The 144,179-nt window shown below is 41.5% G+C and overlaps 4 protein-coding genes and 1 long non-coding RNA gene across 5 annotated transcripts; all 5 read right to left on the bottom strand.

Annotated features, from left to right (window-relative positions):
- Positions 1-33,766: 33,766 nt before the first annotated feature.
- Positions 33,767-38,498, bottom strand: LOC113445516 (homeobox protein Hox-D3-like). Its single transcript, XM_087923094.1, has 2 exons — positions 38,102-38,498; positions 33,767-34,440 (listed from the first exon to the last, which is right to left on the bottom strand). The coding sequence occupies exons 1-2, from the start codon at positions 38,478-38,480 to the stop codon at positions 33,767-33,769; spliced, it is 1,053 nt and encodes a 350-aa protein (XP_087779220.1). The 5' UTR covers positions 38,481-38,498.
- A 13,735-nt stretch (positions 38,499-52,233) lies between these two features.
- On the bottom strand, positions 52,234-89,589 carry LOC148127093 (uncharacterized). Its single transcript, XR_015741921.1, has 3 exons — positions 89,488-89,589; positions 53,984-54,027; positions 52,234-52,778 (listed from the first exon to the last, which is right to left on the bottom strand). It is a non-coding gene; the product is annotated as an uncharacterized LOC148127093 (long non-coding RNA).
- Positions 89,590-92,511: 2,922 nt separating this feature from the next.
- On the bottom strand, positions 92,512-94,981 carry HOXC4 (homeobox C4). The gene is made up of 2 exons (XM_026714721.2): positions 94,390-94,981; positions 92,512-93,762 (listed from the first exon to the last, which is right to left on the bottom strand). The coding sequence occupies exons 1-2, from the start codon at positions 94,964-94,966 to the stop codon at positions 93,404-93,406; spliced, it is 936 nt and encodes a 311-aa protein (XP_026570506.1). The 5' UTR covers positions 94,967-94,981; the 3' UTR covers positions 92,512-93,403.
- A 23,530-nt stretch (positions 94,982-118,511) lies between these two features.
- Positions 118,512-121,507, bottom strand: HOXC5 (homeobox C5). The gene is made up of 2 exons (XM_026714818.2): positions 121,033-121,507; positions 118,512-120,242 (listed from the first exon to the last, which is right to left on the bottom strand). The coding sequence occupies exons 1-2, from the start codon at positions 121,505-121,507 to the stop codon at positions 120,028-120,030; spliced, it is 690 nt and encodes a 229-aa protein (XP_026570603.1). The 3' UTR covers positions 118,512-120,027.
- Positions 121,508-124,867: 3,360 nt separating this feature from the next.
- On the bottom strand, positions 124,868-126,845 carry HOXC6 (homeobox C6). Its single transcript, XM_087925366.1, has 2 exons — positions 126,443-126,845; positions 124,868-125,543 (listed from the first exon to the last, which is right to left on the bottom strand). The coding sequence occupies exons 1-2, from the start codon at positions 126,840-126,842 to the stop codon at positions 125,188-125,190; spliced, it is 756 nt and encodes a 251-aa protein (XP_087781492.1). The 5' UTR covers positions 126,843-126,845; the 3' UTR covers positions 124,868-125,187.
- Positions 126,846-144,179: the final 17,334 nt, after the last annotated feature.

Here is a 144,179-nt window from a genome sequence, read left to right as displayed (position 1 = left end):
AGCCTGGAACTGGCTCGCAGCAATCAGCAGCCAGTTGGACCCCGCAGCCTGCTTTTATAGCTGGCTGCTGGGGAGAACTGACCAATGGGAATGGGGGAAATAACGCCCACACAAGTGAGTGGACCTGAGTGAGAACTCCTTGAGTCCTCAGGACATAACACTTGCCTTCTTTCATTGCAAGTTTCTAACTTGTAAGGAAAAAAAGCAAACACAGAGGGAAAATTCTGAGGAAGTACTGGCTTACAAGCCTTCCTTGACCTATCACGCGTGCAGAAATGTCATCTGGCAGGCACCATTTTCGATTAGTAATAACAATGCCAACAATAACTTTTCCTAGAGCCACCGGTTCTTAATTCAGTAGAGACTCCATCTAACCACCTGTATAGCTTACACCTGGGTGCTATTAACAGACTGCAATTTCATTTCCTTAGGAATTTAAATGACCATCTATTCTCTGCCTCCCAAGTCCCATCTGATCGGCTGGGTCTTCTTTTGTTGCCCTGCACAGGAGAATGGATCTGGAAAGCAGGTTAGTGGGGTGGGGAGGGAATGGGATTTTGCAATGTCCTTTCCCTGCCACGCCCACCAAGCCAAGCCCATTAAGCCAAGCCACGCCCACCAAGCCATGCCCACAGAACCAGTGGTAATTTTTTTTTAATCCCATCACTGTTTGGGAGGGGGGGGGAGAGGGAGAGATGATAGATAGATAGATAGATAGATAGATAGATAGATAGATAGATAGATAGATAGATAGATAGATAGATAGATTATTTTGAGTTAGGGGGAAATCCCTAAAAGGATTTTCATTCATTTCAACCTCCCTGAACCATTTCATTTCAGATCTCATCCTCAGTGAGTTCTCCAATTATTTCATAAATCGTATAGGTTTGAATGATTCCTATTTCAGAGACTAGCATATTTTGAATTAGAGTGTTTGTTTGGTTTTATTCCTTACAGAGACCATGAGAGGGTGGAAAAAACAAGACAATGCTTGGGACCTGATTTAGCAGAGAGATTGAATCAGACTATTCAATATTTGGATCTATACATCAGTGAATGAATGGTCATTGAATCGTGATTTTGCAAGTAAGTAGCATCTGTTGAAGTTTTTCTTAACTCTTGGCTCCTATTCTCCACAACAGGGGTTCTTAAACTAGGGATAATTGCCCACAAGGGGGTAATTTGGGTATATCCTAGGGGGTAATGGAGCAATTTGTTACTGCTTGTTTGTGAGTGGAAGATTCATATTGGAATTGCAGCTACTGAAATGCTTGTGTAAAACACAGAGTTGTCCTTTTTTTAAAAATAAGGCCAGGAAAAGGTGCAATTGAGTCAAACAGGTTAAGAAACAGTGCCCAACAGGTACTAGAAACAGGCATGGGAGTTGTAGGGACCTAAGGATGACATATAGTGAAAAATAGGAAATGCAATATAGTACCTGAAAATCCTTACATTTCCAATATTGTTGCCTATTCTTAAACATTTCTAAAGTTTATTATCAGCAAACACATGTAGTGTTCAAAAGTCTATGTAATAGCATGAGATTATTACTGCATTGTAGTTTGGTCATGATGTGTTTTTTTACTTTATTTTATTGATTTGTCAAACATGTACAAGATAACTAATAAATATAAACAATGAAAGTAAATACAGATAAATTAGGACAGAAAGACAGAGTTGGTAGGCACACTGGTGCACTTTTGCACGCACGTCCCCGCTAAGGACCTCTTAGGAATGGGGTGAGGTTTTGTTTTAAATTTATATACCAGTTGTGGCTATTTTAGTTTAGTTTGGTGTTTATAAAGTTAATAACTTTTCCGATCAGCATTTAACCAAGAAAAAAAATGCCAGATGACTTTGATTTTAGTGTGTAGAATAGAATAGAATAGAATAGAATAGAATAGAATAGAATAGAATAGAATAGAATAGAAACACTTGTCCAAGTGTGATTGGACAAACAAGGAATTTGTCTTGGTGTAAATACTCTCAGTTTACATAAAAGAAAAGATACATTCGTTAAGAATCAAGAATCATAACATACAACACTTAATGATAGTCATAGGGTACAATCAGCAATCAAATCATACTAGGAAACAATCAATGTAGTGTAGTATAGTGTAGCACAGTGTGGTCTGTACATAGAGGGAATTGTGTTGAAGAAAGCACTATTTCAAGATTTTTGTACTTCCTATTCCTATTTCAGCCAATAGAAAGACAGAGAATGCTATGTGTATGTATCTAAAAAGTCACAAGTGCACAACTGAAGCCTGACCATTTATATTATTATTATGTATTTATTATTCTGCTATGAAAGCCCTGAACCTTGGTTTGTTTCTGAATTATACTTTATATCTGCTCTTCTGGTTCTCTGGTATCGTTCTGATTCCTGGCCTAGACATTTCACTTTCTTGTTGCCTTCTGTCCATCGTTCATAATTCCTATGTATTTAACTTTGCCCAAGCTATACACTCTACTTGCACTCTTTTGGAGGAGAGAAAGACAACCACAACCTTCAGCCATTAATCCTTTGCAGCAACTGGGACTCTGAGGCTGAATATAGAGATCATCCCTGTGTATAGCAATAGCACTTAGACTTATATACCACTTTACAGTGCTTTACAGCCCTCTCTAAGCTGTTTACAGAGTAAGCATCTTGCCCCCAACAATCTGGGTCCTTCTTTTACTGACCTTGGAAGTCTGAGTCAACCTTGAGCCGGTCAGGATTGAACTCCTGGCAGCAGAATGCAGAGTTCGCCTGCAATACTGTATTTTAACTACTGTTCCACCACGGCTTTTATATATGGTGAACACCTCTAGTAACTACTATAAATGCATTTACCTTCTGTGCATTTGTACACAGATAGTCCTCATTTAATGACTGTTCTTTTAGCAACTATTTCTAAATTATGATGGGCTTCCCTAGAACTACAGTACTTTAGACCTGTTTTCAAAGACACACACACACACACACAAAATCACATGATAGCATTTGGGGGATTTGGCAACTGGCCCATATTTACATCCATTTGCAGTGTCTCGTGATCACACGACCACGATTTCCAGCGTTTTCTTGCTGGCGTCCAGCATTTACTTCCAATTTCTGGCAAAAAAAAAAAAAGAACAGCTCCCCATGGGTACAACAGATTCACTTAAACTGTTGCTACGTTGGCTTAACAACCACTGTGTTTATTTAACAACCACTGCATTTGCTTAACAAGCACTGCAAAGAAACACACCAGTTTGTAAAATCAGATGCGGTCACATGGTAACCTACTTAATGACCACCAAGACTTGCAACTCTTAATTCTGGATTCAATTATGGTTGTAAGTTGAAGCCTACCTGTTCACACACACAAACACACACACACACACACATACACCCTGCTAAATTTGGGTGCCTACCAGACATGGAGCGTGGTTACTTGGAAACCGAAGGCTCCCTGAATAGCTGCCTCTCTGGAGCTGGTCCTTCCTGGCGTGAAGAGTTAGCTGCCCTTTGACTCTTGGTGTATCTTCATGCTTGACATAGCGATGAAGCCAGCCCATGGAGTGAAGCCTTTTGCCGCTTCCATTTCCCACTTTCTAACCCAGCACTCGCTCCCTCGCCTCTCTTCATTTATATTAACAGGATTATAATATTAATAAGTCTGTTTATTTCACCCCGTAATTAATAAGGGGAAAGAGAAAAAAAAAAGGCAGATGAACAACTCGCCTGCCTACTGCTAATTAAGGTGGTGTTATAAGGATGGCATTGACACTGTGGGGAGTCTGGACGCCTGTGATGTTTAATGAATGCTATACAACCCGTAGTGTTATTTAATTTAATAGGAGAATTAATATCAGGATGAAAAGAAATTGCCTCTCCTCTGCAGATGGGAGCGGGATGCAACATTCATCTTGTTTTATTCCATGCATCAACCCACCAAGTGAGCCTCTTAAAGGCTATTTGATTATGCCATAATGGGCATATTGGCCTTGGTGGCAGGAAACAGGAGCAAAGGCCTGTGCACCTTTGATAGCAGAACAAATGAAATACACACCTAACCCTTCACCCAGTGCAATCCACTGATAAAGTTCCCCAGTCTTAATTCGATCTGTAAAGATTAGCCCAGCAATAAAAAGTATTACAAGGCTGACGTCCATGGAGTCTCCCAGGGCATTTGACAAATGGCTTTATGACAGTAATAGGAGAATTAGAATGCAACATTAAAATCCGCACGGTTTTGTTGAGCTAAACTTCACAAAAGAGCAGCCAAGGCCCTGCAGATTCTGCAGAGAACCACCATACAGCCTTTTCTCAAGAGTCACATTGAATTGGAAGTGAGACCAGTATGCCAATAAATAACAAGGTCTGATAAAAAACCTGGGCTGCCCTCTTTTTGTTTATTTAGGATGTCTGTTATCACTGTGTGCTCAGTTCCCTTGGTTTGGTCTGGAGACACGACATCTTGGCACGAAGCAAAGAGGTTTTACAGCGGTTTTATGGCCCACTCGATAGGTGGGCTGTGGATCATCTTAACTGATGTTTGTTCTTTGGATGAATATCATTTCCAGAGCCTCGCAGTCACTTCTGAGCATTTATAAATTAATTGTTTGACGATTCTCACATGGGATGTAATCCACCAAACAACTCTCTGCCTGTGATGTTCAATGCCCTGGGATAGATTCGTGCTACTGGTTAAATAAAGGGATGTGGTGGCTGAGTGGCTAAGACGCTGAGCTTGTTGATCAGAAAGGTCGGCAGTTCGGTGGTTTGAATCCCTAGCACCACGTAACGGAGTGAGCTCCCATCACTTATCCCAGCTTCTCCCAACCTAGCAGTTCAAAAGTGTGTAAAAAATGCAAGTCGAATAATAGGGACCACTTTGGTGGGAAGGTAACAGCGCTCCATGCGCCTTTGGTGTTTAGTCATGCTGGCCACATGACCACGGAGACGTCTTCAGACACCACTGGCTCTTTGGCTTTGTAATGGAAATGAGCACTGCCCCCTAGAGCCGGAAACGACTAGCACGTATGTGCAAGGACAACCTTTACCTTACTGGTTAAATTGCAATAATTGGGGAACAGCACCTGAATTAGTGTTTGTATACTGGTGTGGCTATGTTGAACAGGGGCAAAAAGGAATTGAAAGTTACTTCCTGTCACAGTGGCCCCCAAACCTTTTGGGCAACAGGGGCTGGTCCTATGGAGAAAGATTTTTTTGTGTGTGGACTGCATTTCAAGGATGGGGCTGAACTTGTTTATGCAGCCCTGTTTCTGGCAGGTTGCGGACTGGTACTGATCCATGGACCAGGGATTGGGGAACTCTTTCCTATCACACCATCATTCTTTAACATTCCTACTAGCATCACTGGGCCAATGCTTATAGGCAGATCTTTGGCCAGCTTCTCATCATTCATATACAGGTAGTCTTCGAGTTACAGGCATATGGAGCCTGTCCATTGTGGGTTATAAGTTGTAACGGTTATAAAATGATTTTGTGCTCTTTTCTTGGTAACAGTTATTAAGTGAACATGGTAGCTGTAAGTGTGAACTCTATGAAAACCACAGTTGTTAAACGAACACCGCATTTGTCAAGCAACTCTGCGATTGGCATGGTTTTGTCGAAAACTGATAATGCTGGTTTTCAGCAAAATTGTCATATAATATGGTCACATGCAAATGGTCATAAATATGTCCACATTGCTGAGTGCCCAAAGTGTGATTCCATTAAGGGGAGGCGACTGTCAGAATGTTGGAATTGGGTCAAAACTACCCTTTTCAGAGAGGCCATGTCTTCAAATCTTCTCTATACAACTGGTTGTAAGTCAAGGACTACCTGTAATTTGATGTGGATGACCTAAAGCTGATTCCACCTAGATGGAAAAGACGACATTTTACCAGCCACGCAAATCCTTTGATGTTTTTTCATCTACAGTGACTTCTTCACACATGGTGGGAGAGGAGGTGTCAGATGAGGAACACACAGATGTGAACCAACCCACGATAGAAGCACATTGTTCGGAAGCACAGTGACGCCAGACAACAAAAATGCAAACAGCACACTCTCTTCAGCCATGTTTAAGAGTTTCCCCTCTAAGAAATATATAAGCTGAAAAGTCTGAAAGCAAGAAAAAAAAGTTGTAATCAAGAATGGTCCTCAGAACACTTATTCCATATACATGTAGTCCTTGACTTGTGACCACAATTGAGGCCAAAATTTCCATGATTAAATGAGACAAATAACAGATAACAGATCATCAGAGTTGGAAGGTACCTTGTAGATCATCTAGTCCAACCCCCTACCCGAGCGGGAGACCCTACACCATTTCTGACAAATGGCAGTTCAATCTCTTCTTGAAAGTCTCAAGTGATGAAGCTCCCACAATTTCCAAGGGCAAGCTGTTCCATTGGTTGATTGTTCTCACAGTCAGAAAATTTCTCCTTATTTTCGGGTTAAATTTCTCCTTGTTCAGTTTCCATCCATTATTCCTTGTCTGGCCTACAGGCGCTTTAGAAAATAGCTTGACCCCTTCCTTTCTGTGGCAGCCCCTCAAATATTGGAAGACCGCTATCGTGTCTGCCCTGGTCCTTCTCTTTACTAGACTAGCCAAGCCCAGTTCCTGCAACCGTTCATTGTATGTTTCAGCCTCCAGTCCCCTAATCATCCTGGTTGCTCTTCTCTGCACTTTTTCTAGAGTCTCAACATCTTCTTTATAGTGTGGAGACAGTTGTTAAGTGAGTTTTGACCCATTTTATGCCCTTTCTTTCCACAATTGTTAAGTGAATCACTGCAGTTGTTAACTTAATAATATGGTTCTCAAGTGAATCTGGCTTCTCCTTTGATTTGCTTGTCAGAAGGTCACAAAAGGTGATCACCCAACCTCAGAATATGGCAACCATCATAACATTTGAATTTTAATCACATGACCATGTGTCAACGGTTGTAAGTGTATGAAAAATGGTCATTTTTTTTCAGTACCATTGTAACTTCACATGGTCACTGAACAAAAGGTTGTAAGTTGAGGAATATCTGTAAAGGGAAGTGGGTGTTTTTTTTTTGTTCTGTAGTAGAACCATCCAGAACGTTGCCTTCCTAGAATTCTCCTATCACATTCCCAGAAGCTTCTGTTACAGGCAGAGTAAGAAATCTAATATAGACATATAAAGCAGAAATTGCTGAAGGAAAAACAATAGAACTAAACAAAAAAAGGCAGAGAAAATGGGGGAGGGGAAGGGGGAGAGACAGCCAGTTTGTTTTAAAAAGATATTTTTATTCCAGACTAAATCTATAGCCTGCTGGTGCCAAAAATGTACACATAAAAAGCAAAATAATAAAGCACTATACATAATCCAGTTAAGACATCGCTAAAACATGTGGATTAAAATATGCTCATCAGAGAAAAATTAAGGAGCAACTATCAAAATCAGACTTTCTTTAGAAACAAGTCAGCTTAAAATTAGAATTCCAATTATATCGTAGTTTCTCTTCAGGTCATACAACTCTCTTTCCCTGTTCCCTGATCTAAAATTCTGATTCAGGATGCCTGTCAGAAATATAAATAATGTGGCTCTAACTAATCTGGCTCTTTTTCCAGCACCTGGTGGTCTCATGTTGCAGGAATATTCCTGCTGAATTATTAGGAAAAGCTGGAAAAATCAAAAGGAGTTTGATATGGAACCAATTACTCAGAAAAGTGATGGGCTCTCCTTTTCTGGATCCATTTAAATGCAGGCTGGACAGCCATCTGTTAGTTTAATTTGGATTTCTGCACTGAACAGTGGTTGGACTCAACTATCTAAATGGCCTCCTTCCAACTATATGCAATTGAGACAAGATTCTTGCCTGAAGATACATCGCATACAGCTCCTAGCTGTTATCACTGAGAAGCAGCTTGGAAACAACCTGTGATCATCTTTGTGGCCTCCGATCTTGCATGCTGAGAACAAGGGGCAAAGACCAGCGGTAGAAGCACTGATGATGTTATCGAGTCAGGTAAAGAAACATCTGCAAGAAAGCAACCAAGCTCAGTAAACACCAAGGACCCCATATTTCAGGGGTGTCAAACTCAAGGTCTGGGGGGAGGATCTGACCTGCGGGGTGCTTATATCTGGCCTGCGGGGCCACCCTGGAAACAGCAAAGGACCAGCCCGCGGTTCCTCTGCCAGCAAAAATGAAGCTCAGGAGGGCTGCACGCCCTCCTGAGCTCTGTTTTTGGCCACAACGGATTCCTGCAACCCTTTGCCAGTGAAAACGGAGCTTGGGAGGGTGCCCTCCCAAGCTCTGTTTTCACTAGCAGAGCGCTCAGTGATGTTGAGCTGGCCACTCCCACCCCGCCCACCCCAAGGTCAAACACCATCCTGAAGCGGCCCTCAATGAAATCGAGTTTGACACCCCTGCCATATTTAAACCCTGGGCTACAGATATTCTCATTTATTGGACCAGGATTCTATCCTGAGCTGCTACAGGTCTGAAATTTCCTTTAATACAGAGAAGGAGGGAGAGAAAAAAAATGACATCAAAAACTCAAACCACAAGGCAGCTGTCTTCCTGTTGGTGCCCTGGCCTCCCAACACTTATAAAGGGTAAAGATCAGAAACATGAAAGAGAACTCAGGTTGTTCAATGTATCTGGAGAACTCCACTAGAAGAAGGCTGTGGAGGCCTATGGAAGATCAATACTAGCACGTGGAGTCATAGCCAGTTCCAGACTGGCTAGTGAATGCATGGTCCCAAGGGAGATACCTGCTTCCTAACTCTGACTGATTGATTGTCTGAACTATAGCGATCCAGACCATTTGAATGTTCTAAAACTTTCTAAAAGCCAAGGGCCATCTAGAACATATTACAACTGACCAAGAGAGAAATCTATGGTTTCTATTCCCAAAGAGGGAACCAATTGATATTTTTTTTTTCCTGATCTAAATAAAGCTACAAAATTCCCCTTTACGCTCAATCAATCGGCTTATAATATCTAATGGTAGTCCTCGACTTACAACAGTTCATTTAGTGACTGGTCAAAGTTAACAACATCACTGAAAAAAATTACTTCCGTTTTTTACCCTTATGATCATTGCAGTGCCCCCGTGGTCATGCGATCAAAATTCAGGTGTCTTGGGGTCATGTGATCACCTTCTGACCAGCAAAGTCAATGGAGAAGCCAGATTCACTTAACAAACCTGCGATTAATTTAAGAATGGCAGTGATTCACTTAACAAGTGTGGCAAGAAAGGTCGTACAAATGGGGCAAAACCCACTTAACAAATATCTCACTTAGCCACATAAATGTTGAACTCAGTTGTGGTCATAAGTCAAGGACTACCTGTATTTGAGAAGATTCTCAATTTAAAGATTCCCCCATATGCTCAGAATCCTAAGAAAAAAAATCCTTGCCTATATTTTTTTAAAAAAATCTGTACAGCTGCAGCATAACCTACACATTGTCTTCTCTTCTCTCATGAAATGCTTTGCATTTCTAATTTAATTTTAATAACTGTCCGAATTTGTATTTATAAACTACAGATTTTGCTATGCAAATTTTATCCAAATTGGTATCAGTGCAAGACATTGCCAAAATGTTTCAACAGATCATCATGGCAATTATAAAATACAGAGAAATTAAATCCTTTTGAGGTTGCTACAGGTTTAGTGGAAAAGGGTGGCTTCTCTGATCATTCCCAATAGAGGAGCAAACATTTAGCCAATTAGCAGTAGCCCAAGATGTTTTGGAGCCTGGAATGGAAATAAATGATACCTTAAATGCCACAGTTGATATTTCTCAAAGCCTTGATAAAATATTCGGACAATAATTTCTGCCTTCCTCGACCGTTCACTGTTGCATCCGGAATTGTTGTTTTCAAAAGAACCAAAACAGCATCTCACATTCTAATGGATGTAAATTCTATTAGGTCATGAACTCATCCACCGAATATTCAAATTCAATTTAATTTTCTTTTATATACTGTTCAGGAGTATTATGCTAATAGGTAATTGGATTAGACTCTTAGAAGTTGCTTCCAACTTTGATTATATGAAGTCATAGATGAATAAGAATCAATTCTTTTAGATGTACATAATTATTTGTTTGTTTGTTTATTTAATCCTGCCTTTATGATTATTTTTTATAAATAACTCAAGGTGGTGAAAGAATATCTAAATATTCTTTCCTCTTCCTATTTTTCCAATAACAACAAGCCTATGAGAGAAGGTCTGGCCCAAAGTCACTCAGCCAGCTTTTATGCCTAAAACCTAAAACTCACTTTTTCCTGGCTTCTTACAATTACTGAGCATACATTGGAATATTCTGGTTTTCTAAGTCATGGAGAATAGTGGCCATTGCTGTACTTTGCAGCAGTGAAGCTTGTAACTTTATAGCAATAGCATTCAAACTTATATACAGTAGAACCTTGGGTCGCAAATGCTTCTGACCATGAACAAATCGAGTGACGACCAAAAATTTCAGAAAATTTTTGCATCTGGTTGTGAGCATATCTGCAGGTGGTGACCAAACACAGCCGCGGTGATTTTCCCTGCCACAGCAACTTCCCCTTCCGTGCATTTTTTTTTTTTGTCTGTGCATGCGCAAGTCGTCTTGTTTCCAGTCATGACCAAATCAAGTTGCAACTGAAGGCCTGGAACTGATTAGTGTCATGACCGGAGGTTCCAATGTACTCCATAGTTTTTTTACAGCCCCCTCTGAGCAGTTTATAAAGAGTCAGCGTATTGCCCCCAGTAATCTGCGTCCTCATTTTACTGACCTCAGAAGAATGGAAGGCTGAATCAACCTTGGATCAGTCAGAATCAAACTACTGGCAGTTGGCACAACTAGCCTGCAGTATTGTATTCTAACCACTGTTCCACCACAGCTCCTATTTTTTATCTTTATATATATCATATAAACAATGATAGCTTTAATAAGGGGGAAATATTGATTAATTTTAATGGTGATTGGAAGCCCCTTCTTTTTGCATGAAAGAGAAAAAACAAAATTATGGTACATGGATTTGATGAATGAAAAAAGTACATAATAGAAAAATAGAAGTTGTAAACTTAGAGTAAGAGTTTAATGTAAACTCATACTTATATCTGCTGTGAAAGAAAGTCAGAAGTCATTTCTTCATACAGCATTTCTCCTTTTTTCTGCACTGTTGGCTTTGCTTTCTTTTTCATTCTTTACCCTTTTCACCTTTCTATCTTAGTTATTAGTTTTTATCTCTTTATGTTAAAATTGTAGTCTGTGTCTGTGTATATCTTGCCTTGTCTCTGCACTTGTCCAGAATAGTGCAGTATTAGGAACAGCTAAGATTCTGCCCAGAACCCTCAAACTCCCAGGCCTCTGCCCAGAATCCTCAAATTCCCAGGCCTCTGGTAGAGGACCTGAGATACCCTACTGATATATTGAGCTGGCCAAAGAAGGATATGGAACAGAAGTGGGTATTCAGCAGGTCCTGACCAGTTCTGGAGAACCGGTAGCGGAAATTTTGAGCAGAGAACCAGCAAATGCCACCTCTGACTGGAGATTTTACATATCCTTCCCCTGCCATGCCCATCAAGCCACGCCCACAGAACCGGTGGTAAAAAAAAAAAATGAATCCCACCACTGATATGGAAGCTGCCAATGTGAAGATCTGGAAGCTCCTCACAGAGTCCATCCAAAGTTCAACACCCAGAGACTGTACACAAACTGGAAAGAGAGCAGGTGGGGGTCTGGTGAGTGTCAAAGGTAGTGGCTTCTATGAAACCTAGCATAGAGAGGAACATATCAGTAAGGTGCCCCCCCAAAGACGAACTGCTAAGAGAATGCCTCAGGTAGCAACAGGGGAGGAAGATCAAACAGAGGAAGTTCTATGACACAAGAGAAGACCCGGCATGGGATGTACCATCTGGATGTTCCAGATAGCTGAGGTGGCATTTCCATTGGGAAATCCTACCAGTGGTTGGAATGAGTTGTACCGAAAGACAGCACTGAGGCATTGATCATAACAGCATAAGAACAGCACAAGAATAGATCAAAGCATCAGATCCATAGGAGCAGGGTTCTAACCACACTAGACAGGATCCAAGGTGCACATACTCTACAGACAGGTCTCAGAGATAGTCCAACACATAGGGGCAGGGTGTAAGATGCAGGCAGGAACAGCATACACTGAATGGAATCACTAAGTAGCTGGTACAGAATGTGAGCTAGATGGGAGCCAAGTCCAGATGGGAGATCCAAGTCCAGATGAGAGATCCTACTTTCTTATTCCATGGAGAATATGAAAGCTAAGATCCTGTGGGACTTCCAGATCCAGACAGACAGGCCAATCAACCAGACATCGTGGTAACAGACAAAGACCAGGTGACAGCAATGACAATAGATGTAGCAGTGCCAAATGACCACAGCATCACAAAGATGAAGTATGAAAAGCTAGAGAATATACAATGTACAGAAGTTTCCATCCCAAATCCAGAGCCTGAAGGAGAAAATAGAAAGGATGTATAAAAAAATTTAAAAAGGCAGGATTAAACAAACAAACAAACAAATAATTTTGGCCCCAGTGGTGATAGGAGCACTTGGGTGGGATTCAATTTTTTTTACTACCGGTTCTGTGGGCGTGGTTTGGTGGGCGTGGCAGGGGAAGGATACTGTAAAACCTCCAGTCAGAGGTGGGATTTGCCGGTTCTCCGAACTACTCAAAATTTCCGCTACCGGTTCTCCAGAACTGGTCAGAACCTGCTGAATACCACCTCTGTTGGGGAAGCTGTAATTCCTAAACTGGAAGAGTGATTCCAATAGATTCCAGGAACAACATCAGAGCGCTCCGTCCAGAGAAATGCAGTACTAGGAACAGCTAACAACTCTCAAACTCTCAGCTCTTTAGTAAGAGGAACAAGGTTGAGGAAGACATATATGCATCTATATGGGTGAGAAGGGATTTTTTCCCCAGTCATATGAACCTGGTATGTCACCTGATAGTAAGACTATCTGAAGAGACATTTCTTTTTCTTTCTTCAGACATAGAACATCTGGTGTGGGTGGGTGAATGGAAGTAAGAGAAATATTCCAAGCATGGCCTACTGGAGCACCTTACAAAGGATTACTGATGGTGTTCAGTGTTCAGAGGCGGATCTGACTGTGCTTAAAGTTTGTCTATTCCCTGGACCAAATCATTCAACTATATCTAGCCCAGCGGATCGTTTGTTAATGCCCCTGAGAAGATGATGAGGGGAACAGAGATTGGTAGTTTCCTCCTGTAATAGATCTCAAGTGCCCGGCATTCAGAGCTAAGAGGTGTCATGTTGATATCCATCCCAGAGGTGATAAGAGTGTAGCAGGGGGAGGTTTTAGAGGCTAGAATTGCAACTGAGCTTGTAGCAGCCTTCTTTTGTGAAGGCCTGATAGCTGTTGTTTGAAACAGAGCAGTCAGTAGTGGACACCCAGCAGTTATGAGAGTATACCTAGACAAAATATGTCGATCCCCATTCATATACTGGAAGTGGATCATTTCAGTCTGAATGAGAGGCCTACTTTGGAGCTGGACAACTTGAGACTAGTGGATTTCACAGCACTACCTACAGTCTGATGGAGAGGGGAGAAGATGTATGGAATGGGAAGTAACATTACTGTTCTCAAGCACCGGTGGAGGCCTCTGTAGTAAGCCATTTGCAAGCTGTGGTTATAGCTTCGTCCATTAGTGGAAGGGGAGGGGTGAGTGTAAAAGGAGAAGGGTTGCTGAAACATTCATTACTGAAATTCTGAGCTTGCAATGGACCAAAGGCTCCCTTCTGACCTTTCTGTCATGTTAGATACAATTGAGTTAGCACCGAGTTTTGATTTAATTCCATGAATAGAGTTATAATTTGTTTATAGGAGACATTTCCCTGAAAATGCCTGCATTAGACGTCTGCAGGAAGGGTAGGGATGAATGCTCAGTACTACAAAGCCGAGAAAGGCTTTTGGCATTATAGCCTCTGGCCCAACTTTACAGGCCTCACCCTACAAAAACTGCCTGTTACTGGGCATATTGGGCTTCTCAAAGGCAGTTGAAGGCCTGGCTCTTCCCCCAAGACATGTGTGGTAAATCCAATAATTCACCATTGTACTGAAATAACATAATGGTATGCTTTATTATGCCTGAGTGGATCTGTCTGCTTTCCTAGATCTAATGCAGGCGGGGCAAAAACTGGTATTATTTGGAGAGCTAATTTTGATTCCTAGGAGTACTATTGCCTTGTTTTACTTAGGAGGAGCCATTGGAACATTGATCAAGAATCAGAAACTAATAATGCAGAGGTGTCCAACCTTGGCAATTTTAAGACTTGTGGACCTCAATTCCCAGAATTCTCATTCCATACTGGTTGGAGAATTCTGGGAGTTGAAGTCCACAAGTCTTAGAGATGCCAATGTTGGACAGCCCGGATGTAATGGTATTTATAGCAGATCCCACCTCTTTATTTTCTACAAACACTTGCCCTTTGCCAATAGCGCAGTAATTTGGGGAAGACCCTATTTTTGCAAGGGCTGATAAATTTAGAGATTTCACAACTGTAGAAGCCTGATGTTTGGACTTCTGAAGTAGTGAGAAGATTTAATGGCTGCAGGACAAAATAGGACCTTCTAGAAAATCAATAGCAGGTTCCTATATTCTATACATGGTAAGCAAAATGGATGGATGGGGGGGTGGAATCTTTCCTTATCTAATTCTACTAATTGGGACCCTGGATGTCTGCCCAAAAGTCCTGTCTGTTGACAACGCCAGTGTTTATCAACGGAATTGTATTCTGCTGTATTTTTATTTGACATTGTTGTTTTATTGTGATATTGTAAATCTCTCCTTTTTGGGGTGAGTGCTATGAGTAATGTATAAGCAAAAAGGTTGTGGGTCAGAATATTTATCAAGCTATATTAAGCCCTAATGTAACAGGATTTTAAAAAAACTTCAAACCTGCAAAAATTGATTTCTAGAATTAAGGGTGGGATTTATGTTGACATGGGATGAAGAAACTTCTCTTTCTAGAGAAAAACATACACTCAGAGTTACAGTACTTTGCCTATTGGGATCCTCCATTTATAACAACAGTCTACCAGGAAGTACATCTTAGTCTTGAAAAAGTGATTGCTTAAATGGTATAAGATGAGAAATCAAGAAGCGAGCAATAAAGGTCCTGCCTCATTATTACTATCAACTGCCAGGATGTCTAAGTCTTAGATTATCTGTATTTGTATTTCAGGATACTCAGAAGAGTAAACTGTTTCACCTAATTTGTTGTAGGTAGTACAGCTTGCAAAATGTTTTTTGTTTGTTGTATTTCTTGCCTGCCTTTTCACTGAGATTGTTTTTCCTTCTTCTTCTTCTTTTTGTACCAAAACCAGAAATCATACTGGTATTCACAATGGAAAGGCCTAAGTGACAAAGTAATTTTTCCACAGGTGCCTAAGAGATGTATACAGTGGGTTGGAGCATTTCATATTCAGAAGCCAGCCCTGCAATTTTGCTTTTGCCTCGTTGTCCCCTTGACATTGTCTTGATTCCCAGCATGTGAAAGAAAACAGGCTTAAATCATCCTTAGCACTAGAATAGTATTCTTCCTTTGCTCTAGCACTGTCAAAGGGCAATCTAAGATTAAGGGACAACAGATTTATACTGCACCCCACTTTTAATAACTTTTAATAAATTTAATTATGTATATGTACTTCATGTGTCAAAGCAAATTAAGATTTGCAATAAAAACAGTAAGAAAAGATATATGATATTTAAAAGCAATAATAGTATAAAACAATATCCACTTAAGCATAGCTTCATACCATATGGTATCAACCTTGTTAGCTCTCAAGACATTTCGCTATGTATTCAAAATGGACTGATTTAATAGAGATCTATATATATGTGTGTGTGTGTGTATGAATATTTACAGCATGTGTGTATACACAAACACGCGCATATACACACAAACACTTTCACACTCCTATACACTTTTGAGAGCAGGCACCACAATTTAATGTTAATGTGTGCCCGTGTGTACACATAAAAAGTGACAATTGAGGTTATCTTATCATATTCATCTGAAAGATAGGGGAAAGAAAGGGAAAATCATATTCTGGTATTCACAGTGAAAAGGCCTAAGTGACAAAGTATTTTTTGAACAGGTACCTGAAAGATGTATATAGTGGGATGGAGCATTTCACAGTACAGACTATAGAGAAGTGCCAGAGTGCCATTATAGAGAAGTCCCAACTCAACAAAATAATGTCAACAAAAATAGAGGATGTGATATGAAAGGATATACAACAATGGTTCCAGCCTTCTTAGAAATAAATTATAATAATTCCAGACAGTTTAGCTTTGTCAACAGGAAGTCCATGCAACAGTAAGTTATCTTGAGTAAGTAGGTTTACTCCAATTCACTTATTTTACTATTTATTTATTTTATTTGTATCCTGCTTTTATTATGTTTACAAATAACTCAAGTTGGCAAACACATCCAGTCAGGGGTGGGATTCTACCAGTTTGCACCTATTCGTTAGAACCGGTTGTTAACATTCTAAGCAGTTTGGAGAACCCGTTGTTCGAAGAAATTACAGGCCTAAACTTGTAAGGAAGGCAGGAAGGAGACATTCTGGTGGTGCTTATAGAAACTGCCTCTCCGTTAACCCTTATTACATTCTTGGCAGGACTAGACTTCCTGTCTCAGGAATGTCTCTGGAGTTTTTTTCCCCTCCTTTGCTGGTACTTTGCTTGTATGGAGTGACCATTCAAAGTTACAATGGCACTGAAAAAAAGTGACTTATGACCATTTTTCACACTTATGACTGTTACAGCATCCCCACAGTCATGAGAGGCCAGGCAAGGAGATGCATGCCTTGATGTGAGTGATATTGAGTTGGCCACACCCAGCCAATAACATGAGCACCAAGCCACATCCACCCAGTCACATGACCACCAAGCCATGCCCACCAACTAAGTCACACCCACAGAACTGGTTGTTAAAAATTTTGAATCCCACCCCTGCATCCATTGCACCTCCTCATTTTATTGTCTCCATAACAACAGACATGTGAGGTGATTTGAACAGAGAGAGAGAGAGAGAGAGAGAGTGACTGGCCTAAGGTCACCCAGCTGGCTTTCATGGCTAAGGTGAGGCTAGAATTCATGATCTTCCACTTTATAGGAGTCATGGTGTCACAGTGGTTGGCACAGGACATATAAAGAATATAATAAAGAATATGTCCTACATTTGTATATTAAACAGTCCCATTCAAGTCAAAAATTGCTTTTCCCCACAACTGAAAAACCAGTAGGCCAGGGATGGGGAACCTTCTATGGCTCACTCAGGAATTCTGGGAGTTGAAGTCCATAAGTGATAAAAGAGCCAAGTTTCCCTACCCCTGCACTAGACCAAACTGACTCTCAACCTTTGAAGTTGCAACTGAAGCAAATTGAAATTTAGGCCAACTCATCCATACCAAATGACACTCATTCTGAGATTGTGTACTGGCTACCAATAGGCTCTTGGGGCCAGATTACTCCTAGACGTAGTATCTATCTTATCAAACATGATTCTCCCTCTCCAGTCAAAACATTGAGAGAAGATCTACTAAATATCTCACCATCACTTAAAGTGAAAGGGTCTTGTACAGAGGTGGGATTCATAAATGTTTACTACCGGTTCTTTGAGCATAACTTGATGGGCATGACAGGGGAAGGATACTGTAAAATCTCCAGTCAGAGGTGGTATTTGCCGGTTCTCCGAACTACTCAAAATTTCCACTACTGGTTCTCCAGAATTGGTCAGAACCTGCTGAGTACCACCTCTGGTCTTGTAGTAGGAAGCAGGTCTTCTTAGTAGTAGTCCCCACATTGTAGAACATTCTGCACTCAGTCATGCAGTTTACTCCCGTGAGTCTCACTTTAGGAAAGCTCTTAACACCATCTTATTCTGACAAGTCTTTGAATCCTATATAATTTTGTTTATTTACTAAGGCTAATTTGCTAGTTCAATTGAAAATAACTGAGCAGTTTACATTCCTAATCCCATAATAAGACTACAAGACAAACTAATACTTTCAAACCATATGACCCAACACTAAGTTATTCTTCTTGTGCCATCATATCCATCCACACCCAGCGATCAAGTAACATTATTCCATCAATAATCACTCAACATTTGTCTGTCTCCAAAGACCCTCCAGAAAAGCCAAGTCTTAAAATGGTTTTCAGAATGGCACCATCTGAGGACATCCATCTATTACTTCGATTCAACTAAAAGTAGTTTATGTTGAATGGATTCTTATTGTAATATTTCTTAATTTACATACAGTACATGATTTCTGGGTTGCTCATGTTCACATCCGATTCAGTCAGATTTGGGTTGTTCATCAGCATTGTAAAATAAATAAGCCAACAAAATATTCCTTTGTGCGTTCCAGCCATAAGAATCAGCCACATAGGTTTATCAGATCTGAGAGTTAAAATATTTTTAATGAGATGATATAGAATTGCAGTTTGATAGTATGCAATATAGTATGCAAATTTATTACATGATATCATGTAAATCCTGCCTGTATACCAGAGAGTTTGTTTGTTTGTTTGTTAAATTTGTTTGCAGCCCATTTCATTTCTAACAACTCCTGGGTTTCATGATGGATTTGAATCCAGGTTGCTTGGAATCCTGTCCATGATGAACTATTCCATAATCATCTATCAATTGGCAGGTTTAAATCCAGGAAGCCCTCTCTGGCACTTGCTCAACAGCTGTCTAACAACTTTGACATCAATATACAGTGGAAAGCCAAATGGGCTGCTGAACACCCAGATATAGGCAGTTACATAGATGACCCTACACAAAAGGTACCAGGTTTCGACCTTCCTCGCCAGTATTGGTCAACGCTGAACAGGATCTGTACCCAACATGGTGACTGCCAGGACTCATTGCTTGAGTGGGGTCTTGCCTCTACCCCTCAGTGTGGCTGTGGTGCTCCTCGACAAAATATCCATCTCATTGTGTCCGAATGTCCATCAAGAGCTTACACTGGCCCAATGTCTGGTTTTTTTTTCAGCATAGATCTTGAAGCGCGTCCTTGAACGGCTGAGTGGACTGGACATTAACATTTGAACCACTATAAGTACAAACAATAAAACATGGTAATGAAATATGTAGATTCTTAGAAAATAATAAATATATAAAGATGTATTCTTTTCTTATTATATCTACAAAATGATTGTAGGGTAGATTTGAGGTGATAATATGAACTGTCATAAAACAAATTAAGTAAAATATGGATTATTTCTTAAAACATGAATGAATAAAAGTATAGTCAAATGATTGATTAACAATGATATTAATGTATTTAATATTTCATTGAAAATATGAGAATATATACAATGTAATTGTAATTGAAGACTATGAAATGGAAGCACAAAACAATTTGTAAACCAACCAGCACACTGTATGTATATATATATGGAAGTTGGCTTGATGTTTTTATGTTTTGTTTGTCTATGTTTGTCTTAAAAACCAATATAAATTAAACAAAAAAGAGCTTACACCGGCCCAATGTCTGGTTTTTTCCAGCATAGATCTTGAAGCGTGTCCTTGAATGGCTGAGTGGACTGGACATTAATATTTGAACCACTATAAGTACATGTATTTGCCATACGCTAAATAAATAAATAAATAAATAAATACATGCATACATACATACATACATACATACATACATACATACATAAATATTCCATAAGATCACAAGCAGGTTATTTGTGAGGTGTTGAGGGGGGGGGGGAGTCAAAATGGTACCAATGACTGCAAGATAGAAGCTTTGCCTTTTCTTCCATGCTTCAAATGCATCACATATCACACACACACACACAAAATAGAGCTTCAATCCCATAGTCATGGTTGCCATCTTGACATTTTAATACTTCTGCCAACATAAGGAGCATTTAAACACGTTCATAGAAGAGTATCCATTACATTATACCACAATGAAATGCATTTAATTATTTAACACATGCATTCTGCTTTGCATTTCTAAGGTTGTTTTTCATTTTAGTTATAACTAATTGCCTCAGTGAATTCAGCTCTACATCTCACAAGTATTTTAGCTAACAAACCGAAAGAACAATTTTGAAATAGCCTTTTTAAAAAGGGAAGGGGAAAAGGCTGGTCTTGAAAGTAATCACATCTCAAGCAATTTAAAGTCAGAGCTAACGCCGCTTTAATTAAATGTAATTTAAAATGGAATTAAAGTTTCTTTCTGCAGTTATTCTGCAGCTCTAAGAAACCAAAAGAAAAGAGAAAAAGTTGAGCAGAGGAAGAAGAGATTATTTTTCTTATTAACTTTAAGGGGGAAGAGTACATTTAATCTCAAATAAAGGAACAGGCTCTTGAAGTATGGAACTGCCAACAACAAAGATTCCAGATGAAATTCTCTCATTCACGCTTACACAATTGTCACCTCACTTAGCAGCCCTAGAGCAGGTCTTGCTCTCTTATCCTTAAGTGCACTCCAGGAAAGACAGTCGTGACATACTTTAGAGCTGTTTTTCAAACTTGACACTTTAAGATGTATGGACCTCAGTTCCCAAAATTCCATAGCCAGTCCTGCTGGGGAAGTCCACATACTGTATCTTAAAGTTGCCAAGTTGAAAAGCACTGCATTAGAGGGGTTGTTGAAAAGATTCAGAAATAATGCAAGTGAAGTGGACTGTTACTCTCATTTCAACCAAAATATTTAAAAAGGTATTCCGTAATTCCAATGCTTCAGTGACTCTGTTTCCATCACAGCACCCACCGTACCGGATACATATTTCTCATATCTGTATTCAAGATTGGCAACTGTCAGGTTTTTTTCCCACTGAATCAGAGGTGCTATCCAGAAGGGTCTGACCAGTTCTGGAGAACCGGTAGCGGAAATTTTGAGTAGTTCAGAGAAGGCAGTTACATAGATGACCCTATATCAGAGAGAAATGCCACCTCTGACTGGAGATTTTACACTATCCTTCCCCTGCCAGGCCCACCAAGCCATGCCCATAGAACCGGTAGTAAAAAAAAAAATTAATCCCACCACTGTCCCATATGATAGAAGGTGATTGCTGGCTGCTTTTCCCATTCAGCAAGGGACACACAGAGTGGGTGTAGGGAAAGGAAGCCCGGGGAATCCACCTTTTGCTTTCCTTTGCTTCTCCTACATGAAAATTGCAATGGCAGAATTGGGGACAGTCAATTTTACGCTGGCATTATTTCCTGCAGGCTTGTGGGCTGGTAGATTGCACAAGGCCACCGGCCTGTGGCCTGAATCAATAGAAAACTATACCAGGCTGAAATTGGCCAATCCCAGAGATGGTATCCAGCAGGTTCTGACCAGTTCTGGAGAACCGGTAGCGGAAATTTTGAGTAGTTCAGAGAACCGGCAAATATCACCTCTGACTGGAGATTTTACAGTATCCTTCCCCTGCCACGCCCACCAAGCTATTCCCATAGAACCAGTAGTAAAAAAAAATTGAATCCCACCACTGCACTGAATGTACACACGCACAATTCCTATTCAGAAAAGTACTGTCTGGATAAATTAATATTTCTGAATAGAGCAACGAAGAACGGCAGTACATCATGCATAGCCTCTCAAGTCTAAAATGGAACTAGAACTCACCATCTCCTGGTTTCTAGTCCAGCATCTGAACCACCTGATCAAACCAACTCTATAGATATCAGAGATAAATTCCTTATTCCTTAAGTTCACAGCTAGCCCTAATATGGTTTAGCGAAAGATCGTTGCTCTAGTCTAGTGACTTCCCCTAGCTAGTGCACTACTGTGCACAAGTGCTTATCTTTTGCCAGCAAAGCATTCCAACCTCAGAGAGATTGGTGTAGAGAATTGGTTGATGTAAACTAATCACACAAAATTAGAATTCTGTTTTCTCCCTCTTTTTTTCTGCTTTGAATTTATTTGGCCCTCTGCTCCTTTCTTTACTAGGTTTGGCGCAATGCAGCTTACCCTGAAAGCTGATAATGTGTTGGCCTTGTCCATATCTAAGACCAGGCTGAACATTCAGTGATAAACAGACTTCCATTGACCAATCCCTTTTACTAGAAACGCTACAAGGATAGTAGGCTATAAAGATATAGGAGAAAAGAGGTTGTGTGCAGCTCACAAAGTACACACAAGTGGCAATACTACTAAAGTTAGTAGCATAACTTCAATGGTTAGACAGCTGGTTGTATCAAATGAATGGGCATCAACCACAAAAAAACATATAAGAATGCACGCACTGTTCTCTTCATCCCACCGAGTGCTTACAGAATTACTATTAACCCAAATGGAAATTATATATAGCTCACTACTACTACTATCATCATCATCCCACGTTCCCCAATTGTTACTGCTTAGAATTCTCAGCCAACCTCTTTTTACCAACCCCACTGGGAATTTAGGGACTAGGGTTCTCCTAATACATCCAGACATGCATGAGTAGGACTTTAGCTCCTTGCTGTTTCCTTGGTTTTATGGGCTGGGGAAGCCAAATAGCAGTGTTGCAATGGATTAATACTTCATTTCTAATCTGGGGAAAGTTCTCTTTTTCTTAATGAAATAACACAGCAGGGTAAATGTTCTTTGCCATGGGGAATCACATTGCCTGCAAAAAGCAGCATTATTGCAAGACCGTGAGGTAAGTGTCCTGTGGAGGAACAGCTCAAATTAATGATCAGGTTCTGGAAACTGGATTACAGGTAGTCCTCCATTTACGACTCACAACTGAGCCCAGAATTTATGTTGCCAAGTCAGAGATTCGTTAAGTGAGTTTTTGCTCCATTTTACAACTTTTCTTGCCACCATTTTTAAGCGAATCACTGCGATTGTTAAATTAATATCACATCTGTGGAGTGAAACTGGCTTCCCCATTGACTTTGCTTCTCAGAAGGGCACAAAAGGTGATCACGTGACTCTGGGACACTGCAACCATTGTAAATATGAACCAGCTGTCAAGCCCCTGAAGGTAAATTATGTGACCGTGGGGCTGCAGCAATGGTCATAAGTCACTTTTTTCAGTGTCATTGTAACTTTGAACAGACACTAAATGAACTGTTGTAAATCGAGGACTACCTGTACAGTTTTAATCCCATGCTACGTTAAGCTCATTCAGTCTTCAGGAAGTTGCGCTCTCTTAATCTCTAAACCTGATCTTTCTAGTATGCTAGTGCACATGATATAATATAATGCCCATAATGGGCAACGCTAGTGAGAGACATTTTAGTTTTGAGGTCGTTTTTCCAAAATTTCCCTGGAAAATCCAACTACTGGGGTTAATGAGAAATTATTCATTTAGGTTTAAATTACAGGGGACTTGGATTATTTTTAAAGTTTATTTTACGAATTTCAGTTGTGGAGATTTGCACTAGGGATTTACATTGCTTGAACAGTATTCTTACACGTGAATTTAACTGTGCATGAAACTGGATCATTACATTTATAGAAGCTAAAGGCCTTGCAAAACGGGTCCTCCATTACTTAGTGGGCAAAAAACTGGGTTGTTCAACCAGGTGCAGAAGATATTGCAATTCCCAAATGAGCATGGGGAGGAGGGAGAGGGAATGAAAGAATTTAGAATGTTAAGGATACGTGTTATTTGTTTGGATATAATTAGAACCAAAAGAAGTTTGGCTTATTGATGACCCTTGCCGTGATTTTGGTTAGATCAGTGCTGATGTCATTTAGTCTGTTTGCAAGTTGTGGAGCCTATCATATATGGTCAAAAAAACCCTGTAGATTCCAAATGAGATAAGATAATTATAAAGCACATTATGGTATTAAGCTTGTGATAAAAGAACAAAGAAAAGCCAGTGTGGATAGGGGTTAAGACATCAGCTAGAAACCAGAAAACTGTGAGTTCTAGTTCTTCCTTAAGCCAGATGGGCGATTTGGGGCCAGTCACTTTTTCCCAGCCCTAGGAATGAGGCAACGGCTTCTGAAATCTCATCAAAAAAACCTGCAAGGACTTATCTAGGCAGTCATCAGAAGTCAAAACAGACTCAAAGGCACCAATAAATAAATAAGTAGAGAGATAATTATTTAGCCACATATTCAATGTAAGCCTGTCAATTCCAGTTATTCACATGTTGGGTGGATGTGGCTGGTACTTAGAGGGGAAATGACCAGGGAGCCCCGGGCCTTATGTTAGACTGAGGAATCTGATAACAAGCAGAAAATAATGGCAAGCCATTTCCATCCTGTTGCGAAGCAAACATTGGCTATATCTGGGAGATCTCCAGGAACCCAGCTCCACTCATAGAAGGCTTTACCTGTCATCATAAATAATGGACTTATAAGATGTGTTTGCTAGTTTACTAAGGCTTATATACCACTCAGATCCAGAGGGGACGCCTAAAGTCTTACATTCCTTTCTTTTGGTGAGAAAATATGACGGCAAAACAATATTACAAAATTATAATGTAATAACTTGTAACAACTGTATTAATTATATTACAGTAGAACCTCTGGTCGCAAATGCTTCTGGTCACACCAAATCGGGTGACAACCAAAAGTTTTTACCTCTGGTCATGAACGGGTGCTCGGGTAGCGACCAAACACAGCCACGCCGATTTCCCCTTCCACACCAATATCCCCTTTCGCACTGCACCCTTTTTTTTTTACGCGCATGTGCTTCCGGTGACAACCAAATCGGGTAACAACTGAATTCTCAGAACGGATTACGGTCATCACCGGAGGTTCCACTGTATTAATATATTTTAATATAAAATTTTAAATTATATTAATGTTAATGTTTTAACATTAAAAAAACCTATACATACCAAGGAGCAAGAAATACCAAAACATAAACCAAAGTGAGGGCTCCCAATTTACATATTTCTTTTTTTATTTATTCCCTTCTGTGTGTCCTCATATACAAGTCAAATTTTAATGGGTTTCCAAAAGCTCTGTAACGTTGTTGGAGCTAATCTAATTTTGAGAGAAAATGGGCTGCAACTGACAAGGCCAGAGGTGGTATTCAGCAGGTTCTGACCAATTCTGGAGAACCGATAGTGGAAATTTTGAATAGTTTGGAGAACCGGCAAATACCACCTCTGACTGGCCCTGCCCCCCATCTAGTCTCTGTCTCCCGAGTCCCAGCTGATCGACTGGATCTTCTTTGGTTGCCTTGCACAGGAGAACAGAGCTGGAAAGCAGCTTAGTGGGGTGGGGAGGGAATGGGGATTTTGCAGTATCCTTCCCTTGCCATGCCCACCAAGCCATGCACACCACACCACACACACCAAGCCACGCCCACAGAACTGGTAATAAGAATTTTTGAATCCCACTACTGGACAAGGCGCAGCTCTTGAGAAGGCCATGGACATGGAAGTTCTTGAAAGAAGGGTCAAAAGTCACCCTTCACTACCTGGTCTTAGTTTTTGGTCAGAAGCCACTGGGTCTGAAGATATCCAGGTCCTGAGCCATAAAAGTCTTTAGAAGTAACAACCAGTATCTTGAATTATTCCATTGAAAACAACTGGCAACTGGTGAGGTTCTTGAAATAGGAGTGTTATATGAGCCATGATGGTACAGTGGTTAGAGTACAGTACTTCAGGCTACTTCTGCTGACTGCTGGCTGACTGCAATTTGGCAATTCAAATCCCATCAGGCTCAAGGTTGGCTCAGCCTTCCATCCTTCCGAGGTGGGTAAAATGAGGACCCAGATTGCTGGGGGCAATAGGCTGACTCTGTAAAGCAGTATATAAGTCTATTGCTATTGCTACATGGGAAAACGCTGACATTCCTATTGCTTTTTTTAATGGCTCTTTTTGCTGCAGTTGTTAAGTGAATATTTGTGTTCATTAAGTGAATCATATATTCATTAACTGAATCCAGCTGGGAAGATCCAACATGGTGATCACCTGATCCAGGGATGCTGTAAATACATACTGATTATCCAGCATCCGAATTTTGATCCTGTGCCCCAGGGGACACTGCAATGGTTATAAGTGCAAGAGCTAGTTGTAAGTCATTTTTTTTCAGTGCCATTGTAACTTTGAACAGTTGCTGAATGAATGATCATAAATTGAGGAGTACCTCTATTGTAGCTCCATAGCTCTTCTACAGAGATAAGCTAATAAAATAAAATAATATTTAATTTACAGCAGCGGTATAGATTGATATAGTCTTGCCCTTCTTTATTTGAAACCCATAATTAATAGTCCATTTGCATACAATGAACCATGAAACTGAACCAGATCTCCGTTCTTTCCACTAATAATTTTTGTTCTTAGGAAAATATTTTTTAAACCCAGGTTCGTTTTTCTGCTGTCCAAACTCCTATTACTTTATTTCAGATTATAATCTGGATGTTGCTTATGTCAGCAATTGTACCTTCCCCCAACAACCTTTCCGATTAATTTTCCCTTCCACTTTTCTTTTGCAGATTGTGCTTCAGCTTTCTTCCTTTTAAAGCAATAGCCAAAAACATACTAATAAATTCAAGCTCTTGAACTATGAAGAAAAATAATATTTTTAAAAAGCTGTGCTTTTTTTAATAACAACCAAAAAAAAAACCTGTATACCAACTCTCAAGTTTGTTGGTAGACCAGAAAAGATAAAGTTCTTGTCCTTATTAAATATTTATCAGTTAATTACAATATGTAGATTGCACGGGTGGGTCATTCATCTTTTAAGGGGGAAGACAATAAAAAACAGTGGAAAGTTGTGTTATCATAATTGCCTGCTGCCACTGGAAGCAGCCAAAGCTGCTGCAATGTATTTTACGTTTATCTGCACCGCCGCATTCCCATTTTGTGCACACAAAGCTGCCTCCGTTATTATTTCACAGATACTTAATGACTGCAACCTCTGCATTTTCTTAGGAGGGCTCTTTGCCAAAAGAGAGTTGGTTATCGCAACAGCCTCAGGGTGATCTGTCTCTTCTTATCCTCTCCCACCAAAAGAAAATAAAAGAAAGGGTGATTAGAACCAGAGATTCTCTACTTTCTTGCTACTTTAGTTCTAGTCCAGTGATGGGGAACCTTTTGACATCGCTCTGTATATCAAAAATTCGGAAAATCCCTTTTCTCTTCTGTCTGTCTGTCTCTCTTTTACACACACACACACACACACACACACACACACACACACACGAGAGAGAGAGAGAGAGAGAGAGAGAGAGAGAGAGAGAGAGAGAGAGAGAACAATTCTCTATCTCCCACCTCCATCTAGACCAGGGGTCCCCAAACTTGGTAACTTAAAAGACTTGTCGAAGTCAACTCCCAGAATTCTGGGAGTTGACGTCCACAAGTCTTTAAGTTGCCAAGTTTGGAGACCTTTGATCTAGGCCATCCTAAAAAGAAGCATTCAGCATCGGATGTTGGTGAACAGTGGCATGTTGCCCAAAGTGTTATGATCACAGATTCACCACTGCTGGTCTAGTCTGAGACTGCCAACTGGACTCAATAGAGTACTGACCAGAGGTGGTATTCAGCAGGTTCTGATCAGCTCTGGAGAACCGGTAGCGGAAATTTTGAGTAGTTCAGAGAACCAGCAAATACCATATCTGACTGGCCCTGCCCCCATCTATTCTCTGCCTCCCGAGTCCCAGCTGATTGGCTGGGTCTTCTTTTGTTGCCCTAAAACAGGAGAATGGAGCTGAAAAGCAGGTTAGTGGGGTGGGGAGGGAATGGGATTTAGCAGTAACCTTCCCCTGGAGTGGGGTGCGAATGAAAATTTTACAGTATCCTTCCCCTGCCACGCCCACCAAGCCACATCACGCCCTCCAAGCCATGCCCAGAGAACTGGTAGTAAAAATTTTTGAATCCCACCACTGCTACAGACTTCCAAATGCCAAGGTAGGGTTTCTTCTGACAGAGTCCTCTTCAGTGATTGTGAAAAACTGGGAGCCATGCAACATGTGCTCAAACAGCTCTTGAGAAATGTGCACTGCGTTCCCGTAAGAGGTCCCTATGAATCAACCCTTCTGCTGGATAATCCGTACCTCTAAGTCCTTCCTTCGCACGGTGCACAGTGTCACCTGCTGCTATTATTTACTTGTTTTGCTTTCCTTTAACTCCGAGGAATAAATAAATTGGAACCTACATCTTCGAGCTGCAATGCATCATCTTATTTTTACAAGGAAGCCTCCCAGCTCCGTGGGCTTTTTTTTTTTTTTTTGGAGAACATAAACAACGAATAGCTGATGCTTGGGGTTTTATCAGAATGGTGGTCCACCTATCCAGAAAAAGAGAAAGAAAGATAAACTACAGTAGACAGATTGGAGGTGGATTTAAAAGGAGAGGGGCAAGTTTATAGGGGTTTTTTATTAGTGGTTCTATCATAATTATTTCCCTCACAGTGGAGCCATTTAGTCAGCTCCAACTTGTTCCCAAATTCCAAATGGGGTCCCAGTGTGGAGAGCTTTTTAATGGTTAATAATTGAGAGCTCTGTCTTGTCACTAGTTTTACAGGCTATAAACCTGCCTTTACCAATTCCTGTAGCCTGTGGGCTTTCCATTGGCCTCTGATAAATCAGTAGAATTTGAGCTGACCCATGAATATACTTTAAATATTTTCTAGTAGAAAAGTGGAATAAAAACACTTAAAGTTATTTTGTTTTTCTTTAAATCAATGTACACATTAAAACAGTAATGTAGAATGAGGGTAAGCAAATACAAATAAATAGAAGAACTAGAAAGCCACGGTAAACTGCTTATGCCCTAATTCTAAAATTCTGCTTCCGAGTGTTTCTTAATTAATCCATAATTCAGGAGGAACAGAACCTAGGGTGCAGTGGACCAGAGAAACAATAAATGAATAGAATAAGTGAATTCTTGCTATCTCTGCTCACGTTTGGTTCTCATCTCTAACTAGTACTGAGAAGCCCTAGCAATTTGGGCAAATCATCGCATTAAAACCATAGGCCACAATTTCACAAATGATTTGTCATGCATTGCAAGAATTGAGTTGTCGTGGGGAATTCAGAAAGGCAGAGCACAACACTGAAGAGAAACAACCAACCAATTATTCAATCATTATTGGATGCCTGCTTTACCAGAAAGAGGAATCCCAAATTCTTATGGAAGATCTGGGTAGGAAATCCTAGGAATTTGATTTGTTGGCCACTTTTGGTGAAGCCAAGCAGCTTCTTGTCTGTGTACCTATGTACCAGGGGTGATTCTACTTTTAGGCAAAATGGGCCTTCAGGAGAGCAGTAGAGTTGGGAAAGCCCATTGTTAAGATGATGGAAGGCTGTGGCCATCTTAGAGCTTCAGTGCTACCACACTGGAGCTAAGAGATAGGGAGAGACAGTTTGGGCTGTTTAGTCAAAACAAAATATTTTCTCTTGGGAACCAAGGACGTTCTACACTTGGCCGGATGAAGGAGGAGTGAGGTCACCTGACCAGTGGATGCTGCTTTGATTGGACCATGGGACTGATGTTTGGAATTGGGGGGAGGGGGGTACTTTGACTTTTAAATTGGTGAAAACCTTGGGACCCTTCAGAGTCAGTTTTCACCAGATACGTGCCAATATGATATTTCCAATAAAGCTATTCTTTGAGGAATCTACTTGCCTCAGAGTTTTTGCTTGCGATGGAACCCTGACAAGTAAAACTAAGTTTGAGCAAATTAAATAAACCCAGAGAATGTCTCATAAAACAATGTGTTCATGTTGCCCTACCCCAATCAGTAAGAGCTGACTCCAAATTTAGACATACGCTTTTTTTTTTCTAATATTGCTGCCTGGCCACATAAAAGCAAAATTAGAAGGATTCTCAGGGACCACATCATTGATTCTCTTATAGTGCCCAGAATAATTACTATACCCTACTGAACATACAGCTTCTGCTTTAAATCTTATAAATGTTAATGTTTTTCTTCTTCATTTTCTGGAGGTTTAATATAACCAGTTTTTTACAACAGGTTCCTATAGCATTTGGATTCCTGATTCATCACTTTTGTCATTATCCACCTCTTAAGTGGATCTGCCATGAGTGGGATACAAACTCAGTTACTTTGCTGTCTGGAGAGGAGATTCTTAGTCTGCATGTACTTTTAGATTGACAAAGAAGGAAAGAAAACATTTAAAAATGTTTAAAAGTAGAAAAATGTTGCTTTAATGAGCTATTCTTAACATTTTTGCTTTTCAAATTTCGTTAATAGTTGTAAAAAACTATGTGAGGGAACTGATCCAGCCAAATTGATGAGGAATTCCTTTGTTTTCATGGGAAATATTTTTCCTATTGGAGTTGATACCACTCAGAAGTATTAAACTTTGGCTGATGTTCATAATGGAAAACTAAAATTCAACTGTTCAGTTTACATTCTGATTCATTTTTTAATATCTCCTAAGGTATAAATGAAATTTTCAGCATCAGCAGCAATGATGCTTGATAACAGCAGGTGCCAGACCTTTAACCTTAACTATCTTTATAATAACATTTCACATTTTTCAATGTTTATGCTATTGAACTAAAGGAAATCAATAGTTAGCAAATAAGAAATAATTGTTTTGAAAGAGTGAAGCTTAAAGCTGGATTTTCCAAAGAAATTGTTTCTTACTTTTAATACTCTTCAGAATTTTCTAGTAGTCTTTCTTCTGCAGAAAAAAAAGTCTTCTCTTTCTCTAATTAATTTATAGTGTTGTAAAATTAAGGGTAGCCACTTTTATATTATTGTGAAAATAGGGAGTGCTGTATTTTTTTTTTCCAACTAGGCATCGCTCCATAATTGTGTATCTTCCCTGGCTATTCAATTTGAAGAAAGTCCCATGGGAGCATTTTCTTATAATTTTATGGAAATGTGGGAAGCCAGAGAGGTTACAGACATCAGGAGAAATGATTAGAAGTGAAAGACCAGAGATAAGAAGAGATTGGACAGCCATTTGTCTGAAATGGTATAGAATAATGCTTGAGCAGTGGTTGAACTAAAAAACCTCCAAGGTTACTTCCAACTCTGCTATTCTATTATTCAGATATCCATGTGCATCCTGGCCTTCCTATACAGATAGTCCTCAACTTGCAACAGTTTAGTCACCATTCAAAGTTTGTTTAGTCACCATTCAAAGTTACAGTGCCACTGAAAAAAGTGACTTACCACCATTGGTCACACTCATGACCTTTGCATCCTCCTCATGGTCATGTGATCAAAATTCAGTTGCTTGGCAACTGATTCATATTTATGATGGTTGCAGTGTCCCAGGGTCATGTCATCCCCTTTGCCGACCTTCTGATAAGGAAAGTCAATGGGGAAGACTAATTCACTTCACAACCGTGTTACTCATTTAACAACAGTAGTGATTCGCTTAAGAGCTTTAGTAAGAAAGGTTGTAGAACTCACTTAACAACTGTCTCGCTCAGCAACAGAAATGTTGCGCTCAATTGTAAGTCGGGGACCATCTGTAACTAGGAGGAGTGCAATTCCACAACTGAACCTTAAGAATAATGCCTCCTTTTCACTTCTTCTTTGAGGAAACAAAATCAAAAGCTGCTACTTTTACATCAAATGGAGTTAGAACAGACGGGGGTGGGAAAGGTATTTTCTGATGCACACAAGGACTTATGTTACGGCCCTCCATTTTCCCACACGCTGTAGAAGCTGGGCCTTTTCACCACACAGAGGCTTTCCATCCTTGTGTCGAAGTCTCTCGCACCTAACACTCCTCGCTGGGCAGAAGCCACTTCAAGGGAGCCTGGAAAGTCTAGCTTACCCTGTCATCTCCGGAAATGGGAGCCGTTTAATGGAAGGCAGGGGCCAGTTGTGGAGGGATTGGGGAGGGGGAGAACCGTACAAGCCAACTAAGCTTCAGAGCTGCATAGTAACTGGGAGATGAAAGAGCTAGAGGCCTTCTGAAGTATGTGCTGTCTCAATGATTAATGGGGGTGAGGGAAGGGTGAGGCCCAGCCCTTCGTATACTACAAGATGGCAAAGTGATTCTAAGAACAACAGAGCAGTGTTCATGGAGGAGAGCTAGTCTGCCTTCACCAAGAAAATCTCCTGGTGAGGTTTTTAAAAGTCTCTTTATTTCCAGTATCAAAACACTACATTAAAATAGATGCCAGAGAGCCAAGCGATCATTAAAAAATAAAACCAACAGTGATGTGTAACGTGTAGCGAAAGTGTGGCTCACAGCAGCCGATCGGTTCTCCTCCTTCTGATGCATTCTTTCAATTCTGCTTCGGATAGTGAGACAATGACCCCGGCTTGCAGCCATTCGCTCAGCCAAGAATCCCAGGACAGCAGGTAAAGAGTTTACGGCATCACGGTTTCACAAGAGATATTTGCGTGGGTTTCTTTTAAGGTGTTTTAAAAGACAAACTTGTACTTTCGGATTTTTACGAGGTGCTTTAGGAAGGCCTTGTTCTCCACAGAAATGGAATGCTTTCTCTGTCTCTCTCTGTCCCAAAAATGGGCCTTTAAGGTTAAGTTGGTTTGGAACAGAGTCGGCTGCTTACGTCCTAGGCACTTAAGGTCAGCTGGGCTTGGGGAGAAAAGGGGGGAGAGGTAGGAAAATATACAACCAGCTATCTCTGCTGCAGAAGCATTAGTCTTGTCTGGAGATGTTTATAGGAGGCAGATAATAACAAAACAGGAGAGTGGGGTTTAAGAGGCTATTCTAACCTCTGTGTTGGGGTTTTCCATTTTATCTGGGGGTGTTCTCAATAAAAAGAATTTAGACCTAGCATAGCCTGCTTCAATCCACCCTTGCAGATTTTCTTCTGCAATGGCCAAATTCAGGGGTGTCTTCAAGTGAAATTTCATTTCAGTTGAACCTTGAATTGGTTCCTCATGGATAGAAAGGACATTTCCTAGCATCTTCCGGGGCCTGGGACTGGTTCCTCAGTGAAAGAGACCAGAAGAAAAGGTTAAAAACTTGAAAAGGGGGAAAAAAGAAGACATGTAAGTCTACATTTCCAGTGAGGTTTCCAGGTAAACACTTGGAAGCTCCTAAACAACTTTTCAGAGAGAAGAGAACTCCCATCACATCTTGTCAGGCTTTTAAGAAAGGAAGAAAAAAAGTTAATTCCTGGGGACCATTTTTTGCTAAAGGGCCCCCAGTTGCTTACTCTGCCCTCAGTTACACACATGTTGTGGCAAGCAATTAGTTGTCTGTGTTTGCCCATCGAACTTGTAAAGATCACTGCCATTAGGGCAAGATGACTGTAGTAATAAAGGAAAGTTCCACCCCGTAGATAAATGGAATAAAAAGGAAGGCCCTGAGCTTCTCAAATAGGCTAGGCAAAAAGAACAAGGCTTGGAAGTATCCAATTTTAATTACTTTAATTTTAGGGAAAGCAATGCCTGGGAAATGAAAGTAAGTCAGATGAGACTTCCTTCCCACACCTGAGGGCAAATGGCTGTTTCAGCTACTGAATGGCTGAGATCCAGAGTTTCATAAATGCATATTAGAACATGTGTTTCATGCAAGAAACAGACCAGATTTTTAGTAGTAGCAGTATTAAGGTCCGTTGCACAGACAGCCAGATGTTTAAACTGGAGTTGGCATTTTTATCCACCTGTTGAGTCCTATCTCCAAGATAGGCAGATGCTGTTGCTTGATGGTGTTTTTATTATTATTATTATTATTATTATTATTATTATTATTATTATTATTAATCAAACTGGTCTTTCCTTGAGTAAAACATCCAACAGTGGCTTCTACCTTTCCCCGGCCAATAAATTTTACTTCAATACAGTTAAATAAATAGGAGGTAATGGGTGGGCAGGAAGGGAGGGAGGAATACTATTGGTTGCACTTAGAGGTATTTGCTTTAATGAGATAATAGGACTGTAGCAATTTCCCCTGCTCTGCTTCCGTCCAGGCTGCTCTCACAGATGCATAAGATTTACAGGTCCCTGAGAATCTCCCTGAGGCACAGGATGTGTGGTTAAATCTGTGTAAATGGAATATGAGTTGGATGGCCCAAGCTGGGGATGGCTTGGGATTTGAGCAGCACAGCTGTACTCCAGGTTTCCAGAGGAGTAATCAGGGTAGCTGAAGAAAGAGTCAGCCCCGGGCACATTTCCCAAGTAATTTTCTCCCACTGCTCTTGGGCTCCCTTGCAGAACTGGAAGTCCATAAGGATGGCTTTCTCCTGGCCCAAAGAAAGGGCCATAGTCCAAAGAGATTGAAGTCACAGGGCTGTTACAGTGGGGACCTGAACCGTCAATCTCTTCCAAGGATTTGCTGCATGAATTCAACGGGGCTATCTCGTAGTCGGCCTCCACATGCCCGTAATAGTCACCCACTTCAAGACAGTTATTGGGCGATGCCAAGATGGTGCCCTTGACCCTGCTGTCTTTCTTGTACTTCATTCGTCTGTTCTGAAACCAGATCTTGATTTGCCTCTCGGAGAGTCTCAGAAGCTGGGCCATTTCCAATCGGCGGGGCCGGCAGAGGTACCTGTTAAAATGAAACTCCTTTTCCAGTTCCACCAGCTGTGTTTGGGTGTAGGCTGTGCGAATTCTCTTGGAAGAGGCGAAACTTGATGGAGAGCTGCTGTCTAAATAAATGGAATGAACATTCAGTTCAGCTTGAACCCTAACCATTCTGCATTCTGAACAAATTCATCGCCTTGCAGAATATTCATCCTACTGAAATCAACACAGAAATAGGACGTGTCATGTAACAGCTACCCAATGTTGCTCACACCCATATGTGTGTATTGACTCTACACATAACTGAATGATGAACATGTTCATGTGGTGTGTGTGTCAAACTAATGGCTTAGCATGAAAAATACCAACACATGCTGTTCACTCTTGGATTAAAAAGCTAGGAAACAAGTTGTGATCATTACTTCATATACATTTACTGGGTCAGCAAAGTGCTGCCAGCTAAAAGTAATAAATAGTGTAGACAAAGTGTCCCTGTACAGTATTTGTTTATGAGTACAGGTAGACCTCAACTTACAACCACAGTTGGGATCAGAATTTCCCAAATTTGCTAAGCAAGATGGTCATTAAGTGAATTGTACCTGATGAACTGAAGGTTCAGTGGTTAAACACTGGAAAGCTGACAATCCAGTTCGAGATCTGAGCGCTGCACGATAGTGTGAGCTCCCGTTCCTTGCTCCAACTCCTGCCCCATCTAGCAGTTCGAAAGCATGCAGATGTGAGGAGATAAACAGGTACCACTTCGGTGGGAAGATAAAGAGTTTTCTGTGTGTTTTGGCGTATGATCATGCTGGCCACATGACCACGGAAAGTGTCTTCAGACAATGCTGGTTCCCACAGCTAAAAAATGGAGATGAACACTGCTCCCCTAGCGACGGATACAACTGGACAAGGGAAAACTTTACCTTACCTGATTTCAATACACAGTTGGGCTTTTTGTTAAGGAAATCACTGTAGTTTGTTAAGTGAGTCATGCAGTTGTTAAGTGAATCTGGCTTCTTCTGTTGACTTTGCTCATCAGTAGCCAGTTGGGAAGGTTGCAAATGGCAATCACATGACCCCAGGATGCTGCTGACAGCTGCAACCATTGCAAATAAAGGACCGTTTGCCAAGCACCTGAATTTTGATCATGTAAACCACGGGGGATGCTGCAATGGTCATAAGTGTGGAAACTGGAGCAAAGTAACTAAGGTGCTGTTGCAACTTAGAATGCTAAACTAATGATTGTAAGTGGAGGACTACTTGTAGTTTGTTTGGAAAGTCTCAGTCAGAAATTTCTGATGGACTGCATTCAGATCACTGGATAATTTGAAAACAAATCTCGGAATGGTTGAATTCCAGCCACATCACTTGAGATGGAGGGAGAAACCAGGGATCATAAGCAGATAAGTCCTCGACTTATAACTTCAGTGCCATTGTAACTTCGTTTGAAGTTACAATGGCACTGAAAAAAAATGACTTATAAACATTTTTCACACTTATGACCGTTGCAGCATCCGTGATCAAAATTCAGATGCTTGGCAATTGATTTATATTTATGATGGCTGCAATGTCCTGGGGTCACGTGATCACCTTTTGCGACCTTCTAATGAACAAACTCAATGGGGAAGCCAGATTCACTTAGGAGTTGCATTACGAACTTAACAACTGCAGTGATTCTCTTAATAACTGTGGGCAGAAACCTCGCAAAATAGGGCAAAACTCACTTAGCCAAGATCTCACTTAACAGAAATCTTGGACTCAACTGTGGTTGTAAATCAAGGACTATTTGTACTATTTGAGCCCAGCAAGATATTATTAGAATGTACAATATGTCTGGAATGTAGGTCTGCATGCATGTATATGTATTTGGTAAGAACTGAACCAGAATTCCAAATAATGTGTTTGCAAATATTTCCAGTGAAACTGAAGGAACTTCCCTCCTCCGAAGTTATATTGTTCCAGTACTCTGCAAAGAATGGTTGTTTGTTCATTTTCATTGTATTTCAGAGACATCGTGAGATTTGAAAAACAGCTCTCTAGCTGAACTACACCTTATTTAGTTTTGTTGCCTCTGATCCTACTAGTAGCCTAAACCCATCATAGGCAATGGCCACTGGTTATTTTGTTTTTCATTTTGTCTAGCCCTGACACTTTTTAAAATCATCAAAATTATTGCCCATAAGTTCATATTCATTCAGCTAAACCAGAATGACTGCATATCCCTAATGTCACATCTGCTGTATAATCTATGATTGGATGGGATTACTATAACTTGTTTTAAGAGAAGGAGAAACCCCAGGACAAACTTATAAACTGGTACCAAAGAGGCAGGATCAATCCTAGATAACGAGTATTGGAGAAAAGTGCGTATTAGGATTCATGAGTGTTTCGTTAAAATGGTAAGCTTCTACTAAAAGTCTGAAGCTGAAACCTCTTCAGTACCATAAAGAAACTTTCTGAGTTCTTATGAACATCATTTTTTTAAAAAAAAAAAAACTTTTTTCTGTTTCAATATTTACAGAAAATGGAAATGTTCTATCTATCTACGGTATTTATACTTTCAGTGATCTGCCCCGCTGTGTGTCTAGATCAGATGTCTCCAACCTTGGCAACTTTAAGGCTTGTGGATTTCAACTCCCAGAATTCCTCAGCCAGCTTTGCTCTGGGAGCTGAAGTCCACAAGTTTTAAAGTTGCCAAGATTGGAGACCCCTGGTCTAGATCATGTTATTTGTTCCTACACTCTTAATGAGTAGCTAATCAAAATGATTTTCCAAAATGTAATACAGATAGTCCTCAAATTATGACTGTAATTAAGCCTGGAATTGGGGTCTTTAGTTATGATAGTCGTTAAGCAGGTCATTACTAGAGGGCACCCAATTTTATGACCTTTTTTGTGGCAGTCATTATGCGAACGCCATGGTAGGCCACTGTCATTAAGTGAACACCATGGTCATTGAGTGAACCCATTGTCCACAATGGGCATATTTTGCTGGATACTAGAAGTAAATCTTGGTTTCCAGCAAAAATGTAATAAATCGCAGTCACATGACTGTGGAAGACTGCAACCAGCAGTAAATGTGGGACAGTTCTGGGCATCCAAAATATGGTCTGCGGGGATGGGGTGGCCATGTTCAAATATGGGTCATAAGTATCCTTTGGGGGAGGTCTGTTGGAACTTCAAATGGTTGCTAAGCAACCAGTCAAAAGTCAGAGACTGCCTGTGCTTAGATACAAGATACTGTATATAAGATCTGTTAAAAAATTTCAGTCGTATGAGTATTACTTTACTTTTTTTTCCTGTGAAAAACGAAGAAGCAATGTGTTATTAGGGCAAGCGGTAAAATAAAAATGTGTGTCTTATAAAGCAAAACTCCACTCAAGTGGCAGCAATTCTAGATTCAAGTAAATCTGGAATTTTGCGATTTTTAAGATGCAAGCAAATAAATAAAAACACGGAAATACTTTCCAAGAAATTTCCCAGACACACTCATCTAAAAGCACACATCTTAATTTAGCTGCTAAAGTTAAGAAGCTACACCCAGTAGGTGGCTAGATCTGGGTGGGGTAGTAGCACCAAGAAACAGTATATTAAGGTTTGCTTAGCTCTTTTGAAAATCAGTGAGTGCAAAGAGGTGAAAGAAATGCCTAAAGTCCAGCACAGGAACAGTGACTTAGAAAGTTATTGTCTACTCTGTGCCAACCTTCCCCAACTTGGTCCCTTCCAGATATATTTGACGACAGCTCCCACAATTCCCGTGGAGAAGATGACAGTGAAAAGAAAGTACCTGAAAAAGGAAGGTTGGTCTTCTGCTTGGTGCTGTGTCTTGTTTCTTTCATCCAAGGGAAGACCTGTTTGGGTACATGGCCGCTACGCAATTTGCTGCTGCCATTGGTGGGAGTGGCCTCGTCGTCACAAGGACTGGAAGAGGTAACCAATGACAGCTGCCCTAACCTGGAGGTCTCATCATGACTGTTTCCTAGAGGTCTCAGGGATGCACGTTGGGAACCTTTGGAGCCCTCTGAGGAACCTGTAGGTGCTTCTGACTCCAAGGATATCAAGGAGGCTGGAAGGTGCTTCTGGCTAAAGGAGGGCCTCCTGCTGAGAACTCGGCACCAGCTGTCTTCTGAGGCCTGTTGGTCATCTTCCTCCACAGCCTTGTGCATGTCCCGTTCTTGTCAGATGGAAGGGGTGGATTGAAGGGGTGGGTAAGGAGACAGAGACCTTGTAATGGGTGTGGAAGGAATCCAGAGACACTGCCAGTTCTTACTGCTGAGAAAAAGACCCCTCCTCAACCACATGCTCCAATAGCTAAGGGCAACCTCCCCCTCCCCCCCCAAGTAGGTAGGAAGGAACCTCCCGGGCCTTCCTTAGGCAACCGTTGCTTTAAAAAGGAACAGGGACCTTAAACAGAGGCAGCCCAGTTTGGGTTTCAGTGTTTCTGAGTGGAAACAAATGCGTCTCCCAGAATGATGATCTGCAAATGTGATGCTGAATATGCACTAAAGAGTTGACATCTGTAGTCTGCCTGATGGTGATGAGTTTATTTTATTATTTAGCATTTCAATACCAGCAAGCAAAATGCCGGTGCTATTGGACTCTTGAGGTTGACTTGAGGTTATATTCAAAAAGTGATTCTTTTTTTGGGGGGGGGGGGCAGTTAGAATAATGCTTATTTATTTGACCTAACAAGTAACAATAATCAATTCCATATCCTGTCTTCTGGGATCTCTTCCCACTTGATCAGATCTTATTAGTTGCTATTTTTAAAAAAGAAATGGTTCTTTCCTTCCCCACAGTTCCCTCTCTCCCTCCCTCTCTCTCTCTTTCAAAAAAAACTTTTCATGGATTTTTGGAAATGGTTAAAAAAATCTAGCTTCTCGGGAGAGCCTTTGGGCTAATTAGCTGTGGACACCCATCGGTACCAAGATTCGCATATCAATATATTAAATATACGTTATATTGATTAAATATGGTTTTGTGTATGTGTGTGTTTATGAGTGCACTGTGTATATATTTGATAAAGTTTTACTGACGATATGCTCCTATTTATTCAGGAATCCTGCCAGGATCAAAAGGGCTCAGTGATGTTCTTAAATCTATGAAGTTCTCAAATTCTGTGAGAAAGGTTAGCACCAGAATAACAAAATATGGTCCTGGCATTTTGACTCCTTTGGAATATTCATTTCAGTGCCCATCTTATCTTTGTAGATAACGGTGCAGATAATAGCTGCTAAAAGATGCCACCTGAAGCTAAAGAAACAATAGAATATGGAGAACTCACAGACTGTTGCATCAATAATTATTTTCTATCCAGCAAAAAAACACTTTATGTGTGTACATATGTGTGTTTGTGTTTGTGCGCGCGGGCATAACAGCAACTCCCTCACATCTGATCACATCTCTAAAGTGATCACATCTCTAAAGTGTGAAGGAGATGATAGATACAATGCTAAAGCCTATTGCTTGTGACAGGATAGCTCATTTTTCCTAAATCCACCAGCCAGCCATGTTGTGCTGGGGTAGGGCGAGAAGCTGTGTACTGATTGGGGCGGACAGATTGGAAATATTTATGGAATGGGGAAAAAAAAGTCACTGGAATGTCATTAGTGTTGCCCTTCTAAGACTTGTCCCATAAAATAAGCCTTCTAGAGCTCAGCAAAATGCCATTCTAAGACACGTCCTATGAAGTAAAACTTGCAGAGCTCCCTAAAAACATTTTTTGATTAATCAAGCAATAGATTTCATTGTAAGCTATGATTTGTACAAAAAAAAAGCTATTAAAAAATCACAATAAAATAAAATAAAATAAACCTCTGCATTTAAAACCATGATATATGCTTTGGAAAGTTGGCGAAAATTTCTCTCCATGATTCTCAATGGTCTTTCTGCAAGCTGCTTGACTTGCAGGGGAGGGGCAATGGGTATGGATGGGGCACGATGGGGGAGAGGAAAGGAAAGGGAGAATAAATTGTAATGATCACAGAGGAACCCAGCCATCAATTCCATTATTCCCTAACCAGGGGAAAAAATCTGCATTTTATTTCAGCAAATGGGTGGCCTCTGGGGGCAAGAAACTTGTAGCTGTTTCAGTCTTGCTGAACTTCGGCTCCATACAGCTACAAACTGCATGATTGGGGATTGAGGGGGGAGGGAGAGTGTTTGAGGGGAAGGAGGAGTACATCCTGAAGGAAAGTGTACTTTAGTGACATGTTTGCAAACCTGCTTTTTACATTCACCATTTACATTTTTATGTGTACAAATTCAAAATTATAAATTGTAATTGGCGGTCCCTGCTCTCAGGCAGAGTAATGCACAAAGCAGACTTTAAGAGGCACAAATCTCCTGGGTTCGTGATCAGGAAAGAACTTTCTTTTCTTTTTTTTGGCTTTCTGGAGATGAGAAGTCCGCCCGTGGAGGTGTCAAAAGAAGGACTGTTCAAAAGCAGACGGTCTGTATATACCCCACAGCCAGGAGATGAGCTCCTGTCTAGCCAACTCAACAGTGAGAGAGTGCAATGGGGTAAAAAAAAAAATCAGTATTTCATAACTACCATTGATGCCTATGTTAGAAGTAATGGCTTATTTCACATAAACATTAAAATCATTTGTGGAATAAAAAGCCTTGTGGTCAATACAGCATTTATATATACTAAACTGGCTGGCTTCAAATGGCTGAAAATAAGCAGGGGATATTTTTTTTTAATTCCTCCACTATATCCGGGGATAAATACTGATATAAATTATTTAGTGGGAAAGAGATGGTGATGTTGGCGGTGTTTATATTTAAAATATAACACTATTCTCAAAGGGGCAACTGAGCCTATCAGCAAAAGCATTGCTTTCTACAAACGTTGACAGGCATACAAGGAATCTCACAAAGAACACATTAGGAACTAATATATATAATAAATATATATTATATATATTAGGCCGGTGGCTGAGCTACATAAGAAGTCCTGATTGTACTGATAGAAAGGAATTGGTCAGGATTTTAGGATTTTCTGAGCTGACGATGTTGCATACTTGGGGTAGATGCTCTTTCCAAGCTACTCTGCAACTTGAAACATAATTAATATATTCATTTATTAGCCCGTATAAACAGAAGGCTGATACTGACATTCCCTAAACTCCACTGAAGATGCTCTGAGAACTTCATTCTCTCATATTCATTTATTTATGCTGCTAACATAAACAAAGAATTTGGCCAAGAAAACTTTGTAACCCTGATGCTTATGTCACTAGGAATTTGATTCACCACTTTCATCAGACAAAGCCCGTTTTTGTTTTCTAAAAACTGCTTGCTACTATTGTATGGATTTTTTTAAAAAAATTTTAAGTGAGCAGGCAGTATATGTTCATCCTTTAATATTAATCCTTGCAAACAGGGTTTTCTTACGCACATGAACAGAATGATGTAAAAAACCTGAAACGTAAAACAACAAAAGGATCTGAATGCAGCCCCTGCATCATAGGCACTTACTCTTCCTGTGTCATATTCGCCAGCAGCGTGTGACATTTTAAACTTTTGAAAATTGCACAGGCTCTACTAAAGGTGTCATGGTTTAACTTGCCTCTTAACTACTAAACACTGCATTTGAGGTACAAAAACTCAGAATGTAAGGCAGCTGATTGATGGGAGCAGATGGCTCATGGATGTTGGGCACAAACCAGCAAGTTTTTATCATCACAAGTGTAAAAAAGCAACAGCAAACTTGAGTTGCATTGATTTCGATAGCCCTACAACTCTTTTTTGTTTTTTGTTTTGCATTGGATAATGGCTGCAATTTATATGTCTGTGTGTCTGTGTGCAGGTGTGTATGTATTGTGTAATATGTTTATTCACTCAAACTGGTAGAATATTATGCGTACGGGTAGGGGAGGTGATATTCTATCAGTTCAATGTTCACAGATAGTGAAGCCTGTAAGTTGAGCAATAGCATTTCAGAAAAGATCAATTAAGGAAAATTCATGCAACGTGGTGATGATGGTGATGATGATAGCAACAATAGACGTCTATAGGTTTCACACATTAAGTATAAGACTTTAGTTGTACCACCATTCCATGTAAATTATTACAAGTAATTACAATTGCAATCTTGAGTCCACTTTTCCCAGGAATAAATGCCCCTGAAGAGACTTACTTTAGAGTAGGCATAGATAAGGAATCACTGCTCATTTGCCTAATGTAGCCTTTTTAAAAAGCAGGGGGGGGGGGAGGGAGAGATGAGAATAGCCTTGCTGGACCCTGCATCTTATGTCCACATACGCACAGTAGTTTTGGGGATTCCAAGCAGGAGAGACTGTGGGGAATGACTTTTGACTTTTCTGGGATGAGCCTTGGCTACGGACAATGCCCCTGTAGATGGATGCGCTATTCAACATTTCAAGCCAGTAGCTATACTGTAGGCAAAGTCTATCTACTCCATGATTTTTCCTAGCTTTCTAAAGTTTTGTTCTTTTCTTTTCTGGATTATCCTACACCAGATTGTCAGAGAATACCTTGCTTAATCACGTGGACTTAGGCCCATTTACCTGCAGCCTTTTGACTCACCCTTGCTTGCCTGAATGAAATTTTCTCTGAAATGATCGGGAAACCCCTTGGAGTCAGAACAGAAAACTTGAGAGAGGAGAGGGGCAAGGAGGGAGAGGGGAAGAGAGAAGAACAGACAAACGAAGAGAGAGAAACTGGTGACACATTTACAGATCTGCTTAGGGATGGCGATTTATAGCAGATTAACGGAGGTAGGCCACTGATTTAAAAAGATTGCTTTCTTTTAAGTTCTCCCAAGGAAACCGTTTCAGCAGAGTTTGGTACAAACGGCTTCCTTCGGCAGTTTTGCTGAGTTTTTGTAGGCCAGCCCACACCCCGGCCCGGGGATGTGACAATTGAAAACAAAAAATATTTTCAAGAGGATGCTCCCAGGGGCAGGACAATTTAAGACAAAATAAAAATATTTTCAAAAGGAGGCTCCCAAAGTCTCGAGGGCCCCGTCAGCCAAGCAACCCCAAACCGGTTTTCGGCCTTATTTTTTTTTAAAAAAAATTTTTTTTTATTTCCTCACTCACCCCCCCCCTCCCCGGACTTATTCGACCTGGAATTCATCCCATCTCACTTGCGCGGTTTCTTCCAGAACTAACCCCCCACCTGAGCTAATTCTAACGGGCCAAAGAATCCGTCGTTTGCTTTCAACGGAAGATTTGTTTTCCCCCTCCACCTCCCATGGCTTTTTCTTCTTCTTCTTCTTTTATTTTTAACATTTCGTTCTAGGGTTTTGCCAGCGACCTGACAAGCATTTGGGAGGACGATGGATAGCTTTGAATTGCATTAACAGAACCTCTCCGCGGTTCCCTGTTATTTCATATGGATTTATGCATCCCCAGCCGCAATAGGTTTTCTAGAAGCCGTCTGCATGTCCGCACACGGGACAGTTGAAACTTGCGGGGAAGAGCGACCGATCTTCAGAGCAAAACACTTCCTTTAACCAAAGGCTTTGGTTTGGGGGGGAAGGGGGCGAGGAGAGAGATGGGGCGCTTCCATTTCTCCTTATTTAAGGCCAAGCAACCCCGAGCGATCCAGCCTGGCCTTCTTTCCAAAGCTGGAAAAACTTCGCCGGCGAGACCCGGTCCAAAGCGCGCTGAAACCAGATCCACTATCTCTGAAGGCTCGGAGCTTCTGAACCGGACTTAGAGGGAAAGGGTTGCTTATGCCAAGAGTTCGTTTTGTGGGCGAGGGAACCGAAACTCCGGCCGGCGCAGTTGTAGTTGAGGAAGGCGCTGACCCAAGATCCACAAAGTGAGTCAGGAAGTAGGGTCAAACTTATGGAGCGTCTCTTTGGGGAAGGCACACGGCCGGGAAATCGCGGTTGCAAATGCCTCCGGCCACAAAATTCCCTGGGAATCGGTGGGTTCCCCTTGCAAACTAAAGTGCTTTTGGAGTAGGACAAAGCCTCACCCCATTCCCGTTTAATTTAGCTGTGCTAGCAAGACAGACATGGCAGGCACGAGAGGGCCTTCTGGACAACTGGCCCGTCCCGAACAAGCAAAGCGATTTGCGACTTGGCACTAAAATCCAGGCCCACCAAAATCGAACGGGGGGTGGGTGGTGGTCACTCAACCTGGCCGAGCATCCTAACAATGGTCATCCAGTTAAAGCATCTTGCGGGGCGGGGCAACGGGTTGTATGGATTAGGGTGAGACAAGTATTAAGGGGCTGACTTCGCCTAAAAACGAATTGGGTCGGCCAAAGGAAGAGGCGGCTGGATAGCGAAGTTTGAATCTCTCCCTTGCACCATCGCTAGATGGGCAGTAAATCCAGCTTCCCGGGTTTTCTGAAATATAAACTAGACGCGGGAGAAATCCCTGTGACCTCTGAGACCCTCTGCATGATTCTCCCCGTCCCAAGTCTCCTATCCATCCACGGTAATACGGGTATTTTAAATCAACCTAACGAAATTTGTCACCCATTTCTTTTTCCTTTTGTTCCCCACCCCTCCCAATATTTCGAATTGTTCCATTCCAGCAAACGCCCTAAGGGCTAACTTTTGGCAGGCAGGTCACGTTATGCAAACCTGGCCTTCGTGATGTTGCAGCTTCCCTTTTTTTGTAAAAAAATAAATAAATCCCCAAACGCTTATATATTTAATAAACGTCTTGCGGGGAAACCTTGTTTTAATAACACTTAAAGGTGGAAACGCGGGGGAACAAAGGCAACGAATAATGCAGGCTCGCTCTTTGCTCTTCTCTCTCTCTCTCTCTCTTTCTTCCCCTCCAAGCAAGAAGCGTCCCCATTTCTCCGAGCTTTAACAGGAGGCCAGCTTCAAATGGCTCCCTCCCTCCCATCCTCCTCGCCTCGCAATTCTGCTTTCCCCCTCCCCAAGTCAGAGTGGCAACAAAGAAATGGGGAGGAAAAAAGGAGGGGGGGGGAGGAAAGGCTGCCTGGGATCCGACCCAGTCCCCCCTCTAAGATCCTCAGTTCGTTTGCCCTAAAGATTCCTGTGTCACTCTCTGTATTGTATTATGATATTGTATTGTATATATTCTAAGGCACCTACCACGCATTATCGCTCATGTCTATTGTATATTTGTTCTCACAACCTTACATGCACCCACCCTCTAAAAGGGATCTGCTATAAAATGTCTTTATGTAATCGGTTGGATCCCTAAGATTGGAGGGCTGCCCCTTTTTTAAAAAAATAAATAAATCCGAGGCTTTAAGGTTCAATTTTAAACGATTTTGCACTAGAAGGGAGGGGGAGGGGATGGGGGGGGAGAAGAGAGAGAGAGAGGGAGGGAGGGAGGGAGGCATTTCGAATAGTCACACTTGTCAAGTGAGACCATCTTTTAGCTCTCAGAAGCAGCAAATCCATGTGAACTCTGGGTGAACCAAGATTGAAGCCATAAATCACCGCTACAAAAGCCGGCTGCTGCCTACGAGTTCCAGACCCTTACCTTTAACGCTTTCGCGGGCGAAGACGGAAAAGCAGAGCTACAAAAGTTCACTTATCTTTGCCAAGCCCAAACAAGGAGGAGGGAGGGTGGGAGGGAGGGATGCAGCTCAGGGGAAAGAGGGGGTGGGGAGTGCCAATCGCCTTCCTCCCAGCGAGCGGGCTCGGTTTCCTGGAGTGGTGGTGCTTAGGAGTGGTGGGCTAGGGCTGGGAGAGAGAGGGGGGAGGGCTGGTGCCGGGGAGGGAGACGCGGGACACGTAAGCCAACGTCATTCAACAAAGACCAGGGACAAGAAAGAGCCGGCCAGGCACGGGGTGGGGGTGGGTGGGGGTGGGGAGGGTGACGGGAATGGGAGAAGAGGACCCATTAAGGGAAAAAAAAGAAAAAGAAACCAGACAGCAAGCGTTAATCTTGGGGCTTGGGGGGTGGGTGGGTGGGTGGGTGGGTGGGAATCCCTTGATACCCTTACTATCCCTTCCCCTTTAAGTAAAATCAAATCAAACACGGAACCGCCTGGCAACCAGAAAGGGCGACGCATCTGAAAAGGACCGCCAGCCCTTTTGCACTCTCGCCAGCGGAGTAAGACCGGCGACCTCCCAGGGAATGGAGGGGGCCAAGCGGGCACTCCGGCCGCCCCTGGGCAGCCAGGTTCTCACTCTGACTCCCAGCCGACCCACACACAAGTTCTCTCATTGGCAGGCGGGTTCGTTTGCCTTCTTTCCCCACCCCCCCATCCCCCACCCTCGGCTCCCGGGTTTCATCTGAGGAGCTGCCTCCATCCTTCTTCCCTACGTCCTCTCTTGTGGAAGCGACCTGCCGCGGGCTGCGCGCAATTGATGCTCGCCCTTCCCTCGCTCTCGGAAGCAGCCGAGGCTTGGGTGCGTGGGAGGAGGAGGAGGAGGAGGAGGAGGAGGACCGAAATATCGCGGGTCCTTGCTGGAAAATTAGCCCGGCACCAAAGGATTGGGAAGAAAAGAAAAGAAAAGAGAAAGTTTCACGCACGCACATCCATCGTTGACTAATCTATTATGACAAACAATATGATGGATATAGCTTATGTTAATCGTCCTGGCCTTTCCTCTAGAATTTAACTGTCAGTTAATGGACACCGGAAACTGGAATTCTACATGGCTCGCTAATGGGTTTAGGTATTAGCTAGTTCTAACGATGCATACAAATGCACTTGTCTCTGTGGGCTGCCTTAAGATTTATGGCACTCTTTTTGCCTTCGGTAGCTGTAAACAAGGAGAGGAAAACAAGAGGAAAGCTACTACCCCAGCTTTGGTGCACTTTCTACCGCTTAAGGAGCCCTTTCGCCAGGTTAATTCCCCCTTTCCTTCCCCCCACCCCCCACCTTGGAGAGAGAGAGAGCGGGCGGGGAAGAAATTGTCCAAGGTGTAGGAAAAGGTTTTGATGAAGTCCCAACTCTCCCTAAGCTAAAACACCGTTCTGGGGATTTCGGGATGGGTCCTCCTTGGCCCACGCTTCCCCACAAGCGAGACGCGGCTTATAGAAAGGCCTAAGGAATAGATAACTAGAAGTTTCGGGGCAGAGGCGTTTTCCCCTCCTTTGGGAAAAATATTGGGGGACTGGGGAACCGGGGCGACGATAGTGGGGAGTTAAAAAGAGCCGGCTAGAAATTTGCCCTCTGTCTCCCCGTGGAAACCACGCGCTCTGATCGCAGCAACCTTGGTGTGCCAGCTCCTTCAAAGGGAACAGTTGCGTTTGGGGCAAGGGAGAAGAGAGTGCGAGAGCTAAGCGTTTGACTTGGTCCGTTTCCTCTTTATTATCTCCTCCCTCGCTCCATCTTTCCTTAATAGATTTGATTTCCCCGGAGTTCTTTTGATAGATCCAAAGCCATCCGGAGTTCTCGGAGAAAACGGCTGTGTTGGGGTTGGTGAACGGAGACGAAAGGAAGCCGTACAGCCCGAGGAAAAACACATGGATGGCTGTTGTGTTTGTTGTTGTTGTTGTTTTCTGTTTTAACCTGACCTGGTAAACTGGATAGAACGATTCCCAACCAGAGATGCGCGTGGAGGTGTGGCGTTTGTATTTCTCCTTTCTTTTTCTAGGTAGGGATACCTGAAGGAGGGAAGGCCAGGGGAAGGGGAGGAAGAGGAGATAAAGTGGACGCCTCTCCCCCCCACCCCCAAAAAAACCCCAAAATCCCCAAACGAGGAAGGCTGGGGTTGCAGCATCCTTCTCCGCGGTCAGAGGTGGCCTTGCGCCCTGCCATTCGGACACTGGGCTCCCGGACGCCTCTGTAGGAGCGCGGCGGTGATCCAATTCAGCTGCCCGAGTCCTGGCAACAAAACGCGAGGTTTCGCTGGCTGGCGGCAGAAGGGGAGGACATTAACCCCAGATTTAGTTGCACTTTCCCTTTAGGGTTGGGGGTGGGGTTGACTCTCCCTTCCTCACTGAAGATGGGGAGCAGAGAGATCAGGCAAGAATCCGGGCATCTATTCGTGCATTTAAAGTCGGGAGGCACTTAGGATACCTTTTCAGTCATCAGTCTGAGTCTAACGCATACCTGGTTGTGCTCATCCGGTTGTAGGGTCTTTATCATTATAATCGTTTTAGGTGGGATCTCTCTCTCTCTCTCTCTCTCTCTCTCTCTCTCTCTCTCTCTCTCTCTCTTCTATATTGATATCTATATATCCTTTAGTTTTTGTAAGGAATCGAAAAAGAGCAGGGCTTCATTTTCGGAGGACTTTCTCGGCCTCAAGATTAGTTTACAAGAATTAAGTTTTAGGCACTAAAGTTAGGCCACCTTGGATGAGCAAAATTGCAGTTTTAAAGGAAGAATAATTTGTGGGGGAGGAAGTACCCCAGTACATAATACCACCCCCCAGCCCCAGCCTACCTATCTTTACTTGAAAGGAAGTCCTTGTGATTTCAAATAGGGCTTACTCCCAAAACCTTGTGCCTCTATTGTTGCTGGTATTTTTGCTTCTACACCTCATTCGGTGTTATTTGCAAAACAAAAGAGAACTTTCTTTCAAATGCAGTGCACTGGGTCTGAAATAACGATAAACTAAAATAGATTTGGGCTGCACTTTGTTCCAAAGGAGTTTGCTAAACACACTCCACCTTGACTGGGGTTGGGGAAATGAAACTGAGAGTAAGATTTACAACAACAACAAGACCCCCATTTCTGAAAGTCCTACTTGCTAATTTCTCAGGGCCTCCTTACATTTCCTTAACAAAGATGTGAGATCCTAAGGAAAGAGAGAGAGGGAGGGAGAGAGAGGGAAGGAGAGGGAGAGGGAGAGAGCGCCAAGGTGTTTTAAGCTGACTTAGCAATTATGTGTGTACTTTGGATCTCTCAGGGCAGATTAGCATTTTAATTCTCCAGACCAAACACTCTTCTTGTGTAAATCTAAAATGCATCATTGGGCAGAGGAAAACAAAGAGGATTTTACAACCTTAGGATATTCCAGTAACTAATTTTGTTTACTCTATTTTTTTTTTAAGCAGTTGATCAGGACAATCCAGCCCACGCATATTCTCTTCCTTGGAAAATGGAAAAATGTAACAAGAATGGCAGAACTGAACATTCCTGGGGGAGTGGGAATAGGGAAAAAGGTGAAACAGAATGGAAAGGATATAAAATGCTTTGGGGAGATGTGTGCCACTCGTTCCAAGGGAGTCCTGTTGCTTTGCAATGTTCACTTGGAGATCCATAACATACTTAAAACTCCAAGCCAACCTTTTTTCTATTTATTACTGTGTATAATTCAACATTATTGCAGATTAATAAGCTAATAATGATCATCTCAATAGGGAAAGTATACTAGCCAGGCTGGTTTTATGGCCGCCCTTATCCTTTCTAATGACCTTTGAAGTAATAACTCATTACAAAATGAGCAATTGTCTGGAGTGCCTTTAATTTTTCTTTATTTTTCTCTTTCTGTCTTACTTTCTTTACTCTTCCTTCCTCCCTCCCTCCCGTTTACACACTCTGCTTTCAAGATCTGCCCAATAGAGTTTTAACTTAGTCTCCAGGGAGGTGGGGGGGAAAGATCATTTGGGGCAGTCCTTCTCCAGCTCTGTTGCAACAGTGGTTAGAAGGACAATTTTTCAGAGTTTCTTGACTGAGCCAGTCATTTTATGTGTCTCTCTCTAACAGCAACCACAATGCTTTACCTCTACTGTGATTAAAGATCCTTGTAACGTCTCTCTTCAGGAAACTTTTAATTGCTGTTAGACCATAAGGGAGATCAGAGATGTTAAGAATTGGAGTATTGATTTGGAACACAGGGAGGCCCAAGGACAAGATCCTGCTCAGCGATGGAGCTTAGTGGGTAGGTGAAGCTAACCATTAATGATATAGCAAGGATAAATTGGGGGAAAGTGTTTGAACTGCTTTAAAGAGTATTGAGCCCTTAGGGCCAAGAGACAGAAGTATCACCTAAATAAACAAATGTTTTGTTGCAGAAATGTATGTGCCAAATTTAAATAATGTTGATTTTTAGTAGGAAATAAATCTCTTGCTCCTGAGACATTTCTTTAAGGTGTGCTTATTTATAGCTGAAACTCTAAAACTGCTTTCTAAGATTTGCAAACTGAATGGTTTCTTGGCACACACTGTCATATCTCAATGGAAATTTGCAACTAGGAATGGGCATGAATTTCTTTAACCTCCTAGGTACTATGTCTCTTTAATGAATTGCTTCCAACTATATTACTGGCAGCATTTAAAGTAAAACATAGCCATCCTGCTTTAGAACTTTAGATTTCAATTGCCGCATACATACATACTGACTGGAAATCAGGCTCATGTGTTTTTTGTACATGTTTTGAATGAAAGCATGCTTTGGTTTTACTAGATACAGCCATGAGGTTTCATTTTAAATAGATATTTCGGCACAGTGATAGTTATAAATAGGAAGGGAAGAGATCACTTTAGGCCTTCCCTATCTATATAATTTTGTAGGTTACCCAATTGCAAAAATAAAAACTAGATTCATTCAATACACTATCAGTATAGAAGCCATCCATTATTACATCCTTGTACCATTCCCTATAATCAAATGTGGGGGGAACACATAAGGAAAACAGGAGCTTAGAATTTGCTTAGCCTTGGTTTCCCAAATTGGGATGGAAAAAACAAACCTACGGGAAAATTTGGAGCCATTCCAGTACGCAAGACAACAGAACATTTCTTACTAGTTATATGATCCAGAGATTAAAAACAAGTGCTTTATCGTAAAACACCCATGAGGTTTTAGCATCTGCAAAGGCAATCTTTTAACCCCCCCTGAATTGCTTTGCTAATTTAGTTTGTGATGCAAATGAAAATGCATAAATAGGATAGTTAAAACTTCCAGGGTGAAATGGTTGGGTCCGAGCAGGTGAAGAATATCTTTCAGTGGACTGGATCGTTTCCCACATCCATGTAAATTTGCTGCTACTCCATACATCGCTACTCTGCGATGTATGGAGCAAAAAATATTAATCATGAGAAGACGACCTCATGTGCAGAGATCCACAGTCCCATATACTGTGATTGAAACTGGCTGCATAATTTCAAGCATCCTGTCATGAAATCCTTTTTGTTGTTGTTGTTGTTGGTTGAAATAGGAATAAAAAAGCGAACCCAAGAAAGACAAAGATCTTGTTGCTGCTTTTTCTTTTTAAAGGTGAAACACTTTTTGGCAGGGTATATGTGGTTACAACGCCATGTGTATGCAGCAAAGGTATCAGCTAATGGATCACTCATGAGAGTAGCAGCAATACTATCTGCTGCTCTGAAAAGGAGGAGGACCAGTCCTAGAAAATGCTCCAGAGTCTTTAAAAATAATGCAAATGTGGATTTCCTGGATTTCATCTGGGTGCCACTAAAGATCAAGCGCCCACGCAAGAAAATTGCATAGAGAATGGCAACCATATTTTAAAATGCAAAGGAGTTTTTCACACCTACAGTAGATTGAAGACTTATTCTGTCACATAAGCACTTCAGAGCCATCGGTCTCATTCAAGAGAATGAATTTCACTAGCCAGCCCCCCCCCCCCCACAAACCATTCAGCCCAGGGTATATTCTTTTCCTGTGGTGGGCTGGTGAGGTTGAGGCAAGTCAATAGGAATGAATGCTTGTTGGTGGACTTCTGCATACTCTGCACATAGCACAGACCTTAGTTATTTCCACAACTAAAGCAAAGAGCCAAAGGAATACCACCTCCCACATGCACCGGGTGTGCTTGTGTGTGAGTGTGTGAGTGTGCATGTGTGTAAGAGAGAGTGTGAGGGAGAAAGAGAATCCAAAAATGAGCACACCTCCTGTAGATGGACATCAGTGATGTTAATGGGAAGAGGGCATAGTTAAGACACCCCATGCCGGAGATGGTTGCTCAGTTGTTCCAAAATGCATAGCCGCCATCACCCAAATCCTACCACCCGTGGAAGTGCTCGTGCAGACTGGTGCTGAGATCTTGCTGTTTAGCCTACAGTTTTTTAAATCCAACAAGGTGATAAATTTGATGCCAAGTTTATTCCAAGTTTATTATCTTAGCTGTTGCCATAACAACAACATAACCCATGGAACAATGGAATAATAGAGGAGGGAAGGGGGGGAAAGAGGCAGGAGAGAGAGGGAAAGAAATTGAACACTTTATTGCTCAAATGCAACTATGTTTCTGTCCATTGGGCAGAAGATGACATCATAGCTTCCACAAAATCCTCTGGTTTTTGGCAGCCAAATGTATGGAAGTGAGCACGTTAACCATTGCATAGAAATAACTATGAGTTTCAAATTGGTGGACTGATACTGGATCTGGAAACTTCTGCTTCATTTCCTAGTATAATAACTAGAAGGTATCAAATGAAAGATAGTCAACATCTTCATCCCCATTTCTCCTATACTGGAGGTCAGTTCTGAAGTTCAGTTCCCAGGGCAGTCTTCAAAGTGACAAATACTCTTTATAATCCCAGTTCTTTTTTTTATTTAGGCCAAGGATCCAGGGAAGTAAACCATGGAATGCTTTTTCAGAAGGTGCTCTCTTACCTTGGATATATTTCTGTGAACGGTATAAACAGAGACAGTATTCAGTTTCACCAAAACAATTGCTAGAGGGACATAACATAACATTGATTTAATGCTTCCACATTGTTTTGTCTTAGATTTATGGATGACGGACAGTTCCATGCTGGATTCCCATAATTCCTTATGAAATATGAACTCTTATCTAGTGGTTACCTCTGCGTTGGCACTGAAAAAGCGGAGGAAGAGAGAATGAAAGGCTGAGGGGAAAAGGATCCCATCCAGTTCTAATCGCTGATTTGGAAAATTAAATCCCATATGAATTGTTGATTTCACTCAATCAAAAGCATAAAGCCCATCTAATCAATTTGAAGCCATCCAATTCTGCTCAATGATTTGATTCAGAAAGCTGACTCGATTCAGAGATTTGACTGAAGGGCCTTCCCATTAACTCTGCTAATAAAATAATCACACACTAAAGAGCATTTGTTGACGCTTAAACAGGAAAAAAGCTAAATTTAAGTGTGCTGGGTGATATCTAATTCTTTAAATGATCTGGGATGGGCCTCAATGTCGAGCCATACTGTCAGGATATATACCTGCTGTCTATAGGTAAAAACAATCCTGATAGTAATTGCCACATATAGATAATCCAGACAAGCTCACCCAGATCCCCCTGTCTTTTTGACAGACCTAGGCATTTAGAAAATGTACTGTGGACACCAGTGTGAAAAACTACAGAACTGGTAATACATAACCGTATTGATCACATTCCACTGAGGCTAGAAAATGTCACGAACCAATTTCTAAGGATCACCATATTCTGTTCAACTGAAGTTACTTTTAATCAAAGGGCACTGAGGCTTTCTTGTATCACACCCCAGAGTAAAATACTATCTTCCTATGGTAGCAGCTTTTAAAGAATTGCAAAGAGAGTAAATATTTTCCAGGGTGGATAAAGCCAACCAAGGGCATTTAACACATCCAGGATCATCTATAATCTACTACCCCTTTGCAAAGAACCTACAGCTGGCAACTTTATAAAGGGCAGCACTTGCTTAAGAGCAGTCTGTTTATTGGCCAACTTAGTACAACCATACATCAGTCCCTCCAGCACTGGAGGGAGCAAGGGAACGTCCTGGGAGAGATTGGGGAGGGGAAGCAATGGGAAATTGCTCATACTAATTCTGATTTATTGATGGCAAAACAAATTCATTAAGGGCTGATGGTGAAAGAGCTTACCTCTTAAAAAGCTAGCCAAGGTGTGGAGCTCTTAAAGGCCTACTCTGTTAAAGAAAAGTGAAAGGAAATTAGCATGAAAATGAATCAGCCATTCATCCTGAACTGTGTGTGTATCTCTACACTTCCCATCCTTTGCATTTTAAGATCTTAGCTACTGGATTTGGGACCGTACACAAAGAAATCCACAGCCCTGCTGCATTGATAAAGTTCCATTTCTCTTCTTGAGCGATAAGATTTCAAGCAACTGGTATGATTCTGATTATTTCAAATCAACAGGAATGCTATCTTCTGAGAAAAAGAGACTTACATTTTACTCCATATCACCACAGGCTTTGATTATATCTTACTCTGCCTAGGATCAACCTGAAGGCTGTTTATGCTTCAGCTGTGTGCCTGTGTTTGGCTGACACATGGGCTCGGCATGATACTCACAGGTCAATTAGACCTCATGTGTGTACAGCAGATGCTCAGCTAAAGTGCATGATCTACAGTACTAAACTTTGCAACTGATTAGCATGCTGGTATTTGTTGATATCAGAACAGAGCTGATGCCCAGTAGTGATGAAGGGTAAAGTCCTACTTGAATGCTGACCTTGTCTGAATTAGAAATATAAAATAGTGCTATATAAGATACTGTCCGGGGTTTCCTTGAGGTAAGATGGGTGGCCTATGATTTTATAAACAGACAAGTAAAATTTTGCCTGCCACTTCCCATTTAAGTTGGTGATAGGGAAAAAATATTTTTTTCAGTGTTATTTCACAAGAGAAGAACTTAAAATAAGTTCTCAGGGCAAAGCATGAGGTTCTTACATTTATTTAATAATGAGATGGTCACTGCTATTCAGGATTGGTGGTAGTGCCCAATTTTTCATTATTCCATCATATCTACCAGCAGTTTTCAGCCTTCCTGGTTTTCAGCCCTTCCATTCACTTGCAACAGAAGGAAGATCCTTCCTGGGCAGTTTCTCTCAGTCAGAAAGCAGGAGTAGTCAGGGAGGTTTCCAAATAATGGAGAGTCCTTGACTTAGTTCATTGAGTGATGGTTCAGAGTTTCAACGGCACTGAAAAAAGAGACTTATGACTATTTTTCACACCCTATGACCGTTGCAGCATTCCCCAGGTCACGTGATTTACATTCGGATGCTTAACAACTCACATTTATGACAGTGGCAGTGTCCCAGGGTCATGTGATCACCTTTTACAACCTTCTGACAAACAAAGTCAATGCGGAACCAGATTCACTTAATGACCATGTTACTAATTTAACAACTGCAGCAATTCACTCGACAAATGTTGCAAGAAAAGTTATAAAACAGGACAAAAATCATTTAACAAATTTCTCACTTAGCAATGCAAATTCTGGTCTCAATTGTGGTCATAAGTCAAAGGCTGCCTGCAGTAGAAAGCATATCAGCTGAATTTCTCCTAATATGTTTACAGTAAATTTAAAAAAATGCTACCTAAGAAATACAAAATTAATTTTCAAGCACCCTACAGATAAAGTGGAAAAGCCGAAAATGCTTTAGATGTGGAGGAAATCATTAAGCAGGCTTTGACACAGCATTGTGGGAAACTTAAAACTTGTTTCTGAAGTACTGTTGACATCAGAAACATTGTCAATTCCATGTTGATCTTATTATATTCTGCAGATCCCAATGAAATCAACTTTGTTAGAGGGCTATTCTGCATCAACCAGCCTTAATCCCACAATCCTATGTGCTCTTAGTAGCAACCTGTTCTGGTTTTAGAACTTGAAAATCCATTGTGTAAAGTAAGCATTAGAAGATACATACTGTACACAGATGGCTGTAATTTGCAGAATCAGATACGCTATGTTTTAATGTTATCAACCAATAGTAATATATAGGAAAGCAGAGTACTTGGCAGGACTCTTCAACTAATCCATTCTGCAGAGATACAGGCCAATTTTTCTGATGAATATCTGTGGATATTCTTCATATATTTGTTCTACAGCTGCATATAGTCTCTCCAATTAAACTAAAAGTAGGTTAAAGTGGGAGCCAGGGGGAAATTATTCAAGGTCACACAGTAACAACTTCAAAATTAGCAAAGATTTTAATCTAGGACTTTCTAATCTTATGCTAATTTTCTGACTGTGACACCAAATTGATACATGACTATGTTAACCCAGTGGAAGTTTATATTCTTATACTAAGAAACCATAGTCTGCCATTCACAATTGTTCTTCCAATCCAGTACCTTTCAGATGTTTTGAAACAAATTGCCATTATCATTGGCTATGGTAGCTAGGGTATAATGAGAAATGCCAAACATACACAGCTGGAAGAATTCTTATCTATAACTACCATTTAAAAGTGTTCACTTTTTATCCTGTGTATTCACCTTTCCAATAATCCGTTTCTGAGAATACCAATATTATGGAGTCATATTTTCACACTTATTTTCTTCTGGAAATAGAAGAACACTTAATATTCTTACTGGAATTGGTAAAAAAGGAAGTTTATACTATCTTCAGTAAGAATATTCAGTGTTCTAAGGTCCCAGAATTCTTTGGCATAAGGCCCTAGCTTGAGATTGCTGGGGGAGCACTTGATGGGAGGCAGATGTTACAGCTAATGTCACAATCACTCTATCCTTTCTCTTCCTGGAATCTAGAATCTATCAAAAAAAAAAGTGGGAACTAATGATCTCTAAGAAAAGTCTCAACATTTCATGAAGCTGCCACCGTCAATATATGGAGATAAAGCTACATATTTTTACTCACTTAGCAACTGCCTTGTTTAGCAATGGAAAATGTGGACTCCACTGTGGTCACAACTCAAGGACAGCCTGTATTAGTCATCAGATTATCTGTCTATCCAAACTAGGATTAGGAAAACCTTCTAGATTCAGAACCTGATAGCACTAGCAATTATCAGGTACCATTGACTAAACACAACTGGAAACTAATATGGGTTGGGACAGGTTTTCTATTTACTACACATTGGGAGGAATGGGTTAATGGGGATGAACACTCCATCCATTACCTGGATTCCAATTTTTCTTTCTTTCTATTGTACACAGTATTTTAAAAACAGAAAGTGTCCATGGAGATTCTCAGTCATCCAGGTCATGGTTGTCCAAAAGCTGATGTTCAAAAGGCAACTGGACTTTCTTGCTTTATTTTCCCCCCCTTGAAAACATTTTGCTTCTCATCCTCTTCTTGAAAGTCCAATTGCCTTTTGAACAGCACCTTTGGAATTAAAAACAGAAATCTAAGTCTTCTGGGAGAGATATAAAACTCTCATGCCAGAAAGTGGCTTCCCCATTACTTTCTTCTCTCCCAGTTCCCTCCTCCTCTTCCCCAATTATATTCCATTCTAGTTCATCACCAAGAGAGTGGTCTTTAAGCACCTGCTTAAATTCACTTCCCTCCCCCCAAAAGCGTTCTTAATCACGTGCTTAACTTTGATCAAGTGATTAAATGTCACTGCGAGCCAGTGGGACTTAAGCAGGTGCTCCTAATGTTTTGATGACTTTAGATAGCATTTCTTATTTCCACCTATGGATGTTAAAAGTACTTTTCCTGAGCTGAAGCTCCTTGATTGTGGATGTGAGAGAATTGCTTTGCACTCATTTCAGAAGTGAGTCATCCTCCTTTCACTTCTCTGGAGTCTCTCCTTCCCTTCCATCTTTTGTTGCCTGATTAAAACTTCAGATTCTGACTTGCTCTAGGAAAAATCCTGCCTGCCTACCAGAGAACACTGACTTCCAGGAAAAAGTAACCTTAATGCAAGATTGCATTCCACCATCCCTGTGGATCATTTAATACATTATGTGGCAGCATATGTGGGCCTGCCACTGAGCGCACACCTAGCAGACAGCTGCAGTCATTACCGACTCCATGGCAAGGATGTCTGCACAATATCCAAGCCATTTGTATTTTCTACTTTACATTGTTGCCAGCCGCCCAAAGTTGCTTAAGATGGGTAGCCATACAAATCTTTTAAAATAAATATTATAAGACTCTATGCTTTGCATAACTCTACACTATGTGTGCATTGGTCTGGCACATTTCACTGTTTACCTTAAGATGTAGGTAAATCTTTTTTGCTTGTAATCTCTAACTACTTGTTTGAATCCCATCCTGAAGCAACAGAAGATAAATTGTGCACATCATCAAATATTTGAAAGGCGGGGACATCAGTGGCAGAGGAAGTTTGCTTTCTCTGTTGTTCCAGTTTTGTGTGTGTGTGTGTGCGTGTGTTTTTTTGAATCAGTGTTGACTCCTGGAAACTGTCTGCAGTTTTCTTAGCAAGGTTTTTCAAAAAGTGATTTGCCATTACTGGTTCCTAGGGTTGCAAGAGGATGACTGGCCAAAGTTACCCAGCTGGCTTTGTGCCTAAGGTGGAACTAGAAGTCACAGCTGCCCAGTTTTTAGCCTGGTGGCTTAACTTCTACAACAAATCGGCTCTCAGGTTTTCTCCCAGGTCATCAAATTTCACCTATGATTTCATTTATTCAAGTATCACATCTCCTCCCAATAAGAAGATTCCTTTGTTTGTTGTTGTTAGTTGCAAAGTCATGTCTGACCTATTGTGACTCCATGGACAACATTCCTCCATGCCTTCCTGTCCTCTTATTCATAGCAAATATATAAGCTGTTATATGCACATCTTCAGTTAATGTTGCAGTGATCGGGTAACAATAAATATTCAAACAAGCCCATGGAGAGATCAATAAATAACAGAGATAGCTTTGTCCTGCTAATTTTTTTTTTTTTTTACAGATCTGCTAACATAGGTGGAACTTCTTTGTGACAAAGATGATTCACTTTAAAACTGTATGTGGTTTCCACTATCACAAAGAGTTGGTTTGTAATTTCTAATGTTCTTACTCCACATCACTGAATTGAATTCCTATTTTCTACCAACTGGTTATTTCACGTAGTCCCAATTTCAGGACAGCTGGAATGGGCTAAAAAAAACTAGTACAATATTTCTAGAAATTATCACTCCTGGACATAGAATTACCATTTTTAGAAATATTGTAATATTAGAAATTTAGAAATATTGTAATACAAAGAAATACTGTACTAGTTTTTTTCAGTTAAGCATCAGAACACCCAAGTACACTGAAGTCTGAGTAAGCATGTTTAGGATCACTGTATAAATGGTTCAATATGACCTTTGTTTCTATCAGCCCCAACTTATTGTAGCAATTACAAGGTGCAGAACTGCCATATAAATCAGTTTCAAAATCTACTATCTCAGGGGTTGTTCCCTTAGACCCATATTAACCACCTCCATATTTTAGATACAAGGAGTTGAGGTAGTGTATCTAGGCCTAAACATACCATAGCAAGGTTAACATATAAACGGAGGATTTCTTCATTCATAATGATTGTTAGCTGGTGTAATATATTGTGGTTTCGCATTTTTGTTAGATATTGGTTTTTTTTTCCTTTTCTTTTGTAAGCCATTCAGAGTCCCCTTGTTGATTGGAAGCCATGTAAATATAGGAAATCAATATTTTAATCTCATAGTGCCTACACCAGCTTGGTAACTAATAAGTTAGGTCAAGATTGGGAGATTTCTGCTTGGCTTGGAAGGGGTAGGGTGAGGATTCTTATATTTTTCTTGCCTTGTTGTTTCAAACTCTGCCAAAAAGCTACCAAAGCTCTTTCCAGAAATGATACAATGGGCTACAAAGACAACCGGTGAAGATCCCTGGTCCTTTTTAGTTAGATGAGCTTGCTGGTTCTTGGTGACATCTGTGAACAGGAGGTACTTTTTCATTCATACAATACTCCATCTGGCTCCAGCCCAATAGCTCATGTTTTTCTATTAAATTATTTATTGAAAAGATTTATATGGCATGTTTGAAGGCAAACTCTCACATGATTTACCATGCCTTTTTCTGGGGTGTTTTTTTTCAGCTTCCCAGCCTAATTTATAACTCTAGCCTTTCCTGGTGGTATCCTACAGAAATATTATCCAGATCCAACCTAGCTTAGCTTAATCAAGATTAGCCAAAAGCAGATAGTTACTGCCAACTCTATTGTAAAGATATTTGGGGTGATACATTTATTAACAACAGCGAAGAAGTGACTTGCCATTGCCTTCTTCCAAGATAAACTAAGGTAAATAAATATGTCTCTGGGTTCCTCTTCAAACCGTCTAGCAATGGAGTTAATAGGAATCAGGTCAGAGTCTATAAGCAATAGTTGCTATAGGTTTCTCTCTATCTTTCCTTCTGGCTCATGTAGTTACTCCTACAGCTAGGCAGATACAGTACAAACATACGTACATAGAGATACTGACTTCAGGGTGTTGGAAAGTTAGAATGAATGAAGGAAATCCTTCCTGTGACCTAGATTCCAAATATTTAAAGCTTTTAAAATCCAATCACACTTTCATTTTGATCTGGAAATGTATTAGCAACCAATACAGTTGGTTTGAACTATCGGACAGCACAAGACCTTCTATGGCTTCATATATGCAATAGTTTGATCTGGTGTTTTTTTTTTCCTAAACATTTTATTAGATTATAGAATAAATTATAAAAATAGAAAAGCAAATAGGAAAACACATTGGGGAGGAAAACAGGAAAGAAAATGGGGGGGGGGGAGAAAAGGGGGGAAAGTGTTCACTTCAGACTCCCTCAGATGCAGTGGAATAATGTGCTTGAGATGGGGGGGGGGGAATGGAACTTTGATTTTGAGCTTTACTGATTAGATTGATTTGTCGTCATAGAAACGGCTAGTTTATATTATTACAGAAAAGTAAAGTGTTGAGGTTCGATGTTAACAGTTTGATCTGATTATTGAAATGACCAATATTTGAGGTTCATGCAATAGAGTGAACCATACATGAACTAAATGGGTTAGCTCCACACGGATGCTAAGCCACAAAAGAACTAACATGTGATAAGATTGCAGTTGGGAGTAACAGCGCACACAACTAAGGAAGCACACCTGGTCAGTAATGCGACTTGAACATCCCATTTTGGACCAAGCTGAGGAGGACTCTCTGACTGCAAACAAGTAGTCCTTGGCTGACAACCATTTCATTTAGTGAAATGGCACTGAAAAAAAAGGCAACTTATGACTGTTTTTCACACTTAACGACTATTGTAGCATTCCCCATGATCATGTGATCAAAATTCAGGTGCGTGGCAACTGGCTCATATTTATGATGGTTGCCGTGTCCTGGGGTCATGTGATCACCATTTGCGACCTTCTGATGAGCAAAGTCAATGGGGAAACCAGATTCATTTTACAACCATGTTATTAACTTAACAACCGCAGTGATTCACTTAACAACTGCAGCAAGACAGGTCATAAAATGGGGGGAAACTCACCTAACATCTCAATTAGTAACAGAAATGTTGGGCTCAATTGTGGTCATATGTCGAGGACTAGTATACATGGTATTTTAAGCAAAGTGCAACTGGTTCATCCAAAGTGGTTGATTTCCCTGATCATGGGTACCTATTTTTTGTACAGATTATATTTCAGCATGCTTTCCATTGCCCAATCCCATCCTGCTTCAGATCACCAGTTCAAAAGTCCTACAGCCTCCCTTCATAAGCCCACAGAGGTAGAAGTCAGGCCTGGAAATCTTCAGTATGTGAAAGTAAATCTACAGGATGATTAATCTAGTGGTTCCATGTAGGTATTAAAAACCATAGGAGATAACTTTGTGACATCCATTAATCTATTAGGCCAAGTAGAGTTCTAACCCCTAAGCACCACTTGTGAGATGAGTTCTCTAGAAAGGAATGAAATTGTAATAACATCCAAGCTGGACAGTTGATTCAGAAAAAAGGTGATGACATCAAAAGATCCTCTGAAAATCTAAAAGAACTGATAAGAGTTCTATTTCCCTTGTTCCACATTTTATCCACCAATATAACCCAACCTGTTTTTTTATCCTCAAACCAAATATGACACCAGATTGGATTGTATCCAAATAACATCATCACCACATCATCATAAGTGTTTCCTGAAGAGTTCAAAATGAGATTCCCAGTTACTTATACCAAATTGTATGAATCCCCTAAGATCAAAGATGTTTAATCTTTCAAACATGAAAATATAACAGATACCACCGGCACAACACAATAAAAAAAAACCAGTCATTTGAGCCACAGACCTAGGCTCTTTCATATCGTTCAAGACAAAAGCAAGATAAGTGATTTTTGATGCAAGTGCTGATCCAATGTAGGAATACCCTTATCCAGTGATGTCATCATCATATTTTATTTTAATATAATCAGTTCTGACTGGGAGAATGCTTACAATGTTTTAAATTTCCTTGCTTTACTTAACTCTGAAAATTGAAGCTAAACTTTCCAAATGTTCGACCACTGCACTATAGTACTATCCCATTTCTTGACTGGTGAATAATAACTATAAGCTACTGAAAAAAGTTATCCTAGCTTAATAATCAGGTGAATTGATGTGGTCCATTCTGTTATGGGAATTCAGTGGTCCATTCTGTTTATTTGAACAATTCATATAGCACATTAAACTCTGATGCTATTTTCAGAGTACTAGACCCCAAATTGCGGCTGTGGAAAACAGACTCAAACATTTGTAGCTCTGTCAGAAGATAATATCCAGAAGCAGATTCTGTGCTTCAGCCAAAAAAAGGACAAAAGAATTACAAAGACTTGTTAAAATGATTAGGGGGCTTAGTTTTAGTACTCCATTAATATAAGTTATCATCGTTTGGGTTATGATAATCATTTGCAGAAGAGAAAATGGATATTATTATCCCAAGTCTCTCATCCCAAATAAGCAGTGAAACATAATAAGGCATATTTCATAGTTATCTAGTGGCTCAGACTTGTGTGAAAGCTCTTCACAAATGTATTCCCAGTAATTCAAATAACAAAGTTGTATAAAGCTGCTTGCTCATCTTATTCACAAGCTGTATATTCAGTACTGTGGTTTGGGAAATGTAATAACCGAACTTAAAGAACCCTTTTTCCCTGTTGCCAGGAATTCAGGACTGTGGGTGGTTAAGAAATTGCCCTTGCAGTCATTCACTGCCACTACAGAAAAAGCCACACATTTTCATCTGCATAACTGTTGTGTACTTGCCACTTCTTGACACACGATAAGTCCAAGTCCCTATTCAGGCGACATTTATATCACATCTCAGATTATTGCCACAGTCTACTGGCAGGTCTCCTCTCTTATGTTCTTGCTTGTTTTGCTGATCTGAGTTTAAGATTCTGCAGTCTAGGTTCCTCTGAATCTTCCCTCTTTCACCCACATTTCTATATCTCATTATTGCTTCCATCTTATAGCACTATAAAATCTTAACTCTGGACAGTATATACACTGTGGCCTGGAGCTGCTCCGTAGTCATCCTCATTATTGTTTGTAAATGTCCTCCTTGGCATTTTGTTGCTACTTCAACAGCAAATTCAAACGTAGTACGTTTTGAGACTTGGTTCCATTGCTTTGGAGTCAGCTGCCCTTACTCTTTCGATGATGCACGATTTGTTTTGTCTGTAAATATGTGTATAAATCTATTTTTGTTTGATTCTGAGAAATAGGGAAGAAATTGAGACTGGCGGGTTCTGGGCTGGTTTAGTTAACAGACTTCCTTAATCTTACATTAGATATTGTTCATTTTACTTAATTAGTTATATGCTGTATACAGTTAACTGGTTTTATATAGTCTTTTTTTATTTAACAGAAGCTTTTAACAGATTAACAGAGTGGGAAATCCAACCCCCGCACCCAAGCAGGAGACCCTACACCATTTCTGACAAATGGCAGTCCAGTCTCTTCTTGAAAGTCTCAAGTAATGAAGCTCCCATAACTTCCAAAGACAAGCTGTTCCATGGGTTGATCGTTCTTACTGTCAGATAATTTCTCCTTATTTCCAGGTTGAATCTCCCCTTGTTCAGGTTCCATGCATTATTCCTTGTCTGGCCTACAGGCGCTTTGGAAAACAGCTTGACCCTTTTGTCTCTGTGGCAGCCCCTCAAATATTGGAAGACCACTATCATGTCTCCCCTGGTCCTTCTCTTCACTGGACTAGCCATGCCCAGGTCCTAAAACCGTTCATTGTATGTTTCAGCCTCCAGTCCCCTAATCATCCTGGTTGCTCTTCTCTGCACTTTTTCTAGAGTCTCAACAGCTTTTTTATAGTGTGGTGACAAAAACTGGAAGCACTTATTAAATTGTAAATACCTGCTTGGTATTCTGCTCTATTTCTTTAGAACCTGGCTGCCTAGTTTTGTGATATATCATATTTATTTTCATATTAAATTGATATTCTGTTACTACTGTCCTGTGCTTATTTTTTACAAGTGCAATGTTGGAGAGTGCAATACAGTTACTATTGTTGTTGTTTCAACATGTAGTAAACCAGTTCTAATATATATGAAAAGCTTTCTTTTTCTAATGAGCAGAGTCTGAACTTCTGCCTCAGTGTCCTGCCTTGAGGTACCACTGGATACAAATTAGGGCAAGGGTCTCCAACCTTGGCAACTTTAAGATTTGTGGACTTCAACTCCCAGAATTCTGGGAGTTGAAGTCCACAAGTCTTAAAGTTGCCAAGGTTGGAGACCCCTGAATGAGGGTGTTTGAATCAGAGTAATAAAGGGTTTTCTAGAAAGCCCCCAACGGAGGTAGAGTATTCCATGAGGCTTCCTAGTTCACAACTCACAGCACAATCCTACATACTTTCAGAAAAGTGAAGTTTCGTCGCATTCAATATTATTGGGAAAGGTTGTGTTTGATTGCAATCTATACAATATTGTGTTAGGAAAAGAAAGACACAGGTCGTCCTCAGCCATTCATTTAGTGACCAATTGAAGTTACAACAGCATTGAAAAAAAGTGATGAAGCACCGGTCTTTGCACTTATGGTCATAAGTGCGAAGACCAGTTTGCACTTATGGTCATAAGCGCGAAGACCAGTACTTCATCCCATCCCATAAGTGCAAAGACCAGTGCTTCATCCCATTCCATAAGTGCAAAGACCAGTGCTTCATCCCATCCCATAAGTGCAAAGACCAGTGGTTCATCCCATCTTCCCCACAGATACATGATCAAAGTTTGAGAGCTTGGCAATGGGCATATATTGATGACAGGTGCAGGGTTATGTGATTGCCATTTGCAATCTTCCAGCTGGCTTCCAACAAGCGAAATCAATGGTGGAACCTGGATTCACATAGTGACTGCAATGAATCACTTAACCACAGGAGAGAAAAGGTTGTGACTTTGGGCATGACTCACTTAACAGCTGCTTTGCTTAGCAACAGAAATTCTGGTCCTATTACAGTCCTAAGTGTTGCACTTATGCACTCAAATATATAAGCACCTGAATGATGTATAAGCACCATTCAGATGCACCTGAGTACATCTGAATGGCATGTTCAGCTCTGTAATTAGATAGTTTAATGGTTTTTTTAATAATAAAGTTTGGGTACTTTATGAAACTACTCAACTTTTTTCCATATATCCTTTTTGTTGTTGTTTCTAGCCCCCTGCCACAGAAATACAGTATACATACTCTCAAAACTACATTTAACACCACTTCAGTACTTTCGGAGTAGGGTGTCTTAAGTGCTTCAAATATTTTGGATTATGAAAATCCCAGAGCGCCTGGCCATCATCCATGCTGACTAGAAGATGCAAAATAGATTTCTAGTCCAAACATTCGGATGATACTAAATAGCTTGTCTCTGTACTATATACAAATACAGACATATCCAAACAAATTTCCCCCACCGGTTTGGTAAGAATGGATGATCAGAGTTGTATCCAACAAATACTATGCAGTGGGGTGGGGGTGGGGAAGAAAGCTGGTTAAAGCTGTTCTAACTTGGACAAGTCAGCTTGTCCAGTGAGTGACAATGAGTTTGTTTTCATCGATCGTATACCTAAAACAGGCTTTTGTGACCTAGTACAGTCCAGATCACAAGAAGAACCAACATTCCTTTAATTTTTACCCTGCAAGAAAAATGGCGATGGGGGTTTGGAAGTTGTATTCCTAAAGTATCGAGATTCAAGACTAGAGGATACTAAATTAGAGAAAGATGGCCTTAAACTCACAGGAAGAAGAGCTGCCTAAAGTTCTCCAAATTCCAGGTTTGATCAAAAACTACCGTTTCAGTGAACGTTGAGAAAATCAGGCTCAATGTCTGCTCTTTCGCCTGTTTTTCCTGTTTTTGACAGAAAAGTTCAAACAATTGCATGCTCTCGTTTCCAAGATCAGATACTGTCCAACCAGGTTCCTCGCATTTTCATTCAGAATTCCTCTCTGAACAATTTAGCAAGGAGAAGAAAGAGGCACCAGGACTAGTGTTTTCTCTTGCACACCATCCAGTTTGAGGGAAAAGTGAATATGGGTGCACTATTAGATCATACGTGGCAATGCTTTTGTTTGTGCAAACTGGGCGTGTGTACTCACAGCCCTGTGCTAGATGGTGGTTAACCCAGGAAAACTAAAAATGAGAGCAAGAAGGTTAAAAACTGAAAACAGATCGTTGTGCTGACTATTTGATGAGCATTCACATATCTTGGATAGTGAATGCTTTCCTATATAACAAGCCTGCAAACAGTACAAATCAGTGTTACTGTTATACTCTCTGAAACAAAGAGTAGAAAACAGAACACCTTGTCAGTTCTGCACAAGCTTCCTTGTTGGGAATTACTATTCATCTGAATTGGAACAGCTTGGTTGGCCCTCACCTGAACCGCACTGTAGCGCAACTCATGACTGTATTCCACATGCCACACCCTTGACTCTGCCCTAGACTCACAGAAACACAAAGAAGCCAGCTATGCAAATGTTATGCCAAAATTAGAACTTTTCTCCAGTCTGTCACAGAATTTTTTTTTTTTTAAAGGAATGCATCAAATTCTGAGCTATAAGTTATTTCTGGCATCTCCAGCCATTGTTTGCCTGCCATATGGGACAGGCTAATCGTTCTTTTAAAAGAATCTAGACAACAGAGATCATTCCAATTGCAACAGGGTTCCTGTCCTGGTACCTCTCTCTATCTTAGGATCTTTAATTTAATGCTAACTCTCTTGCTGCTGTCTTCGCAAAGGTCATGCTCTTTTGAAGTATCCTGCTCCACTGACACCGGCTCCTTGTACAAGTTAATACATGGGCTTCATACTTATGTAAACAAAAGGATGCAAACAGTTCTCTGTTTGACAGACTGTCAGTCCTCCATTTGAAGGCATTTTCGGTTTGGCAGGCTGGTTTTCCACGTCTACTTTATACATAAGGAAAGGGAGGGAGGAGCCATCAAGGACAACAGAATGAGCAATCATGAAAGTCCCTTACTCACCATTTTTTCAAGTTTGTGAATATACTTTTAAGTGAATATGCCTACAATTTATGGAAACCTATAACTCCTTAAAAATTGCAATGGTGGGACAGACTATGCAGGTGTTCACTTCAGAGTTTAGATTTGAGGGAATTCCACCCAAATCTCCAAATCATTCTGAACTAGATCACAATGTCTGCTTGAAAACGGTATCAGAAATTTCCCAACTGATTTTAAGGATTCACGCTTTCCTACACATACAGAAGCTGGGTTTTCTTCCCTCGTAAATCAATTTAGAAACCTGACTCAGATAAACCAATCTGACTATTTGCTCTGGACATCTGAACTGAATGGCATCAATTTTCTAAATCAATCAATGTTTGAATGGCATTTTACTGATGTATACTCTTTATTAATAGGTAATGAAAGCATTTCCCTCTTAGGGGTCAAACAAATTTACTCCAGGCAAAAATTAAATAAAGTGTTTTTTATTTCATCGTTGTCAAACTTCTCCTTGTTAATATAACGCGTCACTATTGCATTTGCTGCCACCAAAGCCATTCGAAATCGCTAGAAATGGATAGGCAGTGAAAATAAACACAATGAATTTTAGAAGCACATAGATAACAATTTCCAAAAGCAACCACCAGCACATCAGCCAATCTTCAACAAGTGGTGAGCAAACAAACAAACTTCTGGCATGATAGCAAAAGCAATAGCACTTAGATTTATATACCACTTCACAGTGCTTTACAGCCCTCTAAGCAGTTTACAGAATCATCATATTGCCCCCAATAATCTGAGTCCTCATTTTACTGACCTCAGAAGGAGGGAAGGCTGAGTCAACCTCGAGCCTGGTGAGATTCAATCCGCCAAACGGCAGGCAGCCAACAGTCGGCAGAAGTAACCTGGGTACTGTATTCTAACCATTGTGCCACCACAGCTCTGATAAATACATGTGATACGTGAACTATCTCATCTGCATGCTACAGCCACTCCTTGGGATCCTCACCTCTGAAGAATACAGGTGCAATTACAGAGCAGCCCCTGAAGAATAAGCCATCTTATTTGCCAGGCAGCTATACGCTGCTTTATGTTTGGATCTGAACCCCCCCCAAGAAATTCCCCCACCCTTGCATACAAACTGTTAAAGTAAAAAAGGTAGTCTTCGACTTATAAAAATTCATTTAGTGACCATTGAAAATTACACCCAAAAAGTGACTTATGAACGTTTTTCACAGTGATGACTTTTGCAGCATCCCCATGGTCATGTGATCAAAATTCAGATGCCTGGACAACTGGTTCGTATTTGTGACGGTTGCTGTGCCCCGGAGTTATGTGATCACTTTTTGCGACCTTCTGACAAGCAAAGTCAATGGGGAAGCCAGATTCATTTAACAACCGTGTGACTAACTTAACAAATGCAATGACTCACTTAACAACTGTGGCAAGAAAAGTCGTAAAATGGGGCAAATCTCATTTAACAAATGTTTCACTTAGCAGCATAAATGTTGGGCTCAATTGTGGTGGTAACTCGAGGACTACATGTATTTGATCCCAATGCCATTAGGCAGCCTGTGTATGTGAGCTAAAATTCATTCCCACGCATCATCCCAATAATTGAGGAGTGGCTGAACTGTGTACAAACTGCAGCTTCTGTAGCTATTTCTGAGTGATCCCATAGAGAATGTGCTGGGAGTTTGGAAGGAATTTGAGACATACTGTAGCACAAGGGTCTTCCAACTTGGCAAATTTAAGACTTGTGGACTTCAACTCCCAGAATTCCCAAGCTAACATAACTGGAGGAGGAATTCTGGGGGTTGAAGTCCACAAGCCTTAAAGCTGTCAAGTTTGAAAACCCCTGTCATAGCAGCACACTAGGCTGTTCCAAGCAAAGCTGCCTTTTGCAATTGGCTACTGGTGATTTTGTCAACGTTGATGGTGTTCAATTGCTACATAATGGTTGCTCACACAGTTTGCCTACCTATCGAATCCTTCCGGAGGATTTGAGATAGGCTGATGTTATTTAATGACATTCAAGTTATTATCACAGGATGTAAGCTATTCTAAGTAAAGCTGCCTTTTGCAATTGACAAGGGTGGTTTTGTTGGTGTTAATGGTCTTCAAGTGGTATTCCAGATGTTTTGAAACCACAACCAAGGACCTATTGAAATTGATACTATTGCTTTTTTTTAAAGATGTTCCAGTCATTCTATTTGCAGGTGTTTATATTTTGTGATTTTCTCCAGTGTTTTCTCTTCTATTCTGCTGTTGCCAGGTATTACAACATACACTATGTAGACTTTTTTGTGGTGATGCATTATGATTTATTTACCACAATGTGAATTCATACCTGCCAATTTTTTTAGCTGGTATTGGCCTTCATATGCATCAAGTTCTTCCCAAGATCCTAAGATGACATAATGTATCAGAGCAATGTATGTGTGGATCCAAGCAGTGTGGTCTTTTATAATTGACAGGTGGAAAATTTGTTGATGTGCAGATTTTTTTTTGAATGGCACCGTATGCCAATAACCACTGGGACTACCATAGCCACCTCATGCCATGAACTTTCAATTTTGATTTTCAGAACTTGATAGTTTGTGATCTTCTCTAATTCTTGGTCTTCTATTCTAATATCTCCTGCTATTGTCACATCAATTGTCCACATTTTTTTCTTCTGAAACACACTTAAACTTGGTGTGTTATGAGTGATGACTTCTGTCAGTTTGTATTTGGAAATCTCACTATATTTAACCTGCTCATTTTTTACTACTTTTTCAACTCTATGTTCCCTATGTTCAACTCTATTTTTCATTACAGGAACATGATAGTGTTTACAGATGTTCCAATGAGTCATTTGGGCAACTGTGTTATTATTTATTATTATATTATATTGTTATATTAATTATATTATTTGTGACAACCTTGAATACTATATTCATTTTTATCACAAATTCAGTCATGTGGGAGTGCCAATATGGTACAGTGCTGAAATTTTTGATCACAGCTAGGAAAAGAAAGATTCACACTCAGCTACTAAAACTCACTGCATAATTTTGGGCCAGTCACTCTCTCCCACCTAGTAGTATCTACAAAGGAGAGGAAAGTAGTAATGAAGACTATGTTTTAATAATGTCAGGATCCCCTCTATATTTATGCCACATTAAAAATGGTATTCTTAAGAAGCCAAGAAGTTAAAAGTATGTTTGTTACATTCACACTTATAACATAGATTTATTTACCTCAGAGTATGGCCCACAGCAGGAGCCAATTTGATGTAGTAATTATGGCACCAAGCTAGAAACCAGCAAAATTCTAATACTGCTTGGGCAGAAAGCCAACTGGATGACCTTGTGCCAGTCACTAATTCTCAACCCTAGGTAGCAGGTAAGGGCAAACCACTTCAGAAAACCTTGCCAAGAGAACTGCAAGGACTAGTCTGGGCAGTGCCAGGAGTCAAGCTGACCTGAAGTCACCAAAATAAATATCTGACAGCCTCTGTCAGCATCCAAAGGCGGGGTCCAAAAATGCCACCACATGACTGAAACCACATATAAAATAGACAGGACTTCGCATGTTTATGTTTATTGTCTTGACTTTTTGGACTCTCCCCAAGTTGACCCTGCCTCACAGTGTTCCCCATCTGTCATGTCTGTGATATACAAGTCCATTTATTGCATGGAAAGCACAAGATTTTACTCTTTGCTAAATGAGAGACAAAACAAACATGCACATTTTCTGTAGACAGCTCTCTTCCAAAGTCAACTTTTTTTAAAAAAAAAGAGTGTACGTTATCCTCAGTGCAATTGCAAGTTGGGCAAATTTCTGTGTACAATTTTTGATGTGACAACAAAAGAGCAGAGAGGTGGAAAGTGTGGCAGCAGATGGGAATCTACAAGCCCAGAAGCAAACTATCAGAAATGCATCAAGAAGAAGTAAGTTGCTAAAGAGAAAGGTTTTCATGTCTTAGTTGGAAATTACCATCCAAAGGGATCTTGTGAATGTTTGAATAGCACTACCACTTTCAAAATGTCACACATTTTACACACTCAAGTTGTGGACACCTGAAAAAGCCAGCTGATGAATTAATTAAAATGTAACCTGCTTGTGTGAACTAATATTAATTAATGGTTTATTTAATATTCAATATAAAAAATATGTAAAGAGAAAAAATAAAGCAGCAGTCCAGTAGTAAGGGTACTATATCTGAGTTACAAAAATCCAGACAACCTCTGGAGGGCAGTAAAAACATACCAACACACAGATTATTTTCTGCCATCTAGTGGTCATTCAGAGAGCCAGTTTGGTGTAGTGGTTAAGGCATCAGGTTAGAAACTGGGAAACTTTGAATTCTAGTCTTGCCTTAAGTATAACGTCAGCTGGGTGACATGGACCAGTCACTTTTCGCAGCCCTAGAGATGGAGTCAAAGGCAAATCACTTCTGAAAAACCTTGCTAACAAAACTGCAGGAATTTGTCCAGGTAGTCACCAAATATGAGACATAATTGAAGAGAAGAAAAAAAAAGTGTGTGTTTTTTTTGCAGATCAAGTATGGTAAGTATAGAAATTTTATATTAGTTCCATTTTCAAAGGCAGTCCCACTGCCACATATTGATCTAGAAATAGTTCTAGTGCCTACACGATGTCCAGGCAAAGGACACAGTTTAGTGAATCTCTTTTTTGATAGGCAATAGTATCCTACGGTATGTTTCTCTATTCTGGTGTCCTCCGGATATATTGAATTTCAGCTCCCTACAGTTCCACCTAGGTTACCCATGGAGTCAGGGAAAAGTCCAATGACACATCTAAAATGTTCAAGATTGGAGCAAACTATGTGATAGGAATTATAAAGTAACAATGTCAACTGTACAGAAAGAAAATTTATATTAAATGTTTTATAAATGGCATTTTCCATCAGCAAGATTAGAGAAGATGTCTGCTAAGTGTTGGAAGTGTGATCAGATACCAGATTCCTATGTGATGGACATGTCCAAAGGAAAAAAAAATACTGGGCAAAAATACATACATGGCTAGAAAAAATAGTAAAGCAACATATAGATCTAAAGCCAGAAATATTTCGGGGGGTAATTTACCAGAAAATATAATAAAGGGAATACATATTTAATTTTAAATGGGTTAACAGCAGCCAGAATTGTGTTTGCACAACAATGGAAAAATGAAGAGATCCCTACAGATGAAGCTGGAATAAAAAATATTAGAATATGCAGAAATGGATAGATTAACACTTAAAATTAAGAAGGAAGAAACTGAAGATTTTTTAACATGGGATTTGTTTTATCAATGGCTAAATAGCAGAAACAGAAGTTAGAAACCTAAAAGTATAAGAGAAGGATTAATTACAATGAAGATTTACTAAAATGGATAATTAATATTATTATTAGATTATTATTGATATTAAGAATATTACTATTATCATTACTATATCTCAAAGTCAATTGCACTCAGACAGCACACTGTTTATATAGATATTGATTTTTTTTTGTTTTACACTGTTAAAAAAGATAAACTTATATATAAAAAAAGATTGCAGCAAGAGGAAATAAATCACAACTGGCCACCTGCTTTCTCTAACACTCTCTACTAGTGAGGTGGCTCCCTTATTGTTAATATTCCTTTGCCTACTAGTTTCTGTCAGTTTCATTTTTAAAGCTTTTTAATTATTATGTATTTTAGATAATGATTGTTTCATATTTCTACTGGTTTATTGGACTGTTGTACGCCATACAGAGTTGCTTTATGAAAGATAGGCAGCCATATAAATTTGATAAAATAGACAGACAGACGCTTTTCAAATTACAAAGGTTCCATTTCAGGAATCTGGGCTTGGGATCCTTCTACAACATGGAAGAGCAAGGGAGAAATGTGCATGAAGTAGATTTAGTGGTAGCCATTCCCTCCGGCTCTGACAGAATGGCTTAGGCTCTCAGAGCCAATACTTTTAGCAATGTCCCAAAACTAAGGTAGGACTCCTTGAGGCTAGGTGGGGAAGTCATATTGAACATTAAATAATGAGTTCTTCGTTTCACTTGCATAAACTCAGCCACAGAGAATGGCATGAAAATCATGCCTTCTGCAGTCCCTCCAAGAACCCAGTTGCTCATTGTGCAACCTGTTACAGGACTGGGGTTATTCAGAGGAATCCTGCCAAGAGAACCTTCCAGGCTGCTATGGAAATGTGTACAACCTGGCTGCAGGCTTAAGCCATAATGAAGGGTCTGGACTCTGGGCATTCCCACTGCTGAAAACTGAATTGTGGGGAGAGGGGGCAGCTAAAGCAAAGAATAGGCAAAACTGGGAGGACAGAGGAGCTGCTCCACTAGCCAGTGACCTCTGAGTGCCCTCACTTAACGAATTCAGAAAGACAAAGCCACAGACTTGGGAATGGGAGGGGGAGAGAACTATGATTGCGACCTGCAGAATAAACTCCCAGAGAAGCTGGCTAGAACCTTCGCTGTAGAAAGGCCAAGGCAGATGGGGTGGCTTGGGTAGGGCGGGACAGAGGGAGGAGAGCGCGGCGTCTTGCTGAAGGTTAAAGTAAAGATTATTTTTTATTTTTTTCAAACATGCCCTCCCCGCGAAGGAGCAAGACCGGAACTTTGTTCTCTGGCTGGCCTTGCTGGGAGGCAGCTTTCAATCCCAACCTTTGTCCTACCACAATGCTGCAGACCTTAGTAATCAAATGCCGATTGACAAAACGTTCAACGCAAATGAATGGCAAGCAAAGGCGCCATTTAAGGAAGTCTCTCTCTCTCTCTCTCTCTCTCACGCGCGCACACACACACACACACACACACACAGAGAGATTCATTTCAAGTCATCCAAGATTGTCAAATATAGACACATGCAAACTCAATGCTTTTTTCTTCCCCTCCCCCTTCTTTGTGTTTGAAGAATATGACATTTTGCAGGGTTTGAAATGAGGCTCTGAAACAAATGGGGGTCGGGTGGGGAAGCTGTGTCACTGTTGTAGCAGAAATAACAAAGAATCTTGTAATTTTGCATTTGGGGAAATGAGATAGAACTGGATACTTCAAGAGGAGATTCCCAGTTAGGAATGTCCTCCTTGCCAGCATCCCAACATTTGTGTTTATGAAAAGGAGAGGGGTTTCCAAAGGGAGAGTAGTTTTTTTTTTCTGGTTTTTTTTTATACCACCAATTTCAATGCAATAAAATAATAAAAGTCCACTGAGGTGCCGTAGGCAGCATGGAGGGGAAATCCTCCACATCCTCTCCCTTTTGCACAAGCAGGCCAAAAGGTGCTGGAGAAACAAAAACAAAAAACCCAGCCCATCCAGATGAGAGAATTCATCAGTCTGGAACTTGCCCTCAGGTGAAACCAGTCTGTCAGCTCCTCTTTCTCTCCTGGTCTTAAAAAGCCTTTGGAGAAGGAGCTGCTTCCATGGGTGAGTAGTTAGAGCCATAATCTCAAACGACTGGAACTATCCAAGGGGGGTTGGGCCCAAGAGGATGTAAATAGAAAAGGTCAGGCTCAGGATCTTGTCTGGAGGCTGCCTTTTCTCATCACACATTTATCTGAAACCCAGCAGCAGAAAACATGCTCCTTTGGATATTCTTTGACAATTATCCTTTTTTGATTTTGAGCTCTCATCTTTTCAGGACTTAGCCCTACTATGGGAAATGGCTCATTATAATCAATTTTATCAAGTTTGGACTTTGGATGTCTCCCAACTACCCATTCTCCCAACTTACCATGAAGTGTAGTAAGCGATCCAGCTGTGTTTGAGAACCCTCCATCTTGTTCTGCCCACAAGCCTAATCCTATAGTTACCAACAACTCATTTAATGATTTATTTTATTGTATTTAAATAGGACAGTGCCATCACTAAGCATAGACTCCTAAGAATGTACCAAGGACAGCCAAGAAATAGACCAATGGCTCCTTGAGCAAATCAGCCTAGAGTTCTCACTAAGTGATCAGGCTCAAATTATGCTACTTGGATACATTATGATAAGACTTGTCTTTCTGGAGAAAGCTCTAATGTTGGGAAATGTGGCAGAAAAAAAAGAAGAGCACCAGTAGCAAAATGGGTAGATTAAGTTATAGTAACATGAATGCACCATTGGAAGAGCTGAAGGACTAGTTTAAGGACAGATTGTCATGGCAAAAACGTATCTATGTGATGGCTAAGTCAATAATGACTTGACGGTACATAATCATCACTAGGCAATCTGTAAATAATTTGAGTACTCTTAACATATACATCCAGTGTATCTCAAGTCACATATTTTTAAAATGTAATTTCTGTGTCCCTTTTTAAAAAAAAATAATGCTGCAGCCCCCTCCACCGTTTCTGGTGTTAGTGCATTAGGAAAAACCACATCAGAAATTTGCTCATGAATTATTGTCCCCTTTATTTTCATTCAACACTTTTAAGCTGATTTTTTTTTTGAGGGGGGAGTGGAGTATGACTAATGAAGAATTCTAAAATGTGCACATCACTTTGAAAACCTGGTAATTAAATAACATTACTGAGCTGGATTTCAGCTTTGGTTTCTTTCACATTAGCCATTGCCGCTTTTAGTTTTTAGCTTATTGTTTTAGCTTGTATTTAGTTGTTTCAGCTTATAAAAAGCCTCTTTGTTAAATCATACTTGTTGACAGCTGAAATAGTAAACATTTAACAGTTTTATAAATATGATCATTGCTGGGATGGGGTAACTTAAAATTAATAACTTAGACTACAGATCTGACAGTAATAATATGTGACAAACCCATAGTAAGTATGGAATGCTATCATCTGGTTGTGATCTGGGAGTAAGAAAATAAAATTGACCATAGAAAACAGTTTTGTTCAGTTTATGGTTAATTATGAATTCAACTAAAATCATGTTTAATTGTGAATTCAATTCAAAAAAGGAAGGAGAAAAGTGATTTCAGGAATTTAAACTCCCCCCCTTTTTTTCTTTTTCTTTCCTTTTTTTTCTATTATTCAACAAGAAACAACAGGACAATAAAAGTATATCCTACCCTTGCTTCCCAAAACAAATCTTTCCATTCATCATCATAACGGAGATCCATGGATTCCAATATATACATTTTTTTTCACTTTGGTTTTTTTTCTGAACAAAAGTTTGCTATTATTATTCCTGCAAAATTTGGTCTGCACCACTGCATTTTCCAAAATATTTGGTTTTTAAAACAATGGAATTACAAATAGCATCTTCTGACTACAATCACTGGGAAATTCTTTAGGAAAAGGGATAAAGATCTGGGATCAGTTCCTCACTCAGCCACAACTTTTATGAGATTCCTATTTTTTTAAATAAGGGTAAAGACCAAGCAAGCAGCTGGACCCCTTCATTTCATTAATCTATTTATGAAAAGATAGATTAAAGAGGAAGATCTGTGTGAAGTCCCTTCTAGACAATGAAAGTCAGTTTGATATAAGCAAAAGACTCTGAATTGGCTTTCTGGTTAATAAATTAAGAAGAATATGTTATGGGAGATGATAAAATGCTCCAGATTAAACTCCACAAATTGAATTTACATCTGGCATTGCTTTGGACTTTTTGGTAGGAACTATGCAAATGATATTGTAATCTAGAACGGCTCTTGTGCAAAACTAGGGAAGCAATTGTCTTTGGACTATCCCATGTGACTTTCCTTGTCCTGAGATGAATCTCCAACTCCCTGTTAGAGGTAATTTGCCCTTCGTGTGACCCCTTCATAGAAATCGATTGACAGTCTTAGTCCAATAGATCAGTGCAGCCTATGAAGCAGTTGGTTCTATATGTTTGTTTGTTTGTCTGTTTCATTCTGGCTGCATTTACTGGCCTCTAACTGATGCAAAAGCTCACGGGAGTGAGTGAGAAGTTACATGTAAAGTGTTTATTTAAAACTGATGGTTTCAAACTTGTAGAGGGGAGAGCAAAGAAAATTTAAGATGCCTGGAATTAAGCCAGTTTTCTTTGGTCCAGATTCAATGAGATGCTGTGTTATTCAGCATGGGTAGCCTTGATTTAACCATCCTTACTCATTTGCAAATTGTAAACAAAATGGCTATTTCTGGGTAAAGATCAATCGATGGCCAAGATTAAAACCAGATTTCATTTTAACAGTCTCACTCCTCAGAAGTAAGCCTACTGAGCTTTACTTTCAAGTAGGTACACAAAGGACTGTGCCCCATGTGTGGCACTTGGACAACATTTAGGAGGGAGATAAAAAAACAGCTGGCATGTGTGGGGTGGGGGATATATTAGTTGTCTGAAGCTGAACATATCATTGGGCGAGCTCTTAGGATCAATGGGAGGGAGGATTAATTTGAATGGGGTCAAGTATATTTACATTGCAGATTTAAACTGCTTTCCAGCCCAATACCTCAAACTTAAGGGACCTTGGAATTGATGCTCTTTGCAGCAGCTAATTATCTCCAACAAAGAATTTATGGCAGCCACTCCACAACAGTATCTAAGGTTCTTGGGAAACATTGATCATTAAATCACTTTCAAGCTGTTTAAAATTGGTTATGGAAGTGGACCAATTCTCTGAATGAGTGTTAAGCATCAAATGCCCCGGCCTCGACTGTGAAGCCATACATTATCATTCAGGTTCACCTGGAAGTAAGTGTCCAGGTATTTACAGGGGCTCTGCTTAGTGCCAGATTTAAGATGCTGCAATCCTTCTGGTTTTACCAAAGAGTCCTTAAATCTCCTTCATTTCAGTTAAGCACATCCATCTCTTCCCCTGAAAAGGATTGTTGTTTTTTAAAAAAATGATTTACCTGTTCCTTTTCTGGATTTATTCCCCTGTATCTTTAGAACCCAAGCAATGGGAGGGAGTGGATGTTAGGGAATCTATTTGAAGCACTAAAACCACTTCTAAATCATATGAGACTACTAGCAACCATGGTTATTTTACTGACAGAATCCTGAAGGCAATATAGATAGATAGATAGATAGATAGATAGATAGATAGATAGATAGATAGATAGATAGATATAGATATAGATATAGATATAGATATAGATATAGATATAGATATAGATATAGATATAGATATATAGATAGATATAGATAGATATAGATAGATAGATATAGATATGAAAGATGGTGCAGTAATTTATACCTAGTTGGGATTTCAATGCTGTGTGGCTAAATTTGGTCTGCATTCCCTTTATGACTTTAAAATACCACATCCCCACATGATTTATTTACATGGTGCATGCTTTGTAGATAGAGTCCAAGGCTGTTTCTCCTCCCACCCCACCTCCCACGTAAGTCTTCAGGAAGGCAAGTTCACCTCTCTTTCTGAAGCAAAGCTGGGATGCTGAAGAAGATGAGAAAGGAGGAGTGCTTTGGAGGTCAGTCTTGTTAAATTCAGCAGGAGTTACTCTGGTATTTAATTCTCTTTCTAGGGAATTTACTTCCACCAGGACTGTTTATTTCTAAAAAACCATTTAAGCAGAGGAACAATTCAGCTTCCTTTTTGTCTGAAGACCACTCCTTAATTTTATGCCTCAGTCTTAGAATATGCAAATCTGCCATCAGTGACAGTTACCCCCTTTCAAGTTGGTCGGAGGGATGTGAATTTTTAGGTAAGAGTGTGGCAAAGAATGCGAAGAGTTCTTTCTCTTTATAGCTATTAGCTAAAATAATGACTAGGAGTCAGAAGTTCACCTAAAGGTCTACAGAGCACTAATTTTCAGTAAAGCTGTCCTTTCCGAGCAGAGTTGGCTGGTGTTGGTAAAAAGATTTGGCAGAATCTTAGGGAGAACTGACACCAGCTTTCAGCAGCAAATTGCCAGCTTAAAAGAAGAAAGCAAACTCTAAATCAAAAAGAGACCAAAGAGGAAATGGTATTAAAGAGAGAATGAATCTACCAGCCACCCAAATGAACCCTGTGTGAATTAGCAGAATTGGGCAGTGGGAAGAACATTAAGTATCTCCAAACAGACCTGATTTGGTTACAAAGATATCACAAAGTTAGCAGCAGCCATTGTTTTCCCCATCTGTGCATGCTGCATGCCAGGAGGAAGCACAAGGCTTACAAGCGAGATCAAAATCAGAGAACTGAGAATGGCTTTTGTATAATCTAGGAGGAACATAGACAAGCTGGTCCTTTAATAAGCTTCAGGAATGCAGCTAAACCCAGAGAGAAGAATGGAATTTGTTTAAGAAGGCAAAGAAAGGAGCGGGATAGGGGTATCCTTCTCTCTCTCTCTGCCCTGGGTGGATAAGACATGCACTCCCACTCTTTCAAGTTCTGCCCCACTCCTTAAATCAAGAGAAGTCAAGAAGAAACCTCAGTGACTAACTGATTTAAAAGAACTTTTTTAAAAAAAACCTAAAACCAAGAAAAACAACCAACCTGTCTCTGAAATCTATACACACAAAGAGAGTGATAGAAACTTGATCAATCATCAAGAAGAGAAGGATAGTTGCCCTAGCCATAAGATCACAGCCCCTACACTGTACTCCATAAAGGCCAGGATGGGGAGAGAAGAATGACTTTTCACAACCTCCATGACCAGGTTCCTACAAAGCTTGGCTCCTTTTGTGAAAATTGTCTCTAAAAATAATTTTTAAACAAAATCTCTGGAAGAAGTGTTCCCCACATCTGCCAGGAAGTTAAGCCAGACCATCGGGTGATTCCAGGAGACACTTTCTATATAGAACCTCCTAGCTAGGGATGAGTTTTCCTACCAATCCTCACAAGACTCTTTGACAGTATAAGGGCTTAGAAACCTGCTCATTTCAGTCACCTGGTCACCTATGGGAAGATAGAGCCCATGGGAAGGAAGCCCATTGGATGCTAATGAAAAGTCCTTCTTTGACACTATCAGATTTTCATTATAGAGGGTGTGGAGAGAAATGGCACCAATAGATCCATATATCAAAGAAAAGGGCAGCAGAGCCTCTCATGCATCTCTTGTCTCTTTGCAAAAGATCACACCAGGCAAGGATATCCCCCCACCCAACCCCAATATGCTAGAAAGGGGTATCACAGCTCCACCACCTCAGGCAGCACTTTTTCTCTTCTCCATTCAGCTGTCATTCATTAAAATAAATACATTCATTACTGAACTAAAATGTAGCTAATCCGGCTTTTCTACTTCCAAAGGGCTCTAAGTGATGGTAAAAGTTTCTGCAGAGAAGTCAACCCTATGAGATCAAGTTTATTTAGAATCAGAGAGGAAAGGAACATCCTTGGGTGTTAATGTTGCAAAGTGGGATATAGTATGGTAGATTTTTTTTTAAATTTATTAGACTTATATTCCATCTTTATTTTGTACAAGTCAAGAAAATATACATGCAATGCTTCTGCCTTTTTCTTTTCCACACACCAACCTATGAGATGGGCTGAGCTAAGGAGACTGATTGGCCCTAAGCTGATTTTCATGCTTAAGGCAAAACTACTACTCATAGTCTCTTGGTTTTTAAGTCCTGCACCTGAACCATTATACTGCCACTAGATAGTATCATGATCACAGGTGAGTAGCACATAGATGCTGGTCTTCCCTAGATGCCATTCCCAATGGCCAAGGTTTATAGGGTTTGTAGTGGAGTAACCATTCTAGAGGGCCAAGTATTCCCCATTCGTAATTAACTGATGAAGTTGGATTCTAATTCCTTATCAGACCAACCAACGAATCCAGTGGTTAAAATAATGGGAGCTACGGTCAGAAAACATCTGAGAAATGACAGGTTGCCCACCATTTCTGACAGGCACAGCTGGTATAATAAATGGGCACATCTCAGATGGGCTGGAGTGATGAAGCTAAGGCATCTCTTTCTGCCAGCATATCCCCAAAATGCTGACACAATACTCACGTGTTTGGGCCTTTATCACCCACTAGACATCAGCTGCACCTGAACTCTATTGCACATTCAATCACACACCTATATAAATAATCTTTTACAAATGGATACTTCTATCCTATGGAGACATCATCAATAAGGGTGCACATGGGTTATCATTGCAGCACAATTCTATGAACCAACCCTTTGGAGGGGGGGAAGGCATTTGTGGGCATACCCAACTGCACAGAGATATACTGTCCACCCAGAAATACTGTATTTATATAATATAAATAATGTAACACCATAATATTAAGGAACTAAAGACCTATCTAATTTAACAAAAATTCTTGGATGTAAGCAGACAAATTATATTATCATCATCATCCTCTAACTCTATCTCCTGTAACTTGCAGAGGCAACCATTGAAGCATTTTAACAATAACTGCAACACCCTATGTGTATTTAAATACTGGTGTTTAATACTTTATAGCAAAAAGAATTGGAGGAGTTTGGGGGCAATTGAGTCTCTCCCCTAGTTTAGTGGGGCTCGTTTCTGAACCGAAATCGAGAAAGTGTGATCGAGATATACAATCCGCAAACACACACATACACGAAAAACATTGGAGAGATCATTTTCATTTCTAACTTTCTTGTTAAAGATCAGGAACAGACGGACACATACACGCACCCCAATAAGAGGATATCCCAGGAAGCATTTTAAGGCGGTTGCCAATCCCAGCAAGCTCCTGCTATAGTCCTCCACCATGGAGGCGCGGAAGATTTTACTTTTCTTCTTCGGTCTCTTTGAACCGGCGGGTCAAGCGCGTAACCTAACAGAAGCCTCCGAAAATCTGGGGCCGCCGATCCGCCGAGCAAGTTCAGCGGCCCAAGCCCGAAGCGCTTGCTGCTCAGCTCAGTCCCACCGACCTTCCTCGGTTTCCACGGCAGGAAATTCGCCTGGATGAAATCGGGACTTTCCAAAAGCTGGAGAAGCCGAGGCCGCGGCAGTTCCACTCCCGTCTCTGCCCCTAACCCTCTTTGGGATCCGGGAGGCAGCCGGGGGATTTTTGAGTTGAAAGCGCTCGGGTTCCAAGGAAAGAGAGGGACTGGCGGCCTCAGATGCCTTCGAGAAGCTGGTGGCGGACAAAGTCCCCGAGCCCTTTCATATACTCGCTGTGTGTTGGGAAGGCTGAATTTCTTCCGAGGGTGCCGAGATACACAGGCCCGCGTGCGCACCCCTCGCCCAGGGCCCCCAGAGCCTTTGGACACGATCCGTCTTTTGGAGAGCTGCCCGGGGGTCGATTCCTCGAGCGAGATTTTTTTTTTTCATTTATTCATTCTTCCTCCCCCACCCGCGTTACCCAATTTAGAAATGAAGCCCCGAGCTCAACTCGAAGATTTAAAAAGAAAAGAGAAGGATTTCTACACCGCTGTCCTTTTGGGAGAATAACCAATCTCTTTCCCTGGGCCCTGCAGTAGCTCTTGGGGCGTGTTTGGGGTGAGGCTGGGGACAAGAAACCAAACCAGCCGCCATCTTAAACCAGAGACTCGTAAGGTGGCTTTTCCCCCATTTAGAATGACCTTCTAAGAGGTCCTTCTGGGCCTGATCGCCCGCTTCGCATTCATCTTTCTCTTTGTGCAGGGGAGGGGCGGATAATTCAAACTCATGCTTATTCAGTGGAGGGCAAAAGCGGAGTGAAAACAATTTCACCCAATTCCAAAAACCCGGCGTGCCTAACAGATGTTTTATACCACTATGTTACAAACCAGGCCACCTACGAGTAACTTGAACCTTACTAGATAAACCTAATGGTGAAGCATGTAACCAGGCATAGTTGAGAGTTTAGCCCCTAAACTCAGTATTGTTTTGTCAACCTTTGCTTGTTATCTGGTCACCAGATCAAATATGTGTCAGGCAGGGAGGGATGAGTGGAAAGAGTGTGGCGCATGCATTGGTTTAATAGATCACATTTTGTTTAAATTTTCTTTTTTTACCCTTCAGAAACAAAACAAACCTGGTGACCCTGCTTTAAATCTCAGGAATACAACCCAGTCATCTCAAGGCCGCCTAATGTTTAATTTCTGACTGAATCCTGGGTCTTTAATCAGAACTCTGTAGAACAACTATAGAATGGAAACCGCCTTATTGCTCCCGATTTAGAGAATGACCTCCTCCTGTGCTAGAAAGGGAGCCCGGTCAGCTCTTGTTCTCCACTCCTCCCTTTCATGCCACTGACTGACCACTTCTACTTCTGGAGACCAACTCTAGCAGCCAGGAAACCTGCGGATCCTCTTCCTTCAGCCTCAGAGCCTAACATACCCCTCTGCCTTCAGCTTCTTCCTTATCCCCAGGAACAACATCTGCCCTCAACCCATCAAGAAACGGGGGTGACTCTTGTTCCTCTTATAAGTGCAAAGACTGGGTGGAGGGGTGGGGTGGGACCTAGACAATGCCTACCCCTCTGCAGAATTAAAGGGCGTAAGTGGGTGCTGACAGTGTGGAGGGGAGTTTTTCAGCACTTATGGTTTAAGTGTGATGCCTCCTGATGCAGTGGTCGGTGGGGTGTCTTTGCGTGGAGGTTTCAGTTGGGAGGAGCTGATCTAGACATCACAATAGGAGCCTTTTGTTAAGGAGGCATGCAGTTGTTTATTTTCAATTAATGCACATATTTCATACCAAGGTCACTCATTTCTCTTATGTGTTCTGTGCTATATAGAAGCGTTCTAACTGCGGCTATGCTGTGCCAAACCCTCCTTGTATGGCAAGAGTCCCTAGTCGGAGGGTGTGAACAAAGCCAAATCTAACCCTGTCTAAAAACCAGACATCTGGGATAATCAGATTAATCTTCTTTAGGATGTCAAGTCTCAAATAAACAATAACAAATTTCTCCTTATCTAAAAAAAGGTGGGTCCCAAAGCCAGATTTCTCTGCAGAGAAAGCTGGAGAAAAAGGAGAAGAGGGGAATCATTCTTACACCAAACTAGCAGCAGCTTTAAGTTGATGGCATCCTTTTAACATCTATGTATGATGTAATCCACAGCTATAGAAGTCAAAGGGAGAATAAAAAGGATGCACCTCAGATTTGAATGCTACAAGGGGCTGGTAAACCACGCTCTTCCAGATACTGTACATCTAAAAGAGAAAATCCAAACCAGATAAACAGCAAAAGCAAGGGGCCCGCTCTGTCCTAAAAGGCTCAAATGGCCACATTTTCCTGCTAAATCATTCTCCTTGGTGCCAGCCAAATCAGCTCTGACTTGTTTGGAGCAATATGTGCTTCAAAAGCCTGGCTCTAATTTACATGGGAGGAAAGTTCCTGCATCTTGGAGCACCAAAAAGTAGTTTGTCCCAGGAAAACTGATTTTCTACTAAAAGATTCAGAAGGGAGGAAGATTTCATGGGTACCTGGACTGCAAAAAGAGGCTGTGAAAATGTCACCCTTCCTCACTGACTAACCATTTACAAATAAACGCTTTAGCAATTTTAGCTAATATTCCAGACCCGAAGGAGGGTTATTTTTCATCCCTCCCCAGTAGCAAAGTTCTCCTTCTAGACTTGTGAACTTTTGCCCAACAATCACATTAACCTGCTGTTCCAAAGAACAGTCACTCCAAGGGGATGTCAACAACCAATTTTCAAAGCAACCCTCCCCCATTCCTTTGTTTTGCACTCCGAATTTGGGGTTGTGACCCAGCTGGGAATGGAGTAAGTAAACAGGTTTTCATGGGGCTCCTTTAAATATTGCAGACAGAACCAAGATTCTCTCTCCCTCTCTCTCTCTCCCACTCCCCCGTGTGTGTGTGTGTGTGTATTAGGGTTATGAAAAAACAAAATGAATGTTCTGGAAAAAAAGACCCAGGCCCCTTGATGGCATTTATGACACTGTGGAGTTGGGCACTTGCAACATGACAAGTCTTTTTATGGGTTTAGCAGAAGGTGGTGAAAGAACCATGGTTTGTAAGGATGCCCTTATGGGCCAAGGCCTGGTTTGGTGAGATACTCAGAGCAACAGCCCTACAAGACTTCCCCATCCTTTTATTTTATTTTATTTTATTTTATTTTGCAAGGCCCAGAAGGAAGCCTTGATAGAAGGAATCAAGGTCCCTTTCTTTAAGAGAGGATCAGGAGCCCTCTCCCTTTTCACACACACACACACACACACACACACATGCTAACAATATACAATACAGACCCGCATAGGAGTATGTTAAGTGCAGGGTTTGTCTTCCTATTCCACAAATCATAAGGACCTTTCTGCTTCTGCTTTTTGCTGCCTAAGCATGCTGTGGGTTTTCTGGGAAGCTGTTTTAATGTTAGGCAGAGTGGGGTGGGGATGCAGAGAAGGTCCCCCCCTTCTGGACTTCACCTGCATAGATGGGTAAATGAATCTGAGCCATTGAGAGCTCGTGGGTCAAGGGAAGGACTATTGGAGTTAGGGAACCTTTGCTCAGATGGAGAGAGAGAGTGGGGGTGGGGTGGGATGATCAGCACCAGCTTATAAAATAGTGGGGAAAGCCTGCAAGCTTAGGAACAGACAGGAAAAAGAAATATAACAACAACAATAATAATAATAATAATAAAATGTGAACTGCACTTTGCCTGTAATTGAGATAATATCTGGCTGTTAGTGACCAGCGGTGGGGGAATCTCATATTTTTCATCTTTGGCTGCTGTGGCTCATGAGGTCTTGAATCCAGCATTTTATCCATCGCTCTTTATCCCTCTTCTTAATCTACCCTCCAAAATCAGTGATCACCTTATGGCTGATCTTGGTTGGGTCAAGAATTTTGACAGCTTGTAAGCAACTGCAGCCAGCCTGGAGCCTTTGGTAGGACTCCTACCAACCAGGATGCCTTTGGGAGCTCTCTGCCACAGGGCAAAAGGCATTGTGCCTCGCCTGCCAAACTCCCTCATGCAAGGAGCTCCAGCATCACCCCCTTCTCCCCCCCCCCAAACACACCCCAAAGCTACAATCCAAAATCAGAATTTGCCATCAAACAGGAAGCAGGAACTGACTCACCCACACCAATTAAGCACCTCTGAAGCCTTCTAAGCCAGATCAAGGGGTGTTGGCTTCCCCTCCTAGAAAGGGAGAGGTGTTGGCTAAGAGTGTGGCAGGCAGCTCCAGGACAAACAATAAGCTCCACTTTAGCCTTCCTTCCTTTAGCCACGGTCAGGTCAAGAAAAAATAAAATTCTCTCAGAAGTGGCAGAAAGTCAGCTATAGAATCAACGAAGGACCAAGGCCAACATTCAGGGCAGAAGTGGGATGATCAACCCAACCCAGCCAGGCAGAGTAATAGTGCTCCCCAGTATTCTCCCATCAGACCATGAAGTCAAGACTAAGATGATCTTTGTGATGATGACCCTTATTACTACTGTATTGCTGCTACTGCCAGTATATTGTTTGGTATTCTCCATATAGCTCATTAGCTCTAGAAGATCCTGGTTAGTGACTCTACGGGATGGTGGGAGAGACTTGCAGAAATCCAGGTGACTGAGCGTTAAGAGTAAACCCACCCATCTGGGAAAGCTTCAGGATATCCTTATCCATCCTGGTGACCTGAAGCCATGGTGGGCTTTATTTAGGTCTTATAATTCTCAAGAAACCCATCTTTGGGCTAAAAGTCATAAAGGTGTTGCACAACATATATTTGGAAGGGTTGAGGCTGAAGAAGTAATTCTAACAGGTTGTAGGGAATGCGAACTAGAAAAAAAGATGCATTCACATTTAGGGGCTTCTCACCCTTTCCCTCCTCCAGGTTGCCTTATTGCTCCCTGTGGCAGGAGCAAGAGAAGAAAAAATCTCATGCCGTTCATAATTTACAGGCTTATAACATTTACGAACAAGTGTCCAGAGTGCAGTGAGAAATAAATGATTCCTTTTTTCTGGTCATCCTGGGACTTGAGGGGTCACCCAATAAAATGATTCTGTGATAGTTTCAGAAAATTATGAGTCACATGTGGGGGGGGGGTTATGATTTACTATAGAGAACTCAGAGAGGGCCACTGGTTTGGAGGAACATCAAAAGGGAGGAGCTAAATTCATGGTGATATTTAGCAGGAGCTAATGGCCTATTGCATTTCCATGTTCAGAAGTTGTCTATCCCAGAGTGAGTGAGGCATGCTTGGAATGGAAGCAAAACAATATGTTTCATCCCCAAACATCACTTTCCTGTTAGCCAGGAGTTTATTGTTGGCTTGAGAATTGAAGGTGCCTTTGATTTGGGTTAGATGACTGCGGAAGGATGTCAGTGCACTGGCTCAACCTTTCAAAAAGAAGAGTTTTGTTGTTCCCTCTGATCCACCCGGGATCAATCTTGCATTGCACGGTGTGCCCCAATTTTTACTTAAGTAAAAGTGCTGAGAATTAGCTGTATAATACCCAATTGCAGCCTAGTTTAGTAGTCTTCTCTCCCTAACAGGGAGTTAAATCATAAGTCTCTTTATCCCGGTTCATTTTAAAAAAGAGAGAGGTTATTATTGTGCCTGTAAGGATTTGACTGTCAAATAGCAACTGCTCGTTTCTCCTTTTATTTTTACTTTAGGTATCTTAATATCCCTCCTGCAGCAAATAAATAAGAGGAAACTGAAAACTTATCCAGTCATTGTAAATAGTAATAATGGCAATAAATAAATAAATAAAAAATCTGGGTGTATTTACAGTTCCATACGTTTCAGAAATAGGTATGTATCTAGCTATGTATGAATGCATGTAAAAGCAGTTGCAGGAGCTTATGAAGGAAATATTACTCTCTCTTTTGGTTTCAGCTGCATTTGGTCTGCTAATATTCTTTATAGAACAGAAGCTGAAGGTAGTTTTCCATCCAAAAAAGTAATTTGTGTCAACTGAAGTGCTACTGTACATGAATGCCTATAATATATATGCCTACACACAAACACAAACATACATGCATACTAAGAAAAAGAAGACAAGAAACAATGAAGGCAACAATTTTGCCAGAAATCAGTGCCATCAACATAAAAACTATTTATTGGCTGTTTGCTAGGAAATACTACTCTTTCAGTAAAGTCCCAAAATGTTTGGTTTGGTACCTTGCCCATCAAAATAAATCAAGGCGACAGATTAGGAAGTACATAAAACCGTATCTCTAGATAATGATATACGAGACCACAATAAATATAAGTTACATGTTGAAGCTGCTGGCAGTTATGGTTGGAAACCTGTAACTCATTCATTTAACCCTGGAGGAATGTTTGTCTTTTAATTACAATTAAACGGCACACTTGAACCCCCCCACACACACACACACAAACCTGCACAAGAAGAAAGAAACAGGAGGGGGAAGGGAGAGATAAGTAGCAAAGCAAGAGTCTAGAGCTGGGGCTGTAGAAGGGAGTGATCAAACTTTTTGCTTAAGAAGGTAAACTATGTCAGGGATGATTTTTTTTAAAGGGGGGGTATTGTCTTCCTTTCTCTCTGTCTTAAAAACACAAGTCCTGTCCAACCAGACAAACTCTCTTCAGCTTCTCAGCCTTTCCTTTGGAGAGGTATTTTCCTAAACAGCATCAGAAGGGGGTGGCATTTGGAGATCCCAAGGAATCTGGGACAGCTCTTTCTGGGCAGGAAGTTTCTTTCAGCCCTCTCCATCATCTCCAAGGAAAGAAGGCGGGGGGGTCTCCCAGGGCGATTTCCCAGGATGGAGGTCCCCATTTGGCTTCCCCCTCAAGCCCCTTGCATCCTATGGAGACTTGGATCAAGGAAATGAAGGGAAATGACTTGAAAAAGTTTTGCCGGTAGCCTGGGCACCCCCGTGGGAGGCTGTCAAACCAGTCAAACCAGAGTTCCTCCAGAAATGTTTCTACAGGGCTCCTGCTTTTTAACTGCACACCCCTGCCCCCCATCCCTGGAGAAAAAAATAATAGTAAAAGGAAATGGAGGGGAAAAGGTACTGAACAACCCGAGCTACCTACCAGGAGACAGGAAGGCGAGTCTTGGGTGCTGTGGTCGCGAAGGGCCCAGGTGAGCGAACGGAAGCTTCAGAGACAGATCCTGCCACCACAGTAGGAAGAAAACCTCGCCAACACAACGGAGCTGGAGGCCCAAAAGTACAGCCATCAAGCGAACCGCTGGCCTGCAAGGGTTCCCTCATTGGCAGCCATGGGCCAGAAGCTTCCAATCCGGATTTGTTCAGGAAGGTCTCCCTCCTGCCAGGCTTCGATTCCCAGCCTGGACCAGAAGACTGTCTCCCCTGTTTCTGGTTGCCTTCGTCCCAAAGAGGAACTTGCCTCTTGCACGCAGCAGAAACCCCAAAGCGTCTTGGCGCACTTTAACCAACGTAACCGATTTTTTCGCTTTGCCTCTTGGCATTAAACTATATTTTTTTTCCCCTTTTCTTTTCTGAGAAAAACCCACGTATGAAAGATGAAGCTGCTTATCTGGTGAAGTTCCCCCCCCCCAAAAAAAAAAAAACAGGCAAGCGAACTTACTTGACGTTGGGAAACGTTGTTCTCGCCTGGACTAGCCCGCTCTAGGAAACCTTTCAAGTTACGAGAAGGAGGGGAAACGAAGTAGGCAAGGCTTGGCTGAGACTTCACCCTGCCTGCTTTTCTCTGGAGTTATTTTGGTGACAGCACCGACCGATAAAGCGCATTGAATCTGCCCGAAGCCCAACTATCCCCGCTTGCCTCCCCCTCCCCTCCCCGCGCGCCTCCCCACCCACCCGGCTCTATTACGAGGGAAAATTTCTTTACAAAGAGCCGAAACAGGGGCGATGCCTTTAAGTTTGTCTAAGGCGCGTTGAGAGGGGAACACGTTGAGAGACTTCGCTCGGGTCACCGGGGGCTCAGAGGTCAGCCTGAGCTGTTAAGAATAAAACTGCTGGCCTAGAAAAGTTGTCCTCTGAATGAACCCACTTTTTCCCCCCTTTCCCCCCTCGAACTTCAATGAAGTACCTTTCAGGCTCTCGACATGGAAGCTGAGAAAGAGGAGAGTAAAAGGAAAGAGGGAGGTGGGTAGGATGGGGGGGGGGGTTGTATCTCTTAACTTTCTTTTCTCTTCTCCACCTCTCACTCCATACCTCCTCTCGGCTTGCCTTCATAATCATAATCTATGTTGGGAGGGGGGGGGGAAATTATGTCATGGCCAAGTCTATCTAAAGGCTAAATTAGATGATTTAACAATAAATATTAAAAGCCATTGCAGAAGGGCAGATTGCAGAGGATGGAAAGGGAACTTCAGGAGGAAAATAAAATAATGCGGGAGAGGATGGGGGAAGGGATAGAAGACTATAAATATTATGCAGCCGCATGTTTAAATAAGAGGTTTGTTGAAAGGTTTAAAAAAAAATGGAATATGCAGACTATAGAGTTGCAAATGTGATCGATGACACACACACACACCCCTTTCCCCCCACCCCCCTCCCTGGCTTCATAGGCAGGCACAGAGAATGCCCCCAATGCAAAGTCCCTCCACATTCAGAAACTGTTCTTGGTGACAAGGTATCGAAGTGTGGTGTGTATGTGAGAGAAAGGAGGACTTTAAAACAAACCATCTAGTGCAATACAGACGCATCCATATAGTCAGAACACTTAATGGTTTAAGTATGAGATATCAATGGGGTGTGTGTGTCAGAGGTTTGTTTGTTTTTTTGCAGAACTGTGACCTTTCATTTTTACCATGAAAATCTATTGAGAACTTTGGAATTTTTTTTGTACCCCTTTATTTTTACCCTTTATTTCACAGAGGGCCTAGGTATGAAAAGTGTGTATTTACCTTTGTAAAGCCTTTGAGAAAAATGAGTGTGTTTGTCTTCTTACACCAATAGGCCAACAATAGTATATTTGAATTCTTTTTTTAAAAAAAAAACTGGGCAGCTGATAAACATACACAGTTGAAGCATTAAATATGTAGCTGAGGTCTTATGCGTGCACAGTAAATCTGTGTTCAATGGCATTTCCTCAAAAGTTGGTCTGCCCAGGACTGCAGTCTGAATGCTTATCTATTTCCCTCTCTTATAATCTATAAAATAAGGTGGACAAAGAGGCCTGATAGTGTGATAAGGAAACATTTTAATTTACAATTCCCATACACTCAACACGTAAATCTGTATTTTTTTACTGGGAATAAGTAAAAATAAATGCCATAGATTTTCGCCTGGCTGCTCTGTCAATCATCTCTTTAACATACATCAGATAGATTGAACAAGTAACAGGCTGAACTGTCATCCTCTTCAGCTGGACCTCAAGTTTCTTTGTGAAGTGGTTTGTAAATTAATCTGGATGATTACTACTAGGTTTAATTATGCACCATTTGAAAACCACAAAAGTTCTATATTAACCTGAATGGAATGGTTGAATAATCTGAATATGCCTGTCAGTCATTTCCTGGGTGTTCCATAGGCCTTGGATGCTAAACTGATTTTCTTCATCATCAGGCTATAATAACATGCCCTTAAAAAAATCATTTCCCAAATCTTTCAAACTCCTGAAATGTATATATATATATATTGTTGTATGATTCAGTACCAATGCTATATAGATAGCCCACAATCTGGCACACAATTTAAATATAACAGTCATATATACAAATAAATTGATTCTTCTTCTCTTGCAATCTAACTAAGTTTTGCTTTCAGGCTGTTAAAAGATTTACCCAATGCAAGTAAAAATCCCAGGCACTGCTATCTAAAAGAAGAGTTGAAAAGCATAATTTGATCACCTAGTTATTTTTCCATTTTCAGGGCCTGCTGATCAATAAGATAATCAGTGCACTTAAAAAGGCACTTGCTAAAGTATCTATCTTATCTATCTACAATCACAGTAGAACTATTCCTTGTGCAAACACATCTGTGCTACATTTTTTCCCAGTCACCCTTTCTGTTTCCCCTCAGAAAGTAAACATCTCCAGATTCTCTACAGGATTACTCTTTCTCTCTAGCATCTCCAATATATGCTAGAAACTTCCTTAAAGTACAATAACAAGGGGTAAATTTGAGCTAAAGTTGTTTACAGACAGCAAAAGAAAGCAATTAACTCGATAACATGATTAAACCAAGGGAAAGCCGCTCATGTACCTATAAAAATTTAAAAGACACGTTTTTTAAAAAAGTAATGCACAAACACATCCTGAATCAGCTGAATCTATTTCTAATCAAACACACGTGTGTGTGTGTGTGTATACCTCCAGGGCAAAGATTGCCTGGTAAAGTGTGAGTTCAAAGACAGTGCCCATCTTGTGATGTCACAGAGTAGAAGGAGTGCAAGCCACAATTCCTAAAATCAATGGCAGATTGACAATTAGCTTCCATGGCGCTAGAAGACTTTCAAAAAGAAAAAAAAATACCCCATACCTAACTATGGAAAGTTCTTCAAACTTAAGATTAAAAAAGGGTCTTTTTTACTCAGGTAATTCTGCCCCTGCCTATTCTCCCAGCATTTTATTTTATTTTTTAGTAGCAGGCAAAAAAAAGCAAAACAACTCACCAAACATTCCAGAGTCAGTCTGTGTCACACTCACTGTTTTGTTTTGTTTTGTTTTATTGAACAAGGGGACTTTCACATATACACTTAAACTCATTTATTGCAGGTTTACAATGATCATGTAAAATTAGTCCAAAAACACAAGAACCACCACGAAAAGCAAAAAAAACAAAAACAAAAAACTACCCACTGATTCCCCCCCCACTTCAATTCACTGTCTAGCTTGCTCTCCTTATCTCTTGCTGCTCACATTGAACTAACCAGACATTTATTAGTTTCTACTAGCTCCTGTGTGCCGTCCCCACTTTTTGTAAAAAAACAAAAAAAAACAAAAAAAATCTTTCTTCGCATTTATACAAGAAAAGGAAGAGGGGGAGGGAAGCCTTCAATGGTCCTCTTTTTTTTTTTTTTTGTTCTCCATGTGTAAACTCAGAGAGCAAAATAATTACATTCTTTCCTTGCCTGTATAATTATTAGCATATGCCCCGATTTTTTATCTAAAACAGAACATTTAGTTCCACAACCCAACACGCACACGCTTATATACATACATACATCCCGATGCAGACACATCCGCATACACAGCCCATCCTTCCATTCTCTTTCCTTTTTTAAAAAATAAATAAAACCCTGAAAATGGTGATTAAAAAACCCCCCCAACAGGTATGCCACCTGGCCTCTCATGCTAATAATACATGCACCTAAAGCTTGAGATCTCCAATAGACCTCATTCTTTTGTGTATGTGTATGTATGTTTTTTTTTTCTCTCTCTCTCTCTCCTAAATATATGTACACACACATACGCACGGGAAAACTACGAGGAAAAAAAAACCCAAAATATATAGATATATATTAGATTCTATAAATAATCAAGAGTCAATTTGCATGGGGCGTTTTTTGTTGTTGATGTTGTTGGCTGGTTTGTTTATAACCTTGTAATATCCTCTGCTCGTGGCTCCTGAGCTGAGCTCTGCGAATGATCTTCGCCAGCAACCGCGTTGGAAGAAGAAGAAGCGGGCAAGGAGCCGGCCGAGGAATTTGCCGGAGCCGTGGATCTCACTTTGGTATTGGGCAGTCGGTGGTCTTTTTTCCATTTCATCCGCCGGTTCTGAAACCAGATCTTGATCTGTCTCTCCGAGAGACATAAGGAATGGGCAATCTCGATGCGCCTCCGCCTCGTCAGGTATCTGTTATAGTGGAACTCTTTTTCTAATTCCAAGACCTGCTGACGGGTGTAGGCAGTCCGGGACCGCTTAGGCTCGCCTCCATTGTAATTAGGGTTCACTGGAGAAAACAAACAAACAAGCCAAACCAAACCAAAGATTCGCATGGATGCAAGGAAGCGGGGGAGAGGGGGGAAGGGTGGGAGACAGAGAAAAGAGCCAGCGAGATCTCCGGTGGCTCAGGGCGCCGAAAAGAGAGAGGAGGAGGAGAGGGAGAGCGAGATCGAAAGAGGGAGAAAAAGGGGAAAAGGGGGGGGGAGAGAGAGAGCCACCCGCCTACTGGGTTATAAAGAACCCAAGACTTTTTGCTCCTAGGAAGAAGAAGAAGGGGGTTTCCTTGGCTTGGGAAAAGCCTGAATTATTTATGCACCCCTCTCCAAGCCTTTGGAGTTTCACACATACATAACAGAACGAACCACATGGCTGGGGCTGCCCAGACTAGCTCGGCTATAAAATTTATGGTGGGTGTAATTACCCGCTCGGAGTCGTAAATCCAGCTCAATTGTGCTAACCCAAAGACTCTCGTCGAAGGCAAAGGAGGAGACGGGGGAAAAGGGGAGAGAGGGAGGGAGAGGGAGCCTGAGAGCTTGGTGGGAAAGGGGGGGGGGGGCGCAAACACACACACACGTCTACACACACACACACACACATCCGAGAGAAAAGGAGCAGAGGAGGAAAAGTTGCCTACCAGTACTGACGTGGATTTTTTTCATCCATGGGTAGACTATGGGTTGCTTAGAGGCCGTGCTGCTGGGATGCTCGGGGTTTTGCTGGTTGCAAGCTGGAGGGGCTGGGGAAGGAGAGGTAGCCGCGCTGGAGAGAGCCGTTTGGTCACAGAGCTGCTGCGCTTTCTCGGGGAGATGGTGGCCTCCTCCGGGCGTCTGTCCATGGCCCCGTGGATGCGCGGAGGGGTTGCCGGGACCTTGGAGGCTGGCACAGCTGTACTGGCGCTCGGGGTAGCTGGGTCGCTGTGGAGGAGGAGGAGGAGGTGGTGGTGGAGGTGGAGGGTACAATTCCTGGTGATGATGCTGGAAACTGGACTCCCTAGTCCGACTGTAATATTCCGGACTGTGGTCTGGGATGTAATTATTTTGCGAATATTCTTCGCATGGAGGAAATTTCGGATCGATGTAGTTAGAGTCCATCAAATACGAGCTCATGATCATTAATTTCTGGAGTGGAAAATAATTTTTCTCGCTTTGTCGTTTTTCTGCTCCATAAAACCCTCCTACTAGCTGGCGACCCCGTAAAGTTACTTTCACCATGTGACTCGTTGCGCCAATCACGCCAGCCGCGCTAGTCCCCGGATAAGGAACCAAAAGCTTATTCAAAGTGTATGCAATTTGTGTGCTCGCGCGAGTGTGTGTGTGTGTGTACACGAGCGTGTGCGTGTGATCTTCTTGTTTGGTCGGTGGTCTCTCTCTCTCTTCCCTCCCTCAATTCCGAGCAGAAGGGAATTGGGGGGGGGGGGGTGTTAAATAATGTAGGCAACTAGAAATGGCTCTTCTTTTCTCATTGCATTTCCTTCTTTTTTTTAAAGGACCACGTCAAGTCAGGAAGATGGTCGAAATAAACTCCATCATTTTTGGCAGAGAGATGGGCATGTAGGAAAAGCTTCTTCCCATTAGGTTTTCCCCGCCCCCACCCTAACCCACCCATCGCCTTTCAGGTACCCAAGCAAGCCCTTTCTTGCACACAACCAAGAATGGAGTGAATCTCGCTTAGGAGAAAACACCCCAGATCTCTTTGCAGTGCAGAGAGAGGAAAGCGCGCTCAAAATTGCTTTGCTTCTTTCACCTTAAAGAAAATCGGGACGGGAGGGGGGGGGTGTTGCCTCCTCCTCCTCCCCCCCCTCTTCCCCAGAATCCAGCTAGTATAATTGTCTGCAGAAGCGCCCTCTCCGCTCCTCCCCATAGACCACAAGCTCCCTTCAAGACGCTCGGACTGAAAAGTAGGAAGAAGTTCAAGATTTGCATGCCAATGATCTGTGGGCGAGAGTGTGTGTGGGGGGAGACAAAGAAGTCAGTTTACCTGGGAGGGCGAGGGGGAGGGGGTTTGGGAGAGGAGCAGGGGCGTATGCAAATCACCTTTGCGTCCTTTGGAGTGTTCCAGGAATGCTCATTAACCTTTGCTTAAGGGCAATCTGAGGAGTTGCAAGAAGAGCTGGAAACTAAAAGCGGAGGAAGTTCTTCTAGGCAGCCATTGGGCAGGTCCATTGCCCTTCCGAGGGTAAGGAGGAGGAATGAGAAGGTGACAGTAAGGAGAAACACAGAGATAGCTCTCTTCATTTCGATCCGGACTTCAGTCAAAGGTCATGGTTTTTATATATATCAGCTGAATACCATATATATATATACAAAGCTGAATACCATACATGTAAGTACCCGCGAAAACTTAAGAAAACACACACACACACACACACACACACACACATACACATATACATATATATATATGGAGGGGGAAACGTGCACACCCTACACTCATCTGGACTGAATGTAAGACTGAAGGGTGGTAGTAATGTCCCATCCCCATACAAGAGGCAGGCATGACACAGGCACCTCGACCCCCAAGTAATTAAAAAAAAAAAAGTATAGGGCTTTAATTCAGAACATATGGTTTCCTTATGGAAATAGGAGTGGACAGAATATATGCCCAGATGCCAATATAAACAGACCCCTGGGTAGGCTAAAGGAGTTGATCTGAAGCAAACATTTTACAGTGTTCATTTATTGCAGTTAAGGGCTTTATCTATAGCCTACATGAAGGAGAAGGGGGCACCGAGAGTTGGATTAATCCCTTGTATTGCTTGATAACAATTATAGTTGAAAATCATAGCTTGCAGGGCATTGCAATATTTTACTTGATAACAATAAAAGTGACACATAAAGTTAACTGTTTATGTTTTATTTATTAGACTAAATGTGCCAGCGGTGTCGAGGCTCTGGGCTGGTTGTAGCAGTTTTTATGGGGCTGTAAAACACCATAAATCAGTCACTTGAAATGGTTAGCTCTCTCTCTCTCTCTCTCTCTCTCCCTCCCTCCCTCCCTCTCTCCCTCTCTCCCTCCCTTTTCCTCTTATGCATGTTCTCTCTGACAAGGGCTTGTACAAGCCTGTGTTTGCAATGCTGACTGTTTATTCTTTCCAAGAAAAAAGTAATAATCCTGGCTTTTATTATCAGAAAACTATTTAACTTCCTTTTTATTTTAACTATTATTCATTATCTATTCATTATTAGTTATGAGAGTCCATTAGATCTATCAAAATTATGCACATAAAAAAATACACATGCATCACCCACCCCCAAACATTTGAGATTTTTAATTACATTAGCAAGTAAGAGGAAATCAGAGAAAACAGAACATTAGCAAGCTTTTTGCATCATCCATATATCCCCCTAGAGACGAATTTGCAATAGAGGTGCTCACACAAATTCGATTCTACAGGGTATATATAAACGACTGATGAGTTTGTCCTTTATGGGACTAGGAAAACCTGAGAAATATATTCCTCCTCTTTCCCAATAAAGTTTCGTTTCTTTTCTTTCTTTCTTTCTTTCTTTCTTTCTTTCTTTCTTTCTTTCTTTCTTTTCTTTCTTTTCTTTCTCCTTTTCTTTCTTTCTTTCTTTCTTTCTTTCTTTCTTTCTTTCTTTCTTTCTTTCTTTCTTTCTTTCTTTCTTTCTTTCTTTTCTTTTCTGTTCCAAAAAAGCTTTTTCATAAATTAAACTCTTTCTAGCTAAGCACAGTTTTGGTAGATTTTAGCAAGATGGAATCCATTCACTTTGGTAATTAGGCCTAAGAAAGCAATTTCTAATTGGACTATAGCTTATATTTATTGCATTTGGACTTTTAAAAAGAGTACACCCAATAAGTACTTAGTAAAGCCCTCCCACCTCTGATCCTTTACTGAATGCTTCTCATATGCAGTCTTAAACAGGAAAATACATTCTGGAATGATATTCTACTCATCTATGGTATCTAATCCTTCATTTGACTGCTTATTTACTGATTAACTCTAGAAGAAGAAAAGAAGGTTAAGGCTGGTCTTATATTCCTGAGGAGAAAGTTATCTATTATTATATATAGTATCATTCTATTCTATTCTTGAAAATGTATTAGTCTTGAATCACCTTATTACAAACATGCCTTCCTCAGCTTGGAATCCTCCAGATCAGTTGATGGCTGGCAGCAAAGTATGAGTGATGTAGTCCAACATGATGTAAAAGGCAAAAGAGAAATATTGTGAGATTAACTCAGCAGTGTACCAAATCCCATTGATTCAGATAAGGTTCCTTTCATAGGAAAGGTTTTCTGACACATGCTTGGATAGGAACAATTCAGTCTAATGTATCTGTTGCTGTGTGACAAGAAAAAGAAGAAACTGGTAAGTGGGGTGAGCTGTTTCGCCTTAAACCATTGCTTAGAAGGTAAACTAAATACATGTCAACTGGGAAAAAATGACAAAGATTTCTGATTTTGCAACTGTTATTAATGCCAGAGGGTTTTTTAAAAATCTCTTTGTTATCTCTTTTTTCTGAGAAAGAGTACCCTAGTACTCTTGCTACTGGTGGTGATAGTATTGTTATCCCTAGCTCTGGTATTACCACCAGCTGCAGCAAGCAGCCTTTATAGATGTTTCTTCTGAGCTTTGCCTACCTCAGGGATCTTATCACAGGCATTTACCTTCCTAGTGCATTTTATCCCACTGCATTCAAGGAGATCAGTTCAAGGAAATTTCTTGCCTTATCTCCTTTTTATAAACTTTAGCAAATCCCCCTGATGACAGAGAAAGGAAGGGAAGAAGTTTGAAGAAGCACCTCTCAATACTAAGGCTGAAGAACCTCAGGGCTGGTCTGGGGTGAGGAAGAACTTCTGAATGAACCTGTTCAGCAGGCACTGCAAGACCACGCTAGCAATTTTGGAACTTAGATTCACATTTTAACTATGTAGAAAATTTCAGTGGCAGGATATCATCCAATTCTTGCAGGAATGTTTGGAAGTCCAAAGCCAATCCGAATTTACTCCCTAGTGTGTGAGTGAGTTTACTTCCTAGCTGAGCCAACCATTTGATTATTATTATTATTATTATTTATTTCAAATTCATTTATTTTGCAATCCAATTATGACTTGGCAGTTTTATTTGTGTCAATTTCCTCTTCATATTTTAACTTACATACATTCTTTTTAAGAAATATTTCTCTCCTGGGTTATTACTCCACACACCCCACCCCAAAAAACCTCAGTCTCTTTGCTTAGCTTGATTCCTTCGGGGTTTGGGAACTTTTCCTCTTATTGTCCCCATCAAACAAGGCTCCAAAACCCTGTGGGACAAAAAGAAAACCAAACCATAGCGGAGTACAAACCTCTTTTGTTTCTATTTAGCATCCTTCTCTCCTTAGCCTCACTTTCTCCTAACCGGCAAAAAAAAAAAAAAATCCAATATGGGTGACACATTATTTCTGTAATAATTACTCTTTGAGATCAGCAATCGTGAAAAAGAAATAGAACTTCTCAGGGAAATAATTCCTGATTCTTAATTCCTATCCAAAGCAGGGAATCGGGTTGGAAAAACATTGCTTCCCATTTCCAGGACTATTTCTGAGTACAAAGCATCCCTTTGACAGTATGGAAGAAAAATAAGTGTCCATTGTCCCTGCGGATTCATTGTGCAAGCTATTACCATACTGACCGCTTGGTAACCCACACCTCTAGCCATTTACAATCTGTGCATCTTGGATCCACCCTCCCCGGGCAAATAAATAAATAAATATAAGAGCCCCCCCACCCCACCCCCAAATGTAGTATTGAGCCACAGAGGGTTTGTTATTTCCCTGCTTAGTGATTCCAATAAATCTTAAATGAATAATCCCCCATCACACAAAGCTTTATCATGCAAGCCATATACTCCTTAATGTTAAGTATAACCAAGGCCATTCCCTAGCCGAATAAGGCAGTCAAATATATGTGCAATAAGGCAGTCATATACACAGTCACACAGACACAGGTTGGTTGGTTTGTAAATGCATCTCAAAGCTTGTTATTTGCAGACACCTAGAAAAGATCCAAGAATATAATTCAACTTCCAGATTACACATTTTTCCATGCAGCAGAAATTACTTTGTCCCTACGAGAACAAAACATTTCATATCTCTGATTAGTGAGTTGGATTCTTTTTTTTTTAATCAAAAGATTGTTCACTGACTAGATGGAAAGACACGTTTGCATGTACTACATATGGGTAGGTATGGTGAGAAAAAAAAACTGGGAAATGGAGAGAGGAGGATCAGTTTTTACAGAGCAGAGTTCTTTATGGCACATTATTTGAATATAAAAAATAAATAATCCTGTTTTCATTTTTTTCAAAAACCCACAAACTTGTAGGTATGAAAAAAAAAATATTTCCGTATTGGCCCTTCTTCCTCCCTCCCCACTTTGCTCCCCACAATGTCAAGAGGTTGATCTAATTTATGCAAAGAAATATGCAAATGTTTAATTGATTCACCCCCCTCCTTAAATCTCTTGTCACAAAAAAAAATGAGTTGGACTGAAAAGATTTGAATAACCAGAGCATGTCACTAAAGGTAAAACTCACATAACCCCCATCTTTTTACCCCTATTTCAGTCTCATTTGTTTAAGTATTTATTACCTCTATTATTAAAATATTAAAATTCTTCAGAAAGGAAGGAAGGAGGAAGGAAGGAAAGAAAGAAAAAGAAAGGAAAGGAGAGGAAAGGAAAGGAAGGAAGGAAGGAAGGAAGGAAAGAAAGAAAAAAGAAAGAAAGAAAGAAAGAAAGAAAGAAAGAAAGAAAGAAAGAAAGAAAGAAAGAAAGAAAGAAAGAAAAGGAAAGAGGGGACGCATATTTATGCAAACCATTTTCTCATTTTCTCATCTTCTCTTCCACCAGTACCCCATCCCCACTGCATTCACCCCTCCCTCTCTCCCTCCCTCTCCCAGGAATTCAATTTTCTTCAAATCTCGTTGAAAGTGGCTTTTTAAAAAGTGGGCGCATTTTAATATTGCTTAGACAGCGTGACCTGAATTTCACCTCCCCTGTTTGACTTGATCCAATAGGTCACTGCCAAGGAGTTATTGATGGGGAACCTCCATTGAAATTTGTCTCCTCGCAAATGGCCTTTAGATCTTCTAGCGAGTTCAATAACTAGTTATAATGTAGAAAGGAAAAAATGAAGCCCAAAGGCAAACTAATATGATGTTTTATTTTTATGCTGGAGAAATTGTTGGTTTTTCTTTTCCCTTTTCTAACCCTCCAACCAACTCATCCCCCCACCCCACCCCCTTCAAAACAACTCTCAACAACAGTCTTCCTCTTTCCTTCTCTCTTTCGCTCATCAGCCACGTTCAAATCTATATTTCAGGCTTTCATTTATATATTTATTTATGGTTTGAAAGGGAACTAATTCAGATGCCCCAGCTCATGAACTCTTCAAAGCACATTTATGTCGCCCAAGTAGGGAGGATGTTTGCTTCAATTTGTCCTTAATTCTTTTAAAGCTAATAGCTAACCATAGACTTAATGTAATTAAGGATAAGGATAAGCTTTCCTACCAACGTGCTCCTCCGACTTACTTCTGAGTAGAAATGCACAAAATTGATAGGAGTGTTACTATTCTTCCTTCCTTCTTTAATTTCTCTCTCATATTTTAAAGATAAAAGTGGGGAGCCACCCCAAATGATATAGTACTGGAAACATTTTTGGGAGAAAAGGGTAGGAGGTAGCGCAGAAGAAGCTTGTTTACTTTGCAGAGCGGTGCTAGGAAGGAAATCCTATTGGAGTCAATGGCATTTGTTCCCTGGTGAGGATGGATCTTTAATAGATTCAATTCCCCCGCCCTGCCCCCCCCTCTCTCTCTCTCTGTGTGTGTGTGTGTGTACGTTTTCTTATATATATACATATATACGTACATACATACATACCTATTATTAAACCAATGCCCCTTTGGCTGAGAATTTTCTGTGACTTGGCTTGGAAATATTTGGCCCTCGGAAAGGTGAAAATATATTTGCTTTCTTTTCCAAGTCTGTCGATCCATCATTGGTAATTGCTAGTGTTTGGGCTAGTAATAATTGGAGAATGAAAACTTGGTATTTTGTTCTTTTTTTTTTTAAGTGCTGAGATAAAGACTTCAAATCCTTGCTGGGGAAAAGCATAGGGGTTTCTCCCATTCTCCCCATAAATACCTCTGATGCCTATCTTATCGCCCTGTGGCAGAATTTTCAGAGAGGCTATAACAACAAAGGGCTTCTGGGAAAGATACACACACAGAGAGAGAGAGAGAGAGAGAAAGAGAGAGAGAGAACAAACTTTGGGGTTGTCTAATAAATATCTGAAATAAACAAGCTTTCCTTTAAAAACAGAGATCTATTTTAGATTGCTTTTGCTGCCAAGACCACAGTGGAAAGCTTGCTGAATAAATTAGTTCATCATGACTCAGAACATCTTTTGTCGCTTGGAGGGGAGAAAGATGAAGAACATGGTTTAATAGTCTAAAGGTTGGCCCTATCTCTTCTTGCTGGTAAATCCAAAAGTTTGCCCCCTTAAAGGAAACCACTCTGGTGCTAGCAGTCAATGAACTAATAGTGGTGCAAATGGTTGGGTGTGATTACAATAAGAGGGGAAAGGAGAAATATCTTGTTTCCATCAGAGGTAGGGACTGCTGGGAAATAGAATATAGGGTCCCAGTAAAGGAGCATATTTGTAGCTCAGGGTTGAAATGAGGGGTACTCTGAAGCTGGTTGTCTTCTTGCAGATCTTTCGTTAACCAAACTAAGTAGCACTGGTGATTTCACCTAGTTTGGAAAAAGAAACCCCAATATAGGGCCCCTTTCATATATGTAGAGACACATCTCCATGTACATCTTGTTCTGCTTCACTTTGCAACTACAATAATATTTGCTTGTAGGGATACACTTGCTCCACTTTAGGCAATGGCATTGGCAAGTGATATGAAAGACCTTTCCAAGGCATTGGATGCAAAATAGTTTGCTCAAAATGTCACTGAATGTTGCAACCCTCTAGCCACGGATTGGCACTCCCAAAGGATAATCTCCTGGTGCTGGATTATCGCTGGCAATTTCAAAGCATGTATTTGCTCTCAGATTCTGGCACAGGTTGGATTTTCCTGTGTCTGGAACAAGCAGTCGCTTTTGCAATGGTCTCTGTTCTCCTGTTAATTACTCTGCTCTACTTCTGACTCTCCCAGAAGAATTGAACTTTTAAAATAAACATTGTCTTCCTAAGAGCAGAAATATCTAGAATAAGCAAAGTGGTGATAGTTTGCTTCCTTGATTATTTCAGCTGAAAATAGACTAACTGGAGGTTTTTTTAAGATGGCCTGAATAGCTTCTCCCCTAAAACCTTGAATGTTGGTTACATTGGCTGTGGAATCTGGGAGTTTTAATCCAAAACAGCAATGAGCACCAGATCGAATATCTGGATTTAAAATATAGTATAATATTCAGGATGGCTCATATATAGGCTTATATAGGACACATCCCATCAGATACATCTTATGGGGCATAGAGTAAGCTTATAGAACCAGTGTTTCTCTTTCTATTTAGAAATAAGATCTTCAGAGTTAACAGAGAAGACTCCCAGGAAAGCGAATTATAGGCTAAATGCTTTCAGTTCAAAGATATGCTGAAATGATAGGGACTAAACAGCTACCAAAAATATTCAGTGTGGTTTAAGGTGAGCTAGCTATGGTGAGCTATGCCATACAGGGATAAGTTAAGAAATCAACTATGCTATGCCTTTCCCCAAAGGAAAGAACAAATGTTTAAATAGATGCAGAACCAGTCTTCCGCCTTCTCCTCTGCTACTGAGGGTTTGGAATACTATACTGGAAATGAAATAAAAAAACAAACAGATCATTTGGATTCTTTAAATGAATGTTCCTTTTATCTGAAAAGTTCATTTATGCTTTCAAAGCAATACATAGCAATGTGACACATATTACTTTCTATGATGTAACTCATTAGCATATATACCAATGAAAAATACATATAGGATGCCATTATAGGTACAGCAACACACACACACACACACACACACAAGCACTCTTGCTGCTTGTGTTTCTTCTTTTCCCTCTGCAAATATACACACATTACAAAGAGCCAGAGATTTAAAAGATATACAGGTAATATACTGTTGTAATCATACTTCTACGGGTTTTGTGAATAAACCTTATTTGCATCAACAGCAAATAATAGCATCAACAAAAGGCTGAGAGATTGCGATGCAGGCATATGTAAGCTTTCCCCTATCCCGCCTCAGATTTGGGGGGAAATGTATAAATGTGAAAACTTGAGAAGAATCAGGCTGCTGTTCTGGGTAGGGGAATCATCCCTTACCTAACAGACCAATATTTACAGGATATTTTGCAAGAAAGAGTGTGGTTCCATTTACAAAAAGATCATCTATAAAAATATAGATGTTTAGCACTATTTAACCTTTGCGCTGTTCTATACAGGATGCTCATCTTGCATTCTCCCTACTTAATTTGAACTTGTGGTCAGTTGGGTCTTTAGATAGACACTGTAGACAAATATATATGTAAGCTAGCTAGCTAGCTGGTAGATATAATAGATAGATAAATAAATAGATAGATACTGTAGACAAATATAGATATTAGCTAGCTAGCTGATAGATATATGATAGATGCAGACAGACAGACCTGCCTAGCAAACTTCTCCTAATTGCCTTACCATGGGAATGTGAATCCATTAAAAAAATCCAGTGACTTATATCTAGAGTCTGAGAATAATAGTGCATTATGCTTAATCAGGAGCTTTGTTATTTGTAACGTTTATTTATTTTCCCCCCACCAGGATACTCAGTTTAATTTTTTACAGTGTAATAAACTATTATCTTAGTTAATCCCAATGGTGAATCCATCAAAACCTTTTAATAAAACATTTATTAGTTCCCGTGATTCAGGGAAAGCTGTAAACAGTAAGTACAGTGCAGCAGGCGGAACTTAACAGAAAGTTGAGCTGACGTGGTGGAGGTGGGGGAGGTTTTGTTGTTAAATAAATGTGGGAGGGTCTATATTATCTCCCATCTGAGCTTATCCGTTATAATTCTGCAGGTTTTGTCAATTGCAGCTGCCATTAGTCAAGTCTACAGAAGCCAAAGGAGCTGTGATGCTGGATAAGAAACATTTCAGGGATGATATACAGAAGGGCTCCTCTGATGCATCAAGTTGGAGTTTTAAAGATAAGGGGGGGCCAAGAAAGATGATCCTTTATTGAGGGATAGAAAGGAAATTCGTCTGGTGGGATCATATCCCTTAAAGATGGAGATGGAAAACTTTGGGAAAAGAGAGATAATGAGTCTATCTAAGCGCTCTTCTTTTAGAGTCAATAACAGGGACCAATCCTTCTGTCACTTTCATCTCTATCCTTCATTCTGTTTATCTTTATCCTTCATTCTGTGGCATGTGAAATCCAGTTTCAGAGGTGGGATTATTCAGTCTCAATTTCTCTGCTTATGTCTCCATGCATAGCCTCCCTAAGTCCCAATTTGTCCACAGCAACAGCATGGATTCGTTTCAACAGTCAGCACATCACAAAGCCACACCAATGCAACTACCAGGTACTGCAAAAATATACTTCCATCTCTTGACCACGGTAGGTCTCCTCAGGGAGAGGAGGAACAATACCGCCCCCCCTTTCCACCCCCCCTTTTCTGGAAACACCTATTTAGTTTCCTTCTGTCCTGTGATTAGAAGCCAACAGAAGTTAAGAGCAAATGCAGTACAAATATGGTCCATTCCAGAAAGAAATAGAATAACTTGCCTCTGTGAAACTGTGTTGGATGGATAAATGATAGATAGATAGATAGATAGATAGATAGATAGATAGATAGATAGATAGATAGATAGATAGATAGATAGATAGATAGATAGATAGATAAATGTGGAGATGGAGAAAGAGGGAGAGGGACACACACATACACACAGAGGAATATTAGGTAAGTAGATGGCAGCCAGTATTCACTGAAAGAGAATGGGCCTTTCCCCATGTCCTCCTTTCGACCATAGTAATTTCAGTTGTTAATAGCTCGGCGCTTACAGGCGACTGACGCTCTTTACGGCCAAAGCTGATTTGCTTCCCCGAGTGTGCGTGGGCGTTTGTGCTTCTCACACAAAGGGGCGACTCCTCTTTCGAGGAGGACAGCGATCCGAATGGGATTTCAAGCGTGTTTCCAAAGCGTTAGGCTCCAGGAGGAAGGTGGGCTCCGCTCCCGAGGACCCCCCTCGCATTCAGTTCCTTGCAGTCCCTGCAGGAATGCTGTACTTCAAACTCCCGGCGGAGAAACGGGAGGCAGGAGGTGGAAGGAGGAGAAGGAGGCCCTGCTCGCCTCGTTTGGCCTGCAAACGACGCCTCCTCTCTTGGAAGGAGCCTCGCTCCCGCAGCCGCTCGCCCGGCCTCATTGCTCCCCAGCGGATCCTTGAAGGGTTCCCCCTTTTGGGGACGGAGCGCCCGACGCTGATCGGGGCTCCCGAAACGGCGGCAAGCAGCCCCTCTAAAACGGGGGAGATGAGGCCCTTCCTTGGGACCTGCACCAACTAGCACCAATCCTCCACGCGGAGTTACTAATCCCCCCCCCAACAACACGAATACACAAGCACCCGTATACACACACACACACACAATCCCCGTCGTTCCCTTGAGCCTCCCCCCCCCTCACCCGTGTGTGTGTGTGTGTTTGTTTTATCTTTTCACAGGCACCTCTGAGAAGAGAAAGCAAAGGGCCGACAGACCGGTGGTATTTACAGCCCGAAGTCAGCCAGGCAACTCCCCCCCCCCCCCAAGTCGCTTCCTGTGATTAGATAGATCAAACCGGACACCTGCCCGCGTTTACGACACTCCCCCCCCCGCCTTTTCCCCCTCCTCCTTCCCCTGACTGTGTGAGGCTCCGTAATAAAAGCCTACTGTAGCCTCCCATTAGATTCCACAGAAAGGGAGAGTAGATGCATTGTTATAAGCCACCTGGTGGAGCAGGGAGGGGGCAAAGAGATATGGGGTGGGGGCCACACAATGCTGAGAGAAAGTCTTCTGCCTTAAAAAAAGAAGAGGCATTGCTGATAATGTCCCTTTCCTTTCCCCTTCCCCTTTCCCCACAGGCATGCTGCTTAACAGATTTTACAAATCTCTTTACAATTGTGTATAAACAGCAATTCATGTTACCTCGATTTTTTTTTATCTTATACATTCAAACCAACTATAATCCTGCCTTGGCCAGAATAGAAGAGGAAGGGAAGCAGTGTATGTATGTATTTTTCTCCCTTCTTTTCTCCCGCCATATGCGATTTTTTTTTTCTGCTAAAAAGAAACCTGAACTCTTCCAAACATGGCAGAGAACATGGCAGATAGGAGCGTACTGCCTTGTATATTTTCATGTTTGGTATAATACACAAGTAGACAGAGAGGCAGGAACTAGCACATGGTGTTGTGCAACGGATTGCAGATATAAAAGGATGGCTAAGCATGACAGATTCTGCAGAATAAGGGTGTAATGAGCTGGATGGATATTGGTTGTTAGTTTTTGCCTCCTGAAATTACTCTTTTCCATTTTCTAGGCTTCAAAAAAATCAGGCCCGGATATTAGATAGGCGTATGGTTGGGTGGACAGATAAGTTTTAAGAGCTTCTCTGTCAGCCTGCTTTCTTTTCTTCCCTTTTTTCCCTAAAATATGACTATTGTCCTTTGCTTATTGAATGAGGCTATTGGGTTATGGATTATATTTGCAAAGAAAGGAATTCACACCCTGAAATCGAAGTAATCAACAATAACAGCTACAAAACAGGTTTGCCACCACGACAGGGAACCGGCTTGAATTGGGATTTATAGGTACAACTGGCAGGAAAGGTAAAAATGGCAAGCCCAGGCAAATCCCCTCCCCCATAATCGATAACTGGGAATTCAATTCTTAACCGAATAGAAACGCCATTTGATAGTGGAGCTCTTTCTGAACCAAATTATAAATCAATACAAGCAACAAATCAGTCCATTCCTGACATTGGTATAGATGCTTTTTTTTTTGCTTTCTCTTTTTTGAAAATAAGGAGAGGCAAAATATAATATCTTCAAAATATAATATCTTCCTTCCTCTAGTAAACAAATATGGAGAGAGAGAGAAAGAGGCAAACACACACATGGGGGGGAGGGAGAGAGAGAGAGAGAGGTCGAAATATACCAATTTTGAAAAAATCAGAACTGGAGCCAATAAATTCTGCACAGGGCTAACATTTCTACACCATAAGACTAATTTTTAAAGCATGGCAGGAGAGTTGGAGAAAGATTCTTACAAACCCTAGCATCCCTTTGGAGAAGTCTAAATGTTAAAAGGGAGCCTGAAAATGATCATAATGGCTAAAAATACACTTCCCAAGGGGTGTGAGGATTTTTTGGATGCACTTATTCAGGCCCTATCAGAGATCAAAAATAATCAAACAACTTTGTTCCACCCAAATATTTGCACAAGATCTGCTGGCAAGAAGAATCACAATTCTTACAACGCCCCGAATACCCCCAAAACCCATCCAAGCTTGGCTCCCACCTGCTTATAAAACATGGGCCTATTGGAAATCCAACTGTCCTGAGAAATAACTTCTCCCTTTTTGCTTTCTTGTCCTTCTGGGTCTACAGAATAAAAGCACACTCCATGGAGATGTAAGAGAATTTTGCTTCTCTCTCCAAAGGGACACCAACAATTTATTTCCCAAGCACCTTCCTTCCTTGCCTAATTTCCTTCTCCTCTTACTTTCTGGCAAAGCACATCAAATAGAGCAGGCTGAAAGGGACATGCAGTTGACTTTCTGTTTGCTCTTTTCCCTGCCTTTTTTTCTGCAGAGTAATTTTATTCAATGAGATCACCTTACAGTTTAGCAAGGATGCCACACAACTTGCTGCGGGAGGATGCAGTTCTACAAATAAGCTTGCAAAATGCCTGCCATCTATCCCACTACTTAAGACATTACAAGGCTGAAGTTGAACAGGATATGGGGGGAGGGGTTTGCTTATACTGTAGTAATATAAACAAAAGTTTAGTTTCACGTTCCAGATTTCTTCCTTTTTTAAAAAAAAGAGCAACAGAGATATCAGTTGATGCTCATAATAGGCAGACAAATAAATTGATTCCTGCCTCAGTTTTTTTTTTAAAAGAAAGCATTTGAGGCTTGGCAATATGGGAAACTGCTATTCTGTCAGCCACATTTCTCTTTCTATAATGCATGTGATACTAAGGTGAAGTGATTGTTTTAAAAAGTGAAATCATTTTTAAGTAGTCCAATCTTTATTTAAATCACTAAAAATAATAATCATCTTAAGGTGAATATCCATGAATGATGAATATTTTCAAATAAGAGCTCCTTGTGATCTATTCTCCCTACCTGTGGCAGAAATTATATTTATGGGTTGTTGGTTTTTTTGAAAAGAGGTTCATTATTTTTTTTTAAAAAAAGAGCAAGTTCCCCCAGATGTACCACATCCAAGCAAAATAACACATTGAGCTAAATAAGGGATTAATGAAGTCTGAAGAATTATGAGAGGGACTGATGGCATTGAAAGGAAAAAGGAGAAAGAGGGCAGGACAAAAGGGGCATGTTTGTGGCAACTCCACATCTCTTATTTTGATCTCAATTCATTTTCCTCTGGTTGGCTTTGACATTCTTCCCTGATGCATTCCTGATTTCTCTCCTCAAGGAAAGAGAATGGGCCCTGTGATCCTATTCCAGCCAAGCTCCTCATCATCTTGGAATCACTGGAGGGTTTTAAGAAGAGACTGGACAGCCACTTGTCAAGAATTGTATATAGGGTCTCCTGCTTGAGCAGGGGGTTGGACTAGATGATCTCCAAGGTCCATTCTAGCTCTTTTATTCCTCCATTCATCAAGAGACACAAATCTTCTGCCTCCCTTTCTATGTTTCAGTAAGCAGAAAGATTAGAAAGGGAGCCAGTTTTGTCTAGTGGTTAAATCACCAAGCTAAAAACCAGGAGAGTGAGTTCTGGTTCGTGAAAGCTGACTGGGTAAGTTTGGACCAATAACTCTCAACCCAACTCACCTCAGAGGGTCCTTGTGGGGGAAAATAGGAGGAGGGAGAGGCATTAGGTACAATACAACTAGTGCCTTGAGTTATTTATAAAAATAAAGGCAGGATATAACTAGGGAAATACAGGGGCACCCTCGAGAAAGAAAACAACATCTTGAAAAGAAACGGTGGGAGCAGATGACTCAGCGCTTCTTGGACTCATAACACTTTAGAATAGTGTTTCTCACCTTTGGCAACTTTAAAATATGTGGACTTCAACTCCCAGAATTCTTCAACTTGCATACTGACTGGAGAATTCTGGGACTTGAAGTCCACATGCCCTTGATTTGCTAAGATTGAAAAATACTGCCTTAGGGGATAAAATATTTGAGAGTGGCTTCCATCCTTTCTTGCCTTCTTTTTCTCACTCTGCTTTGGCAAAGACCTGTAGCTGCATGTACTGAAGCAGAAACTGAGATGAACTGGAATCTGATTGTAAATACCAAAGGGAATTATCTACCATATCCTAAACCAGAGTTTGCCAGCACACTCTGGCTTTGGAATGGAATTCCCCAAATTCTCAGGAAGACTGGGGGAAATAACAGCTAGATGTCAACAAACCATAAAATGCCTGCTTTGAACATTGCCTTGATCAAATCTCATCCTGCTGCTCTATCACTGTGTTTCCAGCAAGTCAGGGCCCTGCTGAACACCCACTGGTACTGGAAAAGTCTATTGTTATGGGGCTATCGAGGGACCTGAAGTACAAGTCACACAGGTTCATGCTACAAAAAGTCTAAAAATAAACTTTGGGGGATTCCCCAGCCTGACCCAAGAATCCAATGAGAACCCAAACTGGACTGTACCGTCTTTGGTTTCTTGGATTCAGTGTTTCTTCTCAAGGAAGTGCCCCAGGCGGATGCATTTCCAAAGCCACCATTGGATAAACAACAGTAAAACCTCTGACTCATGCCAAGTCATAGCCATGATTCCTCCTCTCTATCTACTCTATCTACTCAATCCAACCCAATCTTTCTATCAAGTGGAAATGGTCCCTGTCTTTTCCCTCCTGAGTGGCCTTATCCAGATATGTGCTGCTTTAGAAAAATCCATATCGAGGATGAGATGACACCCAAGAGTCGGATTATTTTTTTTTTCCCCCACAGGGATGGATCTTAGTGTTCAGGATACTAAGGTTATTTTGTATTTAGTTTTAAGAGAAGCAGATAGTGGCTTCACATGCAATAGAAGAGATTCCAATTGAACCCCTCCGGGTTGAGTTCAGCTGCCACCTCTTTCAGTGCTCCAGGGTGACAGTGCCAGATCTTCTCTGCTCCAGTGCAAAATAGACAGGAGAAGCCCTGTGGGGGTTCTTCACTCCATGGGTTTGAAAGACTGGGTCAGTTCTTTGTTCATTTCTGCTATTTTCAAGGAGTTCCCCTGAGATGGATGTTATAATTGTGTATAGACTAAAATGTTGAATTTTTTATTTTATTTTAAAAGGAGCCTGTGATTCTGCCGCTAGGAGGGATGTTACTTTTGGAAGGCTTGGGAGGCCAAGGGTATCTGATGATCTTCCTCCCCTTCCTCTGTGGAGATTCTCAGTCATCCAAGTTATGGTTGTCCGGAAGGTGCTTTCTCAAAAGACAAACTGGGCTTGGTTCTTCTTTGAAGAAGTTTCGCTCTTCATCCAAGAAGCTTCTTCAGTTCTGAACTGAAGAAGCTTCTTGAATGAAGAGCGAAACATCTCCAAAGAAGAACCAAGCCCAGTTTGACTTTTGAGAAAGCACCTTTAGGACTTCCTCCTCTTTCCTTACCTAAAGGTTTAAACATGCACAGCTCCACGAGGCAGCTTCCAAAAGGATTGTGGGGAATGTAGCTTATGTTGAGTGACCAATAAGACCAAAGTACTGGAAAGGACGAGAGGTACCATCCCAGATTCTTGAGAGGACTAGCTTTATTATTTTTTTTCACCCTCTTTGAAGCTATGGAGGCCCCTTTAAAGTAAATTCAGTTTCAGTTCAGAAATCCGGATTAGTTTAGTTGAACTAGTACTGCAGTGGTGCTGAAAACAAATCTCTGTAGGTGAGTTTTTTTGTGAGCTGGGGCAAGAGCTTATGAAATTTTAGTAGTTGCAGCCCTCAATAAACCAAGGCAGTGGAAGCCAATGCCCCCATTATAACCCTGATTGAATGTTGTCTGAATGCAATTGAATTATGCAAAACGTAAATGCTGTGCATGTTGTTCATATGCATGTCTATAGTGATAAAGATGAAGACACACATAGGATATAAAATGTATTGTTGTCTTTGTTGTTTTCTTGGGAGATTCTTTCATGACATCTTTCTTTATGGCTGTTGTGATCTTCCTCTTTTTTTCTTGTGTAGACATTGAATGTCCTCAGTCTTCAACTTTGTCAAAGATATGGGATCATCATAAAACCTTTGGCCACCTTAGAAAATCTTTATGTGCAACCAACTACTTATTAGCATTCGGGTTCCCAGGTTTCTATCCCCAAACAGGTATAAGCCTCTTCAGGGCTGAAACTTAGGTGCCCTCCAGGGACATGTGTCTTTCCATGTCTGGTTCTAATCACATGCAACTCAAAGCCAGTTTGAGAAAGCCGGTTTCCTTTGGGGAGAGCTGTGTGCATGTAAAGAAAGGAGAAAGTCTTCAGGTGGACTTGAGTTGGTGTCAGGGCCAAATCTTTTGTGCATGTGAGAGAGGGGAGGGAGAGAAGAGGAGGAGGAAGATGAGGAGGGGGCTAGGCAGAGAAAGAAACTGGTGGGAGTGGGGAAGGAAGGAGATGCTGCTTGCTATCACTGCCAGTACTTCCTCTGGAGCAAGGCACCACTTGAACACATTACTATTAATTTACTATTAACCCAGACCATAACCTCTTGAATGTAAAGGGTGGCTTTTCAACATTTGGGCAACCCAATCCAATATGTTTTCTCAGAACTCCATCTTAGTAATTTCCACAAGTCTTCACGCTTAATATAGAAGCCTGCTGAAATTTGCAATCTTCTGCTGTAATACAGTGAGCCAGAAATCCCTAATATGGAAGGGGGGCCTTTTTCCGTATTCTTTCTAAGGGAATGCTTGTAATAAAAGACCTGGGACTAGGTATGCACCTCAAGCTATGCAAAGGCATTCAGGTTTAAGAATACTGGCAATGGCAGGAAGATATTGGAATTAAGCAATGTACGGGCTTCTATGGACAATTACATTAATTTCCCTCTTGTGATTCTTTCCAAGGAAGGTATTTAGACAGGAAGCAAACAGCCAAACCTGAAAGTGAGGAGCAGAATGGATAAATATTTGTACAGGGCTAATTTTTGGTGCCTCCGGTTGTATTAGACTACAAAATCCCATTTGTCCAGCAAAAGGGTGATATGTGTCCATGCATCAATGGAGAACTAGGTAAGGGTAAAAAGTCTGGTTAGAAGAACCACCAAAGTCAGAAAAGGACCATTTGGTGCACTTCTAGAATAGAGGATCTATTCCCTTAAAGCTCCATGTCCCAATCTTCATGCAGAAGGCTACACGTAGGCCTAGCAGATCTAAATGTTCTTCTGAGCACAAGCTTCTGCCTTAGCCTGTTGGAAACCTATTTATTTGATTCTGATAATGTCCTATGGCAAGGGAGAGTCACAAGGAAGGAGATAATATCCACTAGGGGCTGTTCCCTTCCATCAGAGACACAACAGCAGCTTGTGTTGCTTTCTCACAAAAGTAGAAAAAGAAGAAGGGGGAGAGGGAGAGGGATAATATCCTTTGTTGATTATCTCCCATATGCTCCTGTGTGTAGAAGAGATGTGGCTATTGGAGGGCTTGTGGGAAGGCAATGGAGGAGTGGGAGGTGGCGATTTTCAATATTTCCACTGCAGACTATTGTGAGCATCCCATCTCCTACAGAGATTGGTTCTCTCCTTTTTTGGCAAGCTCCAATCAAATGTATTCACTTCCTCTCATGGTAAGATAGCACGTTTCTTATGCCCCATGGATTCCCCAATGCAATCCAGTTGTCTCCACTTTCACTGGACAATTTCATCATTGCTTACCCTTAGGAAATAAAGGATAGCTTCTGCACTATTGTTAAGATAGTTGTTTCCATTCACTTAGCCAATGAAATGTAGGAAAAACAAAGCCAAGTTATAAAGCCCTAGGTCTGGGCCTTCATGCATGCCCTTAAAATGCTAGTCCTGTGCTAGCTAACTGGGTAGGGCTTAGGAAATAAGGCTTTTGGATGAGAAGGTCCTATGCTACTTTTCTGAATTTTCAACCCAGATAGAAGAAAAACAAGGTGAGATCAACATGAGCGGATTGTCTTTTAATTTCTAACTAAGATGATAGGACTCCCTGGATCTACTCCCATTCTCTTTATCAAGTTTAAGTTAATTATCCATGATTGTCATTTCAACAACTGTTAAGATTTGTCTATGTATAGGGTCCATATACAACCATTATACCTATAGACGTGTCCCCAGGCTTGAATAGCTAAATTTATGGGAAATTCTGGGAAAGGCACTGATTCATAAGAGGAGGAGGAGGATTGGAACAGCATGGAGGGAAATCCTAAAGAGAGAAGTAAGGTGTTGTCTTAAGATTTGCCTAGGAGCAAATTAGGCCTTCCTAGGGTTGCCTGAGCCTGATTTATGACCAGAATTTCTGGTTCATTAGCCTGCTTTCTAGGTATTAGTGCATAAGACAATAGGAAAAGAGAAAAGGGAATAACCGTATTGCATAGCACACAGGGTTCCTGGAGAAAGCCTGGTTGCTAGGCTGGCAAATTGTTTGCCAGAGTCCACTTCAGGTGCAAAGCAGGTCTCTTGTTTGAAGTGTGCAAAGGCCGGATCTTCTTTCATAGCTCGTTCACCACCCATTAAAGTTCCTGGGAACCAGGGTGGTCAGGGAGTGGCCCTCAGCCATGACATCCATGGGAAAGCTCTGCTCGGCTTAACTTGCTCAGGCAAAGCAAGAGGCAAGGACATGAGTTCCGAGGCAAAAGAGAAGCAAGCTGACTTAAGCAACACAAACAAAGGGACATTGCAAAGCTCTGGCACACAACCTCCAGGGAAATGCGGTTTGTTTTTTTTTAATCCCCTCCTTTCCTGATCACACAAAGATGTGGTCTTTTTGGCCTACCTCCAGCCATTCTAAGGTGTGTTTCCACTTGACAACCTCTCTGGGAAGAACAGAACTGCCCTGCAAGGTTCCTGCACTATCCCTTCTTTCTTTCCTTCTTTCTCTCTTCTTCCTTCCTTCCTTTTCTTCTTTCTTCTTCCTTCTTTCTTCTTCTTCCTCCTTCCTCCTCCTTCTCCTTCTTCCTCTTCCTCCATCATCCAAATCAGGACTCAAAACTTCTTAACCGACTTTCTCTTTGGAAGAAACCTTTCTGGCTCCCATTTCCCTCCATCCTCCACAACCAAGTGGCAAAGGAAGCAACTGAGAAAGAAGGAAGAGAGGAATAACCTCCACTAAATCCCTGGAACAAGCTTTAGGACCTTAACTTAATTTCCAGTCAGACCCAAGGAAATAAATGGAGCGGGAGAGGGAAGCTGGGGATGAGGGGTAGGTAGGACAGAGACCAAAAGTCTAGATCCTCAGAGTAGGATACCCCGTCGAAACCTTCTCGGCCGGGGAAAGAGAACCAGAGGCAAAACCAGCGCTCCCAGCTTCCCCAGCAACTCCGGAGAAAAGGTTGCGGCTGCAGGTCTTTCCATTCCCCGAGAAACAGCTCCTCCCGTACCACCGTCACCACAGCTCGACGCCCCCATGTGAGAAGCAGGGAGGATTTGGAAGGGGAAGCAGAGGCGCAAGGAATGGGGGAGAGAGAAAACAACGCACTTACGCATCTCGCCAGGGATCCATTTGGGAAGATGTACCTTCCCAAACCGCAGCCCGAGACGTCGTAATCGCACTAACTGCCTTGGTCCCTCTGTCCCAGCGTTAAACAGCTCTAGCAGCTGCGATGGCAGACAGTTAAGATTATATATGATGTAAATATATTGTGGGTATGTCAGCTCCCCCAAACCATAAAACTTAGTTTAATGACATCACGTGCTCCGCGAGAGCCATTCAGGACTTTCGCTTTGGGCAATCCACATAAATAACCTTCAAAAGTTTTAAACTGCTAAATTCAGTCAGAAGCCATTGGTATTTCTGCTAATGTTCTCAGGGAAAGTAAAAGCTTTGGCTGCAAAAAAAGAACCCCGGATTATTATTGTCCTTGTTATTCCCACTCCCACCCCCACCCCCACCCCCCAAAAGCTCACCGGCACACAGGGACAGATTTGAAACTTAGTGCCTGTCATTTCTCTTCCCCTCCCCCCCAAACCTTCCCTTTCTTGTTTGGAGGCTTTTTAAAAGTTCCCACTGTGTTGACATGGATGACTATGAAAGGTAAGCGATGTTTCATTTCCTTCTTGGCTTTTCAAGAGTTCTTTAGGAAAAGGGGGCTGAGCGAAAAGCGGGCAGAAATTGAGCGAGGGTGGGGGGTGGAAGAGGAGGTCTTGCACAGCAAAAGTCAACGACAAGCCCGACCACCAAATATTAATCAGTCCTGAAAAATTACTTTTTAAAAAGACAGGAAAGTGGCCAAAATAGACCCACGTTGTTCGCTGGATAAACGAATAATTAATCATAAGGCAGTGTATCTCCCGGCTGGTTCGTAATGGAAAAGTTGGAGCTGGTGCTGTGGGCTTGCAAATTCTCCCTCTCCCCCATTCTCCTTACGAAAAAAAAAAACAAAAGTACATCGGATTTTGTTAACCCTAACTTGTCAAGTTCAGTTATTCCTTGGCACATTTCCGACCAAACGAAAAGGAGGTGCCTTGGTTTGTGGAGTTGAAGGGAGGGAATTTCAAGACAAACCAGAATAAATGAGACAGATGTAAAACAGCAAACCTTGGCTTAAGGTTAGAGAGCAGTTATCCAAACATGTCTACATTTCTCCAATGCCTTAATAAACACCCCTTCGGATTACATAGCAGAGTTTATGTTTTTTCAAACATCTACACTCTCTCCTCCCCCTCCCCCTCCCTTGTAGGCATTTTTTAAAAAAAAACAAAACAAAACGGCTCCTGTTTGGAAATTTCACATCCTTTACAAGGCATCACAAATGAAAGAAAGTGGGGTGGGGGGGACCAAACACTTTTGATCTGTGTTTGCAAAATTTGACTGTTGGTGGTAGAAAACCCAAATGAAATCAAGCTACCAATAGTGTAAATGCCAGAAAGGAGGAAGGGGGAAAAAAAGGTTTGCAGGTAGACAGAAAATTGCAAATAAAACAATTGCCATTGCCTTAGTCACCTTATTATTTTATCTTGTCAATAATAAAAAGACAATGCTAAAAATACCAATGAACTTAGAGGAACAGAACAGATATTTGGAGGTCAGAGACAGAAAGCTATGGGTTTTAGGAATATCTTCCAAAGCTCCCACCATCCTGAAAAGTAACTTTTGCTTCAGAGTTCAGGAAATTGCTCCCTTGTTTGAGATGGTGTAGAGGAAAACAGTACAAAGGTTTATTACTGTGCTACTGAGATCATTCCCACGAATTCCCAAGCATGCATTTCTACTGTAAACAGCCCCAAAGACATGCCAGGCATGAGCGCTAGTTTGGGTGGGCTTGTGTGTGTTTGAGAGAGGATTTGACAATTGCATTTCCCAGACTCACATTGATACATGCAATTCAATAAAACACATATATGGATCTACATAGATACACACGAAACATCTATGCACAGAGTTCTGCCTCCCACACTTCCAGAGGCCTGCATCGGTCCTAGTCAAATCAAACTTCCATCTAACTGGGTCCAGTAATACCACCAATAGGCAAACCAAATAAACAAACCCAAAATATAGATGCATGTCAACATATGTATATGCAAGTTTCATATGGCATATTCTGGAGACCTTTTAGCTTACACCTAGCACATAGAAATGTCCCCTTTGTTCTTTCCCCTTTAACCCATGTTCCTTGAGAGTAAAGTAAAAAAAACCTGTCATTCTTATTTAGACTTGTTTTAATAATCACACACACTCAGAAAGTTCAGATATTGTCACCAATAGCCCAGTTTCTTTCTGCACTGGTTTCACTGGAACACCATGGGAGGTTAACGGTGGAGCAGGGGGAAAGAAGGGAACTTTTCTTCCAGTTGAGTTGGAGAGGAGGGAAACAGTATTATGGTCAAATTCTTTAGAAATGTGACCTTGTTTGGACTATGGTTATAAGGTGCAATGGAAAGAAAACGCTGAGAAACGACGCAGACAAGTTTCGAAGACACTAACTATGCTGCGTAAATAGGAAAAGTTAAAACTTCTCAGGCTATCCAAGAAAAGAGCAAATACTTTTCCTTCAGGGAGGGAAGGGAGGGAATTGATCATCTGCAATTTATTTTACCCCAAATTATTCTGTAATAATAATAAGTAGTAGTAGTAATAGTAGGAGCTGGAAGTAGATAAGAGCTCATTTTGAAGCAATATTAATTGGCTCTGAAACTGATTTCTACTGCATTTCCATTTCTGTTCTTAGGACAGAGATCTAAAGTTCCACTGATCTGACCAGGCCTTTCAATCTAAAACTCAGGGACCCAATTAATTGAAAGTGGAGTGCCCTGAATTATCCTAGATTTCAATGAAAGCAATTGAAACGCAGCCCTTTCACAGAAAATAATTTGGTGTGCTAAAATGAACGCACCTTGTCTCAGATTTGATGTCTTTTACTGCCATAACAAAAATAATATTAAAAAAAAAACAAATGAAGGAACTAAGAAAATATTAGTCTTGGTGTTGGGCAGTGTTCAAGAAAAAAATGTTTCATGATTTCCTTCACCTCCACCCACTCCAAACGTGGCCTTAATTGTCCAAGGATTCTTTACAGTTTATTTTGGTGAATATATGTATCTATGAATATTCATATATTCATTCATTCCATTCATTCATTCCACGGGCTTTCACATATGATATTACAATCAATAAATATACTATAGGTATTACAACAGCAGGGAGAAGGAAAGGGGGAAGAGACTAAATGGACTATATGTAAACAAAGTGTAGTTTGGATAAGGGTTGTATATATATATATATGTACATACTACATTAATTACACAACAAATAAATACACGGGAATATTTAAGCCAAGTGAATTCACACACTTTTCCACAAATCCTCCGATTCCATTCCCCCACAGTGCTTTACTATTTTGCACGAGTATCTCCCAGGAGAGATGCGGAAACAGTGTTGCTCTAGTCCGTTTCACTTTCTTTCATAGGCCAAATAATACAAAAATAAGTAAATGGGGAAGAAATAGGATAATTACAGAAAAACATCCCCAGCACGGAACAAGACATCCTTGGAGCAAAACAGATTTCCCAAGGTTGCTTTTTTTTTCCTTTTTTTTTTTCTTTCCCCACCCCGGTTAAGAGCATCTAGGAAACGACTTCACGGGGGTCAAATTTTCATCCCACGCGCGCGAGACGTCAAATACCGTCTCTAGACCACTAAAGCTCGCGCTTGCCCGATCCTAGGAGGCCAGTTTACTCGGGAGGCGGCGGCCCACGGCCCCGGCGGTAGGACTGGAGCCGCGAAGAAGAAGTGCTCTCATATCGCGTGGTCGCTTCGGGCGCAAAATCCGACTTGGACGCAAAGTATTATTAGTTAGGCGTTTCAAGAGACCTCAACTTTCCAAGTCTTGCCGTGGATAGAAAGCCGAGGCCTAGGACTTTCGGGAAATTGAAAAAGAAAAAAGAAAGAAAAGAAAGAAAGACAAAGTAGCGAAGGTCGCACTCACCCCTCTTATGCATAACTTGAGCTTCCCTTTTATTTTTATTTTTTAATTATTATTTTTTTTTTCCTAAAGGGTGTCCTTGCTTAGAGGTTAGCACTAGGGAAAAGGCGTCCCTAGGCTGGAGGGCGAACTTCGAGAAAGGAGCAAGGCATTTCCTCCCCAGATCAGCGGGATCCAGGTTAGAGAGCACGGGGCCCGGTGGCAACTCCAGAAAGCTTAACCCTGAATTCTTGTTGGAAGCTTAAAGACCCGGTCTGTTTGCATACTAATCAGAGGAGGCCTTTGTCTGCCAGATTTGCAAGGGTACGTGGTAGTCTGTCCCAGGCTGCTACCCTCCCTCCGCCCTTCCTTTCTGCCTTCCCACCTCCCAAAAGTGGAGGGGAGGAAAAAAAAAGTTTTTTCTCAAGGTACGACAACGGCCCTCATCCAGACGTGCTTGGTTTTCCCCCTTCCCCACCCCACCCCGGCCTTTCTACCTAGACAGACTCCTTGCTTTTCAGTTTGGAGTCTTTCTTCCATTTCATCCTCCGATTTTGAAACCAGATTTTGATCTGCCTCTCATTCAAACACAGGTTGTTGGCGATCTCTATGCGCCTCCGACGGGTGAGATAGCGGTTAAAGTGGAATTCTTTTTCTAGCTCCAGAGTCTGATAGCGAGTGTAGCTGGTCCTAGAACGTTTGCCATCTGCTTCTGGAAAAGAACAGACATCGCATAAGGACGAGCGGGGAAAAATAAAAGAGTCACGTTAAATAAGCAGGGGCAGAAATGCCCAGGAAGGGAGAAACCAAATGTGCCAAAAAGAAAGCAAGAGGAAGGGGACGGGGGTGCCGAGGTGGGAAGGTAGTTTGGTTGGCTCTCTCTCTCGCGCGCGCTCTCTCTCTCTCAACCACCCCCCACCCCCCGAAAAAAAAACCTTTTAGTATATTTACTAGTTAAATCGAGGCTCCCGATTGTCCCTACTTTTATCAAAGCTTTGGATTCCGGTTCAAGCAAGTCAGGCGGGGGGGCTCACCATTTAAAACCCGAGAAAGTGGCGCTAAAGTGTGGGAATTAAATCCAGGGCTGTCTTTCCTTCGAAAGAAGAGAAAGTTGTAGGTTATGGGACGTGCAGAAGGTTTTTTTGGGGGGGTGGGGGATGGGGGGGGAAACATGCTAATTAACCATACGCTCATTTTCTTCCCCAGGAAGAGTGCGCTCGAATTCAAGTTACTTCTTCCCCTTAAAATCTTTCTTCCTCCCTACTTCCTTCCCCCCCCAATATTGCCTTTATCCCCGTTTTGTTTCTATGATCCAATTATGCCGTCATAAATTTGGGCGTATATAGCCTCTAAGCCTTTTAGTGGACAGTTTTACGAGCAATTGATGCCTTAGTCGTAAAATTTACGACCCCGGTTTTTTTTCCCCCCTTGTTATTTGCCCCGTATGGCCTATAAAAACCAAGGCAAACCCTGTGAAACAAAATCGAGAAGCGAAAGTTTACCGTGGCTCATGTGTAGTTTGGTCATCCACGGATAGATTTGTGGTGGCTGCTGCGGCGACTGCTGAACAGGCTGGCCGCTGGGCTGGGCTGCTTGCACCGGTTCACTCTTGATTTCCCCACTGGTTTTAGATCTATCTTCCAACGGCGTGGGGTCGTTGGTGCCACCAGCCTTCTGACTGTAAATTCCTGGGTTTAGAGAAGCCTGGTCGTCTCTGCCTAAAGTGTGCCCTGAAGATCCCATGACAGTACAGGAAGGCCGGTCGGGGTTAGATCTGGGGTTTGAAGACACGTCCACACCGTTCAGAGAGTTGGAAGCCCCAGATGGAGGGAATGTAATGCTCAGATCGAGCCCAGTGTAGCAGCACCTGGAGGGCTGAACCTCAGGCAATGATCCATAATTCCCATAACTTTGCATGGAATACGCAGGAACATTTTGATTTTGCTTATAGAAGGAATTGGCTACGTAGGAACTCATGTCAGGAATTATATTCCCCCCCACCCAGCTTCTCTCTCTCTCTCTCTCTCTCTCTCTCCCTCTCTCCCTCTCTCTCTCTCTTACACCCCTTTGATTAGACTTGATTTGTGGCCCTTTTGAAGTTCAGGGTTTTTTGTTCTCCAAAGTGCAGAATTTATAGGTGGGGATTCTTCTTTTCTTTATTCTATGTGCGCTGCCCAAATATGGGATGTTTAAAGAGAATCACGTGACGGTGTTGGCCAGTCATAAATTTGGCTTGATGACCCCAGGAGGTTATTGATGGAAGCCCGTGCAACGTATGTGATATGTTGGCATAACGAAGCCCTGGGAAAGGGGGGGGGGAGAAAGGCCCCACACTCAAATCACCGAGACAATGAGTCTAGAGCGTCACCTGGTGCTAAGTTCGGGGTATGACGTCTGATTCGAATTCTACCCCTGTTCGAACCTTCGAGGCTTTGAAGGGTGTGAAACAACACGGAAACAAATCCTCTATAAAGTCTTCGAGGGGGTTGAGAAGGCAAGCGCGAGTTTTCCACCCCAGCTAGGCCTGGGGAAAGGTTGCCTTTGATTCAGACTGATGAGTAGGGTTGGCTTTGTAAAATACGACCGTGCGATTCTCCTCAGCCTGTTTCCTTGGGTGTGCCACCACCAGGCTCTCTGGTGGTGGTGGGGATCTGGCTATGTTGCCCAGGCTGTGTGTGCCAGCGAAGAGAACGTGCCGGTGTGAAGGATTGGGGTTGCTTGCCTTGCCAGACCTTCTTTGCCTCAGTGCCAGGCACCTGACCGCACAGGGCAGGCTGGTTCCGTGTTCTCCAGGATTCTGGAAGTATCCAAAAATCCCTAATCCCCAGATCTATGTGGCAGGCAAGGAACTCAGCATCTTCCTGGGGGCATTTCCCCCCAATCCCAGGTACAGATCCGGGCATCCAGCTACCCGCCTAGTGGACACGGATGCCTCTTTCCAAAATCCTAAGAACCCGGCTCTTCTTCTGCCCAGGGGTCAAACAAGAGCCCTCGGAACTGTAAACCCTATTGCCTAAATTCGTCTCCCCTCCTTTTTTTTAAAAAAAAAATCCGCCTCTGAAGATTTCAGTCAAGGGTATCTTTCCGAGCGGGGAGGACTTTGTGCGGGTCTGCGTAAAGCTTCCTTTGAGGTGGCAAGAAACGTGCGGCCTCGCCATAAATCCTCCTGTGTGGGGTTCGCTTTGTTTTTCCGATGTTCTTCCGATGTCTGCAGGGAAACCGGCCGTGGGAGAGAATTGTCCGTGTATCTGTGCCTGTGCCCTATAGGTAAAAGAATGTGCCATCCTTTCCTTTCCTTTCCCTCCTCCTAAACTGCCATGCTTGCTAACTCACCGGATGGCTCCGAAGAGTTCTCTTGAAAAATAAAGTCCGCTTTTCCTGGCTACCCAGGGAATATGTTGGGGTACCTTTTCTCCTTTATTAGACATCGCCTTAAATTTGTTTGGTTTGTTTAGGGTGGAGTTACAAAGAACTCATTTACCCTCCGCCTGAAGTGGCTTCTAAGTTCTTCCCACCCTTCTTTATGATGGGGGAAAGCACCCATTTTATCTTTATTTTATGGGGGGGGTCATCTTTCACTCCTTAATAAGGTAGCATACTTAATGGTTTGTTTGTTTGTTGTTCCCATTAAGGAACAATCGGTAAAGAAAACCCTGGAAAGTTTTGGCTCAAGTTTCTGAAATGATGTTGAGTCTATTCCTCGCCTCCCCAGGACATGTGCGAGACTTGGCTTTTTTTAAAAAAAAAAACGAGGAAATCTCAACTCCGGGAGTTTTTTGAGGCTCCTTGGGATGATTTGACAAAGGGATGACTCCAGTCTCCCTTGGGTTCAGGCAAACGGAGGTGGGCGAAATCAATTTAATGGGGGAGTGTCAGGGGTAGTTGTGGTCTTTTTAAAAAAAATTATTAAACGGGGACCTGGTGATTGAATAGAACACGTGAAAGAGTAGCTAAGCTATCCAGACACCCAGAGGCCAGAACTTCACATCCAGACATTTGTATTTGGGACAAGAATGCCTCCGACCTAAACCCCTGAGCCACTGTGGAGCCCTCCGCCACAAAGCTAGCTCCATGGCTGTGTGGCAGTTATCAGAGACTTTGTCTATTACACACTTCCTGAACTTTTCTTCCCCTCCCCCTCCTCGATAATTCCTGCCCACCTGTTCTTAACCGCAAAATAAATTTAGACAAGGATGCGGGGAGATTCCTTTGTTCGTTGGCCTTTCCCTTTGGCGAGGGAATCGGTGCTTTTGTGCTTAAACTGGCCTTGAGAAAACACGCTATTTTTTTTTTAAAAAAAAGTTGGAATTGTGGGCCTAGGAATTTGTCAGCCTGGAATGAAATTTCTTATGCCTACCTATATCTGTGCCCGAGCATATCGGTGGTTATGCAAGAGGGGAGAGAGAGAGAGAGAGAGAGAGAGGTGTTAAAGTCATCCTCAGCCTACTTAATAGGAAATAATTTATTTCCGCCTATCAGCTGCCTTGCTGGGGAAATTAAACGGGGTTCGATCGCGCTAGGGAAAGGAAAGAACGCGGTGAGTCGATTTGCAAAACGCTTCGGCACGGAATTGTCCCCCACGGAGCGTCGAAAATATATATATATTCCAGGAATTTTTAAAAATAATATCCAGTTTTTATTAAATACTCAACCATAGTCCTTTGGACATGACTTGTTTTTTTTTTTTATACATGATGCTAGGAAGCCTAACACAAAGGTTTGCTTTTCTCCTACTCGTTATAGAATGCCATTCACTTTACCGTTTGACCATTACAGTGCTAAACATAAATATAAATACAGAGACCACAAATACAGCTAAAAATATTCACACAGGAACCGTCACAGTTTGTCGTATGCATCATGACTTCAGGTAGTGTTTTCAATACAATGAGTTTACTCTGGAAAGAAAGCGCTATATTTAGGCGGACTTCGAGATGGGTATAGGGAGGGAAGTTATTTTCATAGGGCCTAGGTGGGTCGGTGAAGAACTGTGTTACGTTTTCTTTTCTTTTCTTTCTTTTTTTTTTAACCCAGCTTCTTTTCCACGAATCCACATCACCACCAGCAGCCGTTCCTTCTCTCTCTTTTTTCTTTATTTGTTAGGAAGGTGAAACTGCCATTCGTTCTTTTGGACCTGCCTGGTCGAACTCAGCACTATCCGAAGGCAGCTCCTAACGCGGAACCCCTTCTTCCTTTGGCAAGCGAGATTCTGTCTAGGGAGGGTGAAGAAGGAATGGGGGGGGGAGAGTTTCTCTCACTCGTGCCTGGCTCTCTCTCCCTCTGTATGTGATTGTGTGTGTGTTTGTGTGTGTGAGTGTGCGCGCACTTTAGGAAAACCCGGGTCACCGGTCAAGGAAGAGGCCAGGAACGAGAAGGGGAACAGGAACCTCTCAAAAGGAGGAAAAAGTCCAGGAGATTTGGGAGTCACGGGTCTGGAAGCTGAGCGCTGGAAACAGAAGATGGAGGAAGGGGGTTTCTATCTCCACCCCCCCACCCCCCGACCCCTTTTAATTTAACCCAATGTAGCGTTGGTGCCTGCAGTTAATGAGAAGGGAAAGGAAGGCAGGAGAGAGCCCCGGTGAGCTCCGTGGTGTGCTCGTGGGTGAGACCGGAGGGGAGGGGGAGGAAAATTGCCTTCTAGACGTAGCCGTCCCTGTTCATTCCTTCGGTTTTTCCGCCTGCGTCTCTTCTTCTTCTTCTTCTTCTTCTCTTTTCTCTTGCTTCGCCCCCAAGCTCTCGGCGGCTTCCCCGGCGACACCTCCTCCCCCGGGTAGAGTGGAAGTCAGGTTGCTCTCTTTTTTCCATTTCATCCTGCGGTTTTGGAACCAGATCTTGATCTGGCGTTCCGTGAGGCACAGCGCGTTGGCGATCTCAATCCGCCGCCGCCGCGTCAAGTAGCGGTTAAAATGAAACTCCTTCTCCAGTTCCAGCGTCTGGTAGCGCGAGTAGATCTGACGCCCCCGCCTCCGATCTGCTCCGTAACCGACTCCTAGGGATTCGGAAACCAAACAAACTAAGAACGATTAGCTACGGCTTCGGCCAACAACAGGTCTCTAAGTCCACAGAAAATAAATAAAAAAAACACAAGTAACATTGAAAACAACCAAACCCCCCCCCCCCCACCATAACCCTGAAAGGGGGTCGTCTTAACAACCCCACCCTCCAAGGACCCCCGTCTTCATCGTATCCCCACCCATTCCAATTTAATTCTGCTCCTTTAAAGCTGGCTATTCATTAAAATTTTCAGCACACATGGAGGGAGACGGAGCAAGAGGAAGGGGAGCTTCTAATTGAAAGCATGCTCCGCTCTTATTTGCAAAGATTCCGAATGTTTTGTTTTAATTATTTCGGCAATCTTAAAAAGCCTAAAAAAAAAAAATCTAATTAGATCTTACTCCAATGCTGCTTTAATTACTAGGAGAATAGACGCTCCTTCCATACTTCTGAAGTCGAGCTACTTCATAAAAACCCCATCTCTCAATCTATTACATTGGACAAGACATTTTGCATCTCCCCCTCTCCCCCTCCCACCCCAAAAATGCCAATTCTCACCTATCAGGGAAACTTCGATTTTTTTAAAAAAATAAAAAATGCCCCGGTTCTATTTTCTACACTTATTTTCCCCCAAATCTCCACTATGGGGTGGGGTGGGGGGATGGGGATGGAATCAGAGCTGATTGCACTTTATTATGGATATTTTACACTCCCAAAGTCTTTTAATTAGAAAGAGCATAACAAGCCATATTTGCTTGCAACAACTTAACAAATAAAAGGCCTGTAGCGGCAACTGTGAGGAAGCTATATGATTGTTTTTATGGGGCCATAAAAAGTAGCTGAGCCTGTTCTGCTGGGGAGACGGCCATAAAGATGGTTCAGTTTATTTAATTTATCTCTGCAAGCTGTAAAACTTACCACTGTGGGAGTTCATGCGCTGCATCCACGGGTATATTTGAATGCTAGCTTTCTGTTCCTGGGACGTGCTCCTGTTTTGGTCACTTGCAAAATCCTGTGCAATAGAAGTTTGTGTATTGTGTCCCATAGAATTTTGCCTGCAGCTAGAGAGCATATCCTTTTCTTGATAAAAGGCATTCGATCCGTAATCATATGGTCCCCGACTGGAGCTAAACACAACATTATCTTGCGGTGAATAAAAAGGAGATGAATAGATCCTGTTTTGAGCGACCGCTGCTCCATAAGTTGAAAAATGCCTTACAGGGTCATAGGCAGTGGAATTGAGCTGCACGCTGGGCAGGACCTCTTGACCACTGGTGAGGTGGCAAGAGAGCGACGGGTTTGTGAAATAGGAATTCATATCTTCCCCCCTTGTACCTGGCTTGTATGATTTCTTTAATATTTATTTCTGTCTCCAGTTTGTAGTCTGAACTAGATTGTTATAGGGACGGCTCCACTCCAGGACAGACAAAATGACAAAGTCAGCTGACCCTCCGTGAGCCAATAGAAAACTGGATGTCAAGACACGGAAAAATGGCTTTGCTTGTGTTGATTCCCCAGTTGAAACTAAGTATGCATTGAAAGTAAGTCTCGAAATTCTAAATATAAAGATGGTTTGGAAGAAGAAGGGGGGGGGAAGAGTAAGTAGTACGGGGTGGGGGGGAAGGTGGGAGATGACTGAAGGAGGGGCAAAAAAGGATAAGGAGGGAAAAAAGGAAAGAAAATCATAGTGCAGGGAAAGCGTTGCCTTAAAAATGAAAGGAAAGGAAAGGAAAGGAAAGGAAAGGAAAGGAAAGGAAAGGAAAGGAACCATAGAGAACAGAAATCGGGATATTTATTCTTTTGAATAAATATTTTGCTCAATACCTCTAACAACCAAACAGCACAGAAATTATAGCCATAAATCTGAAGTATGCATAAAATATTAAACCGTAAATTCTCTTTCCCTCCACTAATTTACTGTCAGTCAATAAATGTGCAATTAAATGCTAGTATTTTCCAAAAAAAACAATCTTGAAAAGACAGGCAGGGAAAGAAGTGACAGTTGGATAGAGACTGTGTCTTTCTGGAGAGTATTCCTGGACTTTGGAATGTGAAGAACTTTGCAAGCTCCTTCTTTAATTCCTTCTGGCCTCAAAATTCAGAGCTGGCTTTATTAATATTTCGATTTAACATAATTTAAACCAATATTGCTTTGCTTCAAGAAAAAAAAGAAGGAAGAGGAAGAATTTGTCATTGTTAGGGTCCTGTTTACGTTTGTAGCAAAAGCCCCCCCTCCAGTCTTTCATTACCTTCCCTTTCTCTAGGGAGCGGTGTGGGTGTGTTTACATTTGCAAAAATAAAAGAGGGAGGGGACAGAATTTATGGCCTCAGATATCTGTAGCTGATTAGAAAACTTCCCCTTGAAATATTTAGCTAGATTAGAGAGTGGGCTGTATTCTCCTCCTCTGGTGGATTTGCCCCAACACACTAATTGAAATGAAGACAGCTAATCTCATTTTAATTTCAATCCAGGGCCATAAATTGCCCCTTAAATGTAGAATATTCCTGCTGATGTGTAAACAAAGCTGAGGCTCCTTCATCCTGCTATTGGTTTGTTCTTTAAAAATTCAAGTTAGAGCTCAGGAAACCTGAGCCTGATTTCCGTGGCTTTTGTTTAGCTGCATTAAAGGGTTGATGATGATGATAATAATAACAATAATAACAACAATAATAATAATAGTGATCGTGATCGTGATAATAATATATGGAAGGGTGCATGAAAGGAAACCAGACCCACCTCCGATTGAATATATATTTGCTTCCCTGCCCCCAGGAAGCCACTACTTTGAACATCCCTTGTTGGGATGAAGTAACTCTCTTTGGTGGGCTGAGAAAGAAGCAAATCCCTCCTCCTGTGATCACCCCCGGGCTCCAACAGGAACCCGGATGCCAACGGATGCCAAAAGCGTTTATGATCTTTTTCCTCTGTGCAACAAAGCAAAGTAATCAGAGGCAGTAGTAAAGCCATAAACCGGACCACAACAGACAAAAAAAAGAAAGAAGGAGAAGGAGAAGGAGGAGGAGGAGGAGGAGGAGGAGGAGGAGGAGGAGGAGGAGGAGGAGGAGGAGGAGGAGAAGAAGAAGAAGAAGAAGAAGAAGAAGAAGAAGAAGAAGAAGAAGAAGAAGAAGAAGAAGAAGAAGAAGAAGAAAGAAGAAGAAGAAGAGGAGGAGGAGGAGGAGGAGGAGGAGGAGGAGGAGGAGGAGGAGGAGGAGGAGGAGGAGGAGGAGGAGGAGGAGGAGGAGGAGGAGGAGGAAGAAGGAAGAAGAAGTAGTAGTATTCATAATTGTGTCCAGCATTAGGCGTTTCTGGAGGGTTAGCATTTTTAAAAAAATAATAATAGTACACTTCTTGTATAAAGCTGTGGAGAGCTTTTTCAATTAAAAAAAAATAGGAAGAGATTGGTTTAATGGGCTAGAAGACTTACAGATGCCCAGTACATTCCGCCCCCCTTTTCCCACCTTGCAATAGCTCCCCCCCAATTTTATATTATAGACTAGGATGCATTATTTTAAAAAGTGGGGTGTGGGGGAAGGGAAGGAGGAAGGGCCAAGACGACCCTTTTCCTAGATCCACCCACCCATTTATTAGAAGGTATTCATTGCAAAGCACAGTATATGGGCACGCATGGACGAGGGTGGTAAACCCATAATCTGAAGGAATTTGGTGAAATCAATTTCAGATTATTTGAAAAGTTCCGAGATGGAGTGTAAACTAAATCAGTGTTCTAGGCGAACAGGCCCCTGAATTGACAGAAGTAACTCCCTTCCTACTTCCTCTTTAAGAGTTCTCCTGTGAAGACTCTTCAGTGAGTGAATTTATATTTAGATTTAGAATTTAGATTTATACTGGAGCATTTAAAAGAAAATGCTCCAGTATAAATCAGGAATCAATTAAAAGTCACAAAGCCTCCATAACTCTCCATCCTCCCTTAATTTTTTTTTCCTGTTAAGCAAGCGCTACTAAAAAAAACAAACCCTTCTTTTTAAAAGTGTTGTAATATTCCTAATCTTGTTGAAAGAGCTGAGATTATGTGATGTAAAAAGGTTTATGGTTGGAGGAAGGGAGGGAGTGTATAGTGGGATATATAGGTCCTAAAGAGCTGGTTTTTTTGAAAGACCTGGGAAAAGATAAAGGGATTTGGGTTTATTACTTTTCTAAACAGAAAAGAAAACCTCAAAGTTTGGTTGTGTTCTTTGGATGAGAAAACAGCTGACACAAAGAACTTTGTCACAAAACCCTTTCCTTAACATTTGGTTGGATGGCTCAGGAAATGCTAAAATGGACACATGTACACAGTACAGAGCACACACAGAGCGCACACAAGGTTCAAGATTCCAAAAACTCACGTTTTTCTCAGCCACGTATTTTAGTGCAAATTACAGAACTTACTGGCCTGAAATTTTACACGGGTGTCTAGTCTCGTGTGTCTTTGTGTGTAGTATGCATTTAAATTAAAAGGGGGGGTGGGGTAGCCCTTCCTTTTCCACCTTTCCTGCAAACATATATAGCAAAAATGTGTAGGTCTCTTTCTATACAAATTAATCTGCAACCAATTGTATCATTTCATCAGCAGAAGCAAGAACAGATGTTTTATTAAAACTGCTACACAGCAGTGAAAATATGCACAAGTCCTGAAATAGTTCTTGAATAGCAGTTGGGTCTCTCTCCTCCCCACCCCCTGCAGCTAAAGTGCCCAAAGAAAGCTGTAATAACATCTCTGACTCATAAGCTATTTTTCCCTTTTCCCCTTCGCCCCTCCCTCCCAGATTTTATCTCTATCTTGATGCTAAAGGAGAGAAATATGCCTCATTATGATTCTCTCCTCATTATGCACCCTCCACGCATGTTTTTCTAACCGGAAATAATGTCTGAAAGGAAACAAGTGTACACCTTTGAGCTTTTCTTTTTCTTTCTTTTTCTCTTGCCAGGCTCTGGTTTTGTGATGTGATCTTGAATGGAAAACCAGAGACGTTTGTTTACTTGACTGTTTGTGGAGCACGATGGAGGGGAGAGGGAGGGATGAATTTTGTGGGATGTTAATGACTGGATGGATCAGCTGAGACTGTTCATGCAAGGGCAGACGGGGCAGGGGAGGGAAGACCCACAAATTCTTACCTACGCTGTGATCTGGATATAGAAAATGGATTATTCCTAAATGCAGTTTTTTTCCTGGTTCGAATTAAAGATGTATATATTAATAGTTGCCTTAAGTCAAATGTGTTGGTTTCCAGTTCATAGTAGGATTAGATTGAACACTTGTGTGGAAAACTCACGTTATTATCCCTTGATAGATGGATTAGAATCCTTCACTCCTCCCCTAAACACACACCATGCGCACACTGATGAGATACACACAGCATACGACTCTTCACTCTTGCCTATTTATAGAGATCAATGTGTCTAGTAATGTACCCACTGTATTCCTTTTATAGGTGGATGAGGTAAATTAGTACGGCAACCAGATCCAGGACTACATAGCCATATGATTTTGCCGGTGCTGTAAAACCCTGTCTACATCCAAGCATATTTAGTTTCATAAGTCATTTCATAAGTCACATGTAGCCACGTAGGGGAAAAAAACCAGGGAAAAAACAAACAAACCCCAAGCCCTAAAGGAAGATATTACGTATGCATCTCTTGGAAACAGGAAATCGATAGATAATCAGAATACCACATAAGCATATAGCATGAGGTCATCCTTTATATGGAAGCAACATGGGTTTTAAGGTGCTCTGTGAGAAACACTCATGGCAGCGTGAGCTGTGTTTTTTCATTTGAGCTGATCTCACCTTAGATATGTTATCTCGGCCATTTTGGAGTTGACATTTATTACAGGCAAGGCTTCTTGCTTTGTAATTATTTATTTAGAGAGATTGCACTGAATTTTCACTGTTCTTACAAAATAAGCTTCTTAATTAAATCTTGACTATTCCCATAAATAACGTAATAGCAACAAACAACAACAACAATAACAATAATAATAATAATGGCTCAATAGGTGGATTAAAAATGCCAAATTCAGGCTAAACCAGCGGACTGAGTAACCAACCATAATAAGAATATGAATAATAAGCCAGCAAACAACAACATCTTTCTAAGGTGCTTGGGAAGGACTAGGGTTAGGTGGATTAAAAATGTCAAATCCAGCCTAAACATCTGGCTGACTGTGTCACAAACCATAATAATGTTTGAAAACTAACTCAAAATACATGGCACATAAATACCACAAAACAATTATGCCCAAGGAAGACACGTGCTTTGTTTCAAAGTCTCCATTGCATAACAGTAATCACATCTTGATTATTTAAAATACATAGACAGACGTATTACTTTTATTTAGCTTGATCCCATTCTGATGTGTGCCATTATAAGGCTGAAATGTTTCTTCCGATGTCACGGAAAAACCAATCTGCAACAATGGAGTTGAATGCCATCAAAATGATTCTGGTTGGTAAATATATCTAGATCAGCAAGAATTGCAAATCAGAACTTTCCTTTCTCTTTCTGCCTTATTTTATTTTTCTTGCTCATTCTCCCCAGACCATTGACTTTTCACTCCGTTTGTCACAGAAATCCCATTTCTGCATTTCACAATTCAATTGTTTTCATCTGAGGAAAAATAACAAAATGTGCAGCTTAAAAAAAAAAGCAGAATATAACTTATATTTAAATCAAGTCCTGCTTTGTTTATGATTTTGTGGTCCTACAAAACTAATGAAAAGACATGCTCTAACTTCTGTTCTTAGACAATTGGATCTGTAGCTCTTCCCACTATGGTATGGGACATGTTCACACATGCACAATTACTCAGTATTAGGTGTATACTAGTATATAGTAGATCTAAATATTGCTTGCATTATGAGGATGGGAAATCTGGGGATAAGCAAAACCCTGCAATGATCCAAACAACCTTCATTGGACATGAAGGAAATTGAGAAAGACAGAATACATGGTTTTTAAACAGGTTGGAAATAAACGCATTTCCCTTTCTTTACCAGATTTCAAGTTCTTTTCTGATTTTCTTAAGTATTTCTGTAGATTTCCTACACCTCCCCCAATGCTTAAACCCATTGATGGCATGGTTTTATCCACTGATCTGTTTTTTCTTTTCTTTTCTTTTTTTCCCAACAGATCTTCTTGCTTCCCAAGATTTGAAACCTTTCAGGTTCACAAAGGAAGTTCGCCTTGAACCATATCAAGTAACAACACAACTTCACTATCTCCAACATTTACCTACCCCACCCCGCCATCCTTAGCTCTCTTGAATTAAACCATAATTAACTAAAGGCATGTCTTCTAGAAGCAACGCAAACTAGAGATTTCTCTTTGTTTACTTAAAGCAGGATTCTGTCAATATTTTTTATAATAATTTTTAATGTCATTTTGAAATAATATGAAATATGTGTGCTGATAGAGGGGAGGAAAGAAAAATGAACTTTTTAAAAAAGTTGAATTATTTAGTTGGGTTCTTCCACATAATGTTCACGGCAGTCCAATAACATTGCACATTTCACCAAAGGATGTTCAGGTTAGGAAACTTTATGGCTGACTTTGATTACATTTTATTGCATGGAAATGTTCCCTCCAATGCTTCCCTCCTTCATTTTGACATTTAAAGGAGCAGGGGCCATGATGTCACACTGTGCTGTCATGGACAATAGTTACTGTCTTAAAATTATAAAGCATGATATTATAAAGTCATATAAAATATGGTTGTAAGCAACTACTTATGCCTGTGAACATATTAAACAAAGAAGAATAGGAGTTTAATACATTCAGGAATAATAATTCAGCAATGAGAAATGTTTGCCATTATCTATGAGCTCTTATTTTATTGTTTGCACATGGCGGAAGGGGTGAGGGAAAATTAATCTCCAGATGCTACAAAAAAGGAAAGGAGGCAGGAAAAGGGAAGGAAGGGAAAGAGAGAAGAAAAGTAGGAAGGAAAGAAGGGAGGAAAGGAGGAAAACAGAAAGAGAGAGAAAAGAAAGGAAAAGGAAAGAAAGAGAAAGGAAGGAAGGATGGAAGGAAGGAAGGTAGGTAGGAAGGGCAAAAGTATCCAAACCACAGGTATTAGTTACTACAATGTGTGGTTTTAAAAAGGATAGTCATTTAAATAGAATGAAACTATTTAGAAAACTACAGTAATGATCTTTCAACGGAAGTCTGGTACTTTAGGACTTCTTTCTTTCTTTCTTTCTTTCTTTCTTTCTTTCTTTCTTTCTTTCTTTCTTTCTTTCTTTCTTTCTTTCTTTCTTTCTTTCTTTCTTTCTGCCAGCAAAGTGATGGGGCTAGGATGAAGAGAGAGAGAAAAAAAGGTGTCTCGCAGCTGATGTGCCTTATCTATTTTTATGAACGGCCCCAATCCGGCAGTGATTTAAAACGCCGCGTTCGCTAGAGCGAGAGGAGAGAGCGTGTGCGGCGCCTGGGCGAAAATTTCAACAGCAGCCAGCCGAGGAACTTGCAGGGAAAAAACCCGCCATCTCAAACAGCCGACTTCCAATAGCTTTGGCAGTTCAAAACTTTTCCTGAGCTGCAACTATTCACCCAAGACCTTAACTAGGAGGCTGCTGAACGTTCAGCAATAAAAGTCTGTCCTGCTTTGAAAGGCCTTCATGAAATGGCCGGCCGATTCTCCTTCCTTCCCTCAAGCCGTTCAATCCTCTTCATTTATGAAAGAAGATTATTTAGGGTTTCACCCTCCCCCATCTCAGCCTATCTTCAGGAAGAACAGGGATGGGGGGGCGAGAGTGGGGGGGGGGACGGATCAAAAGAGAGAGAGAAAGAGAGTCTGGATTGGAAAATGTTGGCTTGTCAGCTTTCAGGCACTTGGTGGCAGTATACAAAACAAGTAAACAAAAATAGTAGTTAAATTAAAAAAAAAACAAGAAGAGGGGGGGAAGCAGAAGTTACTACCAGGATTAAATAACACTCAGCATAAAAAAAGTATCAATTCATCAGAGTGAAGATTTCTGCACACTCACGCTGTCTCTCACACACAACCTCCTTATTTATTTACACACAACCCTGATTATTTAAATCAAGGACAATATCTAAATAATGCCCAAACAACCCTAGTATGCTCTAAACTGACCCGGTAGGGAATCCAGTGGCTAAAACTGAATTATTTTTTAAATGGAAAGTCGAGAAACAACCTTTGAACTGATCCCGTAAAAACCAGAGAAACCTGCTTCCTACGTTGGGGAAGGCCTTGGGTTTGTCATATTACATTTCCATATATTAAAAGCAGAAACATTGACCAAAGGAATGGACTACTATACGGCCTACTATATAACCTGCCCAGAAAATTATGCCTGTGGAAAGGTGAGCAATGGAGCCAAGAGTCAAGGAGTGCTGAAATATCATGGAGATCAACAAAAGGAATCCAGCAGACCTACTATGAAGTAAATTGCACCCCATTGTTGTGGAGTAGTGGGTTCCTCCCTTATATGCTAAGGTAATGTAATCACAATCCCTATAGTTTAAAGGAAGGGAGGGGGGAAGGAAGGAAGGAAGGAAGGAAGGAAGGAAGGAAGGAAGAAAGAAAGAAAGAAAGAAAGAAAGAAAGAAAGAAAGAAAGAAAGAAAGAAAGAAAGAAAGAAAGAAAGAAAAAGAAAGAAGACAGCCAAACTAGAGACAAAGTCAGCAATTTGCCCAGTGGCTTCTCTATTTGGTATATGTTAATCTCTTTCTGTCTATTGAACCGCCAGATTTCCCCTCTCTGGGACAGAATCGGAACCAAAACATCAGAGAAAGAAAAAACGAATAAAAGGAATTATCTGAGCACATAAACTTCCACACTGAATAAAAGGAATTATCTGAGCACATAAACTTCCACACTGAGATGTTTCTCAGCATCAGTAGCGAACAGCTCCATTCCCAGTCAACCAAATAATGGAGAAAAAAAAAAAGCTGTGAAATTCTCATCAGATTGAAAGTCTAATTTAACTCTGCAAGACTGTTCCAAGTAAGACACTGAAGGACGGAAGTGCTGCTAAAATGTCTAAACATATACAAGCTCTGATCTCTCCTATACACGTGGAAGCATTTTGTCTCCCGTCTATATGCAATTTGTAGCATATATCACACAGACACATGACCATACATGCATATACATTGAACAATTATTAGAACCATAGATTCCTTCTACATATACATACACACATACAGATATACATTAGTGTTCCATATTTCCTTCTCCGATTAATCTTTTCTTTCGTTTTGGCCTCTATTGTTATAGTTCGCTTAAAGCACCTTTGCGATGACGTTTTGCTTGGTTTTCTTAATTTGTTTCCTCTAAAACCTCTGGGCTCATCTTGAGAAATTGAGCAAACATTTCAACCCTCATTAAGTTTAAAAAGAAAAAAAGAGAGAGAAAATCGCTTTCCGAAATAAATTTGCATTGAAATTCATGGAGGTTAATAAATAATACTGTATCGCAGAAGGAAAACAATATTTATATTCCCAGAGCCCAAAATACACAGAACCAATTCCAACATAGATTAAAAGAAAAAGAAAAAGAAAGAAAAAAAATGCAAGTCCCAGCCATAGACAAGGATACACACTGCCAAAGGCACCCACACTAACACCCCGGTGTTGTGTGGCACACACAAATAAAAGCAAAAGCTTCTTCTTTTTGCCTTTTTCAACTGGCTCTTCCTTTAATACACTTTAGGGGGGAAATGTTTTTGGATATGACCAAGCCTGCTTTTCAGCCTGCACATCTTTCTTCGGATTGTTGTTATTTTAGAGGCCCTGACATTATCTGAGTCCCAAACCCTAAACTGCTCATGTGCAGAGCTCTAGTCTCTCTCTCTCTCTCTCTCTCTGAATGTAAATCGGTATATGACACCCATTTCAAAGTAGATTATGACTCTTGTTATTGCAACTGTTATTTTACAAAGCTTTGCCATTTATCCTCTCTCTCTCCCTTTTTCTCAACCAGCATTCCAAGCTCCCAAGTCAGATCCATTCTTCTCTTTCTCTGTTTCTGAGCTGCAAAATAGCTACACAGCATAATTTGAAAATTATTGTTAGTTATTGGCTATAGCTGTAGCAGCAGTTATATTCCTCCCCCCCCCCTTTGTTTTGCTTTTGCAATTGTTACAAAACAGGTGAGGTTTTTAACTGTGGAAATCTTTTGCATTATTTTAATGAGTTGTTGTTATTGTTATTAGCCGGAATCAATCCATTTTAGAACAGAGGTTTCACACTGAGGATTTTAAACCATCAAAAACTACCACTCTAGTCCAGCATGGATTAGTAGATTAACCTTATTATTATTACCCTTTCAAATCCATGGCTTTCCATTTTCACATCCGTTTATGGTGATTAAAAGACATTGAAAACTAGGTCAGGAATCAACTTCCCTACTATTGTATTTGGTAATATCCAATTTCTGGCATTGCCAGAAATCTATTCATCCTCTTCACTAACCTTACATGTCAATAAGGGTTGAGATTCCTTTCACCCCCATCCCTTGTCTGTCTCAATGATATGGATAAAAGAAACCATTCATGTCCTTCCCTTGACGTCTGTAAAATGCCGGAGAAATAAATCCGTTTTTGTTTTGTTTTTTTTTTAAAAATCATCTAATTTTACGAACAACGGCAATAGGTCAATCTAAAAAAACCCCAACCGATAGATTAAAATGTGTTTTGTACTTGCACAGCCTGTAACAGAGAGGAAGGTCTGTTGGCCCCAGAAAAAAAACACACACAAGAAATGACAAGGGCGGAACGAAGAAATATGAAGTGGGGGCGGGGGTGCATGGCTCCCAACCAGCGGACCTCCACGTGAGAAAACAGGGTTCCGGGGAAACAGGAAGAGAAGGGAAGCGCCAGGGTAGACAACTCAATGGCCCTTTACGCCTTGTACTTCGGTCCTTTCAAAAGGGCTTTGGCTTCCTTTATACAACCCGCGGAGCACCAACCCCGGATTTTCTCCACGCGCCTGGAGAGGAAGACGTTAACCCTGACAAGGAAAGTCCCCGGATTTATGTAATTTTCATGTATGTATTTTTGTTTTTTTTTTCAACACCCGCAAACGAAGCGCGCTCCCCCAAACGACCAAGGCGCACACACACACACCCCGGCCCAAGCTTTGGCAAGAGAGAAGGAAGCTTCTTCCGCTCCAGGTTCCCTTACTCTAGAGGAGACGCGCTGCCCGCCCTGCCGAGCCGAAGGGGATTCCCTGGCAGCCTCACGCCACGCCACGCCCCAGCCAGGAAAACCGAGGCGTCGCGAACTCTGGGGAGCCAGGGCTCAGGGCCACCACCTCTCCTTCACAGACGGACATTCCTCCTCCTCCCCCTCCTCCTCCTCCTCTGCCGCCGCCGCCGCCGCCAAGAGGCCCCTCGACTCACCGTTGCTGGCTTTTCCTCCTTGGGACCTAGAAGCGGATAAGGCGGCGGTGGTCGTGGCCGTGGTGGCGATCCGCTGGCTTCGATTGTTCTTTTCTCTACAGGATAAGATGGCTGGCAAAACCGGACGCCTTGGATCCGATTAGTTCTTCATGCCAACCCACGGGGTGGGGGTGGGGGGTGGGGAGAAAGAGGCACTTGGCGTTTGCCACCTTGATCGGCTTCTGGTGCCGGGCGCGGCGCGATCCAGTCGGAGCCCCTTGTCTCCTGGGGGAACATTCCCCCCCACCCCACCCGCTCGGAAAGCCTCGCGCAGGCTGCTCGAAGGCAGCTTCGGCCGGGGTGGGGGCGACAGACAGGCCTTTGTAAACCCGGGTTGCAGAAGAAGCTAAATATTTCATTAAGGAGTCAGACTGGAGGCCCTAAAGATCCCCCCACACACCAGACGAACAGGAGGGTGCCAGTCCCCAAGGCCTGCATTTCCACCTATTGTATTCATAAGGACAAGGGGGAGCTATTGGAAATAAAATGCTAGAAAGGGAACCTTAGTCATTGTTTCCCCACCCCCGCCCTTTTCTATCTTAGGTCGTCGCTGTTTTCTTATGGATCTGTTATATATGATAGATAGATAGATAGATAGATAGATAGATAGATAGATAGATAGATAGATAGATAGATAGATAGATAGATAGATAGATAGACAGACAGACAGACAGACAGACAGACAGACAGACAGACAGACAGACAGACAGACAGACAATAGCCAGTTTGGACCATACCACATGTCAAATCAAATGTTTATTACTGTCACAGATCAGATGGGGTACAGTCAATTAAAAAGCACAGAAGATACATCTGAGTCTAACAAATATTTTTTAAAAACCCATAACATATAAAATATATGTATTAAAATGGAGTCTCTCTCTCTTTCTCTCTCTCTCTCTCTCTCTCTCTCTCTCTGTGTGTGTGTGAAGGATCTGAAAGGAGGGGTAACAGCATTAAAGGGGTGTAGGGGACCATAGCCAGCCAAGCAAAGGAAAAATAAGGGTGATAATATTTTCAACAGCTTTAGTTCAAGACAGTGCATAGTTTTTTGATAGAGAAATATATTGGAAAAGCGTAAGGAAAAAAAAATCAAACACCTGACAATTCTTTGCTAAAGTGCCACTTCTTAATCAGAAAGCCAAGACGCCAAGTCCAAGATTCCTGAAGGGAATTTGCAAACAATCCAAACATGACAAACTCGGACAATATTGGGAATAATCAAAACAGAGCAGGCTTATTATATATACCACAGGGATGTTTCCTAAGCATGTAAACAAACCATAATAGCAGGCGATTATTAAAGCCCATGGAAGTAACATTGTAACCTTGTTACACCGAGCAGCATTTTTCGCACAAAGAGGGCGACGCGGGGGGCGGGGGGTAGGTGAGGGGGTGAGGGGCAGTCAAAGGCAGGCAGGTGAAGTGAGGCGGGCCCAGGAAGACAGGCGTACTCTTTAAAAATGTGGGAGGACCAACCACCAAAAATAAACCCGCGTTCTCCTTTCAAACCAAACGCTCCGAGCAAAGCCACCATAAGCCAGATGTCGGTAAGGTGAACCGGGTGGGGTGGGGGTGGGGTAAGGAGGAGGAGGAGGAGGAGGAGAAGTCAACAGCAAGTCGAAGGAGAACCACCCGGTGCCAAACAAATAGAAGCCAGCCGTAATTGTTAATTAAAAATGGCATTCCTGTTTGCCTTCTCGTTATACGCCACGCCGGGGGTGAGGCGGGTGGGGATGGATTACGGTTTACACCAGGATAAGGAGGTGCACTGCGCATGTGCCTAAAAGCATCCACCGCCTTCAGTTGCTCCTGGATTAGCCTCCCTCCCTCGCCCCGGCAGTTTTTTGGTGGTTTTTTTTTTTTTGGAGGGGGGTGGAGGGAAGCAACACTTTTTTTTTAACCATTCATTGGCTTCGGTGCGCGTTCCCGAGCTTAAGGTCTGTCAGGGCTTCTCCTTGACTTTAACCAATGGGCTGCACTGTCACAGACCTTTCCTCGCTTCCCGCCCAGCCGCCCCTGCTCGGTGCTCTTCCTTCCTTCCTTCCTTCCTTCCTTCCTTCCTTCCTTCCTTCCTTCCTTCCTTCCTTCCCCCCCTTCCATCCATCCTCCGCCTCCCCAAGCCTCCCAAACACTGAACCCAGCGCGCAAGGGAGGCCGACTGCAAGCGGCTTCCTCTGTCTCCAGCAAACCAGACCGCAGTGACATCACCACCCGCAGCCCTCACTCCCTCCCCCCGCCCCCGAATTAACCACATTTACGCCGCCGACCCTGCCTGATCATATTCTGTCATAACCAGGCAACACCCCTTCTTTTCGTCCATTTCGCGAAAACGAGGCGTCGTTATCTTTACCACCCATCTCCATGGATCATTAGTTACACATTTTAGCCAATAAGGGAACACTTACCAGATTCTCCCTTTCTTTTCTCTCTCATCCTCTCTCTCTTTCCCCCTCTCACTCTCTCTTTTCTCGTCTGCCTCTTTTCCTGTCTCGCTGAGGCTGAATTCAGCTCCGCAGAAATATGTATATATTATGTATTTTTTAAAAAAAAAAAAGAAAGAAAAAAAGGGGGGGGGGAGGCAACAACCAAAACGAAGGAAAAAAAATAATAATAGAAAAATCAAGAAAGCAAACCCACGCGTAAAAATAATCCTTTTCTTTTTGAACATGGCATGGGGATAACAGAAGATAATAACGGCGGCGGGACTAGCATCTTTCTCCTCCCCCTTCCCCCCCCCCTTTAAAAAAAAGGTATTTACAACTCCCTGTTCCCCCTCGTTATTTCATCCTCCAGAGGAAATGTGTTGCGTTTTGCCCCTAGGGGTGGGGAGTGGGAGGAGGAGGAGGAGGAGGAGAAGGCAGCCAGCCAGCCAGCCAGCCAGCCGCTGCAGTAAACTTATTATTCTTAAAATGCCCAGAATAATCAACAATTTCAGCCCTAAGGAAAAGAAAAAAAAAAGAGAAGAAAAAAGCCACAACAAAAACACCAGAAGAGAACAGAGACAATATGAGATTTCCTCCCAATCTTTCCATCCACCCCACGGAAAAAAAAAAAAAGAGAGAGCGCTTAATAATAAAGGGAAAAAAATACAGATACCATCGTACCCCCGTTTCACTGGCACTGCTTGGACTGTTAAAGGAAGGACTACTGCGAAAGAGTCATAAGAGAAACCACAATAAAAAGTTCACGTTCATGGATGGAGTCCACATGACTTCCTGTGGCCAATCCAACTTGTGATTCAGTCGTAAACTTTTATTGCTCAGCTGTAAATTTTCTGCAAACAACCAAGAATGCGTTGCATTTTTTTTGTGTGTGACGAGTGCAAATGCTCTTCTCTGTCGCCATGTTAATAGAAGTCTCCTTTCTATGTATCTACATGTGTGTGTCGAGGTTCATGCCTATCTAGACACACACACATGCACTCACACGCATTTGGCTTGAACCGTTTTTAAAATCTCACCCAGATCTTCCCTCACTACGAGATATTAATACGAATAAATTCAAACGAAGCCTGAGAAAGAACCAACCTTCCTTCCTTCCTTCCTTCCTTCCCTCCTTCCTTCCTTCCTTCCTCCCTTCCTTCCTTCCTCCCTCTAGTTTTTAAAAATCCAATTTATTCATGTTTGAAATCCAACTAATATGCAGAGCGGGGCAGGACTGAGGGGAATAGATGTTGGCGTCCATCATGCAGCCCTATCATTCTTCCTATTATAGCTGCTAATTCGCTTATTATTTCCAACCTAGCTCCCATTTGTTTATTCCAGTGGCAGCAAAAGCCGTCTGGCTCTGCTCCCAACTCATTTTCCGACTTGCCTCTTTAATCAAGCAAATGAACTGGTGGACAAAGCGATGGGGAGATCCAAAAGGAGAATGGGGAGTAAGCTAAGCACACCTCTGGACACCCTCACAACCCCTTTCTCAGGGCTTTGGTTGTGTGCCGCAATCCTTCCCAAGGTCTGAATTAAACTTGTAGCAGATTTTTCTTCCTCCAAAGAACATTTTACATAGTACGGAATATACATACATACATACACACACACAAAGGCTCCTATCTGCATTCCTTACTACATTAAAAAGATAATGCTATGGGTGAAAACTCCGGTGCAATATTATCTATCATCTATCTATCTATCTATCTATCTATCTATCTATCTATCTATCTATCTATCTATCTATCTATCTTTCTATCTATCTATCATCTCCATGTATGTATGTGTTATATATAGGTATATAATACTATATTATATAATATACTAATACACACACACACACACACACATATATAAAACATACACATGCACACACACACATATAGGGAGAGTGTATGTGTGTGTGTGTGTGTATATATATATATATATATATACACACACATATATACACACACACATATATATATACACACACATATATACACATACACATACACATTATATATATATACTGTATATATGCAGTCCTGAGCTTTCTATATTTCTATACATACATACAACATAAATATACCTACACACCTCTCTCCCTCTCCCCCACACTCTCTCTCTCTATTACATTTCCACATTTTCATTGTTCCAAATTCCCGCTATCACCAACAATGAAACAATATCTCCGTTCAATATCGAACTTGGCATCCCACCAGATTTGGGTCTCATCCTTTGGGGCCCCAATGGATTTTTAAGGGGTGCAAATAATTCTCCCTCCTTCATAGTAATATGGAGAACAAAGCAATTCAAGGCAAGACCCAAACCAGCTACCTCAGGCTTCCAAATGCCCAGTACGGGTCCCCTCCAAAGAGGCTTTGCAAACAAACAAACAAACAAAAAATACCTGCCTACGAAGAAGGGACAGAATTTCTCTGTTTAATCGCGGCATCTTAGGCGCGTTTTTTGCGTTTTTCGGGGTTTTTTTTGTTTGTTCGTTTCCTTTTTCTTTTTTAGCCTAAGATTTCACTCTCTGACAGGCCTTTCCCCAGCATTAATATAGCGACATGGAAATGGCGGGGTATTGCTGTGGAGCCACGGGTTTGATTCTAGGAGATCATTTCCAGACCTTTGCAAAAGCCAGGAAGAATCCCGGGGTTGGCATTTGAAGGAAGACTCCTCTCTGAGGGTACCGGACCACTGCGGGGCCTGCTGTGAAATGGGACAAACACCCCCCCCCCGCTTCCCCCCCCCCCAGGTACCTAGACATTGCAAAGGAGGGATGATATTTCGGCTCTTTAATTCCCAACTTGCAGCTGTACCAATGTTGATTGAGGGCTAGGTTTTTGTTTCGTTTTTTGTTTTAATTTTAAAAAGGGTCTTGTTGGAAACACGAACATTACAGGAGAAGGAGAAGCCCCAGAAAAGGGGTGGGGTAGAAATTGTATTAAAGGGGGCAGCGGAAGAGAAAGTCAAGTGTGCGTTCGAATATTTCCCGGCTTTTACCTGCCTCTCAGTGGATCTGAAGATAAACTCTCCTCTATGTTCCCTCTATTCTCGCCTGGACCTCCAAATCCTTCCTTTGGGGTGGGGTGGGGTGGGGGGGAGGAGAAGGCTGTATTTCTCAGACTCCGTGTGAATATGAATCTGTCTGAAATTCCCGTTATAGGTCCAACCGGATGAGAGGGAAATTACTTTTTTTTTCCCTTCCACCACTTTACAAACCGACAATAAATTTTATAACAGGTAGTTAAAAGTTACGATGAGGAAGGAACGGCCATAACGGAGGCTTAGAAAGACAATGGACGCTCCGTTTTGTAACAGAGGAAGGCGGCCCAAAAAGCAGCTTCCCAGAGCAAGAACTGAACCTGCCCGGTTCCCTCCGATAACCTATAATGCCACCACTTCGAAGAGTCAGCCCTTCCCAGACAAGGTGGCGCGTCCATTCTCCTTTAGGAAGGGGTGAGAAAAATCACTTCGCATCTGATGGCGCTGGGGCAAAAAGAAAGAAAGAAAGAAAGAAAGAAAGAAAGAAAGAAAGAAAGAAAGAAAGAAAGAAAGAAAGAAAGAAAGAAAAATAAATCGCACTTCGCTTTTGCGGGAGGCAAAAAAATAAATAAATGGCGTCTAATCAAATAAGGAAGCGAAGGAGGAAGGAAGTTCTGGGTGAGAAAGAGAAGCGTTTGATTCCTCCCGACTTCTCCCCTTGAAGCCTTCTTCCAGGCTAGGCCCAAAGACCCGAGGCTCCAAAGTTTTTGTCTTAAGGTGGGTGAGGTATCATTTCTGTACATCTCCAAGTACAGAATTGAACCTGGTTGGAACCCCCGTCCCTTT

This window comes from Pseudonaja textilis, chromosome 2 (genome assembly GCF_049901715.1).
Source record: "Pseudonaja textilis isolate UNSWEBS1 chromosome 2, rPseTex1.2, whole genome shotgun sequence".
NCBI lineage: Eukaryota > Metazoa > Chordata > Lepidosauria > Squamata > Elapidae > Pseudonaja > Pseudonaja textilis.
Note: the sequence above shows the minus strand (reverse complement) of the source record. Positions and strands in the feature narration are given on the sequence as shown.

Bases quoted from the DNA above. Each gene is read 5' to 3' on its own strand.
- LOC113445516 (XM_087923094.1), bottom strand. From the start codon at position 38,480: ATGCACAAGGCTGTGGAGGAAGATGACCAACAGGCCTCAGAAGACAGC. The intron at 34,441-38,101 runs GTACTTTCTTTT...CCATTTATTTAG, and splicing joins GACCAACCTTCCTTTTTCAG to ACAGCAGCTCTCCATCAAGT.
- HOXC4 (XM_026714721.2), bottom strand. From the start codon at position 94,966: ATGGTGAAAGTAACTTTACGGGGTCGCCAGCTAGTAGGAGGGTTTTAT. The intron at 93,763-94,389 runs GTAGGCAACTTT...TGTTTTCTCCAG, and splicing joins AAAAATCCACGTCAGTACTG to TGAACCCTAATTACAATGGA.
- HOXC5 (XM_026714818.2), bottom strand. From the start codon at position 121,507: ATGAGTTCCTACGTAGCCAATTCCTTCTATAAGCAAAATCAAAATGTT. The intron at 120,243-121,032 runs GTAAACTTTCGC...GTTCTTTTCCAG, and splicing joins CAAACTACACATGAGCCACG to AAGCAGATGGCAAACGTTCT.
- HOXC6 (XM_087925366.1), bottom strand. From the start codon at position 126,842: ATGAATTCCTATTTCACAAACCCGTCGCTCTCTTGCCACCTCACCAGT. The intron at 125,544-126,442 runs GTAAGTTTTACA...AATCGTTCTTAG, and splicing joins GCGCATGAACTCCCACAGTG to TTTGTTTGGTTTCCGAATCC.